The 144,179-nt window shown below is 43.0% G+C and overlaps 1 protein-coding gene across 2 annotated transcripts; it reads right to left on the bottom strand.

Moving 5' to 3' along the window:
* Positions 1–31,827: 31,827 nt before the first annotated feature.
* LOC126481110 (facilitated trehalose transporter Tret1-like) lies at positions 31,828–101,112 on the bottom strand. Of its 2 annotated transcripts, XM_050104633.1 has the most exons (6): positions 100,850–101,112; positions 67,167–67,223; positions 54,839–55,077; positions 45,464–45,872; positions 42,599–42,993; positions 31,828–32,957 (listed from the first exon to the last, which is right to left on the bottom strand). In XM_050104633.1, the coding sequence occupies exons 2-6, from the start codon at positions 67,216–67,218 to the stop codon at positions 32,652–32,654; spliced, it is 1,401 nt and encodes a 466-aa protein (XP_049960590.1). In that variant the 5' UTR covers positions 67,219–67,223; positions 100,850–101,112; the 3' UTR covers positions 31,828–32,651. The 2 variants fall into 2 exon arrangements, with proteins under 2 accessions (XP_049960590.1, XP_049960591.1); XM_050104634.1 differs by lacking the exon at positions 67,167–67,223.
* Positions 101,113–144,179: the final 43,067 nt, after the last annotated feature.

Raw genomic sequence — 144,179 nt, forward strand, 5'->3', positions numbered from 1 at the left:
TCTGTTGATTCGGATGCCGCAATCGAGATGCAGGCGGCGGGTATGGCCGACTTCCGATCGCGTAAGGTCGTTGTGGCTGCCCATATCGTAGTAGTGCCCATGAAGATGAAGACGCAGCCAAAACAGCGATAGAAGCCAACCATGACGCTCCTCCCGAGTTTGCCTTCAATTTGCAACGAAAAGGCAGTCAATGAAGGACTGCAGCGGGTGCAATTGGAGATATAGAAATCAAGCTGCATAACTGGATCAACAACAAGAGGCCATCGCCGCTTATCTTCGCCATGTGAAAACGGCCAGCAATTTTAGCTGCTATAGCGATGAGCTGCGGAAGCTCCTAGGCTTCCCTATAAGGGTGGAAGCTTCCCTCCCCACCCCCTGGCTTGGACTCTAGGCACCAGGTGCTAGGGAGAAGGGCTTGCAACAAAGTAGTGCCACTACGCCGTGAGATGTGTCAAGTGCTCAGGTAAGCATGACATCTGTGGCTACGACACAAGGAAAGCAGAAACTCCGATGTGCGCCAGCTGTCCTGGGCCAAATGTTGCAACTAGACCAACGGCAAGATGGCGGCCCCAGTCGCAAAGGTACGTAAGCGAAGAAGGACACAACTTCAAACGGCTGACTCGAAGCCGTCTTAGCAGACAGAAGAAACTGCTGCAGCTTCCCCAGTCCGCGAACAGCCGGAATACCCCACCAACAGAGGGAGGAACAGACGCGCCCAGGACAGAAACGCTGCTCGAGCCTAAGAAGACGCAGCAGAGAGACGAACGTGCGCACTACATTGCTCACTGCCATTGGCGTAGCAAATGCGGCCTTCAAAGCAATCATAGTGACAGAGACTCTAATATTTCTGGCTTTGCAGCCATCATATTCAGGCACAAGACGTCCTTGTTAGAGCAGTTGGGAAGGCAGAAGTGGCAGGACGACGTAATGTGGTTTGAGGTACCGATGACAGGTGGCTTGTTCGGTACGGGTATCGTGAGAAAGACCGCCTAAATTGTTGTCCTTCTCTGAGATTGGTTGCTGCGTTCGGTAGTTGCGTGCCAAAATGACAATATTCTGTTATTAATATTTGATAAACTTAGGTTGGTTAAGACCTACCCCAACTGATAAGCTCTACTGCCTGGCTGGAATAGCGCCACCATGGGTACGCAGAACAGTGGCTGCCAACAAGGAGAGACTGAAAGTGGAACAGGACACTGCCCATCCATTGCACGGACATAATCCTCCACAGCAACGGCTGATATCACGAAAGAGGTTCCTGAGAACATCCGAGAAGCTCACCATTTCGCCAGAGAAGGCAAGGCTGGAGTTATGGGAGAAGTCGACGCCTCACCTGCAGACGCCAGAAGCTGAAGAACTATCACCTGGACACAACGAGAGCTGGCTGGTGTGGAAATCTTTAAACAGATTACGATCAGGTGTTGGACGATCCAGAGACAAGCTGAAGAGATGGGGCTTCATAACAGAAGATACGTCCTGTGATTGTGGACAAGAACAAACCACAAGCCACATGCTCCAGTGCCTTTTGTGCCCTACATCCTGCACGAAGATTGATGTCCTGCAAGCCACTCCAAGCGCCTTGGAGGTTGCAAAGTACTGGGCACATGTAATATGAATTCTATATAGTTATTCGTGTGTATGGCTACTGTAAATTTGTATGTTTCTGACTCGAGAATAAAATTTGATAAACTAAACAGTGTATTTGGTTACATTTCTAATTAAAGCGTCCCTCCAAAAAGTGTGCTTTCATTCCATTATTTCACAAGTATTAATAACAGCAGAATAATAAACAACTGCTAAACGAAAAGGCAGGCGAAGTACTTCGCAGATCTTCGGATCGCGCCTTAATTGGATCGCTCGGCTGTAACATCAGAGCTGGTTTGGCAGTGTTGGAGGACAGACATGTTGTCTACCGACGTAAATGCCAGTTAAGATTTCAATTAGCGATGTCTAGTTTGTAAATCAGAGCTGATTGTGAAGTGTCGGAGGACACACATGTTGTCTGACGCGGTATGAGTTTCAATGTCTAGTTTGTAAATGTGAGAGCTGTAATTACGAAAATACGCAGCTCAATAATTTTTTGAAGAATAGAAATTATTTGTGACTCTAAAGTGGAATGTACTTGTACAGTTTCTCGTGTTCTGCTAATAAAAAAGCGAGTGGCATCCCCTACAAACAAACAAATAGGAAATTTAATTATTTTTAAAATAACAGTTTCTCGCTAAGAGTTTCTTACAAGGGACCCTCCCCATCGCACCCCCCTCAGATTTAGTTATATGTTGGCACAGTGGATAGGCCTTGAAAAACTGAACACAGATCAATCGAGAAAACAGGAAGAAGTTGTGTGGAACTATGAAAAAAATAAGCAAAATATACAAACTTAGTAGTCCATGCGCAAGATAGGGAACATCAAGGAGAGTCTGAGCTCAGGAGCGCCGTGGTCCCTTGGTTAGCATCAGCAGCTGCGGAACGAGAGGTCCTAAGTTCAAGTCTCCCCTCGACTGAAAAGTTTACTTTCTTTATTTTCGCAAAGTTATGATATGTCCCTTCGTTCATTGACGTTTCTGTTCACTGTAATAAGTTTAGTGTTTGTGTTTTGCGACCGCACCGCAAAACCGTGCGATTAGTATACGAAAGGACGTGCCTCTCCAATGGGAACAGAAAACATTTGATCGCAAGGTCATAGGTCAACCGATTACTCCACAGGAAAACACGTCTGATATGTTCTATACGACACTGGTGATGGCATGTGCGTCACATGACAGGAATATGTTGTCGACCCACCTAACTTGTACACTTGGCGAATGGGTAAAAAGATTCTTCTACCTTGCCCGATTTAGGTTTTCTTGTGTATGTGATAATCACTCCCAAAAAAGTGATGAAAACATAAGAGTTTGTCACATAAACTGCAACAAATGAATGCAACAGCTTCACAGTCGCACAGTTTTCCCTGTGCTCTGTCAAAACATATGTTTTTAACGTTTTCAAATTTTTCCGTGTGTAGACCGTCAAATCCTGCATATGTCCAAGGAAATCTGAACATGTCCTGGAATTTTGGATAGAGAAGTTGATTATGTGTGAGTGCCTGAACTTTGATAATTGTCTGAAAATAAAAAATTAAACTTTTCACTCGAAGGAAGACTTGAACCATGGATCTTTCGTTCCGTAGCGCCTCATGCTAACCACGGGACCACGGCACTCTCGAGCTCATGTGATCCTTAATGTTGCCTACCTTGCGCATGGACTTCTCTGTTTGTATATTTTGCTTATTTTTTTCAAATTTCCACACAACTTCTTCCTGTTTTCTCAATTGATCTGTGTTCAGTTTTTCAAGGCCTATCCACTGTGCCAACATATAACTAAATCTGAGGGGGGTGCGATGGGGAGGTTCCCTTGTTAGAGCCCCAAGATAACGGATTCATGAGATACGTGCTATTTTCAGCGCAGAGGACAACTATAGAAGACTGCAGGTTGGTGATCATTTACTAGAACTTGTGCATACCACTCAGAGCGGTGGAAGAAACAGGCGTGTACTGCAGTCTTAGTACAAATGAGATCAGTGACACGTCATCAGTGGTAACACAGAGGAGGTATGAAAGAGAGAAACAGTTTCGAGGGAAAGAGTTTATCATACACACATATATCTTACCCTCTCTCTCTCATTTTCAACTAGCGGTAAGAGGACTGCGTTCCGAGTCGCCTTGGCTGTCGAGACAGGAGACCTGCCACCAGCTACCAACTCCGTGCGGCGCTTGCACGTGACCTCTGAGCGGAAGCAGGAGAATCTACCCCTACCAGCGCTCCACCTACGAAGCAAGAGATACCGGCCTCCACCTTGCTGCCCAGTCAACTAGGACAGCTAAGAAGTCACCAGTTTCAGCAGACAGAAGGCGTCACGAAATCGCAGGAAAACCTGAGCTCGTAGATGCTTGAAGTTAGGCTCAAACTATCTCTTAAAAGAACGCTTACGTCGCAAGTACTATTATTGAGGAATCTAGGAATACACTACAGCTCCCTGCACTTCGATCTTTTAGCCCTCACAAAGGTAAGTTTAACCCAATTACAGGTTGCACAGTGTTGCTGAGGAAGTAATTTTTCTCGGGCTCCATATCTTATAATATGGTACAATGAGAAGTACCCTCTGCCATGAGCATCAGATTAGTTTACAGAACGTGAATTTAGATGGAGACATATATTACGCTGTGTGAGAAACCACGCAATGCTAAGAGTGACCTTGACATAGTCAAGTAGGCCTCGAGTTTCAGGACTGGTGGCGAAGGTCGTGGGAGAAGCGGGGCGTGCAGCGATGGTGTATGTTAAATGCGCCGTGGCACGTTTATACTTTGGTCTCGCTGCTGGCACCTTACCGCTCATTAATGGTACACTGCACCTCGCTGCTCAACGAAAGCCTCGTTACACCTACTCTGCAACCTTGCTGCTTGCTGATAATAATTTGCACCTGTTCACATTGCTAGCAGAGTTAAACACGACACTGCTGGAGTAACCTTGAAGCAGCCAATCATGGCTCAACTTTCAGGACGTATTGCAGTGGTTTTGGCGCAAAACACAAGCCAGCTTGATAACGTCGCGCTGTCGAGCAGTAAACAGTGAGGTGGCAGCATAAACGTATCTCTAAGAAAATGCAATTCAGGCACGAAAGAAGGAACTTACAAAATACTTGTTCAAACAATTTTTGGGGATTCCTCGTTAGTGAGGGTTCCTCATCAGCTTGGATTGAAAGAAGAAATAGAGCCGCAAGTTTTGTCACGGATTTTGAAGAGTATAGATGCATATGTGAAAGGGTAGCAAACATGTAGAGATGCCTGTACAGCTTCATGTGAGAAAATTCATGTAATTATTTTTAGATGGGTAGTCTTGTGGCACTTTGTACCCACGTTATTTCCTAATTACGCCCTTGTGCATGTTCTGTGGCTGTTGTGTATGTCAGCGCAAGTTCCTGGGATCTGCCCTGTCCTGTCTGGTGAGTCTAAAGGGCTTGAAGCTTTCCGGGACGGTGTTTTCCAACACCAATTGGAAAGAAGGGCCAGAGGTGGGCCACCACGTTATTGACTTAGTTTGTAAAGTTCGTGCTTTTTAATAAATCATCCAATTTTTCGGAAACTGTAATCATTTCTTCGTCTATACTTGTGCATCACATCTACCGATTTTCGTCCCATTCGGATAATTCCTTCATAGTGGGTCATTCTTTTTTGTCGTAGAGTGTATATTTTCCTGTTGCATTTTGAAATGATAGCATTCATTTTGTGTGTCCTGCAGTCTGTTCCTGAAATTATGAAAACTCCGGAAAAGTAAGGTTCTTTCAAATGTGCAGAACTGTTATAGGCTACAACATAGTCAAGTAACTAGAACCAATATGCTATCCAAACTAAAAGTGTTTCAGTCGAGAAAATGTCGTCACCGTTTTTATGTAATGGCCTATATGTTACGTTAATACTCTACTACACACCAATAATCAGTAAGTGAAATCAAATTAAGAAAAAGTAGTTTCAAAAATCAATTGAAAATAAAAGGATTTTCAAATAGAAGCTGCTGTAAACTAACACGTATTTCCATTCTGAAGACAGGAAAAATTGTTAACGCATTAAAGAAACTCTGTTCATCTGCAATTATCTCATGTTGCATAGTATAAGACCTTCGGTTGTTTCAAGTCCAAGATGGTGTACGACTGATGTAGTATGTGTAGGTTAACTGTCTACACGTTATGTTACTTGTTTTGCTAACGTATAGGATTTTGCTCATCATAAAACTTTGCATCTTCAAAATAGCCTTAATATATTGTACACCACTAACGTACTTAAAACTCGTAATGTTTACAAACGTTGCGCAAAACACAACCTCGCGTCTGACAGCAACAAAACCAATAGAAAATGCCAGAACTGCTTATGGTGGTCTCTAGGGCGTGCTTCTTCAAGTGATTCTAAAGTCGGTCACTAGATTGGTACACCGACCAGGAAACTTCTTGTGTTAGAAAGTACAGTAACCCTCAGGGACAACACGCTCACCTACCTCAATGGAGCTGAATCTTGGTCTGTGTTATATGCCAAAGGGCATTTAGTCTTAAGGAGCACATCCGATGTCTCAAACACTGTCCTTATATACCCACCATCCTGTTTCCCCATTCTAGTTTTGTTGGTATTATCGATTATTTTATGAAATCTGGCCCTGACAGCTGTACGTTCCGCTTCATCACAGAGTATATACCAAGAAGACTGATTGTGTTTGTCAAGGGCCTCCAGATGTTCTGGCCATAGATCTTTCCTTTTCGGAAAACTGAACAATCTTCTTACTTGAGTTTTGTAGGTCCACATTATTGTTCCGCCAAGGTACATTCCCGTTTGTGCACTTTTTGCTGATTGGACAGTTTTGTAAGTACTACGTCATCATGCCAGACGCCACTTCATCTGCCATTTTCCCTAAATCTACTCCTAAATATAATGCATTTCTTGTCTAAGTTTTGACTTCATAAGAGTTTTAGTTTAGGTCTTTTCTATTCGAATCCCAGTCTGTTCTCATAGGAGTTCTGTAGGTCATCCTCCGTTTAACATCCATTTCAACCTCAAATTTAGCACACATATGGTCAGTTAAGGATAGCTCCATCGCTACATTCCACTGTCTAATGTAAATATCCATTAGCACGAACGCAAAAGTTACATCAGTTCCTTCTCTTCTTCTTCTATTCTTGAAGGTAGGTTCCCTATTCAAGGTCTGTAAATTGCTCTCCAATTAGTATTTCAATACATACTCACTTCACCTATTGGTGTTAGTGCTTTCCCTCACTAGGTTGTAGCCACTGAGATGACAACCAAACAGTAGTTGCTCATTCAGCTGCAAGCAGCTGTCTACCAATCTAATTTTTTCCTGGGAAAGAGGAACACTGCTCTCGAAAGGCAGGTAACCTGAGCCCAACAGAAATTCCCTCATGTTTCCTTCCTCACGCTATTCCAACCTGATGGTCACTAACACAGGTTTCACGTAACTTCTTCGTCACAGTTTTTCAGAATGTATTGGTCTCACTGTTTTAGAAAGATAAGAGATAGGGATACTTCCAAAGGAATGCGTATGGTCAAGTTCCCCCGCATAAGCGATGTCACTCATCTCTTTACTGACTTCGCAAGGACATTCTGCAGTGATCAGTAGTTTTCGCATCAAAAAAGTGAAAGTTTACGTATCTTTTAGGATGTGGTATTGATTTTGTACACGATAGACATGTACAAGAGATGTGTGATAGGTTAATACATGTATCAAGCGTATTGTTGTAAAGCTCCGACCTCGGCAGTTTGCTCACCCCTCATCGACAAGAGTACTGTAGACCTAGTTCGTTGTTTTACTCAGTAGGATGTTACGAAATAACGAGGAGGGAAGGGGGGGGGGTTCGAATTGTTGTTGCATGCTGTCGGGTGTAAATATAACTGTGTCTCTTTCTTCCGATATGCAAATAGACAGCGCTTGTATTGATATTTGCGCATTTGAAATGCATGTAATACCCAAAAGCAGGACAATATATTTACAGGACTTTCACAGACACCAATTTTGAATGCTCGGAGGCCAGGAAGCGGCCGGAAGTGACCAGTGGCAGTTGGCAGAGGATTTGCTGTCAGAGCCAGCGCATTGAATAGCGACAATAGCGACTGCCGCAGCTACCTCAACGGCTACTGATCACAGTGACCGGCCCCCTCGCGAGTGCAGCCGCTCCAGTGCCTCTTCCTACTGCTAGACGTAGCCGAGAGTCTTAGGATACTGTTGGCCGGTCTTCTTTTGGAGCGTTGTCTTTTCCCTGTCCGTCACGAATAGCCAAGTATTTCGCTATTGTCCCAGGGTCAGCATTTTCTAGAAATAATTATGATTTCTGCAGTATATGGTTGTCAAACCATCACCAATCAAAGCAGGGGCATCGCCAGCAGATGGATCTCTTTCTGTAACGTCAGTAAGAGGTTAGAACAGGCGTGGGAAAGCAGTATACCTACCATTGTGAGTATCCAACCACAGACCAGAACAGTACATCATTGTCAACTTAACACCAACCAAAGCACAGAACCTGCAGTGGATGGACCTCTTTGTGTACCATCAGAAATAGGTTATAACAGGCCTGGAAAATCAGTATTCCTACACATGGGAGATGGGGGTGGGGATGGAAACAAAGGAAGAAGGGGAGGTATGAGGGGAAGTAAGACCGGTTCTAAGCTGCTTAGTCTGTATTCACGCATCGAGGTGAAGACACATGCACTGTTCTGGTGGAAACTTTTCTTTTATAGTTGTGTGCCGTTATTACTGTGTTTTGTCTTAATGTAGAAGCAAGGCTGGAATGCACTCAGATATAGCGTAACATAGTCCTTGCTATTGTTTGTTTTTTTAATAGTTGCTCACTTCTAAGAGAATTATGTCTGTCTCCTCCTAAGATACACTGGTACCACTCACAAGTAAAACATGTCTATCCATCTCAGAATGTTCGCTCAACTTTGGTTATTGTGTTGGTGTTTGGTCCTAACAGCATTACTTTATTGGCGAAGTCTTCTACTCACCTACCGAGCGAGGTGGCGCAGTGGTTAGCACACTGGACTCGCGTTCGGGAGGACGACGGTTCAATCCCGTCTCCGGCCATCCTGATTTAGGTTTTCCGTGATTTCCCTAAATCGCTTCAGGCAAATGCCGGGATGGTTCCTTTGAAAGGGCACGGCCGATTTCCTTCCCCATCCTTCCCTCACCCGAGCTTGCGCTCCGTCTCCAATGACCTCGTTGTCGACGGGACGTTAAACACTAATATCCTCCTCCTTCTACTCACCATACTGTGTAGAACTTGCTAGCTGAATGTAGGTTTAAGGACTGTTGGATTGTGTTAAGTGCTTATATTGTAGCATATTCACCACAAGGTTCAATGTTCTCGGTTCAGTATTCATTGTAGCAAGCGTAAGTTCATACCACAAGACTGAGTTTACACTTACTTAGCTGGAGATTTCACTGATTTTAGTACTATATCCACTATCTGCACTCTTGCTATTGAATGCCGCCTGGAAGGCGGCTCGTGGATCTGCTCCTGAAAGCTGACAGAGAGGCCAAATGAAAGGAAGCTACTAGGAGCAGGTGAGGTAAAGCACGTCGGTATTGCAAGTAAAGTAAAAGAGGTTTTGACTGATGCATGAATATATATAAATGTATATGTAACTTTGTACAGATGAGCACGTAGGTGTGCAGCCAAAGTGCAGATAAGAAAGTCTCAATAGCAAGCTAAGCTAAAGCGATGGTTCTCGGCCGTCTGCTCTTCATGAACTGCGCGAAAGTCGAGCGGCGTTCGTAGAGCTGCACAGCGTCGGGTAGAGGGTGCTGTCGTCGGCGTGGATCGTCCGCTCTCGTAGTGCCAACCTACGCTGTGGCATCGGAACTATCGATACTGATTTGGTTGGCAGGAGAGCCAACACCGGGTTACTAGAGGAGGCCGAAAGGCACGCGTTTTAGCTCACGCAGGCTGGTGTGAGGTCTGGAACAGGGCAAGAAAATTAGAATTTAGAAAAACGGACGTAGCTGGTGGAATACTTAACTTTAATCCGTTAATGGTCAACGTCGGTCTGGCCGGTACATGATTCACAATATCAATGGTAACTGATAATGGCGCCTTGCTAGGTCGTAGCAAATGACGTAGCTGAAGGCTATGTTAAACTATCGTCTCGGCAAATGAGAGCGTATTTTGTCAGTGAACCATCGCTAGCAAAGTCGGCTGTACAACTGGGGCGAGTGCTAGGAATTCTCTCTAGACCTGCCGTGTGGCGGCGCTCGGTCTGCAATCGCTGATAGTGGCGACACGCGGGTCCGACGTATACTAACGGACCGCGGCCGATTTAAAGGCTACCACCTAGCAAGTGTGGTGTCTGGCGGTGACACCACAGATACCACACCCCTCCCCCCTGAAACGGCGCACCGTCGTGGAATAGGGCTTCCGACGGCGGGCGGAGGGCCCCAGGGGCGGCGCAACTGAGGGGGCAGACAGCGGAAGTGCCAGGGCGTGCTGCCCACCCATGTCCCCGAATTGTACACGAGGGGGCGAGAGAAACGCCCCGTTGAAAACCTCCCCGGGAGGCGCACCGCCACTGGGTATGCTCGGATGAGCAGGCGAAGCAACAACCTCCATGGGCGACGGCGACGGCGGCGGCGGCAGCGGCAGTGGCGTGGCGGCAGCGTCAGTGTCCATCGGTTCCGGCACCGCAGAGGAACACGGCGGGGACGGCGACAGCAGCGGTCAGAGGTGGGGCCGTTGCGGCTGCGAGAGGTGCCCGCCCGGTGCAGCTGACCAGCCCGGCGGTGTGGCGCATCCAGGGGCGCCCGTGCCGGAGGCGCGAGTGGCAGAGGCGCCATCGGTGGAGTCGTGGGCTGAGGCGGCGGAAGCCGCGAAGCATCCAATTCTGCCGGAAAAAAACCAGCAGCAGAAAACCGAGGGCGGCACGAACGGATCTGGTTCCGGTGTCGCTTGACAGTGCTGGAGGCACTAGAAATTAAAAATAAGGTGCGGCCGAGCTGGCGAAGAATGCACCCCTGCTCCCAGCGCTTCCTGCCAGAGAAAATGCCATAGAACATCAAATCATGCGGCGCCAAGCCAGAACGAGGCACAGCAGCGGGAGTACGCAGCAGCAGGTGCAATAGCTGCAGGAGCGACCGATGGGCGCGGCATTGTAGCAATTCCGCTGCGGAACGGGCGCCGCGTGGCTGGGAGCAGTAGGAAGCAAGGAAAGTCCAAAGCACGCGCTCTCGACAGTGCGTGGCGCGCTACTTTTTCATCTGCAACTTAAATGTACACACAAAGTGTTCAGCCTCACCGTTCGACTGGGGGTGGAACGGGGCTGAGGTCAGATGGCGAATGCCATTAGCAGCACAGAACGCTTCTAACTCGGAGGACACAAATTGGGGGCCATTGGGTGGAGACAATAACTTCGGGAAGGCCCTCAATGCAAAAAATAGATGCAAAAGCCCGAATAGCACTGACAGATGTAGTAGAAGACGTAGGCACAACAAAAGGGAAGTTGCTGTATGCATCAATAACTATCAACCAGCGGGTGTCCCAGAAAGGAACTGCAAAATCAATATGAACGCGTTGCCAAGGCGCTGTAGGAGTCGGCCACACAAAGAAGCACAGGCGGGGAGCAGATTGATGCTCCGCGCAAGAGCGACAATTAGCAAGCAAATTCTCAATTTGTTTATCAGTGCCGACCCAAGTGCAGTGACGACGCACTAATTGCTTCGTCCACACTATACCCCAATGACAAGAGTGCAGTAATCGGAGGATTTTCGACTGCAATGAACGAGTTACAACCACACGAGACTGATCATTGTCAGTAAAAAATAACACCGTGGTGTACAGACACGTTGTGATGCTGCGCAAAGTAACGTCGAACAAGGGCATCACGAATCTACGTAGCAGACGGAGGCCAGTGTGTACGAATATACTGCAAGAGAATCTGCAAAGAAGCATCGGCGGCTGTCGCGGACGCAATGCGACGAAAATCCACCCGACAAACATCAGTTAATTACTTATCCTGCGAATCAATAAACATGCATGATAAGTCGGAAGAATCAAACTCGTCGTCAGTACCGAAAGGGAGGCGAGACAAAGCATCAGCATTGCCTTGCTGGGCCGTAGGCCAAAACAAAATTTCATAATTATAGTTAGACAAAAACAAAGACCAACGCTGCAACTTCTGTGCAGTACGGGCTGGAACTGGCTTGGACGGGTGAAACAACGACGTCAAAGGCTTATGGTCGGTGACCAAATAGAACTTGCGACCGTACAAAAAATAATGAAACTTGGCCACTCCATAGACAATAGCTTGTTGTGGCGTAGCAAGACAGCCACGCCACGGAAGTAGCCGAAAGGCACGCGTTTAGTTCACGCAGGCAAGAGATAGGTCTGTAACAGGATACGTAATGAATGCTATAAAGAAAAGTACGTAGCTTCTGGAATACTTAACTTTAATCCATCCTTGTTGTATACATCGCTCTTGACGATACAAGTGAGACTCTTCAGATACAAGCTATGTAAGGCTAATGGCGCCTTGCTAGGTCGTAGCCATGGACTTAGCTGAAGGCTATTCTAACTATCTGCTCGGCAAAGGAGCGAGGCTTCGTCAGTGTAGTCGCTAGCTACGTCGTCCGTACAACTGGGGCGAGTTCTAGTCCATATCTCGAGACCTGCCTTGTGGTGGCGCTCGGTCTGCGATCCCTGACAGTGGCGACACGCGGGTCCGACATGTACTAATGGACCGCGGCCGATTTAAAGCTACCACCTAGCAAGTGTGGTGTCTGGCGGTGACACCACATAGCTAAAGCTTCTTTCTCGATTTGAGAATAGTTGTGCTGGACAGAATTGAGCAACTTAGACGCAAAAGCGATTGGGTGATCGACAGAATTAATGCAGTGTGAGAGGACTTCTCCTATGCCGTGAGAAGATGCATCGTCAGCCAAAACAACTGGTTTTGATGGATCGAAAGGAATCAAACAACGATCACTCAACAAAGCAGGTTTGAGCTTATGGAAAGCAGCATAATATTCCGAAGACCAACCAAAAGGAACGTTCTTACGCCAAAGGCGATGCAAAGGCTCTGCAATCTGCGCTGCATTTGGTATAAACCGAACATAATATGTAATTCTGCCCAACACAGACTGAAGTTCTTGCAAGTTCCTGGGTGCTGGCAAGTCTCTAATCGCATGGAGATGTGACGGCGAGGGGTGGATACCCTGTCCATTAGTCATATGTCCTAAATACTGAATCTCAGTTTGAAAAAAATTTGCACTTGTCTCTATGACACTTGAGTCCTGCCTGCAAAAGTACAGTAAATAAGGCACACAAAATCTGCAAATGTTTGTCAGGGGTGCGCCCTGATACGACAATATCGTCCAGATAATTGGAACAACCTGGGTCAGTAGCACACAACTGCTGTAAGTAAGACTGAAAAATAGCAGGAGCCGAAGCACAACCGAACGGAAGGCGGTGAAACTTGAACAATCCAAGGTGGGTGTTGATCACAAAATATCACTGCGACTGTTTGTCGAGCGGAATCTGAAAGTATGTGTCCTGCAAGTCAATCGTGGAAAAAAATTTTCCCGCACCAAGCTTATCAAAAATGTCTTCAGGACACAGTATGAGAAATATAGCTACCACTGTCTGGGAATTTACTGTACACTTAAAGTCAGCACAAATACGGATACAACTGTTTGGTTTTTTCACACACGCTAAAGGCGAAGCCCATTGCGAAGCAGAAACAGGTTCAATGACACCACTGTCTTGCAAATGCTTAAGTTAAGCAGCTACGGTGTCACGTAGTGCGTGCGGTACCGGGTATGCGCACCGGAAAATAGGCATGGCATTGTCTTTAACTACATCATGCGCTGTAAAGTCGGTGGCACAACCAAGGCCATCAGAAAAGAGTTCAGCAAAATCATCGCATAGTGCGGCAACACTGTCTGCATGGTCACTAGCGCTGATACAAAGTACATTGTCCTGAATTGCGAGGCCAAAAAGTTCAAATGCGTCCATGACAAAAATTTCGTAGTATCACTAGAGTGGAGCACATGGAAATACACAGTACGTGTCATTGCACCATACGTGGCTTGCAAACTACACATGCCGACCACTGAGATTTCCTGTCCAGTAAAAGCAGTCAGCATGGAATGTGAACGATGAAGTGGGGCGAACCAAGCTAGTCATACGTTGATCTGTTCAGTAAAGAAACTGACGCACCAGTGTCCAGCTGCAGGCGAACAGAACATCCACAAATGTTCAAAGTCACAAAAAGTTTCCTTACATCGCGCTGAATGCGAGAGGAAGTGTCTGGCTAAACTTGTTTATTCACACGACGAGCTGTAGAAGCACAGGAAGCAGAAGGCTGTGAATAAATGGCATTAACGCCCATAAGCTGATGTGAATCATGATCACGGCGGTTTCTGTTGTGGTGACGCCCACGCAGGTCACGCGAGCGGGAGACAGGTTGTGAATTAAGAGTTTCTCTTGCTACACACATCTTGCACGTGTCCTTTCTTATTACAAAACGAACACTGTGCTTGATGGGATGGGCAACTGTCCCGTGGGTGGGCACGAAATCAGTTCCGACAAGATTTCAGTTTCTTAGTGGGAGCTTAGCACCGGCCAGTGTGGCCGAGCGGTTCTAGGCGCTTCAGTCTGGAACCGCGCGACCGCTATGGTCGCAGGTTCGAATCCTGCCTCGGGCATGGATGTGTGTGATGTCCTTAGGTTAGTTAGGTTTAAGTAGTTGTAAGTTCTAGGGGACCGATGACCTCAGATGTTAAGTCCCATAGTGCTCAGAGCCATTCGAACCATTTTTTGGGAGCTTAGCTTGAAACTTGTTTACTTGCGCGCGAGCGGCGCGGCGTGCCGGGGCCAGGCGGGAGAACACATGTTGTGCCTCGCTAACAGTACACACACCCAGAGTCACATCGAACGCGGAAGTAGCCATATCTAATGTATCTTGTATGTCTAGCAAGTCCACTACTTTCTGCAAAGACGGGTTTTTAAATCTTAAGATTTCCTCGCAGATGCGGTGATCCGCCACATTCTGCGCAACAGCATCTCTAATCATGATGTCTGCATATGAGCGTCCATAGGAGCAATTAAAGTCGCAATCAGAAGTTAGTCCCTGAAGGTCAGCTAACCATGATTTATTTGACTGAGTAGGACCACGCCGCAGACGCGCAGACGCGCAGTTACCACATTTATACTGTCACGGAAGTGGGAGTTCAATGCAGCAATCTCTTCGTCATAAGTCTCTGGGCGGGTGGTGGGAAACAATTTTACGAACACAGCTTTAACACAACACCCGCGTCGGCAATGATAAAAGCAAGCTGCTCTGTAGCTGGTATGTTGTATGCTGCGAAGTGTGCCTCGAGCTGGGTGATGTATTCTGGCCAGCATTCAACGTCAGGATTGAAGGCAGGAAATGGCGGTGCCGGAGGCGTCGTCGGCGGTAGTACAGGTGGAGGCGTCGGAGGCGCCGTAGTAGCTGCAGTTTGTAGTGTGACCAGTCCATTTACGGCAGTAAGTAGCTGCGTCCTTTGCCGAGCCTGAAGCTGTACAAGATCGCACAGTGAAGTCTGTCCCTGTGGTGAAGCCATCGCTTACACAAAATGTCTTATAGCGGAAGGTGGGGGCACTCATACACGCAGGCTCACTGAAAATCGCCTTTACGCCGTGTTTGCGCAATATACGGCCGATCTGTTCGTCACTCTGGGAATGTATGCCAGAAAGGCTGGCGCAAAGACGATTTTCAAACCGACAAGGAAGATAAAAGAGTGACTTAGATCGGCAAAGGAGAAAAGGGATCCACATGCAATGTCAGGAATATACCCCATACCATGCACAAAGTGGTTCTTGATGTGCAAAACAATGAATCCCATCCAGATTGTCTGTTGACCTTCATAATTTTTTGCTCTCTCTTCGTGAGCCAAATCATTACATTGTCTTGCATCATTTTTTAATTCAGTTCCGTAGCACATTGTCCATATGCGCATTTCTTTTCTCAGTGTTGCTGACACTCGTGTAGTGTATAATGGTGTAATTACTTCCTTCTTTACTGTACATATAATAGTAAACTGTTATTCCTCAAATGCATATTTAATAGCTGCTTAGATATGCTTATGATGATGTGTCATGTATTTGCCTATGGAGCACTACGTACTTAAATTATCATTTAAAGAAAAATTTCTTGGATCTTTCGTCTGTATCATCCATCATTCAGTTATCATGTTTTATCATTAACCAAAAACCCATACTTTTGTGATTCCAACAATCCCTGCATATAGTTTTAAATTCATTGAATGTCATGTCAGTTCCCACGTGTACTCGATAAATGTGTTTTAAATTCGTATTATCTTTTCTTAAAATGATAATAAGTTTTGTGTTATCACTTGCTAACTCTTTTGAAATCCTAAAGTACGTTTGGCTCTAATGAAAAACATCTATCTTCATGTGACTACCAAAACATAAAAATTTGTGTATTGTTCCTAGTGTTCTGTGGCAGCATCATCAAATATGAACACAGTATTCGGATTTACTTATTCTGCAGATGAGATATCGTCGATTTCTCAGACTGTCTTGTAGCTACACCATCAATGGCTGACAAGCCTCTTTTAATTGCTGGTATTTGGACTGAAACAACGTTTTCGAAAATAATGTATACGTCCAAAGTGAACTCTATCTGGATGTGTGAGCAATGACATGATGATGTAGATCTTGCCAGAATCAAGTGGACCCACAATGAATGTGAGTATTTTGTCATTCCATTTTTCTGTAGTGTTGCAAGACTTGTCAGTTACTATGAAGTCCCTGTGATGAGGGTTTTTGTGTATCCAGTCATGATGTTAAGTACATGTTTGTATTACCATACAGGAGACCTTACAGGGAAATAAAACTCATCACTTACGATTTTTTTTTATTTATTTAATAGCTCTTTTGTATAGTTTTATGTATGAACATGCTTAAATATGAATGTAGTTCTGTGTCTACATCTGGTGTAGTGGATTCATATATACTGTAGGGTATTAATGCACTGCATGCATTAAAATGTAGTCTAATGATTTCCCCCGTAGGTTATATATTATGACATGCAAGCTCTATCACATTCCTCCATAATTTCCCATAGCAGCTATTTATATATGGTTGCCAGCTGATGCAGATAGTCTCATTATATATGTCTCATTATATATTTTGTCTCACTATATATTACATTATGTCTCATTATATGTCTCATTATATATTTTGAACGTAGCTGCTGGTGCAAATTGTGTGATCATCCAATATCAATGAGGGGGTTCAAATATTTCTATTATACAAACAACAGTTAACATCGAGCTATTACATAGATGGAGCTACTCATTTCAGGATAATTTCAGTGTTGTATTGCAATATTGAGGATTTTCGTAAATCGCAAATGCACTGAATAGAATAATAGATTATCCAAAGTCATTCCCACACTAACCCATTTACTGTCGCTACCACAGTATTAAAAAGCGGTATTTTCGCCATTGATGATTCAGGTTGTGACTTTTTCAGCAGATACTCAATTATGCCACCTGCAATAAAAACAAAATTGTGAATTAAACATATACATACATGTATACACATACATTGATGGTCTATTGTCATCACCAGTACTTACATGCTCGTTTTTTTTATTTCTGCAGTGACGGAAATGTTAATGGTGATGAACTCTTTTTTAAAAAAATTATGTAATAAATGATTTTCCACCAACTGCTGGAGGGTTGGTTGTCACACATGACATCTCAATGATATATCCGCCACAGCCTCTGCTGTCTTTAACAGGAGGTCATTGGAGCCGCTACTCATTGGTTCGATACAGCCCTGGGAGAGCTAGTAATGACCAGCTGCTCAGCAGGAGGCTGTACATCTGGGTGGCACTGGGAGAGCGACGAAGAATACTTATGCCTCTCAGCAAGAAGTGTGTAGAACACCCTGGGAGGTAGATGTTATGTCTCTGTGCCCATCTGTAGCATATCTGGATGATCTTTGGAGGGGGTCAGGGAATGTGCGCTATTTCCTGTCTCTCAGCTGGAGGTTTCAGGAGTGGAGCAGAAGCCAGCCATGGGAGGACGACAGATAACGCACAATACCATCTGTCTCCCAGCAGGATGCATATGGACTGCCTACTGTGTCTAGATGACTATCTGCGATGCATCCAGATGGACTTGGGATGGCAGCAAGTAATTCCTACAATCATCTGCCTCTCGGAAGAATGTGCCAGGGAGAGGTCCTGGGCACCTTTGGGAGGGTGGCAGGGTCAGTAATGGGTGTCTGCGATGTTCCCTACCATCACACAGGTGGAGACAGTTGTTGAGGACAGTCTCTGTGGGTAGGTGGGGACTCACTGCTCTATGGGGTGTTTGTGGGGTGGGGTAAATTTAGGATATGGCAGAGCTCTCAAAGTTACAACACGGGTGGAGACCGATACTTAGTAGTGCTAGTGAGGTGGGGAGGGAGGTAGGCTGACTGCAGCATGAAGCCAGCCACCCATGTGTGCCTCCGATGTATGGAAGCTCTCACTGTCTGGACATCACCTGGTGCATGGCTTATAAGAAATTCAGATTTTTTAAATGAATAGCATCAGACTATTTAAATAAATAAAATCATTCCTGCTTCAGCCTAATTGTTTAAATAAAATGTCATAATAAAATATAAGACACAGGAGTTACATTTCCCATGTTGTTCTGGAGAGAGAGTTCAGTGGGGAGTGAAGTGGAGGAGGAAGAACAAGGAGATGGGGGAGGGAAGAGGTGGCAGAGGGGAGGGGGTGGGAGATGTAGACTAAATCACTTTGTCTGTCCCTGTACTTCGCCCAATACTCTTGTCACTGGAGCAGTTATCTGCTGTAAATAATAAGATCAAGCAGTACTACTGCCTGTACTGCAGTACCATCTGAGGATGCCCACATTGAGCCAGTTTTCTTATTTTAGCCAGATGCTGTTACCGAGCGAGGTGGCGCAGTGGTTAGCACACTGGACTCGCATTCGGGAGGACGACGGTTCAATCCCGTCTCCAGCCATCCTGATTTAGGTTTTCCGTGATTTCCCTAAATCGTTTCAGGCAAATGCCGGGATGGTTCCTTTGAAAGGGCACGGCCGATTTCCTTCCCAATCCTTCCGTAACCCGAGCTTGTGCTCCGTCTCTAATGACATCGTTGTCGACGGGACGTTAAACACTAACCACCACCACCACCACCACCAGATGCTGTTGTGTCTAGGAATCCTGCATACTCGGTTCGCTAGACGAACAATCAAACAATTCGTTTTAAAGAGTTTTATTTCAAAAGACAATTACAATTACTTAACTCTGATATGTGTCGTAAGCTAATGGCGGCATGCAAATAATCAGTCTTCTTCAGAATATACAAACACAAGTGTGTGCTTCATATAGATAGCTAACAAAGTGGCTAACGTTGAAGCTGCTATCGACGTGGGCTGCCACCAGTCGGGCGCGGCGCTTATGTCCTCTTCATATAGGGGCCGCTGTTGTCGCCTGGAGGGAGGTCGGTCAGTGTGCGATTGGCTGACCTCTTGTCACAGCCGTCTCTTTTCTGTCGTTCCCGATAGACGTGCAGGCGCTGACTTTATGCCGTAAAGATGCTATACAGATGTCACGCGGAAGTTAATTTGATTAAGGCGGTTGCAGAAAGGCTTAAAATTCAGTCTGCCAAAGTGTCCATTTTTTTCAGACGTAAGTGGGAGATTTAGGTCTTGTCAAATAAATAAGGTATCTTGCCCACAAAATTTCATGTAGAAAACACAGAAATAATGTCGTCTACATCTACATACATACTCCGCAATCCACCATACGGTGCGTGGCGGAGGGTACCTCGTACCACAACTATCATCTTCTCTCCCTATTCCACTCCCAAACAGAACGAGGGAAAAATGACTGCCTATATGCCCCTGTACGAGCCCTAATCTCTCTTATCTTATCTTTGTGGTCTTTCCGCGTAATATAAGTTGGCGGCAGTAAAATTGTACTTCAGTCAGGCTCAAATGCTGGTTCTCTAAATTTTCTCAGTAGCGATTTACGAAAAGAACGCCTCCTTTCCACTAGAGACTCCCACCCGAGTTCCTGAAGCATTTCCGTAACACTCGCGTGATGATTAAACCTACCAGTAGCAAATCTAGCAGCCCGCCTCCGAATTGCTTCTATGTCCTCCTTCAATCCGACCTGATAGGGATCCCAAACGCTCGAGCAGTACTCAAGAATACGTCGTATTAGTGTTTTATAAGCGGTCTCCTTTACAGATGAACCACATCTTTCCAAAATTCTACCAATGAACCGAAGACGACTATCCACCTTCCCCACAACTGCCATTACATGCTTGTCCCACTTCATACCGCTCTGCAGAGTTACGCCCAAATATTTAATCGACGTGATTGTGTCAAGCGCTACACTATTAATGGAGTATTCAAACATTACGGGCTTCTTTTTCCTATTCATCTGCATTAATTTACATTTATCTATATTTAGAGTTAGCTGCCATTCTATACACCAATCACAAATCCTGTCCAAGTCATCTTGTATCCTCCTACAGTCACTCAACGACGACACCTTCCCGTGCACCACAGCATCATCAGCAAACAGCCGAACATTGCTATCCACCCTATCCAAAAGATCATTTATGTAGATAGAAAACAACAGCGAACCTACCGCACTTCCCTGGGGCACTCCAGATGATATCCTCACCTCCTATGACTGTATAAGAATGTTTTGTACAAGAATGTAAGGTATTCATGGGAAAATCAAGCTATTTCCATTTAATTACGAATATTGCACTCCCTTCAGCTCCACAGATGCACTTTAGTGCAGGGGTGTCCAGCTTCAGCAGACAGCAGCTTGTGAACATGGTGTCCAAAAGCTGCTCTAATAATTAATCCTGTACCCTGCCTTGTTTCATACATTCCTAGCAAGCCCTTTTCAGTAGCAACTGATGCTCCAGATTATAGCATTGGGATGGTTCTCACTCATAGGAAATCAGCTCGCGTGGAGTGTCACATTGCATACACAACTAACAGATTAAACATAGCATAACGCGTTTACCCATCGATGGAGAAAGATACTTCAGTTATCATTTAAGTGGTCAGAAATTCCACTTGCGTGTCTAAAGATTCCAGCAAGTCACAGGCTTATGAAGACAATATTTGGTACTCGCAGTATGATTCCAGACAAAATTCGTGCAACATTGGGGTCTTTTTCTATGTTTAATAAATCATATTACTCAGACACCACAGGGACAGTATACCCATTGCATTCCACCACCCTTTGAACTGGCTCATCCAGCTAGTCATAGTTACAGTTTCATGTGACTTCCTGGCCACAGTGCAGCTCGTCATTCTTCCCATAACACATCATTACCAAAGACGAACCAATAAATGACTCATAAAAGTCCTATAACTGACTGAAGATTGAAACCAGGACCAGATACAGAATCTTACACTTACCCACAGAGCTACCAAGTAACAGTGTAGGCAATGTACACTTCTGAAATCATAAAATTAGAATTCTGTTATTTACTTTTTCCTGTGACATCCTTCTTTATGTAGTAATTTTCTTAAATTTTAGTACATTGAAATTTCCTCTAATGTTGAATTTCTCCTAAGGCCAGCTTATACACGTGGCGAAATATTGAATTATGTTGGTATAATAATGTGAACATAAACATCAAAGATAATATCCTTAGCACACAGATTAGTTGAAACTGGAAATTAGCAGATTAACTCGATTTCATTAGTGCAACATAGTATATACTTCCGACATATCGATAATATAATACAAACATTTTCTTTGACTTCAAAGGAGTGAGAGAACGTAATAGTGGGCCATAACTGGGTTCCTACGGGATATGTACTGTGTTTTTCTGTAAACTTAGTATCATAGTACTGATTTCTATTTCTTTTAAGGGACATGATCAGATTTTTTATCATTTCCCTACTGTTTTGTTCGGGAACTGAATGTTACACTGAGTAACGTGAAATACATTTATTCAAGATTCTTAAGTTACATATATCACTTTACAGTCAGAGATACATACGTTGTGACTAGCGTACTCAATGTGTTTGACAAGCGTGTCAAGCAGAAGCGGGTAAGAGCACAATTCTGGGCTAATTATCTGAAAGACTGGTGCTGTCAGAAACGGCTTACACAGTGTGAAGTTGCTGTAAACAAATATAATGGACACATTCATGTGAAAAGTTGAAGGGGTACGCTGCCAGATTGTTGCATCTTCTTGGACAATATTTTGATATTGTATCTCGTTGTCGTCATCTCCCTGGTGTTCTAAAGAGACGGAGAGACTGCTTTTTTTTAATGCATAGGAGATGTATAAGAGGTGGGAGTAATTTCCATGTGTGAAAGTTCGCGCAGCAAGAGAACACAACAATCTTGTAGCCGAGAGAACATTATACATCATCAACGCCCTCCAAACATGAGATCTTAAATACACTCCTGGAAATGGAAAAAAGAACACATTGACACCGGTGTGTCAGACCCACCATACTTGCTCCGGACACTGCGAGAGGGCTGTACAAGCAATGATCACACGCACGGCACAGCGGACACACCAGGAACCGCGGTGTTGGCCGTCGAATGGCGCTAGCTGCGCAGCATTTGTGCACCGCCGCCGTCAGTGTCAGCCAGTTTGCCGTGGCATACGGAGCTCCATCGCAGTCTTTAACACTGGTAGCATGCCGCGACAGCGTGGACGTGAACCGTATGTGCAGTTGACGGACTTTGAGCGAGGGCGTATAGTGGGCATGCGGGAGGCCGGGTGGACGTACCGCCGAATTGCTCAACACGTGAGGCGTGAGGTCTCCACAGTACATCGATGTTGTCGCCAGTGGTCGGCGGAAGGTGCACGTGCCCGTCGACCTGGGACCGGACCGCAGCGACGCACGGATGCACGCCAAAACCGTAGGATCCTACGCAGTGCCGTAGGGGACCGCACCGCCACTTCCCAGCAAATTAGGGACACTGTTGCTCCTGGGGTATCGGCGAGGACCATTCGCAACCGTCTCCATGAAGCTGGGCTACGGTCGCGCACACTGTTAGGCCGTCTTCCGCTCACGCCCCAACATCGTGCAGCCCGCCTCCAGTGGTGTCGCGACAGGCGTGAATGGAGGGACGAATGGAGACGTGTCGTCTTCAGCGATGAGAGTCGCTTCTGCCTTGGTGCCAATGATGGTCGTATGCGTGTTTGGCGCCGTGCAGGTGAGCGCCACAATCAGGACTGCATACGACCGAGGCACACAGGGCCAACACCCGGCATCATGGTGTGGGGAGCGATCTCCTACACAGGCCGTACACCACTGGTGATCGTCGAGGGGACACTGAATAGTGCACGGTACATCCAAACCGTCATCGAACCCATCGTTCTACCATTCCTAGACCGGCAAGGGAACTTGCTGTTCCAACAGGACAATGCACGTCCGCATGTATCCCGTGCCACCCAACGTGCTCTAGAAGGTGTAAGTCAACTACCCTGGCCAGCAAGATCTCCGGATCTGTCCCCCATTGAGCATGTTTGGGACTGGATGAAGCGTCGTCTCACGCGGTCTGCACGTCCAGCACGAACGCTGGTCCAACTGAGGCGCCAGGTGGAAATGGCATGGCAAGCCGTTCCACAGGACTACATCCAGCATCTCTACGATCGTCTCCATGGGAGAATAACAGCCTGCATTGCTGCGAAAGGTGGATATACACTGTACTAGTGCCGACATTGTGCATGCTCTGTTGCCTGTGTCTATGTGCCTGTGGTTCTGTCAGTGTGATCATGTGATGTATCTGACCCCAGGAACGTGTCAATAAAGTTTCCCCTTCCTGGGACAATGAATTCACGGTGTTCTTATTTCAATTTCCAGGAGTGTACATTCATGTCACACCCAAATAATACGTCATTATTTTATCATTCTGTAATAATAAATGGTTCTACGCTATCAAGGAGGAATCAGTAAATGACATCAGATTTTGACATTATATGCAATTATGCGTTGCTGGACGCACGTCGAGGTGCGCTATAGTTGTCTGTTGCATTGTCGTAACTGTCACAAGGTGTCAAGTGGATTTTTTATTTATTTTTCTTATTTTTAGTCACTTGAGTACCATATGAGAACAAAAGGATGGAGAAGCATTTCAAAGGAAGTATTTGTCGTGTTGTGTATGTGAGCGCATGTTGTTCCACGTAGGACTGCGTCCTTGTGCTGCGACAGATTTTATCAATTCAGTGTTGACTGCGTTCGCCCGTTCTTGTTTCAATGTCAAACCGTTCTCGAAATCCTGAATTCTAGTTCTATGCATATGCCACCCAGTGTCTACCAATGATAATTTATAATATTGTTATAATTACATACTGAAAGAAGAAATCTCAATTTGCTGGAACTCGCTTTTCAACATGCAAAACCGTGTTTTTGAAAACAAAGTACCCGTAATTTGCACATTAGCTTTCACAAATAACATGTACCAACGGCAGTGTTTCAATTTGGGAATATACACTACGTGATCAAAAGTACCCGGACACCCCCAAAAACACACAGAAATTCCAAACTGCAAGTACTATGACAGTTGGGCGGGAGGCGAGAAAACTTGGATTTCATGGTCAAGCAGCTGCTCATAAGTCACACACATCACCCCGATAAATGCCAAACGACGCCTCCCTTGGTGTAAGGAGCGTAAACATTGGACGATTGAACAGCGGAAAAACGTTGTGTGCAGTGACGAATCACGGTACACAACATGGCGATCCGATGGCAGGGTGTGGGTTTGGCAAATGCTCGGTGAACGTCATCTACCAGCGTGTGCAGTGCCAACAGTAAAATTCGGATGTGGTGGTGTTATGGTGTGATCGTGTTTTTCATGAAGGGGGCTTATAACCCTTGTTGTTTTGCGTGGCACTTTCACACCACAGGCCTGCATTGACGTTTTAAGCACCTTCTTGCTTTCCACTGTTGAAGAGCAATTCGGGGATGGCGATTGCATCGTTTAACACGATCGAGCACCTGTTCATAATGCACGACATATGGCGGAGTGATTACACGACAATAACATCCCTGTAACGGACTGGCCTGAACAGGGTCCTGAACTGAATCCTGTAGAAAACCTCTGGGATGTTTTGGAACGCAGACTTCGTACCATGCCTCACCGACCGACATCGATACCTCTCCTCAGTGCAGTACTCCGTGAATAATGGGCTGCCATTCCCCAAGAAACCTTCCAGCACCTGATTGAACGTTGTCTGCGAGAGTGGAAGCTGTCATCAAGGCTAAGGGTGGGCCAACATCATATTGAATGCCAGCATTACCGATGGAGGTTGCCACGAACTTGTAAGTCATTTTCAGCCAGGTGACCGGATACTTTTAATCACATAGTGTATGCTCTGCGAGTTGTTAAAAAATAAAAGTCAAAATGAAATTAAATAAATTTGCAAAGAATTTCTTTCATTATCTGCATTTTTCAACTTTTGAGGCACACGTGATAATCATTCGAATGGATCAAAGGGCAGTCGGACTGGGTACCTAGAGTCCTAGGTACCTTAAGCGAGAAACCTTTTTGTCTAAATTCTCAAACTTTTCAACCCACTTCAGTTTGCCATGTATATGATATTTACCCAAGTATTTCAGTTTTAAAGTCATAAATTTATCATTCCATATGTATATTTTGTTTATGAATGGAGTAAATGTCAGGAGAAAAACAATTTTCATTGGAAACATCTTATGAATTTTGATTTCTGGGTGTACCTAGAGGGGGAAATAACGACCCTCTCTCCTCCAAAAATGAAAATGATCTACACAAATCAAATTTGCATCATGCCCTGTCACACATACACATTTGTACAGTAAGAATTCAGTATAGTTTGAAGTAAGGTGGATACATATTCCTAGCAAATGTACCCAAAGCCATTTGTCGTGAAATCTAAAACTACTTCGTCGTTCACCGCGAAACTATCGACCTACAACCCTCCACTCCTACCACTCCAGCTCCCAAGTACGCACTTGTCATTGGGGACAGTACTTCTGGATTTCTATTTTGACTTTTTTTTAAATTCATACATCGTTCCCCGATTGGATGAAAAAGGGTACGGTGAACGAATAACATGAACAGGTCCCTAAGATGGCTGGTCACTAGTGAACTAGTACTTACGACGAGTTTGCCCGTCTCTAATGAAGATGTATGTGAAGTCAGAGGGTTCCTACTATCGAGTTCATTTCCACATACAGGGTGCACATTAATAACACCGTCAAACTGCAGGGACGAATTCCTGGCTGGAAATGAAGGAACAAAAGGGTCTACGAACATGTGTTCGGAAATGCATCGTTGTCATGGAAGATGGCGCTGACGAATGACAGTTCCTCTGACCATGTGCCGTGTGTTGCTTGTGTGTTGCAGGCTGCATGATTGACGCAACGCACTGTAAGCAGCAGAAGGGTTATTAAAGTTATGTGTGCCTCACTGCTTTTTTTAAACTAATTTGGGCCTGATTTTATTCTGAGAAGCTCAGTAATGTATGTAAATACCGTAAATGTAAGTGTGATTCAAAAAGTACTTGAAGTGAAGTGAAGCGCAGCTGGACAGCAACAAACTCTTCAGCGCGCAATCCCTGCAACGATTGTAGTTGTGAATCTTTGAGTATGGACTCTAAATAAAAAAGACAATTGATTTATTAAAAAAAAAGAGAACTGTTAATCTGTATCTTATGGATAGAGGACGTGTTGCTCGGCCGTCGCTCAGAACGAATTGTTACATTTAATGAAAATTGATATTTTAGTGATAAAACTGAGTAAAGTATGTGTAAGAGTTGTCATTTATGTATACAAATTTTCTGGAAGTGAATAATAGAAATATCTTGTTTTTGGAAAAGGAGGTGAACTTCATTGTCGTCGCTGTCTATCAATCGACAGAATTGTAAGTGTACAAAGTTCACTAAAATACAGGAAAAGAAATGCATTCTCTCTCATAATTTCTTAATTACAGTAACTGGATTATCTGAACTCCACTGACCAATTTTGATGCAGCAGAAGGTGTAGATTGAAGGAAGTTTGTGTGCCAAGCAATCTCCTTTTGTCACGAAAAGCAGATTGCTGTTTGATCTTATTTACTTACAACAGTGGTCCCTTAGGAATGAAAAGCTACGAAAACTTGGGCTCAAAGCTATCCGCAATACGGCCAAGTAACTAACAGAGTCGTATTTTAAACCTTAAAGAACAATAACTTCCTCCAAATTGTAATACGTCACCAACTGGTGCAGAAGCTGATCATTCAAGGAGGCAGCAACCAAAATTCAGGTACCACTTACGACTTAAAGTAAAAATCTCTATCAAAAATCAATCTCTCTCTCACTCTCTCTCTCTCTCTCTCTCTCTCTCTCTCTCTCTCTCTCTCTCTCCAAACACGTATATAGATATTAATATTACAAAAAAAGTCATTTTATAGGGTCCGATATTCATGTTGGGAACAAGCCGAGATGGTATTTGTAAACGGCCAAACAGGCGGAAACGGTCGAGAGGCAACACGACTGTGCCAGAAAAAAGTCCACTCACAGACACCAACCACATCACACAACATTTCAAAACCTCTTTGGGGGTTTGTGTGATCATGGGCCCTTGCAGACAGACAACGTGCAGGGAGGCGGCGGTCTGTGCGTACACCAGATTTGGAGGGCCGGATCCTCAGGATACTGAGACAAACCATAGTACAAGCTCCATCCAAATGGCCCGCCAACATGGTGTAAGCCAGAGTACGATTACGTGCATCCTGCATGACGACTGCTACTAACCCTGTCATCTGCAATATCATGGAGACTATTTTGAACATCTGTTGTGACACTGACGCGGTGCAACTCTGTACTGTTTTCAGGGACGATTTGCTGTCGTTGCACGCACACCATCCATTTCCGGACACATGTTTATAGGACCTTTTTTCTGTGGTGTCACCGCCAGACACCACAGTTGCTAGGTGGTAGTTTTAAATCGGCCGCGGTCCATTAGTACATGTCGGACCCGCGTGTCGCCACTGTGTGATCGCAGACCGAGCGCCACCACAAGGCAGGTCTCGAGTTACGGACTAGCACTCGGCCCAGTTGTACGGACGACGTAGCTAGCGACTATACTGACGAAGCCTCGCTCATTTGCAGAGCAGATAGTTAGAATAGCCTTCAGCTAAGTCAATGGCTACGACCTAGCAAGGCGCCATTAGTAACATTGCATGTATCTAAAGAGTCTCACTTGTATCGCCATAATCTCCAGATGTACCAAAAGGATGGATTAAAGTTAAGTATTCCAGAAGCTACGTACTTTTCTTTATAGCATTCATTACGTATCCTGTTTCAGATCTCACGCCATCCGGCGTGAACTTATAGCGCGTGCCTTTCGGCTTCCTCTCATTGTGTCTAGGCTGTCTTGTCTAGACACAACATTTTCCTCAAAATTCCAGTCAAGAATCCGTCCATGCAGTTTGTTGGTTTTATCAATGTTTAACCTGTACAAGGAAAATGCTCATATATGCAGTGCCTGACACATTCTTTTCTGTCATTCTCTGTCACATTTCATACACTAAATTTCATGGTGTAGAGCTAGAACTCGTCCGCTGCTTCCGTGTTGGTTGGTTTTAATGAAACTCGCTCCAGCGCAGGAGCACTATGCAAAGCAAAAAGTCTGCCGGGCAAGAGCACGCTAAAGTAATTCTTGAATAATGTTATCAGCTACATTTCTCTCGTGTCGAACGCTGATTGACTTGCAGATCTACGATACATTGAACAGATAACAGAGCTTTTAACACAACATTTCATCGCATACGAGAACTGAACAACATACATCACACACAAGGTGGTCAGAAACAGTCTGAAAAGCGTGAAGAGTGTTGCGAGGTGGGTTATGCTGAAAAGTAACTCGATACTCAATTTGATTCGTTGCGCCGTTTCCGAGTTAGTTAGCATTGGAGTTAGCCATTCAAGCCGTTGTGCTAGCAAATTCAAGGGACCCGCCGGATACAAAAACTGAGTCAATTGTTCTTATAGCGTAGAATGTAGATGACAGCGCAAGAGAGGGCTCAGTCTTTGGCTCGGGTTCGATCCTTACTACTTTCCCATGCCTAGTTTTTATATCGTTTTGTTTGGTTTTAGGAAACCAAATGAAGACGAAGTTTGACGACACCATCTCTGATGGGCCGCTTGAACTTGCTCGCACAACGGCCTGACTGGCTAACTCCAACGCTAATCAATTTGGAAACGGAGCAACTTATCGGATTATTTTCTTAATAGTTATTTCTCTGCACAACCTGTCCTGCAACACCCTTACAAGCTTTCTAGACTGTTTCTGACGTCCCTGTATATACACAGACCTCCATTATGTACAAATATCAGATCCAGAATTTTTTTTTGCTGACCTTACGACTTATCTTAGAAGAAAGATTAAGGAAAGGCAAACCTACATTTCTAGCATTTGTAGACTTAGAGAAAGCTTTTGACAATGTTGACTGGAATACTCTCTTTCAAATTCTAAAGGTGGCAGGGGTAAAATGTAGGGAGCGAAAGGCTATTTACAATTTGTACAGAAACCAGATGGCAGTTATAAGAGTCGAGGGGTATGAAAGGGAAGCAGTGGTAGGGAATGGAGTGAGACAGGGTTGTAGCCTCTCCCCGATGTTATTCAATTTGTATATTGAGCAAGCAGTAAAGGAAACAAAAGAAAAATTTGGAGTAGGTATTAAAATCCAGGGAGAAGAAATAAAAACTTTGAGGTTCGCCGATGACATTGTAATTCTGTCAGAGACAGCAAAGGACTTGGAAGAGCAGTTGAATGGAATGGACAGTGTCTTGAAAGGAGGACATAAGATGAACATCAACAAAAGCAAAACGAGGATAATGGAATGTAGTCGAATTAAGTCGGGTGATGCTGAGGGAATTACATTAGGAAATGAGACACTTAAAGTAGTAAAGGAGTTTTGCTATTTGGGGAGCAAAATAACTGATGATGGTCGAAGTAGAGAGGATATAAAATGTAGACCGGCAATGGCAAGAAAAGCGTTTCTGAGGAAGAGAAATTTGTTAACATCGAGTATAGATTTAAGTGTCAGGAAGTCGTTTCTGAAAGTATTTGTATGGAGTATAGCCATGTATGGAAGTGAAACATGGACGATAAATAGTTTGGACAAGAAGAGAATAGAAACTTTCGAAATGTGGTGCTACAGAAGAATGCTGAAGATTAGATGGGTAGATAACATAACTAATGAGGAGGTATTGAATAGAATTGGGGAGAAGAGGAGTTTGTGGCACAACTTGACAAGAAGAAGGGACCGGTTGGTAGGACACATTCTGAGGCATCAAGGGCTCACCAATTTAATATTGGAGGGCAGCGTGGAGCGTAAAAATCGTAGAGGGAGACCAAGAGATGATTACACTAAGCAGATTCAGAAGGATGTAGGTTGCAGTAGGTACTGGGAGATGAAGGAGCTTGCACAGGATAGAGTAGCATGGAGAGGTGCATCAAACCAGTCTCAGGACTGAAGACCACAACAACAACAACAACATTAAATAATTTTAAATATGTTTTAAAAGAACATTAAGACGGTAATAGAAAATCAATGTATTGTTATTGATTAAATGCAAACTTTTTATAAAATAAAATAGCAGAAATGGTATTAACAATTTCATAAGCATATGTATGTTATTTCCAGACACGTACGTGGAAGGAGCACTATATGCTTTCTACAGGCAGTTTGCTAGACTACATCTAAGAATGGAAGAGCAAGAGAACCGGATTCAAAAGGAGGGCCAGAAGCATTGGCAGAAAAGTAAGGAAGATTCACTGGTCCCATCCTCTGTGAAGTGAGATAGTTGTATAGGATCGGTTAAATTGGATGAAGAGTCGGCTGGGCATAGAAAACGGTTCGAGAGTAAACCAAAGCAAGATGAAAATGTTAAGGAGCAGAGTAAATATGGTTAGGCAAAAACTTCCCAATGACCTCGTGATCGAAAGAACGTTAAACCCTAATCTGTAATCTCGCTCGTGAGAAAGTCGACCTCAAAACTGGAGCCACGTAGCAGAGGAACTGAAGGAGTTCTCGTATCTTGGAAGCAAATAAACCTGTGACAGACGTAGCACGGAGGATACAAGAAGAAGTGTAGCTCCGGAAAAGGAAATATTAGTCGTCAGAAGAAAATTGCTAGTATCACACACAGATCTTAACCTGAAACGATTACTAGCATTTACTTACGGAAACAGTGGAAATGAATCGTAGATGCTGGGAAAACCGGAGGGTAACAGACTTGAAGCGTTTGAGGTGATGAAGATATAGGGGATGATAAATACTCCACTGTCGCCCAACTTCTGCTCAACTGTAAAGATAAGATCACACGTTTAGAACAGAGAGGAATTCATGGGGTTTCCTGCAATCAGTATGGCAAATTATATATCAGGTAGGGCTGTAACTACTAGACTGACTGACTGACTGAGCGTGAAAGGAGTTGGAGAATGAAAAAGCAAGATTTAACATTTGCTAAACATCCTCCGAATTAATATCATTCATGTGATACGAAATGTAATGTTCTCCATAGAGGAACTAAAGACAGAAAATCAAAATTACTCGGAATTCCGGTGGTAAATAATAATAATGGCGTGTGACGAGGGCCTCCCGTCGGGGAGACCGCTCGCCTGGTGAAGTCTTTCGATTTGACGCCACTTCGGCGACTTGCGTGTCGATGGGGATAAAAAGACGATGATAAGGACAACACAACACACAGTCCCTGAGCAAAGAAAATCTCCGACCCAGCTGGGAATCGAACCCGGGCCGTTAGGCGTGACATTCAGTCACGCTGATCACTCAGCTACCAGGGGCGGACATTCTGGTGCTTAAAAAATACCAATTAAAGAATCCTGACCTGGTCTGTAATGACCAAATGCAGTTCCATTACGCACCCTCACTAAAGTAGCAGCAGTCACTTATTATTTCTCTCACTGTTAGATAATAAGCTTATTTATAACTGTTTCACACCAATTTTCCATACATTTCTTCCCGCCCCCCCCCCTCCCCCCACTTTTTTTTCGATCTGTTAATGGCATTCATCAGTTTGTCCATATGACATAGTACTGGTGTTACTGACTGGTACAACATATTATTTGGCTTATACATTCATATAGTTTTATTATTTGAACATACTGTAAAATAAGATTTATTTGTCCAGAGTATCCTTGGGTGTTACATTATACTTGTGTTTTGTATCGATATAGTCATAAAATGTTATATATCTTTGTACAACAATCTTTATACAGATGTTCAGTGCTAAGTTATCTGACGATGGCCTACAATCCTGAAAGCCGGTTCATAACAAACTATTAAATAAATATTTTTGTGGAACTTTAATACTGAGGATTCAAATTTTTAATACGTCAGTAGTCCGCCAAGAAGTGGCGGAATATTCTATAAGTATTAATGATGAGGCACTGTAGAGAATTATCGGCAAGAAAAGAAATATATGGAAAACACTAACTGGGAGAGGGATAGAACGAAAGGACATGAATACCGTTCTTGCCACAAGCGGAACGTTGTTCGAGAAGGAAGAAGACTGGGGGCATAGGATTCCGTAGACGACGAAGCACAAGGTCGGAATGAAAAAGGACGGGGAAGGAAATTAGCTCCGTTCTTTCAAAGAAAACTTCCCGACATTCCTCTTAAGCGAATTTAGGCAGTGACGTAAAACCTAGACCTGAATGGTGAAACGGGGATTTGAGCCGCCATCCTCCCGAATCCGATTCCCGTGTCTAACATCTACGCCACCAAGCTGTGGTAGCAACAGTGGGCAAGAACTGCACGGGAAGACAGGGATTGGAATATACCTAACAAATAATTGAGGGCTTTGCGCGTAGGTGCTACTCAATGATGAAGAGGATGGTACAGAAAGGAAGTCAAGGTGGGTTGCATCAAACCAATCACAAGACACAAAAAGCTTCGCCTTTGTATCGATGTGGAGGTTAACAAACAACTTTTGTATATTTGTTGATTCTTAATGCAAAGAATATCTTGCAGTTTAAATATTACATTACAGTCACACTCGGACAAACTGGAGTGCTTTTTCTGAGCCTTCCACTGAGAGCCAAAAAAATGGCTACTTGGACTCTTCATGTTCTTCACCCTCGAAGTGCCGCGTGATCTCGACGAAGGTGCGGCCCTTTGTCTCTGGCAGAAAGAAGAAGGTGAAGACGAGGCCGACGAAGGCACTGGCGGTGAAGAGGAAGAAGACGGAGTAGATGCCCGCGGCGTCGCTCATCACCTGGAAGAGCTTGCCCATGAGTGTGAAGGTGACCGCCTGCACCACCGACACGACCGCCGTGGCCACGCCCTTCACGTCCGAGGGGAACACCTCACCGACGATGGCCCATGGCAGTGGGCCCACCCCCAGGATGTTGAACACCTGTGCGAGCAAAGCCACCCGTCACTCACAACCATGCGGTACCGCAGAAATTTTTGCAAGACGGAACAAGTTTCTAAGGTTATCGTTTTTTATAAAACTGATTTGGTGTGTTTGAGAACATGTCGTACCACAGGTAGCACAGAAAATGTATTGAATGACGAAAAATAGCTAAAACTCAGTATTTTTTGTTGCATAAATGACAGATACGAGGGGGGGGGGGGGCCAAAAATAACCGGAATTTCTTTCTAGAAAGCATATACTTTATTGTTTTCAAATACAACCTTAATCTCCTTCGAAGTACTCTCCGTTAGCAATAATACACTTGTCCAAACGTTCAATCCAGTGTTCGAGCACCTTTTAAATTTGTCCTGTTTGTTACCAGCTAGCACTTTCATGACATTGCGTTTTATGTCTTCCACATCCGCTAAATGGTTCCCTCTCAAGTCTCTTTTCATCCTCGGGAATAGGAAGAAGTCCGAGGGTGCTAAATCCGGCGAATAGGCCGCTTGATTCAAGGTAGTCGTCTTTGTTGAGGCCAAAAACTGGCGTACGCTGAGAGCCGTGTGCGCGGGAGCGTTGTCGTGATGCAGGAACTACACGCCAGAATCCCACAAAGTCGGACATTTTCGCGACAAACTTCTGCGAAGCCATTTCATACCCTCCAAATAGAATTGTTGGTTTACTGTCTGGTTTTCAGGGACATATTCAGAGTGTACAATCCCTTTGATGTCAAAAAACAGATTAACATCGTTTTCACATTCGATTTCACTTGTCGAGCTTTTTTTGGTCGAGGTGAGTCAGGTGACTTCCATTGTGATGACTGTTGTTTACTTTCTTGTTCAAATGGTTCAAATGGCTCTGACCACTATGCGACTTAACTTCTGAGGTCATCAGTCGCCTAGAACTTAGAACTAATTAAACCTAACTAACCTAAGGACATCACACACGTCCATGCCCGAGGCAGGATTCGAACCTGCGACCGTAGCACCTAGAACCGCACGGCCACTCCGGCCGGCTTACTTTCTGGATCGTACCCATAGCACCATGAGTCATCACCTGTAATGATTTTGCTGAAAAAATGTGGATCGTCTTTGAACGCGTCCTTCATTTCGAGACAGGCTTGACCACGATGATCCCTTTGATCTCCGGTAAGAAGCTTCGGCACGAATTTTGCTGCCACTCTTTGCATCCCCAAATCGATGCTCAAGATGCGCTGAATTGAGCTCCAGGACAACCCGGACAAATTCTCGAGGTGGTCGATTGTCCTACGTCGATCTTCACTGATCACGGATTTTGACGATGTTTTCTTTGCCTCGAGCAGTCGAAGGTCGACTGGAAAGGCGCTGATCTTCAACCACCATTTCTCCCTTTTTAAACCCAGAAAACCATTCGTACACTTGCGTTTTACTAAGAGCATGGTCTTTGTAGGCTGTCTGAATCATCGCAACAGTTTCTGCTGCGTTCTTGCCAAGCAAGAAACAAAACTTCACTGTCGCATGTTGTTCGTAAGAACTAGCCATTGCCTCACGTCACGTCTGCACTGTACGCACACTCAAAGAACTGCCAAAGAAACCACACTTCTCACTGTTGGGTGACGCCAATGGCAGAATGACTCAGCAGAGCTCCTATTGCAACCCTCTGGCAGCGCAACCTGCTACTACAAGTACACGATGTGCAGCATTACGATTCCGGTTACTTTTGGGTCCCCCCTCATATACTTAATTAGTATATGCAGATATGTCTTTTTGTGACTTTCAGGTTACCTTCGTCGATTTGTTCAGTATATGTCTATCACGTCTGCTACCAGAACTCGTCTTTTGAATCTCACGATATTTATTCAAAACAGCATCGCCTCCATCATTGCAAAGTGCCAGAAAGACGAACCTGAGGATATATCTTCTCGCACATCATGCGGTGTCCTCTACTCAGGCAGCGTTCTGCTATTGCATGTTTCTATGGTTGACCTGGACGTGTATGAAGATGTGTGTTCATCACATCAGTTGTGCATTGTATGACATGTATGGCCCATATATGGCATAGCACGCTCACATGGAATCTCTTATATGCCTTTTCCCATGACGTCAAGGAAACTGCGATAAAGGATGCCTCCGTTTCTTTCATTTTGACTCCTCAGCAGGTATGCTCGATGAATTTGTCCCTCAGAATAATTACTCTGGGCAAACTATACGAAGGTGTTGAAGCTCACCTGGTAGGCTATCGGAACTGAACACGACATTTGCTCTGTGAATCAGAGTGGGCAGTACACTTTCATACTGTTGTCGCCGGCCAGCCAAAGCAGATACTTGCCAAATGCCCCAGATTGTGGCATAGGAAGTGACGTCGTTGATGCCTTGATACGCAATCTGGACATTACTTGTCCGTACTAGTATTCCTGGGGCTCTTTGACAACGACATGGAGAAAACTTACGTATGAGGATCTGCTTGCTTCCGGACACGCTGATTGGAAACAAAGCGCTTCTGCTTGTGTGGATTTACCAATGACGATTATGGTGGTGGACTGATAACTACGGCTCTGACTACTGAATCCTAACTTGCAGGACAACTGGACGATGAGTTGCTCGGCAAATCGGATGGTGACATATCTGATTGTCATCAATTGATTGTAGAACACAGTGACGACAACAACTACTACTACTGCTACTATGAAATATGACACCAAAAGCACCATGAACCTGAGCTTGCATTGAAGCTGTTACCTCTTGAGCTCTGGCAATTTCTAGCATATCGCTGAAGAGTTGGATCAGATGACTCTAAAGCCTTCTCACTAACTTCTCGATCAGGAGCTAAGCTGCTTACTGGAAAAATCACACTCGTGTGCTAAGACTGGAAAGCCAGCATCACATACAGCATATGTTTTTCTACATTGCTCAACACACTGATTAAGTCTGAGACTATATGCAACTACATAGGTTTGTTGACCGTAATAATCAGCCCACAAACCACAAACACCAGAAAAGCTTAGACTGCTGAGGTCCGAGGGCGTCTGTAGTTTTTTGCGCTAATTTTATACATTTCATTATCGGAAGACAATAAGAGTGCAATCTGACATTTGTGATTAATAATTTGGCGTGCCTCGTAATAAATGACAAAAAACAGCAGTTCCTGCTGTTGCTGCTACTATTGTGGCCATTGGAATTCCCACTGCTTTTGTTACTATTGCTGTTTCTGCAGTTGGTGTTCCAGCTGCAGTTGTGGCTGCCCTCAGAGTGAATAGGTGCCCGGTGAAGTCCTTGTCGCCACTTTTCTATCCTACATAGCCTGGCTGTGACGTAGAGACCAGGAACAAACAGGTGGTTCCTGTGGTCAATGACGGCGGAGTTCACGAAGTGAACAGCTAACCTGAAGCAAGGATAAGAGCGTAGAGTAAGTTATCGTTCAAGTGAATGTTAACAGTCCAGGGAGTGATCTGCATCTGAAAACTTACATACGGGCGAGTGCAGTTTTTTTACTATAAATGGCGCGTGTCGAAGGCTTCAGAGAACAGTGAGAACTGCTGGACAAGTGTGGCGTCGCGATTTTTACAGACTCTGTCGCATCGGTGTACGCTCAAAAGTGACATGCCCGTGGCAACGGTGGTGCCCTCCACGGAAGCAAGTGAGTCACCATCACACACTAAAACAAAACGATTTTAAAACATTGTACAGAGTGGGCAAAGGTTATCAAATGAATGTATTTAAAGAACTAGAAATATTCATAAATGGCGAAACGTATGGAAATATGTTATTGAATGACAATCTAAAAACCAATAACGTAAGTTTTTTAAAACTTTTCCACAGTTGCCGTGGGTTTCAGCAACTGCATAAACACCTATTGGCTCCCTGAGCCTTTCCTTAAAAATAATAACTGTGTTGTAACACACTGACGAGCCAAAACATTACGACCACCTGCTTAATGACGTGTTGGCTCATCTTTGTAACTCAATATATCACCGATTCTGCGTATCATCGGTTATAAAAGTCTTCGATAGATTTCTGGACCTATGTGGCATCAAGTGTCATGTAATTCCCGTAAATAATTGGCCGCTGATTTGTGTGCGCGACGATGGTACTCGATAGCAGCCCAGTTGGGAACCATCAGAATCACGTCAGGCGAATTTTGTGGATAATGATTTCACTATCATACTCCTCGAACCATTGTAGCACGATTCTGGCTTCGAGACACGGTCAATTGGACTGCCGAAAGATGACATCGCGTTAGTGAAGACATCGAGCATGAAGGGACGCCGGCGGTCCGCAGCTGACAGTGTCTTCGATTACTACCACAGGCCCCATGGAAGAGCAGGAGAATGTATATCATAAGATAATACTGCTCCCACCAGCCTATGTCTGTGGTCCGCTGCACGTGTCTAGCAGCCGTTCGCCTTGATGACAGCGTTTGAGGAAACGACCGTCAATCTGGTGTACCAAAAACGTATTTCATCCGACGAGTTGACACGTCTCCAGTGATACACGGTCCAATCTCGACGATTTCGAGGCCACTACAATCATAATTGACGATGTCGTTGGGCCAATATGTGAACACGCAGGGGTCGTCCGTTGTGGAGCCCCTTGTGTAACAATGTGCGCTGAATGACATGCTTCGAAACACATTTGCGTCCACCGGCATTGTGCTCTTTCGCAAGAGGTGTCATAGATCGCCATTTATCCTACTTTACAGAGCAGACAACCGTCCAAATCCCACGTTCTGTGAAGTGTCGTGAACGTCCAACCTCTTTGAGCCTAGTGGTAGTGTCACTGCCCTCCTAACACTTTCTGTAGATGCTCCCGACAATGGCAAATGAACATTCGACCAGCTTCGTCGTTTTCGAGATACTCGTTCATAGTCTCTGCTTAATAATAACCTGCCCTTTGACAAAATCGCTTACTGCAATGAATTTCTCCATTTGCAAGGAATATCTTCGCTAGGGTAAACCCCCATCCGTCTGTGCTCAGCTTACATACTTTTCTGACTGCATTACGTCCCCACAACGCCACCAGGAGGAATCCAATCTTGCAGTGGGCAGTGGTCACAATGTTTTAGCTCATCAGTATATGTACACTACAAAGGCCATTAAAATTGCTACACCACGAAGATGACGTACTACAGACGCGAAATTTAACCGACAGGCAGAAGATTCGGTGATATGCAAATGATTAGCGTTTCAGAGCATCACACAAGGTTGGCACCGGTGGCGACACCTACAACGTGTTGACATGAGGAAAGTTTCCAACCGATTTCTCATACACAAACAGCAGTTGACCGGCATTGCCAGGTGAAACATTGTTGTGATACCTCGTGTAAGGAGTAGGAATGCGAACCATCACGTTTCCGACTTTGATAAAGGTCGGATTGTAGTCTATCGCGATTACGGTTTATAGTATCGCGACATTGCTGCTCGCGTTGGTCGAAATCCAATGACTGTTATCAGAATATGGAATCGGTGGGTTAAAGAGGGTAATACGGAACGCCGTGCTGGATCCCAACGGCCTCATATCACTAGCAGCGAGATGACAGGCATCTTATCCGCATGGCTGTAATGGATCGTGCTGCCACGTCTCGATCCCTGAGTCAACAGATGGGGACGTTTGCAAGACAACAACCATCTGCACGAACAGTTCGACGACGTTTGCAGCAGCATGGATTATCAGCTCAGAGACCATGGTTACCCTTGACGCTGCATCACAGACAGGAGCGCCTGCGATGGTGTACTCACCGACGAACCTGGGTGCACGAATGGCAAAACGTCATTTTTTCGGATGAATCCAGGTTCTGTTTACAGCATCATGATGGTCGCATCCGTGTTTGGCGACATAGCGGTGACCGCACATTGGAAGCGTGTATTCGTCATCGCCATACTGGCGTATCACCTGGCCTGATGGTATGGGGTGTCATTGATTACTCGTCTCGGTCACCTCTCGTTCGCATTGATGGCACTTTGAACAGTGGACGTTAGATTTCAGATGTGTTACGACCCGTGGCTCTACCCTTCATTCGATACCTGCGAAACCCTACATTTCAGCAGGATAATGGACGATCGCATGTTGCAGGTCCTGTACGGGCCTTTCTGGATACAGAAAATGTTCGACTGCTGCCCTGGCTAGCACATTCTCCAGATCTCTCACCAATTGAAAACGTCTGGTCAATGGTAGCCGAGCAACTGGCTTGTCACAATACGCCAGTCACTACTCTTGATGAATTGTGGTATAGTGCTGAAGCTGCATGGGCAGCTATACCTGTACACGCCATCCAAGCTCTGTTTGACTCAATGCCCAGGCGTATCAAGGCCGTTATTACAGCCAGAAGTGGTTGTTTTGGGTACTGATTTCTCAGGATCTATGTACCCAAATGTGATCTATGTACCCAAATGGGATCTATGTACCCCAAAAGTGAAACAGGCAAAAAGGAATACAAACGTCTCAAAAATGAGATCGACAGGAAGTGCAAAATGGCTAAGCAGGGATGGCTGGAGGACAAATGTAAGGATGTAGAGGCCTATCTCACTAGGGGTAAGATAGATACCGCCTACAGGAAAATTAAAGAGACCTTTGGAGATAAGAGAACGACTTGTATGAGTATCAAGAGCTCAGACGGTAACCCAGTTCTAAGCAAAGAAGGGAAAGCAGAAAGGTGGAAGGAGTATATAGAGGGTCTATACAAGGGCGATGTACTTGAGGACAATATTATGGAAATGGAAGAGGATGTAGATGAAGATGAAATGGGAGATACGATACTGCGTGAAGAGTTTGACAGAGCACTGAAAGACCTGAGTCGAAACAAGGCCCCCGGAGTAGACAATATTCCATTGGAACTACTGACGGCCGTGGGAGAGCCAGTCCTGACAAAACTCTACCATCTGGTGAGCAAGATGTATGAAACAGGCGAAATACCCTCAGACTTCAAGAAGAATATAATAATTCCAATCCCAAAGAAAGCAGGTGTTGACAGATGTGAAAATTACCGAACTATCAGCTTAATAAGTCACAGCTGCAAAATACTAACACGAATTCTTTACAGACGAATGGAAAAATTAGTAGAAGCCAACCTCGGGGAAGATCAGTTTGGATTCCGTAGAAACACTGGAACACGTGAGGCAATACTGACCTTACGACTTATCTTAGAAGAAAGATTAAGGAAAGGCAAACCTACATTTCTAGCATTTGTAGACTTAGAGAAAGCTTTTGACAATGTTGACTGGAATACTCTCTTTCAAATTCTAAAGGTGGCAGGGGTAAAATACAGGGAGCGAAAGGCTATTTACAATTTGTACAGAAACCAAATGGCAGTTATAAGAGTCGAGGGACATGAAAGGGAAGCAGTGGTTGGGAAGGGAGTAAGACAGGGTTGTAGCCTCTCCCCGATGTTGTTCAATCTGTATATTGAGCAAGCAGTAAAGGAAACAAAAGAAAAATTCGGAGTAGGTATTAAAATTCATGGAGAAGAAATAAAAACTTTGAGGTTCGCCGATGACATTGTAATTCTGTCAGATACAGCAAAGGCTTTGGAAGAGCAGTTGAATGGAATGGACAGTGTCTTGAAAGGAGGATATAAGATGAACATCAACAAAAGCAAAACAAGGATAATGGAATGTAGTCTAATTAAGTCGGGTGATGCTGAGGGAATTAGATTAGGAAATGAGGCACTTAAAGTAGTAAAGGAGTTTTGCTATTTGGGGAGCAAAATAACTGATGATGGTCGAAGTAGAGAGGATATAAAATGTAGGCTGGCAATGGCAAGGAAAGCGTTTCTGAAGAAGAGAAATTTGTTAACATCCAGTATTGATTTAAGTGTCAGGAAATCATTTCTGAAAGTATTCGTATGGAGTGTAGCCATGTATGGAAGTGAAACATGGACGATAAATAGTTTGGACAAGAAGAGAATAGAAGCTTTCGAAATGTGGTGCTACAGAAGAATGCTGAAGATTAGATGGGTAGATCACATAACTAATGAGGAAGTATTGAATAGGATTGGGGAGAAGAGAAGTTTGTGGCACAACTTGACCAGAAGAAGGGATCGGTTGGTAGGACATGTTCTGAGGCATCAAGGGATCACCAATTTAGTATTGGAGGGCAGCGTGGAGGGTAAAAATCGTAGAGGGAGACCAAGAGATGAATACACTAAGCAGATTCAGAAGGATGTAGGTTGCAGTAGGTACTGGGAGATGAAAAAGCTTGCACAGGATAGAGTAGCATGGAGAGCTGCATCAAACCAGTCTCAGGACTGAAGACCACAACAACAACAACATGTACCCAAATTGCGTGATAATGTAATCACATGGTAATCCTAGTATAATATATTTGTCCAATGAATACTCGTTTGTCATCTGCATTTCTTCTTGGTTTAGCAATGTTAATGGCCAGTGGTGTGTTACAGTCTGTGTTTGCCATTAAAAACGCTCAGTCTTTGATAATAGTTGTTTTATAGTTCAGATACTGTTTACAATGGCAATAGCGTACCATTCTAGTATAAACTGTGGAACTGTAAGCAATATTATTGTTTTTGTTTACAGTAGAAGGAATGTGTATTCAGCGCATACGCAAGTAACAGGCTATTTCTCTACATATTGCCATGTTAAAATATTTATGGATCATAACCCAATGTCCTAAATAGCAAAAATATATTTGAAATACTAATTATCGATTAGGTCCCATCTAATTGGACTGAAATTTCACCTGTGGCCAACCTTAACAAGAAATGCCATATTACTTCATCACACTACATGTAACTACTTTCTCTACACTTTTAGCTGCTAAAGAAGGGATTCCATGTGTCAGTCACACTTTTGGATTAAATGTTGTACTCCTCTTTCCATTTATTTGCGAATTATTTCAAACTTCTCTGGCTGGTAGCTGTTTTTTATATAAATTATAAACCTTAAGTACAACAGCCACGTTTCTTAACATGTCGACTTTCGACAAAATAGCGTTCTCTGGATCATTTCGTTAATCATGACACACTGAATAATTCGATGTTATCAATGGGAGTGCTGTACATTTCACTTCTGAGATGACTCCACATAGAAAATCGCAGAGGATTGAGGTCTGGTGATCTTGGAGGTATGGGTGCAGACCCTTCTCAACCTGTCCGTTCTAAGACCATACTGGAACATTGCGTGACTTCTTTCAGCAGCAGTGATATATGCTTGTGCCTCATTATACATGTACCGCATTTCCTGACCACGTGTAACCTAACGTTTTAAATTTGATGGGAATTTAATAAAAAAATTTACATTTCTAATTCATGTGTGCTAACTACAAAAATGTTGCATACTAAAATCCCTGGTGTCTCACAACAATACATTCACAAATGTATCTTGCAAAAAGCTCATTGCACACCAATATTTACTGGAAAATTTTTTCTTCTTCTATCATATATTTTCACCCATTTTAGTTTTTGCTGTAAATTATTATATACCCTGTAAACAAAATGAAAATCAAGGGTCCCAACACACTTGCCTGCCACATGCATGAAGTTAATTCTACAACATAACATGGTGTATCTCCCTAAAGTCAATGAATGCAATACTAAACTAGATCCTATTGTGCATGATCACCTTGATCTCATGGGTGAACAGAGGACGATTTTATCATTGCTCTAGTCTGGGATATTATGGCACATTATGTACATACTGAGACGACACTCACAGGAAAAGCAATCATGACGGCGAGTGGCAGCCACTGCACAGCAGTGAGATCTGTGTGCACCACATCCTTGAGGTAGAAGAGGATGCTGAGTGTAGCCATGGTGAGGACGCAGCCAGCAAACGAGAGTAGCATCAGCGGCCGGCGGCCAGCTCGGTCTGCCAACAGAGACGTGGCAACACTGCTTGCTGTTTGCACTGCTGCCACGATGATGGCGCACACATCTGCATCCAGCGCCACACCCGATTGCTGAAACGTGTCAGTGGTGTAGCCCGTGAGCACGGAAAGCCCCGTGAACACCTGTGTCAGGATCAGCACCACACACACCACCAGCGCCCGCCGGCTGCCACGCCTTCGCACCAGCTGGCCCATCAGTTCCAGCTGTGACCGCTGGGCCTCTGTCATAACAATGCATAGTCAGCTTCTGTTCCTCTGCTGCTGCGCTGCTGTATCATGTTATTTTAATCAACTCCTTAATACGACATCTAATGTTCAGAATCCCCTATCCCTCCACCTTACAGTGTAGGAAACCCAATGTTCCCTCAAATTGCACATCAATCATGTTAAATCTTGATATAACCAATGGTTCCTCAGCATAAACCCTTCAAATACTCCAGCAATACTTATGCAATGAAATGTGCACAACTTCCATCATTAAGTCACACACCTATCCAACTATCACACTAATACACCTCAAACTAGTACTTGACTGGCAACTAATATAGAAACCCTCATCTTGTGATGATCCAACACGAAGTCACCAGCAGATTAAAACTATTAACTGACTGAATATGGAAATCGCACCCTATGCTATTGTTGTCTGGATAGCTGTACCACCAAAGTTCTATCAGTTCCTCTAAAACATTTAGCACAGCGCCGTCTGTCTTACATTCTTTATCCATTTATCTTCCCCCATTTGGATCCTTTACCATACAATCAAATTTCCACTGCTCATCACTCACACGAAAGGCATCAGAAGGTCTGACACAATCCACAAACTCAACTAGAACAACACCACTGTTTCCCTTCTAACAACTGATCCTGATTTCTTGCTGCTCCTGTAACAATACATCTACACATCTACACATACTCCCTATACCCTGCCCCAACTTCAACCAATTCTATTTCCTATACAATGAAACCTCTCCTAACATTTATTCATCCTGCCATCTCTAACTCATCTCTCCCTATTGTATCCCATATCAGGGCCCTCTATCTCCATCTCTATCTTTCACTGCTCCTTTTCTCTTCATGTCATAGGCAGGCCCATAGCTCAGTCCCTTCTCCATTTCTGTCTCTTACCATCAGTTCCACAGTTGCCCTCATCTCTACAATCCCAACCCATCATACACTTTTGTTTTATACCTTCATATGTCCTATAACACTACAGAACATGTAGCCTTCCCTGTTTAACTAGCACTTTGCTGTGGAGGTCCTTGAGCCATCACTGAATATGTTGTGATTCTTTTTAAGACCGCCATATTTCGGCACCATCTTATTATTTTTATTGTCTTTTGTTGTATATCTTTTAAATTATAAAATGAAAATCTGAACAATTTATTTTAATATCATACATGACTGACATTTTTTAATAATTTTAAAAGTCTGTGTGAAAGTATCTCATTATATTGTATCGAATTTATGTATTTTAATACTTTTTTTAGTAAAGAGGGAGTGGTTGTGCCGCAGGGCCCACCTCCCCCTCCCCTTCCACCCCCCCAACATCTAAGGCAAGGGAGGTGAAATAACATTAAGAAACGTTTGTTGTCTATAACCATTAGTTAATGGCATGCCACATGAATGGTGGAAAACTACTTAACTCAGTTGCAAAGGAGATTATCATAGCTTCTTAACATAAGAGGATTCTATTTACAAAGTACAAGTTCCAAAAATTGTTCACATGTCTCTGAAGACAAAGCTTATCTTGAGCTGGAACGACTGTTCATCACATGCATTCGAAACTCAAATATCTCTCACTGACGTCGTTTTTCTGTAGATAATGGCACATATTTGTGTCTTGCTTATAATAACTTTTTTAGAGACTCATTTCTGGTGTCTCCAAAGTTTGTACTATATTATAGACATTGTTGATGATAATTCTGAGGAAGTGAATATGAAGAGTTAACTACAAATAATAAACAGCATATGTCTGTGACTACTGTCGTGGGATACAATATCATGCAGACAGCATAAAAGCCACGAGTCACTGGATGGCAGCACATTAGCCTAGCACCATCTGGTAATGATATGCGTTAAGGTATCTGAGGAAAAGTCAGTTCATTTCATCATAGTCAGTCGTACCCAACAAAGCAACCTTGAAGTTGTCATTAGCAAAATGGACATATTGTTGTAAAAACTTACTGTGCGATATAAATATACATTAGTTCTTTTGATTTAAAGGCTTCAGAGGATGTTATTAATTAATTTTGTAAGGATTAATTACCATCAGCTTAGCTGTGGTCCAGAACAGATAAATCTTGTGGAAATAAAAGCCGTTGTGATGTACTTGCAGTTGACATACCTAATCCCATATTGAATACTGATTTCAGATAGAGTACTGAAAAACATCAGTTATAATTAACAATATAAATTAATGTTAATAATCTAACAACAAGAACAAAATCCATCACTAAATAAAATAGTCTCTCAACATGGAGCTAAATCTTCATTGCAATTTCTCTCACAAGATCATGCAGGATTCGAAATTTACAGTGTGCTATCTTTTGATGGGGTGGACAACTTGCTTTTTCTGTGATATTCATTGCATATCTAGTCAATGGTACCATATAATTTTGTACTAATAAGCAAAACATCTTTAATAAATACAGCTGACTGACGTGAGATCCAAAGTAAGGCTAGGCCTTTCACCTCGCTGCTCCTCGACGTATTTCTGTACAATGCCGAGCTCCTGCTGAATCTCTTCCTCGGACACGGCACCTCGCAGCCGCCTCAAGGCAGTCTTGGCTTCCTCGTTTCTGCCGCGCAGCGCCAGGAAGTACGGTGATTCGGGCATCCAGAGAAAGCCCAGCATGAAGAGGACTGGCACGGCGGCTGACACTATGGCCACTGCAGAGTAGGACATGTAGGGGCCCATGCAGTAGGAGGCGAGCGAGCCCAGGCACATGGCGAACTGGAAGACGGTGGCCAGCATACCACGCACTTTGGCCTCCGCCACTTCCCCCACGTACATCGGTACCAGGCACACGCTGGCGCCGATGCTGAGACCAGCCACCACTCGCGACGCTATCAGCATTCCCGCCGAGTCTGCAAACAGCACCTGTCAACCAAGAACACTGGTCAGTATATTTCTGTTACCTCTTGTCAGATTCGCTCCTGTTTCCGACAAGTCTGAAGAACGATCGCTGACAGACGTTATGTGGTCCAGATGATTGCTGCCTGATGAGTTCTTCCTGGTACAAATACAGAATTTCAGACAGTATGTTTTATGATATTCCATAGTGCTTTCAAGAACTTACCCCCCCCCCCCCCCATGCTGTCTACTTTACAGTCTAGTGTAGTTACCAGGTATCTTCCCTTCTTTGGACCAGTACGTGACCTTAACGATTAGTCAGTGTTCCTTAACAATCACTAAAGATTCAAGTGATGGAAATCAGACAGATTGCTAACTAATTTAACTACAACATGCGCTACCCATGTATATCCCTGCTAGACTTTAACCTCAATGCTACCGAGGCACTCTTAGCAGTTGACGATCAATAATACTATGGTGGTGATTCCTCTTGCCATTTTATTTCCATCTGGAAATGCATATACGAGGGCTATTCGGAAAGTAAGGAACGATCGGTCGTGAAATGGAAACCACAGTGAAAAACCGATGAAACTTTGCATACATGTGTTGGGCAGCATCTCTAGTAAGGCCGTGGATAGCATCACGTCGCTCTTCTTACTTCTGAGCGCACAGAGAGCGTGTAAAAACGTCTAGAAAATAATCTATCCCGACAAGTATGAGTGTCTCCCGAGTAGCACTTTATAGGGATATGAAATGGAATGATCATATAGGTTCAGTCACGGATAAAGTAGGTGGTAGACTTCTGTTTATTGATAGAATACTGGGGAAATGCAGTCAGCCTACGAAAGAGATTGCTTACAAACCGATGGTGTGACCAGCTCTAGAATATCGCTCAAGTGTGCGGGACCCGCACTAGATAGTACTAACAGGCGTTATTGAATGTATACAGAGAAGGGCAGCACGAATGACCACAAATTTATTTAATCTGTGGGAGAATGTCGCAGAGATACTGAGGGAACTGAACTGGAAGACTCTTGAAGACTCTTGAAGATAGACATAAATTATCCCGAGAAAGTCTGTTAACAAAGTTTCAAGAACCGGCTTTAAGTAATTATTCAAGGAATATACTACAACTCCCTACGTACCCCTCACATACGGATCGTGAGGATAAGATCAGAATAAATACCGCGCGAACAAAGGCATTCAATCAATCATTCTTACCGCGCTCTACACGGGAATGGAACATGAAGAAACCCTAATAATTGGTACAATGGGACGTACCCTCTGCCACGCACTTCACTGTGGTTTGCAGAGTATAGAGATAGATGTAGATGTAGGTTTCGCCTGATGTTATGCAACATCACATAACTTATCTGTCATGCAGTTCCTTCTTCATGACAGTTTTCGGCCGCACACTGCAGGGGAAATGAAGACGCCCCTGCAACGTTTTCGTTGGGAAATGTTTGATCACCCATCATACAGCCTGGCGCCTGCTCTCTCCGAATTTCATCTCTGCTCAAACGGACCGCTGGATATGAAGACAACATTTTGGCACGGAGAACGAGCTGCGGCGCAGCGTAGAAAATTATCGAAAAACACAGAAGGCTACCTTCTATGACGAGGGTATTGAAAAGTTGGTACAACGCTACGACAGATGTCTAAGTGTGTGCGGCGACTATGCGGATAAGTAGCTGAAAAGGTTAGCTGACTGAAAAAAAGGACAGTTTGGACTTTTACTGTAGTTTCCATTTCGCTACCAATCGTTCTTTACTTTCCGAATAGCTCTCGTATGAAGGACTTTCAGTGAGTAATAAAACACTTTTTTCTGAAAGCAGGTTGGTTTTATTCAGGATTCCAAGGTACCATATTATTTCCCACTCTTTTGTCTACAAAACCCTAGTTTTCAACATAATCTCCTTTCATTGCAATGGGTCTTACGCCAGGTTACTGGTAGGGCCTGTAGGCCCGCATGGTACCACTCTATTGGTCGACGTCAGAGCCACCATCTTGCTGCATCAATAACCTCCCCATCATCCAGACACTGCTTCCCATGGAGACGGATCCTTCATGGGGCCAAACAGATGGAAGGTGGAAGGTTGAGGTCCTGGCTGTGGGGCGGATGAGGAAGAAAAGTCCAGTGACGTTTTGTGAGCTCCTCTCAGGTGTGCAGACTTGAGTGAAGCATTGAGCTGTCACTGAGAAGGAAAAGTTCGTTTGCTTGTTTGTGGCGACGAACACGCTGATGTTGTTTCTTCATTTTAACAGCTGTGTGAGGCCGGCTGGCCGCGGGAGATCGGAAAGGTTTGTGCGACCTCATTGCGATGGTGACAGAAGCCTCACCCGACGACTCGTCGTGCTTTTGTGCACTGCCAGGTCTCCGTAGACCTCCTGCAAGGGCCTGTCAATATCTGCGATGCTCTAGGTTTCCACCAAAAGAAATTCGATGATAATTCTCTGCTTAGAACGCAACTCCGTTACAGACGCCACTTTCAAGGCTACATGCAGCGCAGGAACTTCATGAAACAAGAGGAGCGAAGCGAGAATATTCCACGGCCTCCCACAACAAAGTCCGCATTTTTCAACCGAAACTGGCCGTAAATAAATGTGTTGCATTATTTATTAAACGCCCTTCGTATTACTCAACCACTCAGCAAATGTATATATTTCAGAAATTCTTCCAATCCATATGTGACATACAGCAAACCAGTTCTTAACAGTATTGGTTAAAAACAGTCTTGGTTGCAACTTTAGTTTTTTTTATTTTTCATCGACGCGTTTCGCCTTATTTAGGCCTGAAGGTGCCTAAATAAGGCGAAACTCGTCGTTGAAAAATAAAAAAAACTAAAATTGCAACCAAGACAGTTTTTAACCAATAAAGTATATACACTCCTGGAAATGGAAAAAAGAACACATTGACACCGGTGTGTCAGGCCCACCATACTTGCTCCGGGCACTGCGAGAGGGCTGTACAAGCAATGATCACACGCACGGCACAGCGGACACACCAGGAACCGCGGTGTTGGCCGTCGAATGGCGCTAACTGCGCAGCATTTGTGCACCGCCGCCGTCAGTGTCAGCCAGTTTGCCGTGGCATACAGAGCTCCATCGCAGTCTTTAACACTGGTAGCATGCCGCGACAGCGTGGACGTGAACCGTATGTGCAGTTGACGGACTTTGAGCGAGGGCGTATAGTGGGCATGCGGGAGGCCGGGTGGACGTACCGCCGAATTGCTCAACACGTGGGGCGTGAGGTCTCCACAGTACATCGATGTTGTCGCCAGTGGTCGGTGGAAGGTGCACGTGCCCGTCGACCTGGGACCGGACCGCAGCGACGCACGGATGCACGCCAAGACCGTAGGTTCCTACGCAGTGCCGTAGGGGACCGCACCGCCACTTCCCAGCAAATTAGGGACACTGTTGCTCCTGGGGTATCGGCGAGGACCATTCGCAACCGTCTCCATGAAGCTGGGCTATGGTCCTGCACACCGTTAGGCCGTCTTCCGCTCACGCCCCAACTTCGTGCAGCCCGCCTCCAGTGGTGTCGCGACAGGCGTGAATGGAGGGACGAATGGAGACGTGTCGTCTTCAGCGATGACAGTCGCTTCTGCCTTGGTGCCAATGATGGTCGTATGCGTGTTTGGCGCCGTGCAGGTGAGCGCCACAATCAGGACTGCATACGACCGAGGCACACAGGGCCAACACCCGGCATCAAGGTGTGGGGAGCGATCTCCTACACTGGCCGTACACCACTGGTGATCGTCGAGGGGACACTGAATAGTGCACGGTACATCCAAACCGTCATCGAACCCATCGTTCTACCATTCCTAGACCGGCAAGGGAACTTGCTGTTCCAACAGGACAATGCACGTCCGCATGTATCCCGTGCCACCCAACGTGCTCTAGAAGGTGTAAGTCAACTACCCTGGCCAGCAAGATCTCCGGATCTGTCCCCCATTGAGCATGTTTGGGACTGGATGAAGCGTCGCCTCACGCGGTCTGCACGTCCAACACGAACGCTGGTCCAACTGAGGCGCCAGGTGGAAATGGCACGGCAAGCCGTTCCACAGGACTACATCCAGCATCTCTACGATCGTCTCCATGGGAGAATAGCAGCCTGCATTGCTGCGAAAGGTGGATATACACTGTACTAGTGCCGACATTGTGCATGCTCTGTTGCCTGTGTCTATGTGCCTGTGGTTCTGTCAGTGTGATCATGTGATGTATCTGACCCCAGGAATGTGTCAATAAAGTTTCCCCTTCCTGGGACAATGAATTCACGGTGTTCTTATTTCAATTTCCAGGAGTGTATTTCAAACTAACGTCAGGTTATGACAGTAGTGTTACAAAGAGTATGTATTAGTGCTAGGATAATATTATCAGCCTATTTCAGCTATGTATGAGACTTTCTTATAATTTTTAGTGACTATTTCGAAAGGTACTTCATAATTTTTACACTATTCCTTCTGTGCTACGATTATACAGATTTTAATCCATGAAACATAGAATATTTCTAAATTTAACATTTTAATATCCCATTTCGAAGCTACAAAAAAAAGAACTGTGCTGTATTTATATTAAAGTAACTCCATTTATTTTTATAGTATATAAAAAAACAGTTCTTGGCATTCTCATACGCGAAATGGAATCTTTTCTAAAACAAATAACTCACTATTCTACTACGTGAGATAGCTGTTCAAAGTGCACGCTTCTTGAACAGAAATTCATATCTCATACGAGCCCATCAAACGAATGCCAAATAATTTCAATGTTTTAAAATGAACGAACTGTTGTAAATGTTAACCACACATTGCCACTGCTTACTGTACTACAAGAGGTGGAGAAAAGTATGGAAACACGAAAGGCAACATCTTACCATACCTAATTAATATGGTGTAGGAAACCTGTTGAATTCTGAACAGCTTCCAGCCATCTCACAATGGATAAATACAGGTCCTGTGTAGCTTTCAAGAGAATGTTATACCCCTCCTCCTGCAAAACAGTGGCAAGTTTAGGTAACGATGATGGAGGTGGATAGTAGACCACAGCGGTCCAATAATATTGAGATGTGGCAACTGTGATGGCCACTTCATCCTCACAAAGCCAGTTCTGGATGATGACAGCTGTGTGAACAGAGGTCCTGCCATACTGGAACACATCACCACTGGAAAAAAAATATTGTACCATGAGATGGACTTGATCAGCCAAAATGGTCACATAGTCCTTGGTAGTAATGTGACCTTGCATACTAACCATGAGGTCCACGAAGTACCACGATATGGCTGTCCAAATCGTCGCTCACCCTAGCCATGCTTCACTCTTCGGACATAAACTCGGCCAGAAGTTGGAAAAGTGTGAAACAAGACTAATCCAGCCAAATGACCTTCTTCCACGGGGCTTCTTTCCTTTCTTTGGTGGTGACAGGGTTCGCGAGTGCGACATTCATTTCCGCAGTGATTTTTACAGCTACCGTTCTCGTATTTTTCGTCACAGTCCTCTTCAACGAACGTCTATTACAATCACTCAGCACACACTTTCGACCGTGCTGTGTGTTAAATAGCAGATGATGTTTTTCCGCTTTTCATGTATGCGGTACAAATCTTGAATGCGGTGCTTCTTGAAACACCAAAAACATCAGCTGCCTTAGTTACAGAAGCACCGACCATACGATCACCAACAATTTACCCAAGTTCTGATTCACTCAGGTCCGATATAAGGCACTCACAACTACGAAGAAGACTGTTGTGAACACAACTGACACTTGCAATGTATTGATGGCATTGCATATTTACCATTGGTGGTCAAAGACAACAGCGCAACATGCAGGCCTGGCTAGCATCTCTATTTCTGTTCAAGCGGGCATTTCTTGCGATGTTACAATATTTTTGTCCAAGCCCTGTATGACCGTCATGTATTAGATACAGATTTTACGGTTTTTACTGGCACTTTATTTCTTCTGATCCATCAAGTTGAGATGTGTCAGGCTGGAGCCAACACACCTGTTTCTTTTTTAATTATAAATACTAGTTACCTAGTCATGTGGTGGAGAGATTTTTAGCCTTTTCGTGTTCCGTGTAATGAAGGTTCTAATATTCAAATGAATTGGACATAATAACTGCAGAAGTTAGTGCTTTCCTCTAATAAAATATTTGTCTTTGATTCGTGTTCTGGGTTTCCCTGTGGTATCTGGCTGGTGTACTTGCTGACTGGTGGCGAAGACATCAGACTGAGCCTTTCCTGTTGTGGGTAGAGGCCCTGGGAAGCGTTTGCTGGAATCTATCACCTCAGGGGTGATGTGCAGCCCCCGATCCCCACCCCCTGTGGGGCACTCCCGTGGGTTACAGACCACCTGTGCAGTATCGCGCATGGTGCCGCTTTGGCGAGTGAAGAGAATGTTTCCGGAGAGTCTGGTCAGTCATGTGGGCTGCAGGTAAGCTCATGCGTGCCTCAGGGGAGTGCAGTCACGCGCGCATTAGGATCGGTTTGGGAGCTTCACCATACCTCACATGGCGCCGTTTTAGTGAGAGAAGAGGACGCTTCTTGAGAATCGGGGCAGTCGCTTGGGCTGCAGATAAGATTTTGCGGAAGACGTGGGTGCGCAATGACGCATAAATTAGGCCCGCTTTGGAATTTCGCGGCTATGTCACACGGTCGCCAAGACTCGGAGATAGTTGACCCGAACTATGGTGCGGGAAACAGAGTACATGTGTGATTGGATGGTGTCTAAAAATACGAAACAGAGTGAGAAAATAAGTGTTGTCTTTCGTAGAGGAGGAAGCTCGAGTTTGGTCGCACTGGCCCGAGCTACCACTTTTTTCCAGTGTGAGGGTCTTCTACCAAATTGTTCCAAATTTGTTTAAAGTGAAATTTAGGAAATTGGCGTATGTAACCGAGAATGGTCATGAGTTAGATGTCACCGTTTATAGCCTGAGCGAAATCATATTTGTTGCTCAGGACATTTATCAAATATGAAATGTAATTAAACTATAATCTGCGTTGCGATTAAAGAGTTAAAGCTCGCGAGATGCATTTCGATTATAGGGGCGAAAGAAGCCGTCATTCGCAAGGAAATATGACGTTGTGTAATCATTTCGATATGCGTTGCACGAGGTAATGATGACTGTATTGTGACAAATGTTGGGACACGAATGGCACTAGCGGAATAAATTTATGGAATCACTTTAAAAATTTTGTGTGTTCATTACTGGAGAGTGAACATGCATTTTTCCCAAACAGTTTCGGGGCAAAATTAAAAATGGAACAACGATCTTCTGCGACAGGGACTTCAGCTTCAGAAGACTCGAGGTGAGCAGTTAGAATGCTAGTGACGTGTGCTTGAGATCACGAGAAGCAACATTTCTAAATCCTCTTAGCTTCCGAAAATGATTCTCACGTGAACCGCCAAGCTGTTAATACCAGCCGTACTCTCACGTCAGTGATAGAGGTGCACGTTTCAGCTTACAATAGAATGTCGCAGAAAGTTCATCGCTTTATAACATGGAATGATGTAAGATACGCTGAGGTGACAAGTCATGGAAGAGCGATAGTCACTTACACAGATGGCGGTGGTATCGCGTACACAAGGTGTAGCACGGCAATGCATTGTCGGGGCCGCCGTTTGTACTCACGTGATTCATATGAAAAAGTTCCGAAGTGATTATGGTCGCACGAGGGGAATTAACAGACTTTGAATACGGAATGGTAGTTGGAGCTAGACACGTGGGACATTGTCCAGAGTGTGCCGGGGTACCATATTTTCCATGCATTACGTCTCACCATGGACAACACAGTGGCCAACGGCCTCCGCTTAACGGTTGAGAACAGCGGAGTTTCCGCAGAGTTGTCAGTGCTAAGAGACGAGCAACACTGAGTGAAATAACAGCGGAAATTAATGTGAGATGTAGGACGAACGTATCGGTTAGGACAGGAAATTTGGCGTTAATATGCTTTGGCAGCAGACGACCGACGTGAGTACCTTCGCTAACAGAATGACATCGCCTGCAGCGACTCTCCTGGGCTCGTGACCGTATCAGATTGACCCTAGACGACTGGAAAACGGTGACCTGGTCAGATGAGATTCGATTTCAGTTGGTAAGAGCTGACGGTAGGGTTCGAATGTTGCACAGAGCCCACGAACCATAGGACCAGGTTGTCAAAAAGGCACTGTGCAAGCTGGTGTGATGGCCCCATAATGGTGTGGGCTGCGTTTACAGAGAATGGACTGGATCCTCCGGTTCAGCTTCACTTAAATGGTTACGTTTGCTTACCTGAAGAACATGTACCCAACAAAATACGGAATTTTTATGTCACCAGGCACAGTTGTTGGCGATTGGTTTGAAGAACATTCTGGACAGTTTGAGCGAATGATTTGGCTACTCAGATCACCCGACATGAGTCCCATGTAACATATGTCGGAAACAATCGAAAGGTCAGTTCATGAACAAAATCCTGCACGTCAACACTTTCGCATATACGGGCGCCTATAGGGGCAGCATGGCTCAATATTCCTGCAGGCGACTTCCAACGATTTCTCGAGACAAGGTCACGTCAGTCGTCTGCGCTATGCCGGGAAAAAGTCGGTCCTACACGATTTTAAGAGGTAGCACATGACTTCTGTTCAAAAATGGTTTAAATGTCTCTGAGCACTATGGGACTTAACTTCTGAGGCCATCAGTCCCCTACAACTTAGAATACTTAAACCTAACTAACCTAAGGACATCACACACATCCATGCCCGAGGCAGGATTCGAACCTGCGACCGTAGCGGTCGCGCGGTTCAAGACTGAAGCGCCTAGAACCGCTCGGCCACTCCGGCCGGCATGACTTCTGTCACCAGAGCGTATAACATGGAATGATCCAAATTGAACTCTAAAACAATTAAGCTGTTTTTAAAATTGATCCCCCTACTCTACAGTTTCAGAATATGTTTTTATTAAAGCATAAAGCGTTGCTTGAGTCCAAGAAAACTGAAGGGGCGGTTTAGATGCAGTACAGACCATGAGCCAGGAAGCGAACGCCGGCAGCCCTGATGCGACGAGCAGCATCTTTCGGCCGACGACGTCGACGATGAGGGGCATGGCTACGATGGGCAGCACGGACGAGATGGTGACGCAGGACACGATCCAGGAGGCCTCGTCAGCCGTCAGCGGCAGCCAGGAGCCCGGCTGCTGCAGCTGTGGCAGGATGGGCGACGGCCAGCCGTACACCATGCCGCTCGTCAGGCTCGTCAGCGCCGCTGTGGAAACACCCCACATTCAGTCATCCACTGCTGTGTCACAAAGTTACTCGTTCCTTACAAGAATCTGCGACCACCTGAATTTAACCAGCTTCGGTGTTCAATAGTCAGGAGGAAGAATAGTGTTCAGCATGCTGTTGACGACGACGACATTATAGATGGAGCAAAAGCCCGATTTGGGGAAGATGTGGAGAAAACCAATCATACGCTTCAAACAAACCATCCCAAAATTTCGCTTGAGCGACTTAGTAGAACTGCGGAAGACTTAAGTCTAGATGGCCAGATGGGGTTTTAACAGGCGTTCTCCCTAATACAAATAGAATGCCTTACGATGGTGCCACCTCGCTGGATAAACTATGAGGGTTGTCCAGAAATTTAGTTTCATTATTTTCTTTTAAGTAAACGCAGGTAGCCAGAATCACAGCACACGCGATGCAGAGCGATGACGTAACAATCGTACACTGAAGAGCCAGGGAAACTGGAATAACTGCCTAATATCGCGATGGGCCCCTGCGAGCACGCAGAAGTGCCGCAACACGACGTGGGATGGACTCGAATAATGTGCGAAGAAGTGGTGGAGGGAATAATGTGCGAAGAAGTGGTGGAGAGAATTGACACCATCAATCCTTCAGGACTGTCCATAAATCCGTAAGAGTACGAGGGGATGGAGATCGCTTCTGAACAGCACGTTGCAAACATCCCAGATATGCTCAATAATGTTCATGTCCGGGGAATTTGCAGGCCAACGGATGTGTTTAAACCCAGAAGAGTGTGCTCAGAGCCACTCTGTAGCAATACTGGACGTGTGGGGTGTCGCATTGTCCTGCTGGAATTGCCCAAATGCGTCGGACTGCACAATGGACATGGATGGATTCAGGTGATCTGACAGGATGCATACATACGTGTCATCTGTCACAGTCGTATCTACATGTATCATGGGATAGGGGGGGAGGGGCAACCACGAACCATGGCAAGACGACCTAGACCGTGTGGCTACCCCGTGTGGCTGCCTCCCATGTGCTAACCAAGTACACTCAGGATCTTCCTTACCTCTCTCTGGCAATTGTACCTGCGACCTTCTCAAAAGATATTTTCCAGTATGTGTGTTTCGCTTACTTAACAGCAAAGTCGTATTTAGAAAGGACCTCCCGATGTTTTGATCATTGTCCTTTCCCTCTTGCAAAGTTAAACAGTCTTCTTACCTGCTTTATTTGCAATTAGAGACTGCGATTCCACCAAGGTACGTTCCCTTCTGTGTAATTCTTGGTGATTGTATAGTTTTTAAAAGTATGACGTCATATATGAAGACAATAACTGTTCTCGAAAGAACAGATACCGATGATGACCGTGCAGCTTCTCTAGAATGAAATGAAATTAATCGAAATCCTCAGCTGCCGACAGGTGTTGTTGAAATGACATCATAATGCCATCTGTTACTTCATCCACCATTCCCTGTAAGTCAACTGGATTTCGTTTCGGAGCTTTAACTTCAGATAGAGGCGATTTAGGTTGTTCGTGTACGAATCCCAGTCTGCCTTCCTAGGCTCTGAGCACTATGGGACTCAACTTCTGAGGTCATCAGTCCCCTAGAACTAACTAACCTAAGGACATCACACACATCCATGCCCGAGGCAGGATTCGAACCTGCGACCGTAGTGGTCGCGCGGTTCCAGACTGTAGCGCCTAGAACCGCCCGGCCACTCCGGCCGGCTGTCTTCCTAGGAATATGGTCTGTTTAACACCCATTTCTATCATAAATCTAACTGTGGTCAGATAAGGAGAGTTCCACTGCAACATGACATTGTTTGAGGTAACGACCCGTTAAGATGTTCCCAAAAGTTATGTCAGTTGCTTCTTCCTGTGTTCTCCTCCTGAAGGTAGGTTCCTTAGCCATATTCAAGATCTCTAGGTTACTCCCCAATAGATGTTCAAGTAGGCACTCATCTCTGCTGTTGGTGTCACTGATTCCTCACGCCAGGTTGTGGGCACTGGTATCGCAACTAGCCAGCAGTTGTTCGTTCAGGTGTAAGCAGCTGTCTATCAGTCTCGTTTCTTTCTGGGATGAAGGAATACCGTCCTCATAATGAAAGTAGGATGAAGTCAATACCACTTTCCTCGCGACTCTCTTGCACTGTTTCATCTTGTTGGTCACTAACCTCCTACAACAGCAGATCGCCATCAACATGAATGAAATTCCATTTTTAAGATAGTTGCACGTTCTCAGGATTTTTAGATTTCTCGCGTGAATCAACTTACCTCCATTTTCTCTGAGGCCTGATATGCCCACTTTGTACATGGAGGATTCTTGGATCAAGGCCATGTTCATCTTATTTCTTCCCCAGAACCAAATGCAAGGACGCAGCTGCCTCCTTACTGCTCTCCAGGTTTATCTTCAGCACTAGCCCCCAACTTGCCGGCATCGTCGTCTTTGGTCACGATGTCAATAACCTGCGAGAACCCTAAATACAGTTTTAAGTCTTGCACAGTCATTGCCCTCAGGGATGTTTCTCCAACTGCCATCACAAGGCTTTAGCTGTCAGTTTCTACCTTTCGGTAAATGATACTCCAGTCCTCTGGGCGAACATCCATCAGTAGTTTTGGAACCCAGATTGATATTTTAACGGTCTTGAATAATACCACTGCTATCCTGGCCAGCTTTGCTTCATCCTATGGCAATATCTTGGCACTGCCTCCTTCGGTCGATCCACTGTCCCCATACCCTCACAGAAAAAGTTCAGAGCACCTGTATTCCGAAAATTCCTCCTGCATTTGGAGTCTCGGCTTGTGTCCTTTCAATTTTTTCCAGACAGGGTCATCTCCACTAGCTCCTCCTGCTGTGAGGTGATGCTAACAAGAAGGAAACCTTTTTAGGTAACTACCTTTCTAAAAAACAAGAGTTCGGTACTGTAGGTCTGATTCACTTTTTCCTACCTTGGCTTTTTCTGGATGCGTTTGTCCTGAGAACTGGGAGCAACAAACTCCTCCCTCATTTCTTACTACTTCTCTTAGAAGTAGAAGGGACTTGTTTACCCCCTTCACTTTGAGTCAATCTTTTCTTGGGTGTCTTAGGTTCAAGGCCCTTTAGTGCCCTCTGTTTATTCTTAGGAAGACATTCCTAAGCTTCTGTTTCTCTTTGATCTCTAAGAGGTTTCCGCCTCTGTACTCCAGATAAGGCGTTAATCTTGACCACATCCAGTTTCTCAGTAACATTTTCAGCTCCTGGAACTGGTCCCTCCAATGACCCTGTTGCGGAAACAGCTTCTATCGGCTCTATGCCCAATGTTTGACTGTTTGAGGTATCTTGAACATCAAGTCACTCATTTTTTTGTTTAGTTCTGTGTTCTCCATTCTCGGTCCCACGTTCATAACGAAAATATCTGTCCACACCAGTGTGGTCGCCCAATATCCCTGAGGCTCCATCCACGACACATCATCCTATATGCCATGCACCCATTGGCACAGATCGCTTCACACCTTGAGTTGGGCGATTGCTTTCGTTTCAACCCCCTATTCCGTCCGATACACATTCTCATGTGCATCGGATGGCTTAAGAGGAAGTACTTATCCTCCTTCAGATCTGAAAGGATCTATTAATTCGATTAAAATTACTTGACAGTTGACACTTCATGTGCTGGAACTGTTTTTCTCCAATCGGAGCACTCAACGTCACGCCTGAACCGATTGACGTTGCCAGATTGTGACAAAAATTGCTCAGTTCACTTACAATTCCTCGTTCAGCATTCTTTCTTGGTGTGTTTGTATCCCACATCATAGGTCAGCATTTTTATTTCATACTTCATAATACATGATGACCACACCAAAAACAACACACACACACACATATATGATGCTAACAAAGTACTCACGTTTTATATACGGCACCAACCAAAGACTAATGAAATCACAAAAGACGCAATTCAGCATGTCATAAACACTTATCATCACCACAGAGATCCTCTTGCATTAGGTAAGTATCGCTTGACACCGTTTGAAGCCGAATTTTTGAAGGCTGCAGTCTATCATTGCGACTGGGTCACCACAGTCATAAATGTAACTACTCAGCACAGTGTAGTGGCATAACACAATGGTTAGTGTATAAACTTGACGTGTAGAAAGTCGCTGGTCCGAATGTCGTCAAATTAATTGATTTTTTTATTTTTAAATGTAATAAAAAATGTTGATTATTATTTTTATTTGGTTAATTGGTTTAAATGTAATTTTTTGTTTCTGATTCTTTGTCACATCATTTTCATAATCGTATTGACTTTCTTGTTTGCTCTTATTTTTCTTGCTACCATTCTTCCTTACTTTGGAATCTGTGTGTTACGTCTATAATCCGAAACTAACTGCCAATGAGGACTTGTCTTCGGCTGGTAATGTGGCAGCTTGTGTGACAGTGTGAGTGTAGTTTCAGGTGACCAAAGATAGCGAGACATTACAGCTGCTTTCAGCACTGAAACTGAATTTTTTCTGTCTTGAGTTTGCTCATGGAGATTAGCTTGAATCGTCATGAACAAAGTGATCGTGATTTTAGTTCCGCCACAGATTATTGACCATCCTTTACTCAGATATATTGCACAGCATGAAGTTGTGGTTAGCTTAGGACATGAGTTTAAATTCAGGGCTACAAAACACGTCGTCTACCGCAGTTCAGTCATCGGTCACTTAACATCAGCTTTCGACAGAGCATCTCGCATTTCCGTCATACCTCGTGGTGGCCACTCCCAACGTTGCTCCGCATTACATTTTAACAGCATTTGTGAAGTGACTCGCAACATTTGTCTTACACCTGTAACTGAGCGGTAGCCGGCGGCCGATGTGGCAACACTGTAGCAGCAAGTGACAGACGTCAACTATCAAGTAATTTTAATTGGATTATACTTTCCCACAGAGTGAAGCTCAGCAGATAAAAGTAGACGAAGTCATGAGTGGATGGCACCCATTTCCCTGAATACTAAATGCTTAGTAACAGTTTCATGCAACAAGAATCGCAATATGTTTGGAGATTGGCTGCTGAGATCTGTGATCATGGAGCGACACTACTACACACTCTCCATAATCCGCAGCTGTACCAGCTCCACAAGATCGTGATTGGTGAAGGCCGTCGCACATGGCCCTCTTCAGTATTGCCTAAACTATTGACCCACTGTCTATTTGCTCATGACCTTCAGCTAGTACACTGATACAGTCGACGAAGAATTTCGATTGGTGCTATGTTTTGTACATGTTGTGTACATAGTTCTACATAGTCAGTGGCTACACAACTTTCCCACTAGAGCGCACCCCGCTAAGCACAACAGCACAGGCGCAGTGCTCATCCGTCTCCGCACTATGAGATGGCGCTGCCATAGAGACGGACCAAATTCTGCTTCCGCCGATCCACATATTAATATGTAATGCAGCCAATAAGATTGCTGCTTACGTAGAACCTTTTCTCCTCACGGATCACACTCGCGCAGTGATACATGAATGCGCGAGGTATCATAACGAGTGTGCAGACCTCTGATTAGTCAGTCTGCATTTGCCTGCACCAGTCTGTACCAGTCTGCATTGTCTGCACCAGTCTGTACCAGTCTGCATTAGTCTGTACCAGTCTGTACGAGTTCTACATTTGTCTGTACCAGTCTATAGTCAAGTTTGAGTCTGCGCCTAAGATTACCATATTCCTGTACATAGCCATGAAGATAAATGTATAGACACTTTTGTCAAGTATCAGAGATATATGTGAGAATAAGATTAACGTACCAATACCAAAGGAACTTCAGATTGTCAATTGTAAATAGCATCCAGAATCAAGTTAAGTATATCTACATCTACATCTACATTTACACTCCGCAAGCCACCCAACGGTGTGTGGCGGAGGGCACTTTACATGCCACTGTCATTACCTCCCTTTTCTGTTCCAGTCGCATATGGTTCGCGGGAAGAACAACTGTCTGAAAGCCTCCGTGCGCGCTCGAATCTCTCTAATTTTACATTCGTGATCTCCTCGGGAGATATAAGTAGGGGGAAGCAAGAATGTGACCAACGACGACTGAAGAGAATCATTCAGCATGATGGATGTGCAACCTTTCTGCAAATTGCTGCAGATTTCAACAAGTGTCAGTGAGCCAACCATTCAATGAAACATCATTGATATGGGCTTTTGGAGCCTACGGCTCACGAGTGTACCCTTTATGTCTGCATGACACAAAGCTTTATGCCTTGTCTGGGCCCGTCAACAGTGACATTGGACTGTTGATGACTGGAAACACGTTGCCTGGTTGGACGAGTCACGTTTCAAATTGTATCTAACAGATGGACGTGTATAGGTATGGAGACAACCTCGTGAATCCGTGAGCCCTGAATGTCAGCAGGGGACTGTTCAACTTGGTGGAGGCTCCAAATGGTGTGGGGCGTGTGTAGTTGGAGAAATATGGGACTTGTCAGCTGATTCAGTTCAAGATTCAGATCCTGTGAGGTACTGGTTTACAGGTCAGCAATGCGAAAGTTGGGAATCGACCAAGGAATGTGTAGAGTTCAACAGCATCCAGTGGGCTGTGAGAATGTTTCAATCATTCAAGTGGCTACATCCATGTATTATCTTTATGGCTTAGTTGCAACAAGCAGAAGAGGTGTTGGTCAGACCCCTATGGAGACACTTCACAGTCAGTTCAATAGGATGAGTCACTTCTTCATTCTGAAGCCAGTAAATAATTGATCATACCAAGGCCAAGGACATGAGACCAACCAGTCTGTCAAGCTTTCTGCTAAAGACATTAGAAAAACTAGTTAACGTCCACTTTAGGGAAAGGAGGTTAACTGTGGTTCCTCTCCATGAAAACCAGCTAGCATACAAACCAGGCAAATCACGCGAAACAGCACTTCACTATCGTGTTGGGAAGTATTAAAAGCACACACATGAAATGGAGCCCTGCATCTTCTTGCATACCAAGGCGGCTTTCAGCAATACGAACTTAGAATCCATTATTAAAGCTGCAGAATAGCATAGCATTCATCTATCTGTATGTGGATCACTAGCATGCTGAGTAGACGATGGATGTGAAAATGGTGATCAACACCACTAGAGAGTGTCTGCAAGATGGGGTTTTGTTCCTGCCACTGTGGGACCTTATGGTGAATAAACTCATTAAAGAGATAAATGCTAGAGGCTACTACTGCCAAGGGGACACAGTCGATTTAATCGTATCTCTTCGACAAAATTATACCAGTAGCGAGGATAGTGAAGACCTATGGACCGCACTGGATGCGAAACGAATAGGGACCTCTCATACAAAGAATGTTTCTTCTAAGGCAAAAGGTGCTTCATGTATGTGCACTAGGAGGCTGGTGGTAAATTGGGGTATTAGTCCCAAGAGCATGCAATGGATTTACCCTTCTGCAACAAAACGAATGGTGGGGCAACAGTATGGCGGAATAAAGCAGAACAGAAGGTGACTGCTAAGGAGCTCGAGATGGTGCAGACTGACCTGCCTACCCATAACGGGTGGTATTATCAGCATTCCCATGGCTGGGATGGAGACCATGCAAGACTTGTTCCCATTACGTCTTTGACTCATAATGGAGGCAGTAGCTGGCGCACACAGGTTAAATACTGGAAACAATTGGAGATCTTTAGGATATCCAGAATTCCACACTAATACAATGCATGTCGAAAATATTGGGATAGTTGGGAAAATGCCTGCTGCTGGCTGACTGTGTGATAATTTCCACCTGCTTCAACAAACCGTTCTAGTAGTCATAGGAACTGGCCAGCAACAGAAAAAAGAATCATGATTCAGATAACATTGTCTAGTTTACTGACGTTCGTTCCAGATCATTACCAATAATTCCTAATACACTACCTCCACCTATTAGTGGACCTTAATATCCCCATATTTCAGCCCTTTTCCTTCTTAATACCTGGAAATATGATGAGAACAATTTCAATAAGATATCAAAACTCTTTGGAGATATATTAGTCCATTCTCATGCAAAAGCTGAAAGCAGAGAAAGTAGTGATGTTGAATGCTGGAATCTGGAGTGGAGGTCGCATTTTGCTCAACCCAGAGGTCTTCCATTGGGTCCAGTTTGGGTCACTGGCAAGTCAGTCCATTTCCAGAATTTTACTGTCCACAAATCATTGCCTCACAGATGCTGCTTTCAGATATGGTGCGCTGTCAAGTTGATACAAATTATCATCGTCTCCAAACTATTGCTCTAGTGTGTGCAGTACACAATCCTGTAAGATGTGTTCATGTGCTTCCGTATTTAGCAGTTTCTTGAGCTCAATAAGACGACCATACACTAACCTCTGAAAGCACCCCCATACCATAACACTATCTTCTCCATACTCTCTGTTGGTACAACACATAATGGCAGGTAACGTTCTCCAGGCATTCACCAAACCCAAACCCTTCCATAGGACTGCCTCATTGCATAGTGTGATTCATCACATCACTTCTGATCACTCGTTTGCAGCCATCCTCTGTCCACTGGCGTCTCTCCGTACAACACCTCAAGCGTCTCTTAGAAATTGACAGAAATGTGTGATTCACGACGAACTGATCGACCATTGTACCCTATCCCTTTTAACATCCTACGCAGAGAGAGTCTGGCTATATTATTGTTTGTAATATTAAAAGCAGCGACTTGTGAATACATTGGAGTATGCTTGAATGCTCCGATGTCGACACATGATCACTAAGGATTTTCTTAAACGTGGAACTATGAATTGTACTTGCCAGACGACAAGAAGCTAGGTCAGTAAATATATTTTTTACTGTACCTCTCGACTTCCGTGACCTAGGACGCCCATGATGATGATTCCTGAAAATTTAGCAAAACAGATTAGTATTTCAAGTTTGCTAGCCTTCTCGACTTATCTCAACACGGGGAAGAGACTATCCTCCCTGCTTCAAGTACGCACATCATTCAGAAGTAATGAAACACAGAGCCTTACAATCGTAATTTCTCTGTTGTTTGCATATTTGTTGTGAGGTGATTGATAATGACAATCGACTGGACAGTCCCCCAGAAACAAAGAACCATCATAAAGTAGCCTCCAGTGCCCGCCAATGCTGACGATGCAGTAATCTATGAAGGAAATACCATCATGAGCTGGTTAAAAACGCTTACTTGCGTGATCATACTTTATGGTAGAGTGCTCAGATAACCTTCCAAGATTTTTAACAGGTGCCTGTGCTGTTGATGGCTTGAATCCAGTCTCTTTAACATGCCATGGTAGTTGCAGACAAGAAGGCAAGATAAGTATTAGCGCGAGTGCGAAGATAATGCACATCTTATAACTCAACGATACAGGCGTAGATACCCATTTGTGGTATTTAGTAATGTAGGTTCTCCCACACAGGAGACCTTCCTGTATACCATGGAGATCTTTTTGTGTAAAATACGAAAATGTGTAAGTTTCTTCGAACATTTACATCTTGTCACTCGGCAGGAAAACAGTGTAATCTACGAAATAGTTCGCCCTGACGTTCTCAAATGTAAAACATTGCCCGTTCCTAAATATTCTAGAGGTAATAAGCAAGAACATACACATGAAAAGCAAACTTGCATCTTCAGCGAAACCAATAAATAATGTTAGACACATAGCGGCAGCCTCAAAGTAACGCCGCAACATTGAGATGCTGGACACTTGAGCTTTACCATTATCCGTTATTGCAACGACGAGCGTAACAATGATTCCCAATATGACAGAAGGAGAGAAGGAGAAAACGTGCAGAGAGTGGGGAGGAGGGGGAGATGCAAGAGGCAGAGACTGAAAGAGAGATCCAAAGGAGGATATGGTCAGAGGAACAGAGAAGGAAGATATGGTGCAAGAGAGGGGGTGGAGAAAACGGACAAGAGAGGGTGAGGAGGGAATAAGGAGAGACAGAAGAGTGGGGAGGAGGATTAAAGACAGATATAAGTGGGAGGAAGAAGTGGACACAGAGAGGGGGAGGAGGTGTGTTCGATATATATGATGAACCATGGGCAAAAGGCTAGTAACAAATACAAACTGTTGTACACGTATGTTTGTTGTTCTCACTGTGACTCTGTTATCATTGTGTGGAGTCGCCAAACTCATGATGTGTTATTATTTGGAGAGTGTAATGAGCATCACGCTTGCTCGTCTTGTGTGATTATAGATTTCCTTATTGTTTATGGAGAGTTGTGTCAGTTTCGCCTAGGATTAAAAGTTTGCTGTATGTTGTTTAACGATAACTTTGCTAACGACCTTGCAGTATTCAGCAACAATATTTTTGTAGCAATATCAAATCATAAGGCAGGCCTAGGGCACGCTACCTACACAGCAAATCAACACACAACATTAAACTCTTAATCAAATGACACCACTGACGCACATTATCTTCACCCATCAGATTCGGTCTGCATATATTTCAAATTTTGCGATGAATGTCAAACGTATGGTTGCCTGGTCTCCCGTATTTCACGGAGTCTCGCGTGTTTTATTCACATTTTCTCCTATCTCCCGTATTTTAGACAAGTCTCCCTTATTTCACGAGTTTTCTCGTCTTTTACCCATCTCACATATTTGGTGATGATTTACCTCGTTTTCCGTAAAGTTTTATTGATTTATTGATGCTCAATTTTCCGTATCATTCGAAGATTGTCCTTACCAAATCAAATATTTCCAGTTTATCATCTCTGAATTTTCTCTTTTTCATGTTAGTAAGCTTGAAGCTCCCGTGACGAAACTTTCGTTGTGTGCTTCGGTAGAGTTTAGACAAGCAGCTAGATGTCAGTGCAGTGTGCAGTTTGTATTGTGTTTAGTACGTCTATTTCGCTATGGGTAGGGGAAGTGAAGACGATGGTCACTCGAAGACACCACCAAATAGAAGACTCACTATACGGGCTTGTATCTTCCCCATTTGGAAGAAACTTATATTTGGTTTTGGTCAGTAAAAGATAACAAGCATAAAACTTCTTGTTCTTAATGCAGAGAGAAATTCAGCGTAGCACAAGGAGGGGCAAGAGATGGTCTACAGCATGCATCAACAACAGGTAAAGTAATGATTTATTGCATTGGTAGACTGGTAGAATGCAACAATTACATTAATTTTTTAGTTAAATCCTAGGCCTAGGCCAACATTGCCAAAGTAAAAGAATTACGAAAGCCTATAAGTTAAAGCAAATTAGTAATATTAAGTCCTTAACTTTTGTAAGTCATAGAAACAAAGAATGAGATTCAAAGAGAAGCAGTAACAGCTACAAAATTTTGAATACCGGCAGTATATTACCATTAAGTGACAAAATGATGCCTGCTGAAGTAACTATAATCTCCCATATTGTGAAGCATAATTTAAGCTATAACAGCACGACTGCAGAAATAAACTATTTAAAGAAATACTCAACGATTCTGATGTAGCTTGTAAAGTGGCATGTGGTCTTATGAAAGGGGAACTGATAGTAAAGAAAGTCTTAGCCCCAAAGAGCGTAAAGGATTTTGTAATCATTCTGAGAGATCCATTTACCTAAGAAACATTCTTTTCAATGTTCTGAACATGGCTACACTATAACAACATTTACAGAATAGCAGGAATAAAGGACAGCCAACCAGTTGCAAAGAATGGTGGTTTTCAAATAACCTTGACCACGGTTTCGATGGATCTAAACCTGTCTTTTTCAGGACAGACAGCTTCACATAAGCAACTCACTCAGTACAAGCTGTCTCCACATGCCATTTATCGGTAACGGTCTGTATGTCCAGACGTAAAAATTAAGGCCCCTAGAACCAAGGGCTTGTCACTGCAGTAAAAATAATCACTCAGAATAACAGATTATGTTAGTAGCTACATGCCGGCTATTTGATTCCATGTCACGACGTCTAGCGGCTCTGATTGCAACACGTTTTGGCTCTACTCCGAACTGAATTTCCACAGTCGCAGTACATGTACAAGTCTGTAGCGCTAATCATTTGTGTAGTATCATGTCCCTAATCGGTGGAATAAATTTCATTGTGATCACATCTCTGGGTCTTGGTGTTTCACTTTGCCCAAACAGTAGTGTTACTGTGTCCTGCTATTATGGACTTAACATTCGGAGTAGGCATGCATGCAGAAGAAGATTCAAATTGGTAAACTCACCCCAGAAGGCAGCGAGGTACTGCAGGTTTGTGGTGATGAACAGAATCCGCATCTTACCTGTTGAGAAAAAGCTGAATTGAGACAATGTGCAAGAATAAAGCATCTACGCCGAATAACATGCTTTACAACACTGTAAATGAGTTCCGCAGATCCTGCGGGGTTCGTGGAGGGTGTTGTGAAGCTTGTAGTTCTACAAAACAATATGTTTTTGAAACTGTGAGTGTAAACATTCTTATTGCACATAACATGACAGAAGCATTTTAGCTGCCCCCTTTAACTGAAGGGAGACATACAACATCAGTTCAACTGTGTAAACATGTATCACCGTATCTGTTTGTTCGATACAATTACCACCAAAAGATTTTCGGTCTTGACTGAAATGTAGTGTGTGTTTCCCTTTTTTCTTTTGGGCTGATATAGTTCGATAAAAAGGAAGGATGTTCGTAGACCATGAAATTTCAGATTATAGTAAAAAACAACGCTGAACGCGGGAATAGAAAAGCGATTGGTTTTACTCTTTCTGACGCTATCCAGTTTACTTAACTCATGAGGCCCTCTGACCGCTACTCTGTTAACTGTTCTGTGTACTTTCTTTTAACCTTTTCACAATCGGAGATAAAGTTCTGCAACTGCCTTACAAGTGTCAGATCTTGCCCTTTGAAACGTGGAAATAATAAAGAAATATGACTCACCCTTATACGACTTATTAATCTCTTGCAGTGATCGACGCTACGGGATGAAAAGATCATATTTGAAGCACTTAGAAGGATAAAGCAGAGATTTAGTGTGAGATTTGTGACCTTATTTTGCTGTCAGGCAGTTAACGCTTAGATACATACGAATACCTTTTATATCATTTTAGTAGTTTTTATATAGCAAGGTTGTTGTTCTGGTCTTCAAACGGAATACTGATTTGATGCAACTCTCCATGCTACCGTATCCTGTGCAAGGGTGTCCATCTGCGAATAACTACTTCAGCCTACCTACACCCATTTGAACCCGCTTACTGAATTCATCTTTTGGTCTTCCTCTAAATTTTTTAACCCCCACATTTCTTCTAACACTAAATTGACGATTCCTTGATGTCTCAGAACGTGTCCTATTAACCGATCTCGTATTATAGTCAAGTTATACCACAAATTTCTTTTCTCCACAGCTCTATTCTGTGCCTCCTTTAGCCGGCCGCGGTGGTCTCGCGGTTCTAGGCGCGCAGTCCGGAACCGTGCGACTGCTACGGTCGCAGGTTCGAATCCTGCCTCGGGCATGGATGTGTGTGATGTCCTTAGGTTAGTTAGGTTTAAGTAGTTCTAAGTTCTAGGGGACTAATGACCACAGCAGTTGAGTCCCATAGTGCTCAGAGCCATTTGAACCATTTTTTGTGCCTCCTCATTAGTTACATGATCCACCCATCTAATACTAAGCACATTTCAAAAATTCTATTCTATTCTCTTCTTGTCGAAACTGTTTATCGTCCATGTTTCACTTTCATACTTGGCTACACTCCATACAAATACTTTCAGAAAAGACCGCGTGACTCTTAAATCTATGCTCGATGTTAGTAAATTTCTCTTCTTCACAAACGCTTTCCTTGGCGTTGCTCGTCTACAATCTATATCCTCTCTACTTGGGCATCTTCGGTTATTTTGCTGCCCAAATAGGAAGACTCGGTCTGCTACTTTAAGTGTTTCATTCCTAATCTAAGTCCATAAACATCGCTTGATTTAATTAGACTACAGATCATTACCCTTGATTTGCTTTTGTTGATCTTCATCTTATATCCTCCATTCAAGACACTGTCTGTACCGTTCTACTGGTCTTCCCTCTGACAGACTTACAATGTCATCGGCAAACCTTAAAGTTTTTATTTTATCTCCCTGACCTGTAATTCGTACTGCAGTTTTTTCCCCTTTATTACTTGCTCAGTCTACAGATTGAACAACTACAGGGATAGGCTACAAACCGATCTTAGTCCCTTCTCAACTACTGCATACCTTTTATTCTGTACGTCTCATATAACTGCCGTCTGGTTTCTGCAAAATTTGTAAATGTCATTTTGCTCTCTGTATTTTACCCCTGCCACCTTCAGAACGCAAGGCAAGAAGATATCCTGAAGCGAAAGTACAACGCTACTGATTGCTTCTGCAAACCAGAATCATCTGGCATCTTCAGCTGCAATGAGAACAGCCGGAAACGACGAATATTCTGACTTCTTCAAACAAATGCTGAATTTATACGACTGTCTGTCTTGAGAGATATGAAGCGAGTTCAGTTTACGAAGATCACAATAGTTTTTTTTCCTGGAAGGGGGGAGAGGGTGTTCTCCCAATAAAAATGCAAGGACAACAAAAAAAATGGCTCTGAGCACTATGGGACTTAATATCTAAGGTCATCAGTCCCCTAGAGCTTAGAACTACTTAAACCTAACTAACCTAAGGACATCACACACATCCATGCCCGAGGCAGGATTCGAACTTGCGACCGTAGCAGTCGCACGGTTCTGGACTGAAGCGCCTAGAACCGCTCGGCCACCGTGGTGGGCGCAAGGACAACAGATAACAACGTTAAGATCCGTAAAGGACGTACTCCTTCTGGTCAAAAATAAGTATCATTCATGAAATCTACTCATAACTAAGTAAAGTGGGGGAGGGATTCTAACAGCTCATGACGTTATTTGTAAGAGCGTACAATACCAAAACTATCTTCTTCAAGAACAGACCGGCCTCTTCTAATAATTCGACAGTTCTAATCTCTAAATGAGAGACAAAGACAGAACATGACTACAGAGAGAGAAAACTCTGGCAGTTTGCCCTGAAATGCACCGTCGTGGAGCTACAGCATTAAAAGACGAGCTCACGAAAGTTTGTACGGCAAGCGAACGTTTTTGGGTGTATCTAAGAGTGCTGCTTTCTCCGACTAAGCTGCTGCTGTGTAAAGTTGTCGTTTGTTGTTGTGCACTATACTTATTAGAATAAAAATTAATTCGCGGTCTCTGAACATGTGGCCTTTAGATTACATTATTAATTACCGGACTTTATCGTCGCACCTTGAGGGAGGATGTCAAACAGAATAACGCCTTCAGAGTCCAATAAGACCGTCGCCACGACTTTACCGCCTTTGGTTGCGGCTTTGAACTTTTTCCTCGGAGCAGAGGTGGTATGGCGTCACTGCATGGATTGCCCTTCTGTTTCCGATTCGAGGTGATGAACCCATGTTTCATCGCCTATGATTGTGTTTGACAAAAAATTGTCACGATCAGCCTTGTAACGCGCAAGTAGTTCCGCACAGACGGTCCTTCGTTGCATCTTACGGTCTTCTGTTAGACAGCTAGGAACCCATCGGCACAAACCTTGGAGTGCGCCAACTGGTGGACAAGTGTGTCAGCACTATCGACAGAGACGTGCAGTTGTGCAGCGAGGTGTCTGATTGAGATCCACGCAGTCGTGTGCGGGCAGTCTGCGTCTGGGAGATCGGACAGCCTTGTGCGACGATGACAGAGGCTTCGCCCAACGACTCACTGTGCTTTTGTTCGCTGCCAGATCTCCGCAGATATTCTCCAAGCGGCTATGATGCTCTGGTTTTCTACCAAATGAAGTTTATTGACAGCTCTCTGCTTGGAAAGCACCTCCATTACAGACCAATTTTGATGGCTACGTATAGTGCTCCCACATATCGGAACTTCATGAAACTACAGGGGCTGAAGCGGGAATATTCCACAATGTCCCACAACAAAGACTGCATTTTTAAGCCGAAAGTGGCCTAGAAAAAATGTATTGCGTTACTTATTGAACTCCCCTCGTACACTGCACCTTACAATACCACTTGTCTAGTATCTTTATGCAGTGCTGCTTCTGCTGCAGTTTATTACTCGTACCTTAACAAATTAATGCCACTACGAATATTTTAGCGAAGTTGATTTATACTACCTGCTAAAAAAAGTGAAGCACTCAAAAATAGAAAAATAAACGAAACGTAACTTCACTGGTTGAGAGGGCATGTGATATTGTTTCAGCGATTACAAACTGAGGCAAGTTTACAAATAAATTGATAGGATGAGTCCACTTGTTAGCATGACGTCGAATCTCCCTCTGTCCTGGATGCTGGCACTGATTTGGTTGTAACCTAGCCTAAGGCAAACTGGCTCACAGCTATTGTAATTGCTCATTAATATCCTGGATATTGTATCCTGTCTACTCCTCAAATGTGGGGTGCCTAGGAAATCAGTCTTCCCAGATCGCTAGACAACAATTCAAGCAAATCGTATAAATGAAGTTTATTACAAAAGGATATGATTACAATACTTAACTTTTGAAACACAGGTGTGTCACAGGCAAAGTGCAACAGACAAAACAAGAAATCTCTTCATTGTAGACAATGTTACATAGTAGAAGAGACGACTAGTCTCGATGCTTTTCTTGAACACGCTGCTGTAGAACTCGGCGAATTGGGCTGCGGCCGGGTGGCACGGAGCTTACGTCCTCTTCGTGTAGAGGGCGCTACCGTAGCGTTGTCGTCCTGGAGAGGAATCGGTAAGCATGCAGTTGGCTGGCGTCGTCTCACAGCCCTCTCCGCTCTAACGTTCCCGCCTGGTGTGCCGGAGCTTGACTTTGCACTGGAACACTGGACACCGCCACTGGGACGGAGTGGATGTCCGAGCTGATCCCATATACACTCCTGGAAATTGAAATAAGAACACCGTGAATTCATTGTCCCAGGAAGGGGAAACTTTATTGACACATTCCTGGGGTCAGATACATCACATGATCACACTGACAGAACCACAGGCACATAGATACAGGCAACAGAGCATGCACAATGTTGGCACTAGTACAGTGTATATCCACCTTTCGCAGCAATGCAGGCTGCTATTTTCCCATGGGGACGATCGTAGAGATGCTGGATGTAGTCCTGTGGAACGGCTTGCCATGCCATTTCCACCTGGCGCCTCAGTTGGACCAGCGTTCGTGCTGGACGTGCAGACCGCGTGAGACGACGCTTCATCCAGTCCCAAACATGCTCAATGGGGGACAGATCCGGAGATCTTGCTGGCCAGGGTAGTTGACTTACACCTTCTAGAGCACGTTGGGTGGCAAGGGGTACATGCGGAAGTACATTGTCCTGTTGGAACAGCAAGTTCCCTTGTCGGTCTAGGAATGGTAGAACGATGGGTTCGATGACGGTTTGGATGTACCGTGCACTATTCAGTGCCCCCTCGACGATCACCAGTGGTGTACGGCCAGTGTAGGAGATCGCTCCCCACACCATGATGCCGGGTGTTGGCCCTGTGTGCCTCGGTCGTATGCAGTCCTGATTGTGGCGCTCACCTGCACGGCGCCAAACACGCATACGACCATCATTGGCACCAAGGCAGAAGCGACTCTCATCGCTGAAGACGACACGTCTCCATTCGTCCCTCCATTCACGCCTGTCGCGACACCACTGGAGGCGGGCTGCACGATGTTGGGGCGTGAGCGGAAGACGGCCTAACGGTGTGCGGGACCGTAGCCCAGCTTCATGGAGACGGTTGCGAATGGTCCTCGCCGATACCCCAGGAGCAACAGTGTCCCTAATTTGCTGGGAAGTGGCGGTGCGGTCCCCTACGGCACTGCGTAGGATCCTACGGTCTTGGCGTGCATCCGTGCGTCGCTGCGGTACGGTCCCAGGTCGACGGGCACGTGCGCCTTCCGCCGACCACTGGCGACAACATCGATGTACTGTGGAGACCTCACGCCCCACGTGTTGAGCAATTCGGCGGTACGTCCACCCGGCCTCCCGCATGCCCACTATACGCCCTCGCTCCAAGTCCGTCAACTGCACGTACGGTTCACGTCCACGCTGTCGCGGCATGCTACCAGTGTTAAAGACTGCGATGGAGCTCCGTATGCCACGGCAAACTGGCTGACACTGACGGCGGCGGTGCACAAATGCTGCGCAGCTAGCGCCATTCGACGGCCAACACCGCGGTTCATGGTGTGTCCGCTGTGCCGTGCGTGTGATCATTGCTTGTACAGCCCTCTCGCAGTGTCCGGAGCAAGTATGGTGGGTCTGACACACCGGTGTCAATGTGTTCTTTTTTCCATTTCCAGGAGTGTATGTTCTGATGGGGACAAATCTGGGGCTCTTTTGGCCATGGGAGTACCTCAATGTTACTCAGACAGGTTATAAGGACACGTACCATATCTGGGGAGCATTGTTCTATTGAAGAATCGCACCACAATACCGTCGTGCATAAGGTAATATGGTTCTAATGGCTCTGAGCACTATGGGACTTAACATCTGTGGTCATCAGTCCCCTAGAACTTAGAACTACTTAAACCTAACTAACCTAAGGACAGCACACAACACCCAGCCATCACGAGGCAGAGAAAATCCCTGACCCCGCCGGGAATCGAACCCGGGAACCCGGGCGTGGGAAGCGAGAACGCTACCGCACGACCACGAGATGCGGGCATAAGGTAATACATGGGACAAAGGGTATGCCTGACGTGCCGTTGTGCTGTCAGAGTGCCCTCAGTCGTAGCAGTCATGACCAGAGGTCACACCCCAGTGGCTCTCCAGAACAGAATGGGCCTTCTGCCCAGGTCGCCGCCATACTCGCCGACGATTGTCATCCAGTGTAGTGCAGAACCGCGAGTCATCGCCGAACACAATGAGGCTACTTTCAAACACCGTCAGGTCCTAATAACGCTGTCTCTCACAAGTACGTGGCATCTCCGTGTCCTTCACAGTGATCACTCAACATCTGACCCTGTTCAAGCCTCTTATATAGGCTACCAGATCTAGTAAGGAGACTAAACGTGAACAACGTCAATGCACCCTTGTAGCCGTTCTACCTGCCACATAGAATTTAACTATTATCATTTACATGTCTGCGGTATGTGTGCACGTGCACGAAGTACCATTGATGTCCGAGAATGTGCTCTGGATGCTTTAGTTTGTAAGGCAGTGTGATAATCAAGATCAGGGTTGCCGTAGCCCAAGGACGAAAATCAAGGACAAATTCGGTGATTATGAAGATGTGGTTGAAACACGGACCGATACGTTGTGCAAGTGACCATTGGTTTGCATTTCAATTGACTCTTCATAATTACCATAATTCAAACAGTAATTCTGTCAGCAAAGAAGTTGTAATTAACAAGGAAAATTAATCCAAGCATTAATGGTGTCTATAAAGGAGTGCTCAATGATGAAGCAAATTAATTGCAATTGACATTAAATAACTTTTTAACTAAAGTACTGAACACAAATTATTAACATGTACACAATCATGCTGCTAGAATTGATATATATCTTTCACTTTATGCTTTAAACCAGTCATATTCCTCTGAGCCCTGGACAGAAGAAAGAAACTCGCACCTATTCTGAATCAGTCTATGAAAATCTGTGCAATTTGTGTTTTTCATCTTATATTGGATTTGGAGCTTTGCATTGACTGATGTTAAAGCTAGCCTGTTTCTTTCTTCTGTTCACTGTGCATTCAGTAGGGAAAACACTCTGTCCACATTGGCAATATGCTCTGGAATGGAGAAATAGTACTGCAAAATAGCAAGCGCTTCTGAATACTGCTCTTTAGAAACACAGTCCTCAAAAAATTTAACGCACTTTTTATGAGGCATCATCCCCAAATTCTGGTTATCTTCCTGTGTAAGAAAACATTTCAGTTTCACTATCTGGTCAAATAGCAAACTCTCATCCACTTTGCAAGTTGTGTTTTCTTGCATCCACTTCAGTGTACATTCAACTTTTTCTCAATCAGGTAAAGCCTTCAACAGTATCCAGTCAAAATGTTCAAGTTCGGATAAAGGCTTGCTCCATTTTATCGGATAATCTGTAACTGTCTGATAAAATGCCATGACATCCTCTTGAAATTTTGACTGCTGATACTGGCAGAGATCTGACATTAACTCTTTTACTTTCGCAGTCATGAATTTACATTTCTTTCTTTCCTCTAAAACATACACGAAGTTTTTAAGTTCCAATCTAACCTCATTCACAGAGATGTTCTCTTTCTCGATGTTGGCGATAGCCTTTTGAAATTGACTCATCTGAGCAAGCAGAAAGTGTGAATACATCTCTCAACAAGCATCAGAAGAAAGAGACTTGAGAAGACTTGGACACTTATCGAGAGACAGGAAGTATGATTTAATATCAGCACAGGTTTCAACGGCTATCGTCAAGTTTGCAGGAGTTATGAAACACTTGATCGGTGGCCAGTGGCAAAACTTGCGAAAAAATTTTTTTTTACTTACTAGCCACTTTTTTCGCGGACATTTTCCTCTTCGTCCAGGACACCCGTCTTCGAGCATAAAATCGCGGACTGTCCGCGAAATCCGCGACATATGGCGACTAGATTTACATCACAGAAAATCCGCATCTAACGTAAACAGCCATGGGTACGATTTTTAAGCTGGTGTCGTTCTGACTGTTCAGTTGAAACTATTATCTTCAGATAATTTAATTACATCTGCATCTACATCTACATTTATACTCCACAAGCCACCCAACGGTGTGTGGCGGAGGGCACTTTACGTGCCACTGTCATTACCTCCCTTTTCTGTTCCAGTCGCGTATGGTTCGCGGGAAGAACGACTGTCTGAAAGCCTCCGTGCGCGCTCGAGTCTCTCTAATTTTACATTCGTGATCTCCTCGGGAGGTATAAGTAGGGGGAAGCAATATATTCGATACCTCATCCAGAAACGCACCCTCTCGAAACCTGGCGAGCAAGCTACACCGCGATGCAGAGCGCCTCTCTTGTAGAGTCTGCCACTTGAGTTTGCTAAACATCTCCGTAACGCTATCACGGTTACCAAATAACCCTGTGACGAAACGCGCCGCTCTTCTTTGGATCTTCTCTATCTCCTCCGTCAACCCGATCTGATACGGATCCCACACTGTTGAGCAATACTCAAGTATAGGTCGAACGAGTGGTTTGTAAGTCACCTCCTTTGTTGATGGACTACAATTTCTAAGGACTCTCCTAATGAATCTCAACCTGGTACCCGCCTTACCAACAATTAATTTTATATGATCATTCCACTTCAAATCGTTCCGCACACATACTCCCAGATATTTTACAGAAGTAACTGCTACCAGTGTTTGTTCCGCTATCATATAATCGTACAATAAAGGATCCTTCTTTCTATGTATTCGCAATACATTACATTTGTCTATGTTAAGGGTCAGCTGCCACTCCGTGCACCAAGTGCCTATCCGCTGCAGATCTTCCTGCATTTCGCTGCAGTTTTCTAATGCTGCCACTTCTCTGTATACTACAGCGTCATCCGCGAAAAGCCGCATGGAACTTCCGACAGTATCTACTAGGTCATTTATATATATTGTGAAAAGCAATGGCCCCATAACAGTCCCCTGTGGCACGCCAGAGGTTACTTTAACGTCTGTAGACGTCTCTCCATTGATAACAGCATGCTATGGTCTGTTTGCTAAAAACTCTTCAATCCAGCCACACAGCTGGTCTGATATTCCGTAGGCCCTTACTTTGTTTATCAAGCGACCGTGCGGAACTGTATCGAACGCCTTCCGGAAGTCAACGAAAATAGCATCTACCTGGGAACCTCTATCTAATATTTTCTGGGTCTCATGAACAAATAAAGCGAGTTGGGTCTCACACGATCGCTGTTTCCGGAATCCATGTCGATTCGTACAGAGTAGATTCTGGGTTTCCAAAAACGACATGATACTCGAGCAAAAAACATGTTCTAAAATTCTACAACAGATCGACGTCAGAGATATAGGTCTATAGTTTTGCGCATCTGCTCGACGACCCTTGTTGAAGACTGGGACTACCTGTGCTCTTTTCCAATCATTTGGAACCTTCCGTTCCTCTAGAGACTTGCGGTACATGGCTGTCAGAAGGGGGGCAAGTTGTTTCGCGTACTCTGTGTAGAAACCAATTGGTATCCCGTCAGGTCCAGTGGACTTTCCTCTGTTGAGTGATTCCAGTTGCTTTTCTATTCCTTGGACACTTATTTCGATGTCAGCCATTTTTTCGTTTGTGCGAGGATTTAGAGAAGGAACTGCAGTGTGGTCTTCCTCTGTGAAACAGCTTTGGAAAAAGGTGTTTAGTATTTCAGCTTTACGCGTGTCATCCTCTGTTTCAATGCCATCATCATCCCAGAGTGTCTGGATATGCTGTTTCGAGCCACTTACTGATTTAACGTAAGACCAGAACTTCCTAGGATTTTCTGTTAAGTCGGTACAGAAAATTTTACTTTCGAATTCACTGAACGCTTCACGCATAGCCCTCCTTACGCTAACTTTGACATCGTTTAGCTTCTGTTTGTCTGAGAGGTTTTGGCTGCGTTTAAACTTGGAGTGAAGCTCTCTTTGCTTTCGCAGTAGTTTCCTAACTCTGTTGTTGAACCACGGTGGGTTTTTCCCGTTTTTCCCTCGGCACGTACCTGTCTAAAACGCATTTTACAATTGCCTTAAACTTTTTCCATAAACACTCAACATTGTCAGTGTCGGAACAGAAATTTTCGTTTTGATCTGTTAGGTAGTCTGAAATCTGCCTTCTATTACTCTTGCTAAACAGATAAACCTTCCTCCCTTTTTTTATATTCCTATTTACTTCCATATTCAGGGATGCTGCAACGGCCTTATGATCACTGATTCCCTGTTCTGCGCTTACAGAGTCGAAAAGTTCGGGTCTGTTTGTTATCAGTAGGTCCAAGATGTTATCTCCACGAGTCGGTTCTCTGTTTAATTGCTCGAGGTAATTTTCGGATAGTGCACTCAGTATAATGTCACTCGATGCTCTGTCCCTACCACCCGTCCTAAACATCTGAGTGTCCCAGTCTATATCTGGTAAATTGAAATCTCCACCTAAGACTATAACATACTGAGAAAATTTATGTGAAATGTATTTCAGTTGTTCTGCCACTAATGCTGCTGAGTCGGGAGGTCGGTAAAAGGAGCCAATTATTAACCTAGCTCGGTTGTTGAGTGTAACCTCCACCCATAATATTTCACAGGAACTATCCACTTCTACTACACTACAGGATAAACTACTACTAAACAGCGACAAACACGCCACCACCGGTTGCATGCAATCTATCCTTTCTATACACCGTCTGTGCCTTTGTAAAAATTTCGGCTGAATTTATCTCTGGCTTCAACCAGCTTTCTGTACCTATAACGATTTCAGCTTCGGTGGTTTCTATCAGCGCTTGAAGTTCCGGTACTTTACCAATGCAGCTTCGACAGTTTACCGGTTGCTGTTTGGTCCCCGCATGTCCTAACTTTGCCCCGCACCCTTTGAGGCTGTTGCCCTTTCTGTACTTGCCCGAGGCCATCTAACCTAAAAAAACCGCCCAGTCCACGCCACACAACCCCTGCTACCCGTGTAGCCGCTTGCTGCGTGTAGTGGACTCCTGACCTATCCAGCGGAACCCGAAACCCCACCACCCTATGGCGCAAGTCGAGGAATCCGCAGCCCACACGGTCGCAGAACCGTCTCAGCCTCTGATTCAGACCCTCCACTCGGCTCTGTACCAAAGGTCCGCAGTCAGTCCTGTCGACGATGCTGCAGATGGTGAGCTCTGCTTTCATCCCGCTAGCGAGACTGGCAGTCTTCACCAAATCAGATAGCCGCCGGAAGCCAGAGAGGATTTCCTCCGATCCATAGCGACACACATCATTGGTGCCGACATGAGCGACCACCTGCAAATGGGTGCACCCTGTACCCTTCATGGCATCCGGAAGGATCCTTTCCACATCTGGAATGACTCCCCACGGTATGCACACGGAGTGCACATTGGTTTTCTTCCCCTCTCTTGCTGCCATATCCCTAAGGGGCCCCATTACGCACCTGACGTTGGAGCTCCCAACTACCAGTAAGCCCACCCTCTACGACTGCCCGGATCTTGCAGACTGAGGGGCAACCTCTGGAACAGGGCAAGCAGCCATCTCCGGCCGAACATCAGTATCAGCCGGAGACAGAGCCTGAAACCGGTTCGTCAGACAAACTGGAGAGGCCTTCCGTTCAGCCCTCCGGAATGTCTTTCGCCCCCTGCCACACCTCGAGATGACCTCCCACTCTACCACAGGTGAGGGATCAGCCTCAATGTGAGCAGTATCCCGGGCAGCCACAGTCGTAGTCCGATCGGGGGATGCATGGGACGAGCTGGCCGTCCCCGACAAACCCCCATTCGGACCCCCACAGTGATGCCCATTGGCAACAGCCTCAAGCTGTGTGACCGAAGCCAACACTGCCTGAAGCTGGGAGCGAAGGGATGCCAACTCAGCCTGCATCCGAACACAGCAGTTGCAGTCCCTATCCATGCTAAAAACTGTTGTGCAAAGAACGTCTGAACTAATCTACAGAGAGCACAAACAAATCGACACAAAATTTAAACGGTTATTAAAATACAAGATTGCCTAGTAAATGCAGTAATGCTGCTACTTGCGCACTGCTGACACACTGCTTGGCGGCGGAAAGAGACTACGCGATTTTACACTATTCAGGTACTAAAACGCGATGCTACAACTCTCAAATACTATAATACGCCCGAAATTTATGAATTTAAACAATGCAAGTACCAAAAACACGCAAAGAAATTAAGAATTAAACTATGTAACAAATGAGTTAGCTAGGAGTATACGACTTTCTGCTGGCAGCCGTTTATCCAACGGCGGCAGGGAGCACACTGTCTATGACCGACCGACACTGGCCGTTCAAAACAAAACCAGAAGACAGACGACTACGCGAATTTACACTATTCAGGTACTAAAACGCGATGCTACAACTCTCTAATACTATAATACGCCCGAAATTTATGAATTTAAACAATGCAAGTACCAAAAACACGCAAAGAAATTAAGAATTAAACTATGTAACAAATGAGTGAGCTAGGAGTATACGACTTTCTGCTGGCAGCTGCTTATCCAAAGGTGGCAGGGAGCACACTCACTAACTACCGTCTGAAGCACAACATATTGTAGCTGGGGCAGGGTAGTTTAAATACACACCTCCCCGCGCTCGTCGCTGAAAGGCTGTTGTTTGGTGACCGTAGCTCCACAACGGTGCATTTTAGACATACTATGGTTATGTGGTGGAAAATTTTTCACCATTCCATGTCCGGTAGCCCGCCCTCTGCGCATTAGCGGGTTGTTTTTCCACACACCGTACATTAGAAGTTCAAATTTATCAACGAAAAAGAAACGGTTTACAAGAACACCTCTCGCTGGCTCTTCTGCTTAAAGGAAAATACCACATTTCTAATTTGGTAATCTTACGATTCTGCCAACGCTGGAAACGGATGTAAGCGGAAACGTACAAATGTGTAACTACACTCCGTTCAATTAAGTATTTTATCCTAAATGGAAATGCCGTGTGGCTAGGGCCGTCCGCCGCGTAGACCGTTCCCCTGGTAAAAGACTTGCGAGTTGACGCCACTTCGGCGACTTGCGTGTCGATGGGGATGAAATGATGATGACAAGGACAGCTCAACACCCAGTCCCTGAGCGGAGAAAATCTCCGACCCAGCCGGGAATCGAACCCGGGCCGCTAGGTATGACATTCCGTCGCGCTGACCACTCTTCTACCAGGGGCGGACATCCTAAATGAACGATGTTAATTCAAAAACTCAGTCTTCCAGCCCAGAAGAAGATGGTCCGCAAATAATCCTTGTACAGGTACTTCTCTGCGAGTCCCTGAACCTTTGTCGAGAATTATATGTTATGCGAGGGGCGTTGGGAAATGATTTACAGTAGTAGTTTTTTAACCTTATTCAATGATGAACGTGAGTCAGCATGGGATCTCTTAATCTACTCCCCGCCGATGTCAGTACACTGCTGCCACCTTCCTAACAACTTCACTATTGCGTAACGGGACCATTGTTTGTAGGCACTACGCACCAACTCGTGAACAGCTGCTTGCAGTGCTTCGTTGTTGCCGAAGCTCTTACTTCGCACCGATCCTTCATATTATCGCATGAAACATAATCAGTTGGTGCGAGATCAGGTGAAGTGGTGAGTGAAATGAAGAAAAAAAGTGAAGTGATCGTATGGCATTGATGGCCGGGAGTCCTCACCCAGGAGGAACTTCGGCCACCGAGTTCCAAGGCTTTTCACGTGATGTCACATTCCGTGACTTGCGTGTCGATGTCCATGAAATGATGATCAGGACAATACAACACCCAGTCCCCGAGCGGAGAAAATCTCCGCCCTACCCGGGAATCGAAACTGGGCCCACTGACTACTCAGTGTCAGCTAAGGGAACGGACAATATGGGGGTTTAGCACAACAATGAACCCCATTGATGTCAACTTCGTTCTTCATGCCACTGTTGACGGCAGTCATCAGCCCCATAAGCAGGAGTTTCTTACCACACACCACAGTTAAACGTTTATGAATATCTGTTGCTTTGACTCCTTGATTCCATAAACACCGTGCGCTCCATCTCTGTCCACAGTAGCCGCCTCCTTTTTTGTCCATAGCTTTCTCTACTTAACAACAAACAAACGCTGCTTTTCCACTAGAGACAGTGTTCACAGTTCCCATCTAGTGTCCGAATAGCGTATCAGAAGCCGCTCATCGCCCTACGAGAGGACGTAACCGTAATATCAGCGACTGTTAAGTCGTTTCCGAACGCTCTCCTACATTCTGAACTAAATTGCCTATAATGCGCTACGACCTTCTTAAAGAATCCAAGGAACTTCACTATCCGGTCGCGGTGGCCGAGCGGTTCTAGGCGCTTCAGTCCGGAACCGCGCGACTGATACGGTCGCAAGTTCGAATCCTGCCTCGGGCATGGATGTGTGCGATGTCCTTAGCTTAGTTAGGTTTAAGTAGTCCTAAGTTCTAGTGGACTGATGACCTTAGATGTTAAGTCCCAAAGTGCTCAGAGCCATTTGAATCATTTTTTTTAACTTCACGCTGTAGTCTCTGCAAAAATTTAGCACAAAATAATGTTTTCAGCTCTAATGTAATACCCTGTTCTAGCTAGTATCTCTCTCCCAGCACAAAGTCACAAGTGACTTGAAAATAGCGTAGGTAACTCCTGTATATAAGAGGGGTAAAAGAACGGATTGGCAGAATTACACACCAGTATCAGTATCGTCGGTTTCCTGCAGAATTCTTGAACATATTCTTAGTACGAATATGACAAATTTCATTGAGACCTAAAAGCTAATGTCCACGAATCAGCACGGTTTAGGAAAGAATCGCTCGTAGGAAACTCAGCTTGCGGTTTTCTCACATGATGTATTGTGAACTGTTGATGAAGGGCAACAGGCAGATTCTATGTTTCTAAATTTCCGAAAAGCGCTGACGCAGTGCCACGCTGCTGGCTGTCAACGAAGGTATGAGCATACAGTACAATAGGTATCCAGATATGTAAGTCACTCGAAGATCTCTGAAGTAATAGAACCCAGTATGTTGTCCTCGACGTCGAGTGTTCATCAGAAACAAGGATGTCATGCGATGTGCCCCAGGGAAGTGTGATAGGACCACTCTTATTTTCTATACACGAGGGTCACTCCAAAAGAAATCCATATTTTTTTGTAAAAATACAGTTTTCATTCCGCATGTGTGAAAGTTTTACAGTGTGTAAATACATCCTTCCCGCTTGTTTTCAAACTTAATTCAACCTGTTCTCGCGAGTGGCGCCGTCACAGCATGTCTTCAAGGTGGCTGCTACACTTGACGTTCGTCAGAAGCAACGGGCTGTCATAGAATTGCTGAGCTGTGAAAACGAGACAGTGGGAAACATCCACAAGAGGTTGAAAAAGATGTATGAAGATGCTGCTGTCGATCGCAGTACAGTTAGTCGGTGGGCCGGCGATGAAAGCGGGCACGGCAATATTGAGGATTGTCCTCGCAGCGGCAAGCCTCGTACTGCACACACTCCAGACAATGTGCAGAGAGTTAACGAATTGGTGACTGCTGACAGATGCATCACAGTGAACGAATTGTCACGCTACGTTGGGACAGGGGAAGGAACTGTTCGCAGAATACCGAAAGTGTTGGCGTTAAAAAAGGTTTGTGCCAGGTGGGTTCCCAGGATGTTGGCAGTGGCTCACAAAGAAACAAAAAAAAAAAAAAAAAAAAAACGGTATGCAGCGAACCTCTAGAGCAGTACGGGAATGGTGGAGATAAATTTCTTGGAAGAATTGTGACAGGTGGTGAAACATGGCTCCATCATTTTTCACCAGAGACGAAGAGGCAATCAATGGAGTGGCATCATACAAATTTACCCAAGAAAAAAAAATTCAAAACCACACATTCTGCTGAAAAGTTATGGCTACCGTATTTTTCGATTCCGAAGGACTCTTGTTTGTGAACATCATGCCAAGTGGAACCACCATAAATATGTGACGACACTGAAGAAACTTCAAGCTCGACAGAGTCGTGTTGGACCACATCGGCAAAAGGAGGATGTTTTGCTGTTGCACGACAATGCACGGCCACATGTCAGTCAAAAAACCATGGAAGCGATCACAAAACACTCAAACACCCGCCTTACAGTCCTGACCTGGCTCCATGTGCCTATCATCGCTTTGGGAAACTGAAAGACTCACTTCGTGGAACAAGGTTTGAAGATGATGACTCCCTTGTGCATGTTCCCAAAGAGTGGCTCCAACAGGTTGATCCAGAATTTTACGGTGCGGGTATACAGGCGTTGGTTCCAAAATGGCGTAAGGCAGTTGAGAGGGATGGAAATTATGTGGAGAAATGAAAATATTGTTCCTAAAGGATGTATCTACACAATGTAAAACTTTAAAACATGTAGAATAAAAGACGGATTTAAAAGAAAATAGTGTGTACCCTCGTATATAAACGACCTGATGGCCAGGGTAAGCAGCAGTCTGCAGCTGTTTGCTGATGACGCTGTGGTGTACGGGAAGGTGTCGAATGAGTGACCGTATGGGGACACAAGATGACTCAGACAAAATTTCTAGTTAATGTGATGAATGGCAGCTAATTCTAAATCTATAAAAATGAAAGTTAATGCGAATGAGTATTAAAAGCAATTCCGTAACGTTCGGATTCAGTATTCGTGGTGTCCTGCTTGTCAGAGTCTTCTGGCGTAACATTGCAAAGCAGTATGAGTGGTACGAGCAAGTGAGGGCTGTGGTAGGAAAGGCGAATGGGCGACATCAGTTTATTGGGAGAATTTTGGGAAAGTGTGGTTCATCCGTAAAAGAGACCGAATATGTGACACTAGTGCGACTTATATTTGAGTACCGCTCGAGTGCTTTGAATCCGCACTAGGTCAGATTAAAGGAAGACATAGAATCAATTCAGAGGTGGGCTGCTAGATTTGCTGCTAGTAGGTTCAAACAACACGCAGGTATTATGGAGATGCTTTGAGGACTCAAATGGGAATCGAATGAAAGTATGGTTCCAAAGATCTTTTCAAGTCTCAAACTTCTATGATGTTCACATACAGACTGAAGCAACGAATAGAAATTTGCACCAAGGCCGGGATTCGCACCAGGGTCTCCTGCTTGCTAGGCAGATTAGCTAATCACTATGTCACCTTGGCATAGTGGCTTATCATAACTGCACGGACTCCCCTGTTGTGCCTACCTCGTCATCCCAAACTCCCATTCGCGCCTCAGCCCACTTGGTATTCTCCCTAAACACGAAGATCATTGCAGAGGTTGCAGATGTTCACTATTGGAATAGCACCTCAGCATTGAACGAAATGGGTGGAGGAGGAGGGACGCTGCCTAAAACACCAGCATAAGTGTTTTAATGCAATGAATATGGTTTCAGAAGCTTTTTCAAGTCTTAAACGTCTATGATGTATGTACACAGACTGAAGATACGAATGCTAATGCCTGGTGAGAAGAGACGTGGGTTTGAATCCCAGGCTTGGTACAAATTTTCATTCATTGCATCAGTCTTCATATACAAGTCACAGTTCGGGACTTGAAAAAGTCTCTGGAACCATAGTTTCATTTGATTAAAGCACCTATACCTGCGTTTCAGGCAGGATCCACCGTTTCGTTTGACACTGAGGTGCTTTTCCAATACAGCTGGTGAGCCCCTGGAATGCTGTTCGAGCTTAGAGGGAATACCAAGTGGACTGAAGCGTGAACGTGACTTTGGGTTGAGGAGGGAGATGTGTTAGGGTAGTCTGTGCAGTTGCGCAAAGTCTCTGTGCGAGGGTGTCGTAGCAAAATAAATGTAAATGCCGTGTGGCTAGGGCCTCCCGTCGGGTAGACCGTTCGCCTGGTGCAAGTCTTTAGAGTTGACACCACTTCGGCGACTTGCGTGTCGATGGGGATGAAATGATGATGATTAGGACAAGACAACACCCAGTCCCTGAGCGAAGAAAATCTTCTACCCAGCCGTGAATCGAACCCGGGCCGTTAGGAATGACATTCCGTCGCACTGACCATTCAGCTACCAGGGGCGGACTCAGTGTAGCAAATGCTTTTAAATGAGAGATGTTGAACTCACCACATGCCTAAACTCCACATTCGTTATGGCAGTGGCTGTGAGTCTGCTGGCAAAAGCGGTTATATTGGGCAGTGTAGCCTCAGGGACTCTCTCCACCTAATCCAGGTATTCGTGTGGGAAGACTCCTTCTTCATTACAAGCTGAAACTTCGCATCATGGGGAATACAGCTCGGGTGATAACTATATCCTCCTAACGCATTGTCTCCGTAAGTTTCTGAAGAGGTGCCTGCATAAATCATTGTGAATCCAGGAAGCGCAGCGCTCTTCGTGGCGTGGTTCTCTTGGAGAGTGAAATTTATTTGTCTACATTGTCAGATACGATACTAGCTTTATCATTCTCCAATCTGTAATCAGCCAAGTGCTCAACAAGAAAGTGGGCATCCTAACCACTCAAATAACGGAAAAAGACTGGTATATGTTATGGCAGTTTGTACTTTAAGTTATATGCATTGTGAGCTGCACTGCATTCACCAGTTCTAGTGGTTTATCCAATATCATTCCGTTAATGCTGTGAAATACATATTGTAAAATTCATAGCCATGGTCGGTTTGAAAATTGTAAAGACACTGATTCGCTCAACTCTGTAACAAGTGTTCAAAAACCTCTGCAACCCCATTTCTTGTCCTCACCTTCATTGGTAGAGCCAAAGCAAATTCGGAATACGTGTCTACGATCATTAGCATGTACTTGAAACCTTTATTAATTTGTGAATATTCTTGCATATCTATGAGATCAGCCTGCCGTAAATAGCTCAGTCTTCGTATTATCATACGTCTGCATGGCAGTGTTTTGCATATTGATCTGTGGATCTCATGAGCACACATCTCCACAATTACTTAACGATGTGTCTTTTTCGTAGTCTAATATGGCTGATATCATTTCGTTCATGTGACCTGTATTGCCCGCAACAGTTGGTGCTGTAAGCAGTCCTAATCGATCTATAATTTTATTCAGGTCATTGTATATACTCTAGAGCAGGGCCGCACAAGGTGCATGCACCGGTGCATCGCACAGTGCAGAGTGCAGAAGACGGCTGCGCTAATGTTGACGACGGTGCAGACCCCCCACTCCTCGGCTTTGCGCAACAGCGCTGCCTCTCACTTCCCTAGATTGTGTCGCTCGCGCCGCCTGTCTCGACCTGTTTCACAGCTTTTACCCTGTTGTCTTCGTCATTGCCAAATACTAATGTACACTAGGTAGAGAGCTTAGTTTGGTGTACCGGCACAAAAGAGATTTATATAATAACTGCAATGGTAACAATTTTAAATTTGGTTTCGACACAAATGTATCTTCCTACGTGCTCTTTATTTTATTTGCAATTGTGCTACTAAGATCTGGAACAAGAGATTGGCTGACAGCAAATCTGAGAGAATTTTTTAAATTACAATTAGAAATACTCGCACACAATCTAGTTTTTGTACAAGACAAAACAGAAAGAAACCTTTCACATACACAAGTGGAACCAAACATAGAAATAATCTTCGCTGCTTCTCTGTGTAACTTGGGAAATTCTTCCTTCGGCAAATTCTGGTAGAATTGGAGCAAACCTTTTGTAGTGTAAAACACATCCTTTCGGTGAACATCCCTTTGCAAATCAGTTAGTTCGAAATGTAAATCTGAAGGCGCACTTTCAATATCCATCGAAAAAGGTTTCACAAAAACATCGAGAATTGGCTGCAGGTAGGTAATTTCCTGAAACAATAACAAAGCCAATGTAATAAATGAAAGTAATGTAAGCCGTTGTTTCGAAGTACTAAAATGCGATAGATTTTAATAAATACATGTAATGTGTACTATTGGTTTTAATGTAATGTTACACTTGCATATGTAACGCAATCTCCCTTGTTTAGCTGTACGTAATACACCGGCACATTACCTGGAATCGGTCGTTAAACGCATTTTCAAGGGATTGTAGCACCTCGACGTATTTTTCAAAGTGCACTCCTTCCTGCACAGATGCTGTCAAACAAAAACATAGTACCGTTTTGATTAGAGCGGTTATAAAAATCAGGCTGTTTTAATAAAGGTAAAATTTATATCTCGCATACCTAGTTCAGGAAAGTGTTGCGTATTTTTCTCTGAAAGGTTGTTTTTGAGGAGCTTCAGTTTATACTGGAAAGCGTTTATTTTGCTGATCATATCGTTGATGAGATTGTTTTCTTTTTGGAGTTTCAGACTTAAATCATTTAGGAGAGCCATAATGTCTGCTAAAAATCCCAAATCACCTACCCATTCAGGGTCATGAAAAGGTGGCTCCGGACTTCCTTCGCTCTCCAAAAACTGAGCCACAATGTGGCGTAGTCGATGAATTCGGGAAATCACTTTCCCTTTGCTCAGCCAGCGCACCTCAGCGTGGTAGGGAATATCTGGATCCTCCTCTTCAAAGGAAATCAAAAAGTATTTGAACTGGCGATGAGTGAGTCCATGAGAACGAATGTAGTTCACGATACGCACCACTACCTACATCACATCTTGAAGACCGATAACTTTCCCACAAAGAGCCTCTTGGTGTGCAAAACAATGAACGGAAGGTAAATTCGGCATGTTAAGTTTTTTCCGCAGTAGGCCAATAAACCCTTTTGCTTTACCGCACATTGGTGGTGCCCCGTCTGTAGTTACGGAAAACAGCTTTTCCCAAGGGAGTCCTATTCCTTCAGCTGCCATTTCAACGGCTGCTAAAATATCCGCCCCTGTAACAGTGTCCTTCAACGAAATCATATCCAGGAGCTCTTCCGTTACATGTATGTCGTCGTCCACGCCACGCAAAAACATTGCTAACTGAGCCGAGTCGCTAATGTCCGTGGACTCAAGTGCGATGGAGTACGCTAGGAAGTTTTCAATTTTGGCTGCCAGTTGTTCATGGAAATTCTCAGCAATGTCGTTGATTCTCCGATGTATTGTCATTCTGGAAAGTGGTATTCTGCTGTACGCGGGAGCTAATGTGGGATTCATTGTCTCTACTACGTCCAACATAATGTTTTTTATTAATGGCCCGTCCATAAACGGCCTCCCAGCTCTTGCTAAACGTAGAGCAACTTTGTAACTAGCTCTGAGAGTCCTTTCGCAACACCCCTCATTTTCTTCACCCTAAAGTAGAGAAAAAAAGATATGTTAGAAATAATTTATGCGAAAACGAAAACTAAGGAATCTAAACAAATGTTATTTCGTTTCGCATGACCTTTAACCAAAATATACATGCTAAAGTACTTGCAACAAACCTCGTTTGTACATACAGAATTCTCTTCTGCAAGAGTTCGCAACTTCCGTAATTCTTCCTCTCTGGCAGCCCCTGTTATATCACTATACTTTTCTGAATGCAATTTGCTGTAGTGCCTTTCAATAGACGATTTTCTGACACACGTAATTAGTGTACCGCATATTAGACATTTGGCTTTATCGTCACAACGCACAAAAAAGTAGGAGATTTCCCATTCCGGTTTAAATTGACTTTCGGCAATTTTTCCTCTTTTTGGAGCAGATGGTTCCATTATTCCGGTTATTGTCTTGCGCTTACGTATTCCAATGTTGATTAAGCCGTCTGGCAGCGCATTCGGCAGCGCACAGCGTCGGCCTCACCTAGCAAGCCGAGTTGAGGCGAAGTATGCCGAGTTGAACCGATGCACTGTGCAGGCACTCGCCGCACCTCGCTTTGCACGCGTGCTGTTTTCCGTGTTTGTGCGACCCTGCTCTAGAGGTAGACTTTTCAGTCTTTTATTCTGGCATCAACGCCTTTGCCTGTGCTATGTGCAGCTGCTAATGCTGGTGTAATTATATTCTTGCCACTCTGAGGCTTTCATTCATCCTTGTACGGTGTTCCCCTTCCTATGCGTCTTTACCATACGCTTTTTCGGGATATGCTCTTTGAGGTTCAAAGTTTTTAAGCATGTTAGCTCTAATAAATTGGACTTTCTTTCAGCTTCCTTATGCCCAACTCGAATTCTTGGTTAAGCATGCTGGTTCTTACCTACCATATATGGTTTCTTCCTGCTGACCCTGTATGTTCTGTCTAACACAGTATTGGCTGGTTCAAATGGCTCTGAGCACTATGGGACTTAACAGCTGTGGTCATCAGTCCCCTAGAACTTAGAACTACTTAAACCTAACTAACCTAAGGACATCACACACATCCATGCCCGAGGCAGGATTCGAACCTGCGACCGTAGCAGCCGCACGGTTCCGGACTGCGCGCCTAGAACCGCGAGACCACCGCGGCCGGCTAACACAGTATTACTGTAATGGTTAATAAATAGCATGTATGTCCAGTTCTTTTCTGCCTCCATCCATAGCGTGTGGCAGCCTTTTTCAGTTGTCAGTTATGGCTTAAACGTTTCTGAGAGAGTGTGATCTTGTTCCAATTGCCGTAACAGTAACGGTCATATCTTCCATCGAATAGCCTTCTGCACTTGAATAACTTTACACTTTGTTGACGAATGCTGTTGTAGACTAAGTCATTTCTGAGATAGGATACAACTAACAGATTCTCTCAGACTACTGGTGTTGATGGAATCACATATCTTAGCTAACGTCTTCATACATCCCTTACATATCCAATAGGTTTATGTTGACATCTTCGATTTTCTCATTGACATCTTCAGTTTTCTCATTGACATATAGCTCACATTGCTGTATTCTAGGATTCAATGCCTCGCCATTTCTAGCCAATGTCTCGACAAGCAGTTCCTTTAATTTAGCGTCGGGTAAATAGATTTTTCTGTCAATGCGTTCACGTGTAAATTTGTCCATTCTCTACAATATACTGATGTAATTATGTTTTGGCACATTGCCTTTTATGCAGAATGTCTTCGAAGTTTTATTTGCATTTACCCTCTTTCAGTTTCCAGAAATCAATATTGCGAGTTATTGCAGCAATCCCTGCATATGGTAACGAATTCATTGACTGACGTGTTGAGTCCTACAAGTGCTTGGTAAACATGCTTTACATTCAGACAGTCTTGTTTGAAAGCAATAATAGTGTTTGCATTATCACAGACCAACTGCTTCATGAACACTGAGTACGTCTGGCTCAAATAAAACATATCGATTTGCATATGGCGACCAAAGCAGAAATATCTCCAGATCTATTCCTAATTTTCCACTGCAACGTCATCAAATACGAATATACTATTTGGGTTTACTTCTTCAGGCGGTGGATTATCGCTGCTTTTGTTGAATGTCTGGTGTTTTTCTCCTTCATTGCCGTGCAAAACCTCCTGCAATAGCTAATATTCTGCCTGAAACAGGGATTTTGAAAAATATATACATACTCAGAACGGATTCCCTCAGGATATGTTAACGGTGTTAGAACAAGATTAGTCTTCCCACAACCTGAAGGCCTCATAATTAAAGCATGTATGTTATTGGAACGTAATGGTCCATACGTCTTTTCTTCTGGTTTCCCACATCATCATTGCAAGACTGGTCACTTACTACAAGGTCCTCGTTTTGGGGTTGATTTGCTCACTCAGTCTTGGTGGTAACTGTTAGTTTACATTAGGATACAGGACGTTTTATAGGGAAATAAATAACATATATGGCTCTTCAACTTTATAATCTCTTACATGCAAGTGGGTGTAGAAATCAAGTAAAATCGCAGTGCTGTGTTAAATGTGCTGGTACATGTCAGTTTTTTCCAAAACTGCCCCATAGCCTGTTTAATAACCCAAGGTGCAACTAGTAAATCAAATCACTAACACTACATGACAACAACAAGCAATTATAACAACTACCAATGATTCCTGCCCCATAGCCTGTTTAATAACCCAAGGTGCATATCCAGCTAGTAAATGAAATCAAATCACTAACACTACATGAAAACTACTAGCAATTATAACAACTACCAGTGATTCCAGTTCTAATTAACTCTATATCTTTTCGTTTGACAAAGTGAAGGTGTCGCATAATGTGCAGCAGCCTGGGGCTTTTAGCTGGCTGACGGTACATGAGAGTCACTGGGTTACCAGCACAGGTCATAAAAATGTTTTCTGTTGAAAGCCAAAGTCACGGGAAGGAAACATAGGGAAGAGCCAACCAAATGCAGAAGGAGTGACTAGCGAGGGTGGACAGGCCTTTATAAAGCTTCATTGTGTGTGAAACCAAAAGAATACCTTTCAGCTAAGATAAAGAGCCGAGAGAGGAGAAAACACAGCACTGTTAGTGTGGGTCCTGGTGTTAGGCCCGAAGGAGGCCAGTAGGAAAGTTTGTTCAACATTTCGTAAGCGCTCTCTGATTGGCTCAGAGTAATTATTGTGGTAGTGGGTGACAATCCTGCTTGTGTGCACATGCACATCTTCTCATTGACTATAACTAGAAATATGTTAGATAGTGGGGAATATTTTCTGCCTTCTAGCCCACTGCAGGACACAAGTATATTGATTGATCACTGTAAAATCTAAAAGAGTAGGGAATTTGTTAGCTTGATTACTAAATTATAATGGGTCATAACTCACAAGATGTGTTGCAGACCATCTTCTGCGACTATCTTCTGCTCTTGTACAACATTAGAGTGGTATAAATGGGCTGTAATCATACTGACCTAGATGAAGTGAGCGTGATGTCATTTATCTTGCATCAGGATTTCGTTTTGCTCATTTAATTTCACAGGCAGCTAGCTACACCCATAATGCATTTAGAAGGGGGAATTTGTGTTTGTTAATGGTTTTTCAGCTCTTTTCTTGAACTTATTAACTTATCTGCAATCATTATTAATATTCATGAACACAGGTTTACGTCGTTTCTATCATGTATTCACGCATCTGTCACAAGGCATGTTTTCAATCCCTTATTTTCTCGATAATTGATTGTCTTCTTGATTAAGTGGGTGAAACGTTCTCGATACCTTTTAGCAATAAATCAGACTGTTATAGTGACAGTTTCTTTTATATAGTTTGATGGATCCCATTATCCATCCATCTGTTCCGGCTGTGGCACTGATATTTACATCCTCAGTTGGGTCAGCCCTGGAAATTAATTAGAGAAGCGATTATGCATTGCATGAACTTGTTTTCTGTTATTTTGCATGATCTTAAGGCGAGTTATCTATCACTATAGTTAACTAGAGACAGATTCTGTAGCACCTCACAGGTTGCTCAACTGAAACCTCACATAGGAGTTTGTCTGGGATAAATTTCCGAAAATCTGATTCTCTGTTTTACACTTTCATAGGTCTAAACACAGGAATTTGTCGCCTACAAATGGAATAATTTGTTTATTGATTACATTTTTTACTGGAAAAATACATGCAACCACCACAAGAATAACGAACTTCAAGCAAATAAATTAGACTTAGGTTGCATGTGCTGCTCTAACTTGTGCTTCTCTTACAGCAAGAAGAGGGCTTGTGAGCAGAGTCAGTCGTTACACTTTTAGGAGAAAATTTTTTGGGTGTCTGTGCCTTTAGAAGGTTTTCATTGTGTTTCGTAGTGTGTGTAAGTTACACTTTCTGTAATGGGAGGGGGGAGGGGTGGGGGGAATGCTTTACTTGTACCAGTGCATGGGTAAGTCGAGGTTGAGCAGTGGTCTTGCAGTTAGTTTGGTAACATGAGCAAATCAGAAAGTGAGTTAGCAAGTCCATCAGTAACTGCCGGTAGAAGTTAGGGAATATCAAAATAATAATTTGCAACGTTCAGTCGTTATAGATAGTGAATAAAATAACATGCATATTAGTAAGGAACAGTCCGAAGTTGTGTCGTGAGAGGTGAACGTGACAATGTCATAGACTACAGAAAACTCCGTAGTCGTAGGAAGTGACACGGAGGGTTACGAATCGTGTGCCAATTCCTCCATCATCACCCCAGTTTGATCTCCAATCCTTTGTGACTGAAATGGCGTTGTAAAATAAGGAACTGCACGATAGACAGCTCAAAAGATCGGAAGAGCAGTGCAAAAAGCCAGAAGAGCATTTCAAAAAGATGGAAGGGAGTTTCAAAGGACTCGCATTTATCAATAAGCAACAAAATGAGAAGAACGAGGTGTGCTACACAAAAACAGAAGAGCAGTTCCTACAAAATGGGCAACATATCGTGAAGACAGAACGACAGTTAGCGGTTCACGTAAAAGCGTGTGACGAAAAGATCGTAGAAATGGAAAAGAAGACGGGAGGTGAAATGAAAACGTCTGAGGACAAAATGAATCAAATGACTGATCAACAAGTGAGCAGTTGCGTCAATAAGCTAGATGTGTTGTCTCAAGAAGTGAAGGGCGTCACTGATGAATTGTGCAAGGACCTAGATGTTATCAAAGAATGGAAGAACGAAGCAATGGACGATGTAACGCAGGTGAAGAAACAAGTCGAGCAGTTGTCCTTACGAAGCGACACGGCTTTGGATAGGAGTGCACCAATGACCGTGACAGACCAGGAAGAAACAGGGATGTTATTCCGATCCAAGGAAATCCTGGTGAACGTCAACTGTCGTAATCGTGAAACATTAGCAGAATTATTCAGGGAAAGAGAATGAAGTAGTGGTTCAGGGAATGGCACAACTTTGAAATAAAGAAAGTTCTTGAACGCATAATTCTATATTAAGCGTCAGTGCTCTGGGACAGCATTTAAAAACGAAGAAGCGTGCCTTGTTTCCGATAACTGAAGGACTTGAGATTTTGCATGTCGCTCCTCACAGTCGTCTGTTAGACATTTTGGAAGGGTTTGCAATATATACACATAGAATCTGTCAGTCACATCGATTACTTAATAAGCAGGAGTTTTTCAGGGGGAGTTAGTTCTTAGATTTATTCGAAGACTATACGAAATGTATCTGGGACTTGACCCAGTTGTTTTCCGATTTCTTAGATTTAACCATTATAGCTGAATGTACGTTAGTATCTTCCGCCCTGTCAGATGCTGCCACCATTTTCACGGGCCGATCTGATGTGGCTGTCTTGCAAGGCTTCCCCTGTAGGCTCACTCCACCACAAGAGAGAGAGAGCCATCGCCAAGATTAATACTTCGTGCCATTCATTTGACTTACTCTACGTTTTTATCGCAACACGTGCATGCGTCCTCGCCATGCATTCCATGCTATGGGCATAGTACATTTAACTTCTCGTACTGAATATACTTACAATACATGTACATTACATTGTGGTTAACATTACGAAAGTTAAACGTCTGAGTTTTGCTGCCATTTCAAAGAGCTTATTTTGTTAGACGTAGTTCGGTATTTCCATACTGTTACACACAATTGCATTGTATTCAGTATGTCCAAACGGAATCCATTGATTCCGAAGTAGTATGACCACTATTTGAGCATTACGATAGCTCAGGCATCACTTTTCATCAAATAATGATCCTAACTCTACATCCTTAACTGCAATATGCTAATATATTTTTGGGGTATCCATATGCACCTACTTCAAGCTAAGCTGTTAGACATTCTGATATTATAAATTTATGCTTTTTAATATAAAATAAAGAAAAAGAGAAAAAAGAGAGGAAAAAAGAAAACAATTGTAAAACTAGCTTCTGTTTTATTTCAAATTGTTGCCACTGATATAGGCTTGCCAAATGGTTATACTGTACGTCATCCATTATTTGTTTGAGTATTGTAATATGGCTTCACTTGATCACACTATTTTAACATTTCATCCTTGATCGTTGTAAATTGGTAACAGCCCAACTGTTATACTACCTAATACTTATGCTAAGTTTTTTTAATTACAAAATTCCCTTTTATTGTAATAATTGTTCATTTTTATTTCAAGTTAATGCCGCCAATTTAGGCTCACCGAAATGATTCTGTTGTATGTTGTTTACTATATGTTTGTGTATTGTAATATGACTAGATTTGGTGATACTTAAGTGACATTTTATTTAATGATGGTAGTAAACGTATTGTTTCACAACTTATATTTTATTTCTGTATTGGCTTTATGTTTAGATTGTACCATGTCAGTTATTCAGTTATTGGTAGCAAATATGTCTTCTGTTTTGATTATTGACAAACAGCTATCTCTGTAAGGTTGTTTACAATGCTGCCTAACGGCGAACGTTTCATGCTGTAAATACATGAGTTTCTCCTCCATAAAAGTAGCATAATTGTATCTTTGTCAAGTTGTTCACGATGTTCTGACATGTAGTTAATCACAATGCATACTTGTTTCAGAGTTACCCTTTGACTTCATTTCTGTGAGCAATTCTAGCGCCACCTACCACTCTTCATTTACTTCTTTGATAGCTTAATCGCCACAGTCGATTTGGCATTGGTTGTCTTTGAACAGACAATGACACTCTCAAATATGCCTACATGAGATGAGATCTGTATTATATTCAGTCTACGTGCTCTCTTTCATGGGCTTTTTATTAAAGTTTGATTTAAATGTAAGTATGATTTCGAAATTTCTGTTTATGGAATACTATGTTACTATGTATATATTTGTCATCGTTAATTTTCTCGTAAATTTTATTCCACAGCTTCAGTTTGATGATGAAATTTTGAAACGTGTAATGCTTAATGAAGAATTGTGTGGTCAAGACAGTGCAAATCTGAATGGTCGCTTCTAGAATGAGTAAAACAGTAATGAGCAAAGTAGGTAGGCAGAAGGAAGAAGAAGAGTTATGTCAGCTAACTGAGAGACTCTGCTGTATGCAGGGTGATCCAGAACAATCATCTGCTAATGTACAGTCAGCAGTACTCATAGGAATAGGATACCAAGAATTCTCAGAGGATGAAGTTCGGAAACACACTGTATCAGTACAGAAATATGCGCTATTCCTAGCCCAACCGAACAGTCGGCATCCAAAGATTTGGATCGAACATTTCAAGACGGATTTCCGAAATCCTGGTCTGCAAGGTACAAACTAAACTTCATACTGTCTGTACACATCCCCAAGAAGAAGCTGCAGCTAAATCACAGCCACGTGAAGAACTTGTAAAGAATTCAAACAGGCATATTTACACGAATACTTGACATAATAAAAATAGTAGTGCAAGAAATTGGGAATGTGAAAGATGGAGTCTTATGCTAAATCATTGGTGAATGCGACCTCCACCCCGCAAGAACAAGAATAAATGGCGTAAGAACAATCATCATGGATCATGGTTGCCGCTACATCAAACAGACGATAGACAGAATAACGGAGAATGCAACGACCAGCAAAGAGAGAGCACTGAAGTTGTAGAGGTAGGCGGACCCTGTCAGTGAAGAAAATAGTGAGACAGCGATCGAAGTAGAAATCCTAGGACTGACTGATTAGCATCTAAGGCTCCAACATCGCCATTAAATGGTATACAACTTCCCAGAACCTTATTTCTAAATTGTGATGAATGAAAAAAGGAACTGTCAGAGAGTGTCGCAAAGTTCGATAGCTAAACATTGGATACTGCACATTCTGTGTCTGATGCAATGTTGGGTGGCAGAATAGTGACACATATTCTGGACTCAGGCAGTCAAGTCTTGGTACTAGATAAGGAAGTCTACGGAATGTGTGGTAATGAAAAGAAATGGCCAATGTTGAGAGTGCAAGGAATGGGAGAATGTGATGTAGTACACTGGTAGTGCATGGACGTTAAGGAACAGGTGAGGGCCAACTTCGTTTGTCAGTCACGCACATTTAGTGATAATTTTCTAGTTATGTGTAACATGACAGTGAAGGTAATTCTAGAGCCCGACTTTTTGAAATTTTACTGAGCTATATCTGAAGTGAAGATACACATTGATACATGCAAGCAAGAGAAAAATTAAACTAATCTTCACCGACAATTCCGACAGTTTGACAGACAAGAACATTGAAATATTAGGGGTCATACTAAGGGAGATTTTTGTGTTGTTGTTTTTTACTAGGAGCTGTAGTAGGAAGCACTAAGGTTTGATTACTGGTAACATTGTAGCACAGAGCCCTTGATGATTTGCCAGTTGCGACGGAGCGCCATGAGAGTGATGATTTTTTGAAATATATGTAAGAGAGACAGCAGCGTGAAGCACTGAGCAATGAAGAGGGGAGGATAGAATATAGCCATTCCAAGTCACGCAAATGTATGGGAGTCCGATTAACAGATGGTGCGACATCCCAAAGTCGCGCAAATGTATGAGAGTCCGATTAACAGATGGTGCAGGTTTTTTTGTGTTTTGATTTTACTGTTCACAGAAGATTCGACTGCCACTGGCTACCTGCATTAAGTCCTTATTTGTAACAATGAATATCATGGAGAAATTTAGGTACAGCCCGAGGAAGAAACGAATAAGTAAAGACTAAAATAGTCATCTTGAGTTTGAAGCTCTTCTATCCGTGTTTTCTTACAAATAGATTTGTTTCTGGAGAGGTCCGCCTTGAGCAAAACACAATTTTATCTTTACCCCTGTTTCCCAGAAATCTTTCGCAGAAGTTTAAGCATCATCAGTAGGGTTTTATTTTCTTTCTGGTAAGCAGAAAAAATGCTCTTTACTGCTTGCACGTATATAAATTTGCGTTTTTAAGGCAGTGTTTACAAATTTGAAAAACAGACAAAGTTTTATGTTTATACCTCGTTACCACATGCCTGTGGTTTTCCTAGGTTTTTATGTTCCTTATTGCGCTTGTTTCTTTCACAGTTCGTCATCTGCAGCCAAAACGTAATGCAGACAAGTTATTTACTACGAAATTCCACGACTGGGAATGTTACGGTTACGCCTAACATTACTTAATTCTGTGTGGAAGATTTTGTGTGTGTTTGTAATATATTTAACTTTTTCTCGTTTCCCCATTATCTCCACTGTGAAGAGTCGTACTACGTAACTTACACAGTCACTGTTGACAAACTATGAAAAGAAGATAGTTGAATAGTTGAATATGTTCTGAGCTGGTGTTTTGAATCTTTGCGAAGTTTGTTTATTATTTGGTTTTTTTATGTTAAATAATAGTGAAACAAAAACTCACAAACCTTTAGCTACTTTCTCTCTCTCTCTCTCTCTCACACACACACACACACACACACACACACACACACACACACAATCTTCCACATAAAATTAGTTCATGTTAGGCATAACCATAACATTTCCAGTCATAAAATCCAAAGTAAATATCTTTTCTACTTTACGTTCTGGTTGCAGAAGACAAAATATGAAAGAAAACAAGTGCAATAAAGAAACATAAACACCAGGGCAACTACAGCACGTGGTAACGTGGTATATCCACAAAACTTTGTTTTTCAAATTTGTAAGTACTGTCTTTAAAATGCAAATTTATGAGAATACAAATAGTAAAGACCATTCTTCCTGTTAAACAGAAAGAAAATAAAACCGCACTGATGATTGTGAAGCTTCATCTAAGCACGTCTGGGAAATAGACGAAAAAATAAAATTGTATTTTTCTCAAGGTGGACCCTCGCCAAAGCAAATCTAAAATATATTTGAAAAGAGGGAAGGTAAATGTGAGAGCTCAGGTATGGAAATAAATTAATGTAATATGTAGTTATGTTGAATATCATACGAGAGGGTTTTCTGTTTTTCTGCATTGTCTCTCATGTGTTACGCTTTTATGTCTCGTATGTTTCAGAGTATACAATGCAAATTAACCCGGAAACGGCGCGACGTATCGTTTAATTTCTCAGCACAACCTACACCAGGCTGAGGCGACAAAAGTCATGGGACACCACCTAATATCGCGTCGGCACTCATGGACTCAACAAGTCTTTGGAAGTCTCCTCTAGAGGTATTGAGCCATGTTACCTCTACAGCCGTTCATTATTGAGAAAGTTTTGCAGGTAAACGATTTTGTGCACAAACTGATGTCTCGATTATGTCCCATAAATATTGGATGGGACTCGTGTCGAGTAGTCTGTCTTTCCAAATCATTTGCTCGTATCGTCCAGAACCTCCTTCAAACCAATTGCGAACAACTGCGGCCTGGTGACATGTTACATTGTCATCCAGAAAAATTACATCGTTCTTTGGGAATATGAAGCAATGAATGGCTGCAAATGGTCTCCAACTAACCGAACGTAACCATTTCTAGTCAATGATAGGTTCAGTTGGACCAGAGGATCTTGTCCATTCTATGTAAACACAGTCCACACCATCGTGAAACCACTAAACTGCACAATGCCTTGTTACCGAGCGGGGTGGCGCAGTGGTTAGACACTGGACTCGCATTCGGGAGGACGACGGTTCAATCCCGCGTCCGGCCATCCTGATTTAGGTTTTCCGTGATTTCCCTAAATCACTCCAGGCAAATGCCGGGATGGTTCCTCTGAAAGGGCACGGCCGACTTCCTTCCCAATCCTTCCCTAATCCGATGAGACCGATGACCACGCTGTCTGGTCTCCTTCCCCAAACCAACCAACCAACCAACAATGCCTTGTTGACAACCTAGGTCATGGCTTTGTGAGGTCTGCGCCACACGCAAACCCTACCATCAGCTCTTATCAACTGGAATTGAGACTTATCTGACCAGGCTACGGCTTTCCAGTCGTCTGAGATCCAACTGATGTGATCACGAACGCTGGAGAGGCGCTGCAGACGATGTCGTGCTGTTACCAAAGACACTCGCGTCCCTCGTCTGTTGCCTTTTAACTCGAAATTTCGCCCCACCGTCCTAACGGATACGTTCATCGTACGTCGCACATTGATTTCAGCGTTATTTCACACAGTGTTGCTTGTCTGTTAGCACTGACAACTCTAGGCAGATCTGCTGCTCACGGTCGCTAAGTGAAGACCGCCGGTCGCTACCTTGTCCTTGGTGAGATGTAATGCCTGAAATTTGGTGTTCTCGACACACTCTTTACCCTGTGGATATCGGAGTACCGAATTCCATAAAGATCCGAAATAGAATGTCCCATGCGTCTAGCTCCAACTACCATTCCGCCTTCAAAGTCTGTTAATTTCCGTCGTCTGTTTATAATCATATCGGAAACTTTTCACGTGGATCACCTGAGTACAAATGACAGTACCGCGCCCGCATCTCGTGGTCGTGCGGTAGCGTTCTCGCTTCCCACGCCCGGGTTCCCGGGTTCGATTCCCGGCGGGGTCAGGGATTTTCTCTGCCTCGTGATGGCTGGGTGTTGTGTGATGTCCTTAGGTTAGTTAAGTTTAAGTATTTCTAAGTTCTAGGGGACTGATGACCTAAGATGTTAAGTCCCATAGTGCTCAGAGCCATTTGAACCATTTGACAGTACCGCGAGTTCAGTACCATTTGTACTTGTGTAGGCGACACTACCGCCATCTGCGTATGTCTGTATACATATCCCATGATTTTTGTCACCTCAGCGCATAGCAAATAATACCGATTAGTTATAAGGCACTGTGGAAGGCGTAAAAATGGGACGAAAATGATTCAGTCGACTTACCTCACATCAGCGTGCTGCGACGAAAGCAAAGAAGTCACCTGAATAAATATTCCGTAAATCATAAATGCATCTGAGAATTCAGATCATCAACTCCAAAACCATCACCAGCTCCTCATTTGATTTAGTTGTAACAGAATTACCAGGCCATTATGTGACCGGTAGCGAAAAGTCTTATTGCTGCTTCTTCCGGGTCAACACGCCCGGCACCTAGCAGTTGACTGTAGTATACATCTGGTATGACGCTAGGCATGCGTAGCACTGGCCACTGCATCGTGTTTAGAACTACGGCCCCGCTCACACCACTGCACTGCCAAACAACTTGTTATCTTCACTTAAAGCCCCTTCACACGCACCAATTTATCGGGCGACCGACCGACCGACCAATTTCGTGGCAGCCTACGCACATCCCGACCGACTGCGTGCCCTCAGCGATTACAGCGCAGCCCTGTTGTTGTGATTTGGTTTTCTTAAGTTCATTGTGTTTATGCTCTACTAGATCCCGCTTGGCTTTATACAGAAACAAAAACGAGGGTTTGCCTTCACTGTTTTAGAGGTAAAAAAAAAAAGCTGAGAGAAAGCTCTGAGCAAAGAGGTGGCTAATCCAAGGAAAGAAATTCACATACTTTCTGTTACTTAAGCAGCTGGGAGCCAATTACTTTCGTAATTATCTAAGAATTGGGAAATAATGCATATCGTAGCTACTGAACATCAACAAACGATTCTTAACGAAAAAGCATACAGCCACAACAGAGACTGCAAGCTACGAAGGAGAGGCTATTAGCTACTTTAAGATTTCTAGCCACTGGCAGAAGTTAAGAGGACTTCAAATTCACTGCTGTTGTATCTCCATAATTGTAACCCCACAATTATTATCTAAAATGATTACAGAAACTTGCATCGTGTTTTGCAGTTGACTTAGGAAATACATCGGGATAAAACAAAACAAATAAAAGAAAAGTACTTCACGTAAACCTCATTAATTTATCGTTAGTGCGTAGAAGCGCTGTAACAAATAGTGTACGAAAAGTCCGGGCTCATAATCGCTATTTGCCGGTCTTGATGGTCGGTTCCTATTTGAGCTAGGAACATGGGGTAAAAAGGTTTTGGTTTAGTCCGAACCAGCGGCCTTTTTTGCAGCCATTCGAACATCTGTTTTACTGTAGCCATAGAAATTCTTCCAATCCATATGTCGCATACAGCAAACGGGTGCTTAACAGTATTGGTCAAAAACAGTCTTGGTTGCAATTTTAGTTTTTTATTTTTCAACTACGCGTTTCGCCTTATTTAGGCATCTACAGGTTGATCTTAATTTGGTATTCCTTAGAACGATCCTTTGGACAGTGTAACCAAAGAGCATCGTCGAATACATCAGGGCAACATCGCCTTCGTTAAACTCAGTAAAAACTTTTCTAGATGGACGCGAGTGACTCCAAGACCTGCATAACGCATCCCAGTTCACAGGAGCGAGTAACAGAATAACATGGGGCTCAGGTAGTAAGCTTCTTTCCTCATTGCACACGTTTATGGACAAACAAAGAACACGTAGGTGAGATTTTTGGAAAACCTGAACATTAAAAATGTTGTGCGTCTGAGTTGAAAGCTGAAAATGTGACGAACAAGAAGCAGTGCCAGGAAGCAAACAAGTACTGGTGTCGGAGTTCCAACTTCATTTGCTATCTATACAAATACAGTAAAACTCGAATAAAATGCATTACGAAACCATTATTTTCACATCACATCCTTCTCTTATTGATTATTCGAAATATGTCAACAAAAACAAGTTCCATTAACAAGGCCAAATGTGTCGTATTACTAGAGCAAATACGCATTCGCGAACAGAAAAACGTTCGAATGGTTCAAATGGCTCTGAGCACTATGGCACTTAACATCTGAGATCATCAGTCCCCTGGAACTTAGAACTGATTAAACCTAACTAACCTAAGGACATCACACACGTCCATGCCCGAGTCAGGATTCGAACCTGCGACCGTAGCAGTCCCGCGGTTCCGGACTGAAGCGCCTAGAACCGCTCGGTCACAGCGGCCGGCTAAAAACGTTCGAAATTGCCTTCCTTACACTACATTATTCAAATAAGCACTGTAATTTTTACTATTTAAAACATCTGTCGCGTGCACACGACAGAAATAATGAACAAGGAGCAATCGCAAACAGTAGTCTCTTAATGTTTTGGGCTATTTAAGATGGCGGCAGCCCCCGCCCAATGTGGCTTGAAAACAACGTACAGCGTAAGTCTATAGCACAATGTCCCTTCTTTTTTTTATCTCCTTGCTTAAAATCATCGAAAAATCTTTGAACGTGCAAAAAGATATATGTACCAAACCAGAATTATGCCCAGCACTGTACAAAAAGATATACCATTCGATCGCTGACCAAACATAAAATTGAACGAACATTGTTATAAAAATAATTATCAGAAAAATACTCACCTTATTTCTAACCGATATAAAATGTTTTACTGTATTTGCTCCAAAAACAACTATTCTATCTTGTAGAAAATCTATTTCCGAACAAAACAAGTTTAAGATCGTCAGTTCTCGCAAAGTGTTCAAAAGTTGATAGTATCTTGTCGCCCGTACATTGTCTCGCAGTTCTTCTCCTTATTTCAGCCAGTCATAATCAGACTTAATTCGGATTGTTTGTTGCAGTATTTCGTGCGAAAATTATCCAAGTGAGTTTTTATAGCGGGGGTTTCTTAATTTTCAGCTTTATGTTATTTCGTAGTTTATATAAACAACGACAAGAATTTTAAGATAAGAGATAATAACAAAATGTATGATTTTCAGCAGTTTATTATTTGTTGCGCGAATCGTTTAGCTTGCGATATAATATGCGTTTAAATTGGCTTATCTATAATATAGGGTCGTATCGTAAGTTTATTTACCTAATATAAACTACTTACAAACATTATTCTCATAAACTTCGCACAGTATTTAATATTTCTTTTTGTGTCGTATATATGTTTTCTGTTATTTTGTGAAAAGTATTAAGTATTTATAGTTACTTTTCACAGGTTGGCGCATACAGTATCGTGCATATATGAATAAAATGCGTCTAACAAAAAAAAAATAAAGAACTAAGCAAAACTTTAAACGATAAAAAAATAAAAGAAAAAATATCAAAAAATAAAATTAAGAGAAATCCACCTGGGGACATGTTTGTTACGTTGACTTTTTGGTGGTGAGGCTTGTACGCTCTCAGGACACAGTAGGCTATACTGGACAGGTTCAACCGTACCAGGCAGGTAATTGTAGAGGAGCCATACTAATTATTCCCAAGTCAAGTTTCGAAAGACAATAAAAAATTCATGTGATAAATACACTTATAATAATGAAGCAAGTATATTTTATGAATTAAGATCCACCGAATGTCGATGCTTCGGTTCTTAGATTTCCATTTTCGATAGAATCGGAAGTAAAACCTAAAAACGGGAATACAAAAGGCCGACAGACTTTTATTCTCACTATGTGCATCACGAAACCATTACGGATCCGTTAAAAAAATGAAACAGTGCTTCATTTCTTGCATTCGTATTGCTACACTCCTCGCCCGACGTGTTCCATAATGATCTGCTGCTTTTAAATTTCTCTAGAAACTCTGTTCTTAAAGATTCGTCGGCCTCGCACCCTGTAACGTTTATTAGAACAGCATTTAATCCCGCGTGCAGTGACAAAAGACGAACTTTTGTCAGGCGATTGGCGCGAAATTTGGGGGAGGGGGGGGGTGGGGGGGGGGGGGGGAGGATGTTCGGCTGTGGTCCCACTCGCTCGACATCCCGACAAGGAAAGTTAGTCGGTGAAAACACCAATATACGTCAAATATGTCCGTCGGTTAGTACTTGTGTAGGGCTCTTTTTAGGGACGAAGCCTGTAGTGCTCATCGCTCACATACCAACTGCCACGCTGCTCAGAAAACCCTACCCCCTTCCCCCCCGGTTGTTGGTTGAAGGAAAAACTCCAAAGATTTTGTCTATCACATAAGGAAAACCCTAACAAACGACGATGACATATCAGTATTGATCATCACGGAGATGGGATCACTGGCACACACCAAAAATTAGACAGCAAGCGTCTTCCAAAATCCTCCTTTCAGAGGCACTGGGCGGCGTCTTCTGTAATGTCAGATTATTGAAAATATTATTTTGCGCCAGGACACATAGTTACTCAGCTGTCCAGCGGCAACCCCTTTATAACGTCATTTTTCTGAGTCGATCACAAGGATTATCCGCTTCTCCAAAAGGAACCAAGGGGCATCACTTAACTGCTATTCAGACATATAGAACACTTATTCGTTGAGTTACTGACTAACTCGTCGACCTCACTTTCCTTAAATTCACTATTAAATATTGGTTACATTTACATCGTGCAAAATTCCGTTCATTACCTGCTTTATAAATCTAGACTACAGATTACTAAGTGCTTAACGGAAATCAATTACCACAGGTACTGCTTTGTAATTACCACAGTTCCTGGCCGTTCCTCCTACATTTTCATCTCTACCAATTTCTCTTCCCTGTGATCATTTCCTTTCCTGAACCCTGATCTCTCCCACAGACATGTCAATAGCATCAATTGATGCGACGCTAGGGTGCGTTTCAGAAGCTAACTTCAGTCTTATAACTTGAAAATATCCTCATTCGCAGGTCTCTTAACTCGAAGCTGCACAATCTGTTTTATCCATATCAGTATAAGATTAGTGACTGTAATAACATTTAGCTGAAATGGAAGGAATCAGATATAAAGAAGACCTGTAATCTTATTGAGAAAATATTAGCACTTGTGTCATTGACCGTGTTATTTGAAACTGTAATAATGACAGAATACTTTGAAGGCATATAACTTTGTAATGCGCGAACTAAACGTTCGAGAAAACGATTTTCTTATACCCAAACCTCCAGATGTCAGACACTCAGACCGGTACCAAACGTTGTTTGTCGATAGGGTATCAAGCAAAACACCGATTTAGTTCGTGATGTGTCTGTCGTCCAGTACAAACTCCGAAAAGTCGTTTTACATGTCAGGAAAATGTTCTCCCATATAACAGGTCCACGCGCAAAAAGAAAAGAAGAAAAAGAAACTGTCATCAGTGAGTTTCGAACTCAGGACTTTTCGTACGACGATCTGACGCTCTATCAACTCACCTATCAGTGATCTTCAGAGCAATAGCTCACTGATACTCTTTTTCTATACTTCGTAGTTCTGCTGTTACTTTTAATTTCCGTTTACGCATGTTCTACTGGACGAAAGCCCACAGCACGAACTAAATCGATGTTTTGGTTAATAGTCTAACGACACACAACGTTTGATACCGATCTGAGTGTCTGACATCTGCAAGTCTGGATGTTAAATATTTTGGCCGTGCAATTTGTGCCGGCCAAATGCATCTCTGTGTCATCGACATATGGCGACAGTCGCACAGGCAATCTAAAGCTCTAATAAGAAAAATGGATAAATATTTAATACAGTGATGATTAATGTTAATGAAATTACACTACTGGCCATTAAAATTGCTACACCATGAAGATGATGTGCTACAGGCGCGAAATTTAACCGACAGGAAGAAGATGCTGTGATATGCTAATGATTAGCTTTTCAGAGCATTCACACAAGGTTGGCGCCGGTGGCGGCACCTACAACGTGCTGACATGAAGAAAGTTTCCAACCGATTTCTCATACACAAACAGCGGTTGACCGGCGTTGCCCGGTGAAACGTTGTTATGATGCCTCGTGTAAGGAGGAGAAATGCGTACCATCACGTTTCCGACTTTGACAAAGGTCAGATTGTAGCCTATCGCGATTGCGGTTTATCGTATCGCGATATTGCTGCTCGCGTTGGTCGAGATCCAATGACTGTTAGCAGAATATGGAATCGGTGGGTTCATGAGGGTAATACGGGACGCCGTGCTGGATCCCAACGGCCTCGTATCACTAGCAGTCGAGATGATAGGCATCTTATCCGCATGGCTGTATCAGATCGTGCAGCCACGTCTCGATCCCTGAGTCAACAGATATGGACGTTTGGCAAGACAACAACCATCTGCACGAACAGTTTGCAGCATCATGGACTATCATCTCGGAGACCATGGCTGCCGTTACCCTTGACACTGCATCACAGACAGGAGCGCCTGGGATGGTGTACTCAACGACGAACCTGGGTGCACGAATGGCAAAACGTCATTTTTTCGGATGAATCCAGGTTCTGTTTACAGCATCATGATGGTCGCATCCGTGTTTGGCGACATCGCGGTGAACGCACATTGGAAGCGTGTATTCGTCATCGCCATACTGGCGTATCACCCGGCGTGATGGTATGGGGTGCCATTGGTTACACGTCTCGGTCACATCTTCTTCGCATTGACGGCACTTTGAACAGTGGACGTTACATTTCAGATGTATTACGACCCGTGGCTCTACCCTTCATTCGATCCCTGCGAAACGCTACATTTCAGAAGGATAATGCACGACCGCATGTTGCAGGTCCTGTACGGGCCTTTCTGGATACAGAAAATGTTCGACTGCTGCCCTGGCCAGCACATTCTCCAGATCTCCCATCAATTCAAAACGTCTGATCAATGGTGGCCGAGCAACTGGCTCATCACAATACGCCAGTCACTACTCTTGATGAACTGTGATATCGTGTTGAAGCTGCAAGCGCAGCTGTACATTTACACGCCATCCAAGCTCTGTTTGACTCAAGGCCGTTATTACGACCAGAGGTGGTTGTTCTGGGTACTGATTTCTCAGAATCTATGCACCCAAATTGCGTGAAAATGTAATCACATGTCAGTTCTAGTATAATATATTTGTCCAATGAATACCCGTTTATCATCTGCATTTCTTCTTGGTGTAACAATTTTAATGGCCAGTAGTGTAGTAGACAACTGACTGAATAAATATATTTTACGATATCTACGTAAAATGCTATATATTACAAAATGGGTACCGCACCTGTAATGGTAAACACGTCTAATTATAACTAGAGCTAAAAGAGAGGTGTGTCTCCTTCGCGACAGCAAGGGAGGCGTAAAGCAGTTATTCATTTATTTAAATAAAACATATCACAGAGATTAGTTAAAGGTTCTTAAACGCAGCTCATCGCTGCTTTATCTATATGGGGTTGTTACACTAGCTCGCTCTGGTCGTCCACGAGACTCAGTAAATACCGGCGTACAGGTCGATGTCGCATTCCTTGATTTCCAGAGGGCGTTCAGTACAGTGCCGCACTGTCGCCTAAAGAATAAAATACGAGCATATGGAACAGGTTTACTGCTGCGTTGAAGAGTTCCTAGTAAACACAACAAAGCATGTCGTTCGTAACGGAAAGCACACTTCAGATGTAAAAATAATTTCGGGCGTACTCCAAGGAAGTGTCAAAGGACCATTAATCTTCACACTATACATAAATGATTTAGTGGATAACGTCTGAAATTCCACGAGACTGCTCAAGGCCGTTGCTGTCGTGTAGGCCTACAGAGAAGTCACAAAGCTTAAAAAAAAATTTATAGCGTAATGCAGTAAGAGGGGACTGATGACTTCAGATGTTAAGTGCCATAGAGCTCAGAACCATTTAAACCATTTGCAGTAAGACGTGCAAAGGACCGACACTTGGTGCAGTTAACCCTCAACATAAACAAATATGTTGAACGGGTCACAAATAGGCAGAAATATCCATTATCACATGATTACACTATTGCAAAACGATCCTTGGAAACAGTCACAGCCACGACCTCATAAAACTAACTGCAGATAATGCAGATGCCAGTTGAGGTTCACAGGAGGAATCTTCAGGAACTGTAGTCCACCCGCGAATCATGTAGCCTTCAAATAGCCTCGTTCGATCAATACTTGAATATTGCTCGTCAGTCTGGGATCTGTACTAGATAGGAGTGATGAAACAAATAGAGAAGATCCAAAGAAGAGCAGCGTGTTTCGTTACAGGTTTATTCAGTAAGTGCGCAAGCGCCACGGAGATGCTTAGCCAACTCCAGTGGCAAGACGCTGCAGGAGAGTCTTTCTGCATCACGGTGCGGTCTACTATAAAAATTCCGAGAGCATACGTGTTTAGAAGTGTCAACCAATGTATTGCTTCCTTATATCTCACGAAAGCATTAAGAAAGTAAAATTAGAGAAATTCTAACTCCCACGAAGATTTACCAACAATTGTTCTTCCTGCGGACCTTTCCTGACTGGAACAGGAAAGTCGGGAAATGATGGTTTTTGTGTCATCTCGTTGTCACTGTATGCTTGTACCACGAAAAGCGAGGGGAGGACGTTGTTTGGTGGCCGGTATTCAATTTCTATAAAACAATTGCTCGTGTGTATTAACAGCGTTCTTTATTCATAAGAAAAAGAAGTTACTTAACTTAAGATAGTACGGGTGTTATGGTACAGGCTCTTCCGCAATACTCCAGGTTAGGCACGTAGCTGGTGAAGTAAAGGTCCCGCTATGTACACTACCATGGACGCTAGGTACCGACTGACTCTGAGCTGGAGGAGGCTGAGCTAAGTACGAATGCGACTTCCACTGTGCTGCGACTGGTGACTCGACTCGTTGACTCACTGGATGACTGATTGGCCTTTCGGTCTGCGGCGGCGATCCAAATACGGGCGGCTGAGAGGCCGCTGGCGGCGCGTTTCTTGTGAGTCTGCCTTTGGCCTCTTTCCTTAGAGGCTCGCTTGCTCACGTGCTTACTATCGATCTTCTCGCAACCTCTTTGACGCCTGGTGTGCTGGCGACAGCTTATGACAGCACAACAGTGGTACACAAGGTGCCATTCGACACACACCTCAGGGCAGCTTGTGCATTGTAGATGTGGATATAATTTAACTGAAATTAATGGCATTCTGGAAGCTTCATTTTCTATAAGTATTTCATTTATTTTTAAAATTGTGTGACTAGTTATACATTTTATTCTTACAAGAAATAAAACTTCTACAAAACTTGCTTTCGTCTAAATCCTAAATTAATATCCCAATAAAATTTTAAATACTAGCTAGTCAATCTAACTTCAGCATCAAGTGGGGGCACCAAGGTAGTCCATTTTTTAAACCTTTTTTATTTTTATTTGTCTATGTGTTTGTAGTCAGGAAATCCAATATTCAGTCTGGGTGCCGATTTGTTCTGGGAAACACTATATATTCATTGGGAAATACTCTTTGCCGTAACAAGTAACCTAAGTACCTTGGTGTCGCCCTTTCCCGTAAAATACATCTTGAAAATACCACTGCCAAGATAAAAACTCGTAACTATATTTTTCAAAACTTGTGTGGAATGACATGGGGAGCTGTATCAGACACCTTTCGCCTATCATCCATTGCGCTGGTCTTTTTACCAGTCGAGAACTGTGCCTCTGTGTGGGTAAACAGCTGCCACACCAACTTTATCGACGTCTAGTTGAATCACACTATACAGTTAATAACTGGGATGCACAGACTCACTTTACAGATGCTGAGCTACAGAGTCTCCATTTTGTGACTGTGGGGCTCTGAACCAGTCAATCAAGCACATTAGAGATGAATGCCTCTTGCGTTCCTGAAAGAGGAATTGCAGCTACTTCATGAAATCTGACGATACAGCTCTTATATAGATTAGGAACTTAGAGATTCACATTTAGTTAGTTTTATATGTAGTTTTGCCTTTCTGTATTCCTGTCACATGCATATACTAAAGTTATATACCTGTATTTTTACACTGCATGTGAGCCATATGAATAAATAAATTAAGAAAACGAAGGTAGTGCTCAGAGCATGACTACAGAAAAGATAGGTCTTTATCTGGTCAAAATACTCGTAAATTAAAGGTGGTGTTAGTAGTAGTGGTAGTAGTAGTAATAATAATTCCTTCATGAATTGTTCGGTAGTACCTGCAGATGTTCCATCTAATGATAAACATCACGTCGATTCTCAATCAAGCTTGTTTACTGATCAGAGCATAATAATACGTTCTCTTCAAAGCACATCTGGAATTGAATTCGAATAAACATATTGTGTCCAAGGAGCGCTATGACACCCGGATCCGCAGACAGACAGAGCGGGAAAATGGCTGTCAGTGCCGCCCCCCCCCACCCCCCGGGCAGTATCATCAGCTTTGGATGATAAAATGAAATGAGTGTATGGCATAGTTACCCGGGAGGCGCCATCCGGGCAAGTTCGGCCGCCAAGTACAAGTCTTATATCAGTCGACGCCACAATGGACGACTTGCGCGCAAGAGATGAGAATGAAATGATGATGAGGACAACACAACACCCAGTCCCCGAGCGGAGAAACTCTCCAAACCCGGCCGAGAATCGAAGCCGGACCCAGTTGCATGGGAGACGAGGACGTTATCACCCAGCTAAGCACGCGGACAGCTTTGGATGATGGCGCATGATTACTAGACTGCCTGGCTCGTGTTGTCTCTAATTTACGGCAGCATCAGCGGTGGCCGTCGAAGGGACCTCACAAATTAACTACCCTGCAGAACACAATACTTTGCAAAAACTGGTAAAGTAAATGCTATCTAAGAAATGCTTTCATATAGGAGATTTTTGGCGAGTGTATTTGTCTGTATCTTTCATACCACAGCAACGGAAAGTTGCTATCGTATATTGCGACTAACAAGATGAAGCAGCTGATCTGGCCAGGCCAGTACTCCTCTCTCAATTGCTTCAATATCTTCCTTCAATCTGATGTGACGGAGATCACGAATACTTTTAGATGTACTCTGCTGTGGGCTGCACAAGCATTCTGTATGCGGTCATCTCTAAGTGTCATTACACTAACTAAAATTGTTTTTCTCATTTCGTATCTGTACCGTAAATAAATCTTCAATCGAGCTCCCTTTCAGTAACCACCAACATCAAACGAAGTATGCGTTTAAGAAATGAATGATTTATAATTTTGCACACTATCTTTTAAATATTCTAGTTATAAACAATCAAAAATTAATAATGTTTAAATAGCATATGACTGGATAATTTTGTTAGTACAGTATGCAAAATATTAATCACAAAACGCATGTTTTTGTAAACAGATTGTGTAATGAAATATTTCGTACTTAAACTAGCAACTATAATTTGTGGTTTGCGAGATTAATGTAGAGTAGTTGTTACTACAACTATGTTGCATCTAATCTCCATCACGCTGAGCACGGCAGCTGATTGGCACTAATATTAATGATTAATGAGAACCAACTCATCTATATTGTCAAACATTTATTGTGCTACCACAGGTTTTGTTCTTAGAATATCTTCGTGTTGCCTGCAGTTAAACAAAACAAGAAAATTTGACCGCAGCAAAGCATCTTAACGACTAAACTAAGCAACTCAAACATCCAACAATCTTATACTAAATCCTCACCGAGTTGTGCCAAAATCATGACGTAAATGGTCTGGTTATTGTATATAATGTTAAACGCCAAGTGCGGAGACAATGATCACAAACATTCTACCGACCGTCTGCCGGAAGAATGGCGCGTGCACACTAGATGGCGCAGATAAGATCGCTCCAGGAGACCGGTAAACACAGTACTTGGCCACTGTCGGGAGCGATAATGGACTGTGCGATTATAATCGCTATGAGCAAAGACGGAACCCTAAGTACAGAAATGACATTTAAGTGTAAACAACAACTTCACATTTATTCAAAACAATTCCAAAAATAGATACAAATTAAGGCAAAGAAAACAACATATCCTTCAGACGACTGTTAACAGCATATATATGCTTGGAAAAATGCATGACACAATGCAGTCTTATAAAATTATTTATTTACGACCGGTTACGTTCATTGGACATCCGCACGGTAGAAATATTTTACAATGGTAACGTCACATGTCATATATCTCACCATATTTGAAGGTTAACATGGTCATAATCAAACTGTGAAAGTTTTTAATATAAGTTTCCAGTATCAAAGCAATGGTTCGATCAACAGCAAACAAGATACTCATGGCAATTTTTTTCTACCGTGATGATGGTCAGTGACCGAAACTTGTAGCAAATAAAGAATTTTATAGGACACCATTGTGTGGTGTATTTTTGCAAGTTAACAAAACAACCGTGCACAATAGCAAGGGAGCAGATGACAGTGCTTCTAAAAAACTGTATCGTCAATCGACAAGTATGACAGTACATGAATTATTATAATTTACAGGACACGGTAATTACGATCTCATGGGATGTTCATAACACACGAATAAGGTATTTGCAAAAGATGCATTGTCACTGAACACGTGAAAGAGCTAAACTGTTGGGTTTCGCCGTAATTACAATCAACTTACAATTATTTACAATAGAAGAGAGACAAATGCAAAGGGATACACAAAGCTGTATCGTTATTGCCTTCGAACAGGATGTCGATGAGACTATTAACTTTCTGGATTTAAAAATACATAATAGTGACGGTATGCATGGCTTCAGCATTTACAGGAAAGTGCCCACTACAGACAGTATCATTCATGCCATCTCGTGTTGTCAGTGCATTCATAAATGTACGTACTGTAGAACCACGGTATAGAGAATTCTTCGACTTCCTTTATCGGATCACGTTGTACGTGAAGAATTAAAGTCCCGAAAGTTCGATATGAGCCAACGATAGTCGCAAAATGTACAATAGGAAAGTGCGCTGTTTAGTTTACAAGGATTACAGAGAAGTTACTTTGAAGCATATTCCACTTTACGAAAGCAAAAAGGAACCTCGCAGACCTGTGCATGGGCGAAGTATATGAGAAAACAGCATATATCTTTCGTAAACTAAGGTTAATATTGATTTAACTTCTAATAATACATTAAATTCGCGCCTTTTCCACAAATAAGACGTAGTCATTTCATCATTCTGGCAGGCATAAGCTAAAATATAGTGATTGCCAAAGATGTTACATTGGCTAGACGAGACAAAAATTCGTTACAAGATGCAGGGAACACGTCAGTTTAAGCGAGAATAATACCCCGTCTTTTGGTGCGCACTTAGGCGAGAATGATCATATTGTCAGTAGTATATAAGATAACCTTACTGTTCTCCACAAAGCTGAAAAAAGTACATATATGAATATATTGGAAGAGCTAAAAGTATACACACTTTTAAAGAGACAACCACAAGTGTGCTAATGCATACAGGAAGTAATTTGACAACTTGAAAGGGTTCCTTAATGAATTTTAATGTGCATGTCTTGCCTTGAACTTTATATGACTTTTAGGTTTTTGTACTTTCTTCTGTGCGTTAAGATCGCGTTAGAAGACGTTGTTTTAAGGGTGGTATACTCTGATGACACAAATCATGTAATATATTTGTTAATTCTTATTTGCGATTTTGCTTGATATATTTGGTTGTTTTGTAAGTGTACCTCCAATTTATCACTCCTCAGTGTATGTTATTCCACTAAAAGTGCCGTTTCACCTTATTTATGAAGTTTATTTTTCAGCACAGTTTTTGCCGGCCGAAGTGGCCGTGCGGTTAAAGGCGCTGCAGTCTGGAACCGCAAGACCGCTACGGTCGCAGGTTCGAATCCTGCCTCGGGCATGGATGTTTGTGATGTCCTTAGGTTAGTTAGGTTTAACTAGTTCTAAGTTCTAGGGGACTAATGACCTCAGCAGTTGAGTCCCATAGTGCTCAGAGCCGATTGAACCAATCAGCACAGTTTGCCCCCCTGATCAGAAACAAGTATAAAACTCGTCTGCTTTAGAATGTTTAATTATAATTTTATTTCTTTGCATAATGATATGTTAAAATTGTCACTTTTATATGTCAGTTTCCTTTAGACTTTTACATCTGAGTCATGGCTGTCTCATATGACTGTTACGTACATAGTGATGCTAGCACAAGAGTATTTGTACATTTCTTAGTTGTTAAGTTTGTCTAACATGAGTCTTTCAAAAGTCTGGCTTTTTCGAGCGGGGGTCATTGAACTCATTTCCCCTGATGTGCCATTTTTTATTCTGATATGTTGTAAACAGATCTTATAATGTTATCTACTGTATAATGGCGCCAACTCTAATGCACACACTGATAAAACAAGTTGTATGATAAGCAGTGAAACTTACAGCAGGTATGTACACAGCTGAACAGAAGTTGCAGCAGAACTAACCGGACATGTCTTGACTAAACGAAGCTCTGAGGGGTGCTTCGCAGAGTGGATGCTTGGTACAGACTGACAGCTGGTTTCTGACACTGAGCCCCCACCACACAAAACTGAGACTTATCAGAAAGTTAACTAGAAGTGATAATTCATACATTCTTCTGGATGAACTTTGGTTTCTTGACACTGGTGCGGTCCTCTCACAGTCAACTGGAATGGAAATGCGATGATAAACGATTTTTAGTGACAACTGCGAGAAACACGTTAGACTGAAGAAGTCGTTTTCACATCATAGTACCAACTACGGAGTTTGCCCTCGTGATTGGTGGAACTAATAGACCCACAAACAAGAGGAATCGGTTAGCTTTCCCGTGTCTTATCTGCATAATACGCACATTACACTTGTCTATAAGTTTGCACTTATGGGTCAGTTTCGTGGAGGACCATGTGCTGCTCAGTAAACCTACTAATACTGACATTCAGTCAGTACTTAATTTCATACGTAAACTTGTTGTGTAGAGCATATTCATTAATGTGCTTTTATAACGCTTTGTAAATGTAGAAGACTTTGTAAACTATCATTGTTTTGATCCATCTATTGATTACAGTGCGTACGCTAAAAGAATCCCCATCTCAGATTATGCACTGGTTACAGTTCACGTTTAGAGCCTTTAGTATCCCACTTATACGAAAGAAAGATATCGTAAGTCTCTCTCAGAGATCGAGATCTATACACATGAAAATAACGGTTGCACTAGAGACGTATGAAAAAATATACTCTGAAAAATATGACGCAGACTAAGTTCATTTAGATGAGTCACTGACAGAAAGCAAGAAAGGCAATGATCCAAAGCGCCGTGGTTTGTGCGGAGTAGGAACCAGTATGAGGGCGTCTACCAGGCTACAACAGAATTGGTCTTGTGAAAAACTGATTTCTTGTTTCGTGCAGTTGACTTCCGGAAAGCATTGGATAAGCTTAAGCACTGTAGTTTAGTTCCTAACATTCCATCCCTGATGACTTAATTGCGAAAAACATCGTGTAAAGTTGACAGAAAAGTATGTATGCCCACTGGAGATATTGATACTTCTATTTCTACTCATCTACGCAAACTATGGTATCCACAGCGCTTGTAGACTTGTTCTGAAATAATTTTGTTGTTTTGTTGTTTGTTCTTTGTACCAATTACGTGCTAGACGCTATCTTTGGTCACTCAGTATTTACAAAGTGTGATGGTGCATGTGGTGCAGCACGACAGGGAAAGCCTGTGACTACTGGAGGTATTTTTATTTTATTGATTTTACTGTATCATTTATATTTTCGATTATCACTTCAGTCAAAGACCTCCATAAAACAGTGAGTGATCGCTGAAATAAAGTTTTGTTTTCCTCTACTAGACAGTGCAAGACGTTACTCCAAAATAGTAACATAACACATAGGTGCGATATTAATCAACATAATTCCGTCTGATGACGGGAGGTAAATCTCCGAACCACTTTTTGGAAACACAGAAACAGAAACTGGTAAGAATAAACGAGTTGCTCCATTCGAAATTTTACTTATGTCGAATTCAAATACAATATTTTCCCGAATAATTACCCTCAAAGTGATAGTTCTAAAAAATCTTATTGTCTACTTGGGTTGCGACTACACTTCGTACTAATGAAGGTAATCATAAAGTTTTCATAACTTAATTGTCTGAAACTAAAGGACCACTAGTTAGACCGGGTACCACGGGGAACTTTACGCGACGGAGCGCGGGCCTTAAAACGTGTGCTCATATGGGCTGTCCAAATAATTACGCCTGCGTCTTTTACAAGTATTAAAGGGCCTTCAGCGCAGTTTAAAAACAAATACATTTATTTTGCAAGGGACTTTTTTCAAAGATGAACATAATCTCACCTTGAGACCTTGCGAATATGATGCCACTACAGTTCTTTTCTGTCACTGATGGCGTATGCACTTCGTTATGATTGTTATAGCCTTAGTCATCTTCAGATCTGTTACAGCAGATGTAAAAGAAGAACTACAATCTCTTCCAGGAAAACAAACTTCCCAAGCAGCACAGGTATACTCTCTTATTAAAGCATGGCCGAAGAAAATAAAACAACATACTTAACAACATATAAAAAAGAAGAAAATTTATGTAATTACAGGCCTAAATTTATTTTGTGCCGTAGAGTTTGGACGACAGTCCCTCAGAATTATTGATATCCTTGGAAGAGTCAGCCTTGACAAAATTATTCACCCTGATGTGCAAGATATATGAGACAGAAGAAGAATATAACAATTCCAGGTCGAAAGAATGTAGGTGTTGACAGATGTGAGTACTGCCATTCCATAAGTTTAATAAGTCATAGTTGTAAAACACCGACACCAATTTTTTTCCAGTTGATTAGAAAAACTGGCAGAAGTCGACCTCACGGAAGATCAGTTTGGGTCCAGACAAATGCAGGAACACGTGAGGTAATAGGCGTTCTACAATGTATCATACCAGATATGTTGAAGAAGGACAAACCCACATTTATGCTACTTGTAGATTTAGAGAAAGCTTTTTACTTTGATGACTGGGCTGCAGTCTATGAAATTTAGTAGGTAGCAGCGATAAAACACAGGGAGCGAAAAGTTTTGTACAACTTGTTCAGAAACCAGATTGCAGTTATAGGAGTCAAGGAACATGAAGGAGAAGCAATTGTTGTGAAGAGAGTAAGAAGGAGTTGTAACCTATCCCCAACGTTCTTCAGTCTGTACATTGAACAAACAGTGAACGAAATTAAGGAAAAAAATTTGGAAATAGAAATAAAGTTCGGGGTGAAGAAATAAAACGGTTGACCTCTGCTGATGACGTTATAATTCTGTTAGAAACAACAAGGGACTTCGAGGAGCAGATGGAATGGAATGAATGGTGTCTTGAAAATATGTTATAAGATAAGCATCAACAATTGTGATACAAGTGTAACGGAACGCAGTCGAATTAAGGTGGTGTTGAAGGAATTATATTAGGTAATGTGTCACTACATGTAGTATTCTTGTCTTTTCGGTAAGATTTTCACCGTTTTCTCCACTGTTTCTCACATACTTCGGCACTCGATTCACGAAATACGAAACTAACATTTAACTTTCTAGTGACAGGAAAATGTCTTTTATCTCACTTAAGAACAAATGTGAATATGTATTAAACGACATGTACTTGAACAGATCGACCCACATGGTATGAAATCCATCGTGTAATTTAATAAAACGCGAAAAAATTATGGTTGAAGGAGTTTTTATTGAAACTTCCTGAGTAGTAGACGAGTTTAGCTATTTGGGCACTGAAATAATCGATGATGGCCGAAGAAGAGAAGATATAAAATGCAGACTGGCCTACTACAGAAAAATACTGAAGACTGGGTGGATAGACCCGACAACTGATGGGGAGATACTGCATCGGATTCGGGAGAAGGGAAATTTATGCCACAACTTGACAAAAAGAAGAGATCGGTTGATAAGACACATCCTGAGGCATCAAGAACAAATTTATGCCACAACTTGACTAAAAGAAGAGATCGGTTGATAAGACACATCCTGAGGCATCAAGAAACAGTCAGTTTGGTCATAATGTGTACGCTTTCATGGCTGGCGTCTTCATTAGTTAAAACTTCCGGACTGCGAGGCCGTGGTCGATCTGCAAAAATTCTTCTTGCTGACGTTTCGTTGCCAACTGCGGGCAACATCTTCCGAGGTGAGTCAACGACTGACTGCAGGGCCGTGGAGATCGCATTTATATAGGGTGCTGCAAATGTGAGCTCTATCCAAGTGGGGAGGGAAGTGGAGGAGCCCTGTTTCCTGGGTTTATTTAAAGAATATGGAAGTTGAACTGAACAATACATCATTATGTCAGCTGACATTTACTTGGATTTCGTGTTGTGGGATCCTTCCACACCAACAGATCAGCACAGATTGAGTCTTTTATCGGCAATTGATCTTCTTGAATTTAAGAGAATCACTGTTACAGTTTTGATTAATGCCACGTTCTAAGATAATGTCGATCGTTGATTCATTGACACACCATGCTGCAGGATCATCACTAAGGAGGTTATTTCTTTTTGTAATGTCTAATTCGACACTTAGTTTTTCGTGAAAGTCGAAATCAGGAACAATTTGCTTTTCTTCATTTTTAATTTTTGTTTCGTCTGTATTTACTGCCTTTACAGCAGCCGCAGTGCCAGAAATATCATCCGTACTACTTGAACTCGAAGTCGAACCAGCAACATTTTTTGCGAAAAATTTATCCACTCTGCCAAGCGTTTTTAGAACATTGGCTTCTCGTTCTCGTCTTTCCTTCGACAGTTTCCGAAATGCCACCCCTACTTAATTCTGCACGTTTGCTTTTTTCACTGTTATTCATGTTAAGGCACTTACACAATTGTCAACCAACAGTCAAAGCAAAAGAAAAAATTTGTAACAGGAAACAGAGAAAGACTGCGTCCAGTTCCACTCGTACTACACCGCACATGAGCACAAAGCTTTTTACTTTAAATACGGCACACGAGCACAAAGACTTCCTTTAAACACTGAGCGATGAACTGGCCAACTGGGATTACTCGACGTAACTGTGCTATGAAAGAACGACAACGCAGATTAATTTAATTTCATTGTCGCCTGTTTCTCTGTTGTCAGTGAACAATAAAGCACACCTGCCGGCTAGAATTCGTCTCGTAAAGAATGCGGGACAGTCCCTTTTTGAGCTTCTGTTTCCCGTGTCGCCGAAATTTTAGCTGGGACGCAAATATGTTCTGAATATTCTTGACACTGTCTTTCTAATTTTAAAAGTAAATAATTTTTGCAATTTCTTGCAGTGAGGTGTGCTGGATCGACTCTTATCCCACTTATTCTTACAACGTTTTAGCGGTTTCTGTGGGCAGAGAAGACAGACTACAAAGTTTAGGTAGTTTTGTTGGCAGTTGATGAGGTTTGTTGTCATTTGTGTGAACACTGCTGTTATGTCTACACGAAAATGCACGTTCCAACATAAAATAAAAATAATCTTTCCTCGAAGAAAAAAGCTCAGTTAAGAGGATTAATAAAAAATGTTTCAAATGGTTCTGAGCTCTATGAGACTTAACATCTGAGGTCATCAGTTCCCTAGAACTTAGAACTACTTAAACCTAACTAACCTAAGGACATCACACACATCCATGCCCGAGGCAGGATTCGAAACTGCGACGGTAGCGGTCGCGCGGTTGAAAATTAATATAAAATTTGCAATGCCACTTGCTATTCGATTGCACAGACGGAACTTTGGTATCGTGCAGGCTGCAGCACAATAAATGAGACAAACGAAAGTTGGTTTCTTCTACTTTTTCGCCAAAAAAAAATAACAAGGTATATAAATAAATAAAAATTTAAACTGTTGTGAAGTGTATTTCACACATTAATAGGTATTCTGCTTATGCTCTTTTCGTAAAAAATGTGTTTAAGAATGTAAAACATTCCCAGTATCAACATGTTTTGTTAAACGGGTGTCATTAAATCAAAGCTCAGATACTAAAAACCACAGAGCTTTCACATTGATTACAGTAATAGGGGGTTGAGTTGATACTTCCCCGTAATTTCTACAAGAAATTTGAGTAGGGTTTTACATACTGAGGCCCACACATGTTACAGTATTTAAGGAACTGCTCATTAGTTTATCACAGCTTAACAAGGCTCCCGGTATTTTCGCTGGGAAAATATGGTAGGGTTAAGTAGAAGCCGACAACATTATCGGAATAATAACGTTTCAAACATTGTATTGTAGACTGCCGTCCTGACAGCTTACTTCAAAATATTTTGAACAATCATGAAGATCGTACCAGACAGAAACCCAGTGTTAAATTTCCATTCAGCCACCAAGTAAACTACGTATATTTTTAAGCTTCAATTGTCGAATTTCGTTCTTAAGGCTTGTTTAAACTAGCAAGTTGTTTAACAATATCAAAAAATTTTGTCGTTTGTAAGCGCCGTTATTTTAAAACAATGTCAATGTCCATTTTTTTTTTTCTTTCTCACTGGTCATACCGGACTCGAGAGTCCATTACCGCAGCAACGTATTTTCGCCATCTGTCCCGGCCTTGGGCTATTTCCTTCCATTCACCTTCAATACCTAGGCTCTTCAATCAGCCTTCACACTGTCCTCCCATCTACGCCTCGGTCTCCCCACAGGACGTTTTCCCTCTAAGTGCCCTCCCTACCAGTATTCTGCTTTCTGTCCTGCCCTCATCCATTCGAGCTACGTGACCCGCCCATCGCAGCCTACGTAATTTAATAATACTGATTATGTCAGGGCTTGAATAGAGTTCGTGAACCTCTTCGTTATGCAGTTTTCGGCACTCTCCGCTAATGTCATCCCTTCTTGCTCCGAAAATTTTCCTCAAAATTTTATTTTCAAATACTCGAAACGGCTTTTCATTTTTCATAGTGAGAGACCAAGACTCACACGCATACAGCATAACGTAGAATTATAGTTTTGTATATTATAATCTTTAAATTCCTAGACAATATCCGTGATGAAAGTAATCTATTCAGTGAGAAGTAGCACGCATTTCCCGCCCGTAATCTCTTCTTCAGTTCGGATTCAATCTCATTTCTCGAAGTGATGCCCACGCCTATATACTTAAATGTGTTCACTTTTTCAAACTGCATGTCTCCAACTCTTAACATTTCCTGATCTACTGCTATTGGCATTCTAGTAGTAACCAGGTATTTACTTTTATGTTCACTTATCCTTAGACCTACATCTTCACTACCTTTGATTAACGCATTCGCATTTGCTGTTACAGATTCTTTCCTATCGCTAATGATGTTTACATCATCTGCATACCCTAATATCTTAATATTTCCATCTAACGCCACACCCTCTGAATTATCTGCTGCCATTCGTACAATATATTCTAGGATTAAATTAAAAAGTAGCGGAGTCAGGGCATCTCCCTGCTTAAGTCCGTTCTTTATACAAATTCTTCTGACTCCAATTTCCCCAAGCGTACTCTACCTTTTGTGTTTTTCAAACTCGTTTCTATAAGTCTAACATACTTCTTTGGTATTCCAAGTTCCAAATGAATTCTATACAAATGTCCACATTAGGTTTCTCAAATACTGTCATCGCTGTGCCTGCAATTACTAAAAAATGGTTCAAATGGCTCTGAGCACCATGGGACTTAACATCTGAGGTCATCAGTCCCCTAGAACTTAGAACTACTTAAGCCTAACAAACCTGAGGACATCAGACACATCCATGCCCGAGGCAGGATTCGAACCTGCGACCGTAGCGGTCGCGTGGCTCCAGACTGAAGCGCCTAGAACCGCACGGCCACACCGTGCAGTTACTAAAGGCACCTTTGGCTTTCTCTCCTTGAATTTATTTCTTTGACACTTGTCTCACTTCCTAATGTAATCTTCTACGTCTCGTTTCGTGCCTTTCCACTGCTTATAATTATTTATTCTGTGCATTACTTTTTGGCTATCCGTGCACGACCCACGGCCACATACAAATTCCTTATGTCACCGTTCCTGCGTCACGACCAGTACTCATACACACTTTATATCATTCCTGCACAGAGGAGGACCTTTTAATTAAAAGTCGCTGCCCGATATCTGCGGATAAATACGGCATTGCAATGCCTGTGTTGTTAAGAACAATGCAATGATCAATCAGACAAAATTCATCATATGAATAGTTTTCACATGTAAGCTTATCAAAATACACAGCACCTTCTGAGCTAAATGTTATTCCTTTCTAGAGAAGCAAAAATTTCACTTGAATCAAAGCAGACGAAGAGAGTAGTTTCGCGATCACGCAGTTGTCAGTCAATTAACAGTCATACCAAAGACTCGGATTATAGTTCAGTAATCACTTGTGCAGATCTTCCACCGATTCCGAGATGCAATATCGCACTGAAACATGAGCATCAAACAATTTAATTTTCCAGCATAACAGCTACGCTGCAGGCACGTTGGTTAAGAACTTATCTCACCAATAATAATGTTATTGCAACCTGGTGCGCCAGCTGAAAGTTCATACTGTTTTGAATAGTTACGTGAAACCTTTCACACAAGGAAGCCAATTTACAGTAAAGTTGGCTTAACAATGCGTATAACTTGTTATTAACCAATTGGGGAACTTTTGCAGTGTTGGTCAAGATACCGAGAGCATAATCCTAAAAGCCAGAAAAAGTTATTTCTTTCACCTTTATCCATGTGTCTTAGCGCACATACCTATTCATTTTGCTTTGTTAGAAAACACACGCAGCTGACATTACAAGAAAACACACACATTAGATTACACACTGTCGAAAATTACGTCGTCGATGTGTAAACTACTCCCACTCACTATATTTTTGACAGAGTCTTCTACTCTAGTAATTGTAATAATTTCCTCATTCCAAAAGTGTTACAAGAATTAGAACACCTTGAAAGTATGGTGGGGCACCAAGTGCATGACCGTATTATTCATCGTTATTTCGTTTACTTGCTCTACATCCGATATCTTGAATCAAATTTCAGTATTATTTACAAATTACAGTCAAATTTTTGTACGTATAAAGTACCTCAGAATTTTAACATTTCGTAATAAGACGCTTATAAGCATAAGTCATAAGCAACTGCCATTTTTTGTTGTCAGAAGTTGCTCTGCTTTGTACGCGTGCCATCTTAAAACGCGTTGTTTTTATTCAGCAAGAAGTGTCAGAGGCCAGCTTCCAGGCTATACGAGAGCCGGTATCACCGCTTAGTTTCTTTTGTATCGCAAGTTAACTGCTTTTGTGGTCACTGCCAACAGACATCAGTTACTTCAGAAAGCCTCACGCAACAAGTCTTTCTTACGAGATAAACGCAGGAGACCCATTAACTACTCCAGGGCAGCGGAAGTCCAATTAACTTCCATTCATCCTCTCAGTAGATCTATTGTTGTCCGAGGCAGGATCTGATTCATTACAATGGCAAAAAAAATCGTACACAAACTTGTATGATTTTGGGACAACCAGGAGATCACTGAAAAGTTTATCGTGATGGGAAAATGTTACATTAGTTTACCTCTTTTGAAAGTCAGATTACTGTTGATTTCATGACGAAATGTAGATTGGTGACACACGCAGTGGTTACGGTTACTACAAGCCACACCACAATTTGGGAAACGGGGCCAAATTTCTGGCAGTTTACTGTCGAGTTGAGATTTTCACACAAATGTTTTATTCATATCCTAGAGAAACCATTTATAGCAATACAACAATTTTACAAAAATTTATTAAAAAAAAATAGAAGTAACAGTACGGCAATCAACAACCTTTCAAAACACGCCGCTAACGACAATCAAGTAATTTACAGCAATGCAACAGTTTAAAAATTTCTTTTAAAAACGGCAATCAAGTCATTTATAGCAATACAAAAGTTTAAAAAATTAAAAAAAAAACACAGAAGCTAACAGTACGGCAATTAACAACCTTTCAAAACACGCCACTAACGGCAATCAAGTAATTTATAGCAATACAACAGTTTAAAAAAATTAAAGAACATTAGTAAACAGGCTACTAAAGTAAATACAGAAATAAGGTACGGTGAGGTAGTGAAGCTACCAACACCGCCATTAAAACAAAAAAAATCAAAGGTCTTAGCAAACACACGATTAATAGCAATAAAGGAATGGTGGAATTTAAAAAAGTTTTTAAACAAAAGTGTCCTGGAATATCATTAGAACATAACAGATATGACGGACCCGTGTAAGGCGGCCACAAATCACCCACTCAGGGATGCTCAGGCTAGGCAGAATACTGACCAAGTGAAATACGCCCTTAAACACAATTGCCACTCTCGGGCTGGTCACTGCACCAACTTTTAGCCAGCGAAAACTTGTAATAAGATGGCTTAACTTGCTGACAGAATTAGAGCTAACCTCGTGCAAGGAAACATTACACCACACAGTCCTGAATGAGCGGCCATGTGATCAACGAACAAGAAGCATGAATTTATTCATACCACACGACAGGATAGCGAAACAATTAAACTGCCAAAACTACACCTCCTATCGGGCAGTAACGAGAGGAGGATGAAAGATCACTCTCTTCTCTTCAATTACACCGGTTCCGGGGACAGGAAATCCGATTAAGTTTTGCGCTTAGGTGACATCAGCTTCCAGTACTCCTGCCAAAACGTGTTCAGACTTGCAAAACAACTTAGTTGCCGTTCCTGACGTGTGACACGTTCGCTCAAGAGTCTTCCTGGCATGTGGCCAGTTGTCTCAGGAGTCAGCAGAGGTTAAAATCCAAGTACTTTGAGGGCCAGTCCACCTGTATGCTTCCCAATATTCCTCAGCCCAAAGAACTATAGTTTTGTCCCTGTTGTACAGGTGTCTCAAAGGGAAAGGGAGGAGGTGAAGAGGAGGCACTTACTCCTGCCTGAAATGTAGAGTGCAGTGTTTTTACTCGTAACAGAATTCTCATACACTTCTAGAAGCGAATTCCCGTGGTTCCGCTTAAACACTCGTTTTAGCAATTGTTTGACAGTCACAATGTTCATGGAAAGTTATGCGATTTCTTTCGGCGCAACTGAGCTTTTGTAGTGACCTAAACTCAAAGCAGAAGTGCTGAAATAGAGTCCTCAAACTTTTTCTTGTCGATTCCTCACACACGTTCTTGCCCCGCTACCGAAACGGTTTACTGTGAAAATAATCATGAAATTATGTTTATTATTAAAGTATTAAGTATTAAAGTATTTTACTATTATTCGAGTCCCTGCCACGTCGTACAGACGGTGTGCGGACATTTGCCACGCTGGACATTTGCCACGATTTTACCTGCTCCGAAGGGTTGGATCCCTTGTCTCTCCCTCCTCCTCCTCCTTCCCATCGCTTACTGAGCCTTTCCGCTGGTTTACTTAACATAGGACCAGAATCTGCTTGCATTTTCCACCACATGTCTAGAGAGAGTTTCGTTGTGGAAACTATTAAATGCATCTCGCATTGAAATCCGCACCAAATTTCGAGCCTCAGTAGGACTTCGCCAATCTTGGAGATTTTGCGTTCGTCTAAATTATACGTGCCTTTTTCGGCGCTCCTGCAGCAGCTTTCTGCCGTGTTTTGTGTACCATGGGGGATCAGTTCCGTCTCTTATTAATTTATGTGGTATGAATCTCTCAAGTGCTGTTGATACTATTTCTTTGAACTTAAGCCACATATGGTCTTCACTTACATAGTTTGGAACGATTGGAGACTGTCTCTTAGAAAGACGTCAACCGAATTTTTAGTTGCTTTTATAAAAGATATATTTCGCGTTCAGTTCTGGTGAATTTCTTTGTTACGGATTTGAGCCGACACACGACTGTGTGTTCACTAATCCCTGTAACCGTCGTGATGCTCAGGATTATTTGTAGCTAAGAGGTCAAGTGTGTTTTCGTAACCATTTACAATTTGAATGACTTCGTGAACTAATTCTTCAAAATGATTTGAAAAAAAAGGCATTTAGAACAATTACGGAAGTTGTTTTCTATCTACACTAGGGTCTGAAAATGTATTTTTGTCAGCATACGGAAGGTAGATTGAAGTCATTGCCAACTATAATTATATGAGTAGGGTACCTATTTGTGATGAGACTCAAGTTTTCTTTGAACTGTTCAGCAACTGTTTCATCTGAGACAGGGTGTCGGTAAAAGAAGCCAGTTATTAATTTATTCCGGTTGTCGAATATAACCTCTGCCCATACTAAGTCACAGGTACTATCTGCTTCAGTGTCGCTTGTGAGCTGGAACACATATTACATTATTTTTCCTTAAGTTGTGCTTCTTGTTTCTGTTGTAGTGCAGATCATTACAATTACGGCTTTTCCCACCAAAATCTTGAATGCTTTCTCTGTGAGCCTGTAAATACCAGAGCTAAACAATGTAGAACAACAACGTACGTTACAAGCATAGCATCCTGTATTACTTCATTTCCGTATTTCTAACATTTTAAAATTGTACGTCGACTTTAGATGACATGTCAGTCATAGATGTTCTTATCTCTATTTACTGAATGTATTTTCAGCCATGTTTTTAACACTGTCCCGCTACACTTTATTAACTAATGTCTCGCCGCAAGTGATATCGCGTTTTAGAGAGTAAATTAATATGGAGTATGTTGTTCTTCTTTTCAAACGTTCACATACCCATTTCTTCTTTCCTTGTTGTCTTTTGGGCATGCAGTTGTAGTAATTAAAGTAGGCACAAATCCAGTGATCAAAAAGAAATAGTTAGCCTCCATTCGCATTCTCTTTACATCGTTCCTTTCTTGTTGCTCCCATGGCGATAGACTGTTTCTATCGCAATCAGTAAGCGTGAAAGGAAGCTACCATCCAGACAGAGGGATCTATATTTATACTTGGCAGAAATAATTACATACTCACATAATCGTCGGTATTGCTTTCGTTTCCCAAAAGTTATAAATATTTCGATTTCGGGAAAGAAGCTCTATATTTCGGCAAGATGTCAAAAAAGAAGGTCCCTTACGTTCTGGTTGTCTCGAGTAAGAGGTGGAGACGGCGGTTTGAAAGCGGACAGAAGTACGAGGAAGGGCGTCCCTTACCTGATGGGTCGCTACTCAAGCTACCTGGCGAAGATACTTTCCTAACATGTTACTTGATTTCATCTAGGGATCTTTTCACGGTCCGTGCAAACTTTTCTTGCTTCAGTAGAATGCGTTTGGAAATTAGAAATCTATAACCTCTTCGTTTCAACTCGACACGCGTGTAGTATTTGTGTGCTTACTTTTATGCAAGGAAGATGTTCTCGATCTTCTTTACAACTTGTCTGATTTTAGTTACGAAACTAACGAGGAAAGTTACTGAAATGTGTCGTTAATTACTGCAAGTTACATGCATTTTACACTGACGATCCTTCTTACCACATGGCATACTCAAGAGAAGGGTAAGTGCTCTCGGTAACACGGCCTTCATTCAGGAATGTGTGGCTCTTTCGGACAGAGTAGCGCAGACGCTCTGAATGAATTAAACTATGATACAGGACATCCAAAAGTTTACCTGCAGCCTCCTCACGCATGACTTGATTTAATAAGTAGTAAAACGCACTGTCTGAAATACATTAATCTGTAGTAAGAGGGAAATATTTTCGTCCACGTTTCAAGCGAAACTGAAAGTTTAATTTAAAGACCAAGGAATATTTAACAAATATCGTTTTTACAACAAATTGTTAAGTACCCATTCTCATCGCCACAGAATATTCATTACTAGTCTGTAAAAAATACAAAGGAAATGAATAATCGACATTGTAAATATTCCAACTTACAGTATAACCTTTCTGTTCCTTGTGACTACCCTCAGTTACTGTACTACAACCAATTACAAAAATGGTTCAAATGGCTCTGAGCACTATGCGACTTAACTTCTGAGGTCATCAGTCGCCTAGAACTTAGAACTAATTAAACCTAACTAACCTAAGAACATCACACACATCCATGCCCGAGGCAGAATTCGAACCTGCGACCGTAGCGGTCGCTCGGTTCCAGACTGTAGCGCCTAGAACCGCAAGGCCACTCCGGCCGGCCAACCAATTACACAACAGGAAGTAAATCTGTGATGCGTGGCGTACTGTAAATGGCTTTCAAACAGCAAATAAATAAACGAGTAAGAAAACTTGAAATTTCTGATTTTCTTCTTCTTTAATTCTGTTGCGACCAAGAACTATCAGGAAAGCAGCTTTTAAACATTAATGAAAATCATGATAGTGCTCACATTTCCCACTCCCCACGCGTCTGATGGGCTGAGGAAAGGAAATGCCTGATGTTCCCAGTCCACAAATTGTGGATTGTATTCCGTGACAGCTGATAGGAGCTCGATTTAATCTATGTCTCGTCGAGAACGAGACAACAGATATCACAAATCGATATATTTTTTCCGAGATGCTGTTTCACTGATTACGAAGCGCAAATTTAAAATCCTAAGCACGAAGAAAACTCTGAGAGCATGATTGGATCTGTTATGATGTTTTAGTCAGACGTTGGCGGTCTGAAAACGAAAAAGTGTGGTCATCACGAGTTACACGAAGTGGAGAAAAGGTGACAATTGCTTGGGAAAAAAAGCAAGAGAACAGACGTAAACACCGCGAAGGACGCACTGTTTAAGGTTAATAAGAGAACTTCCGCTTAGTTTGACTACTGGGATAACGACTGCTGATGACTAGCAGGTTTTTCCAGCGAGAAACAAGTACGAAGACATCAGCCGCACATATTTTGAAGCATTCAACAAACTATATTTTGGCATGGATATGAACTGTTATCGATAAACTTTCAGAGTTCTGTCATTTATCGGTACTGACTGATTTGATGCAAAGAAACCATGATGTCCGTTTACTCATCGTTAAGTAACTAAATTTCGCTCTGCTTGTCACTTCAGAGTACTTCCTTGTAGTAGTGCCCATGTATGTCACATATGAAAATGCGTGGACTATTGGTATTCGCTGTTCAAGATGAATTTCAATGACCCTCTTTCCCTTTCGCTGTGATGCGCATTTGTGTCATCGATGAATTAGTAGTAATTTCTAGGGCCACCTCACAACTTACATATAGGGTGTTCGAGATATACCGTATCGGCTGCCCTTTTTGCCGAAAACAGTAGGTCCTGTCTTCTCCGAGTAAAATGTGTTTCAGGCAAACCGATAATGACGAATCGAACGGCGGAACTTATATTGCCTTGCAACGCTGATACAATGGAGAAAACTAACTTAGCTTCAGAATTTCAAATTATTCTCAGTACAAAATCAGCACCATTGAAAAGATTTCTGATACTGAACATTTTTACCGAAGAAAGATATGCAGCACCCAGAGCACCCAGTTATTATTCAGATAATCGATTATTTTGTTGCCTTTTAATTGTTTCGAGTGTTTACACATCCATGTGCAGAATTTATTTAGTGTATTATCTAAAACAAATAAGAGGTCTGGCACTTCTTCCAACACTCGCATATTATTCTTTCTCTTCATAGATGTGGCTATCGAAATATTAACACAATTAAGAGTACTTTTCATGACTCCTGCAGGTGCGGCTATACTCCGGCAGGAACTGAAATTTATTGTACTATCTCTCTCTCTCTCTCTCTCTCTTTTATTTTCTTTTGACTTGTATACTTCTACCTGGTTTATTTCAACTTCGTGGATACGAACTGGTACACGAGGGATACTATAACATCTGTGTTCAAAGATTAAGAACTGAAACAACGTATTCAGAACTCTCTAGGAAGGCTCCTTTGTACCTACACGCACAGATATTTGCACCAACTTATCTGTACAAACAGCGGTTACACAGACATGTCGTTGCGTGTAAATGAATCGCCAACTGAAAAATTTTTCTGTGTTAATGTCTATATTCGGCCTGTGCGAAGTCTGGCTGCTCTTGAATTGTGCAGACCAGATGAAGTGCTTTAGTATTTCATGTGTGACGCTACATGTTTCCTGAATGATGTGTCTCGGCGATGAATTTGACAAAACAACAGATAATTTCATATCAGCATAGCTCTTACCAATTGCCAAATATCAATGGTGCTGTAACTCTTTCATAAGCGTTTATCGATTTGCTCATTACAGTGTCGTTTCTCCTTGTTTATGGTTTATTATACTGCAACAACACGAAGAATGTCTCTTCGTTCTAGGTAGTTGAATTAGTTCCCTTTTTCAATATTTAGCGCCTACAAAAGATTAACATGTGAAAGCATTACACGTTTTAGAAGCCAGTCTTTTGTTCGTCTTCTCCAAACAAATTTTTTTATAACTTCTGAAATAATAGCACTAGACAGAATAATTATCTTATAAGCAAATTTAATTAACTTGGCCATGGCCAAGAAACTCTCTACACTTTCGGTCTATTGATCCAGGATTGTGCGAAAGCGGCATTATCGTTAAGAGCTGTAAATCCAAATTGAATACTGCAGACTAGATGTGCAGGCAGTCGTTGCGAACATGTTCTGCTCAGGCAAACCTGAGAATGTAATACAAATTTCCTCACCAGTTTATTCAAAGTATAACAATATTACGTATTAGTTTAGGCCGTAGGTCATATTTTGTTTGTATTTTAATCAATGTGATTAAAGAAAATAGTTATGCACGAGTTTTAATCGCTTAAACGTATAGTTTCAGCACATTAAAACAACATTTAGCTGAAAGTTGGTTCATTTTACGTAAAATCTATGAGAAACGAAATTTATAATATTGTTGAATAAGATTGGTTGTTATCAGAGCATCACTAGTGAGCATAGGCATTGTTAGCTGTCCCAAGTGAAAGATGTACTTTGTTGGTGCTACACGATATTCGGTATTTTGATAGGGTTTGACTGACATTACAGTGTTCATCTTTGGCACGTTAGTGTAGGAGGTGTCAATTTCAGCTAAGTAAAAAAATCTGCTCACTTCGCACGTTTGTTTACGGGTATAAATCGATTTACAGTTTTTATTCCGTGTGAGGCCGCGTGTGCCAGTTAAGTTCAGTTCGGCATTCTAGACTGTAATATTTTATTGTTCGTGTAATTTTTCCATTACCTTTCATTGATCATGACAAGGCTTATTTATTTTCAAACTTTGTGAGCACCCTTACAAAATCCGTACGGTACTATACCCTCCGTTGTAAACTACATTTGTGCTTCTTAGAAATGTTGGCAGTAGTATCTTCGTTCAGTTGTTGCCCCCCAATTTAATTGAGTATTTACGTGATAAAAGGACTGAGAATTTTCTGACAGTTATGAATGTTGCCAGTAACGTATTCCGTAGTAAATTGTGAACTACAGTTGTATATCCAAAGTTTGACTGCGATGTTGTTGTTGTTGTGGTCTTCAGTCCTGAGACTGGTTTGATGCAGCTCTCCATGCTACTCTATCCTGTGCAAGCTTGTTCATCTCCCAGTACGTACTGCAGTGTACATCCTTCTGAATCTGCTTAGTGTATTCATCTCTTGGTCTCCCTCTACGATTTTTACCCTCCACACTGCCCCCCAATACTAAATCGGTGATCCCTTGATGCCTCAGAACATGTCCTGCCAACCGATCCCTTCTTCTAGTCAAGTTGTGCCACAAACTCCTCTTCTCCCCAATCCTATTCAGTACCTCCTCATTAGTTATGTGATCTACCCATCTAATCTTCAGCATTCTTCTGTAGCACCACATTTCGAAAGCTTCTATTTTCTTTTTGTCCAAACTATACACTTCCATACATGGTCACACTCCATACAAATACTTTCAGAACCGACTTCCTGACACTTAAATCTATACCCGATGTTAACAAATTTCTCTTCTTCAGAAACGCTTTCCTTGCCATTGCCAGTCTACATTTTATATTCTCTCTACTTCGACCATCATCAGTTATTTTGCTCCCCAAACAGCAAAACTCCTTACTACTTTAAGTGTCTCATTTTCTAATCTAATTCCCTCAGCATCACCCGACTTAATTCGACTACATTCTATTATTCTCGTTTTGCTTTTATTGATGTTCATCTTATATCCTCCTTTCAAGACACTGTTCATCCCGTTCAACTGCTCTTCCAAGTCCTTTGCTGTCTCTGACAGAATTACAATGTCATCGGCGAACCTTAACGTTTTTATTTCTTCTCCATGGATTTTAATACCTACTTCGAATTTTTCTTTTGTTTCCTTTACTGCTTGCTCAATAAACAGATTGAACAACATTGGAGAGAGGCTACAACCCTGTCTCACTCCCTTCCCAACCACTGCTTCCCTTCCATGTCCCTCGGCCCTTATAACTGCCATCTGGTTTCTGCACAAATTGTAAATAGCCTTTCGCTCCCTGTATTTTACCCCTGCCACCATTGACTGCGATATAATTTCAGAAAATCAATTTCCCTAATTGCAGTATAGGTACTTATGTAGTTAGTGCAATATTTCCATATTTCCCGCTTATTTTCCTTTTTTTTATAAGAATTTATTGTAAAAAAGACGCCTTCTTTTTGTCTTACAGTGTGTTGTTTTTGAAGTGATAACTTCAGATTTCAGTACATACTCACTACACAGATAGGTGGGTTTGATCGTATGTGTGAAATGCATGATATTGCGGTGCAGCAAATTTGTATTACTTCACGCAACATGATTACACATTGAATGAATGATAAGTAAGTATTACTACTAACAGAAGTAAAGGGACAGTGTCTGAATTAATGTTTTTGTAAAGCAGGAAGAAAGTAATCCAGTAAGATGTGAAATGTGTCATCGTTTGTTTACTACAAACGTATGTGTTCATTATTCTGAATCAGTGTTTGAAATTGTATAATCACTACATAAACTTAGCTCTTACAGAGTCAACTGCAGCAGGGTGCAAATTACCGTATACGACTATCGTCGTGTAACTCTGCGCTGCGTGAACGTCACATTTCTTGCAGATATATTTAGTTAGGTAAGTGTATATAAGTGTTACACTGAAGAGCCAAAACATTATGACCACTTGCTCAATAGTTTATTTGTCCGTCTTTGGAACGAAATATACCACTGATTTGAGTACGTGGTGATGGTGCCCGATAGCGACCCACATGGGTTCCATAGGATTCACATCAGGCGAATTTGGTTGCCGAGACATCAAAGTGAGTTTACTAAATGCATCTCAATTCACTGTAGCACGGTTCTGGCTCCGAGACACGGTCAATATTAAACTGCTGAATGGTGACAACGCCGCCGGGGAAGACATCAGGCATGAAGGGATGCCGGTGATTCACAGCTGTCAGCATGTCTTCGATTACCACCACAGGTCCCATGCAAGCGCAGGAGAATGTCTCCCATAGCATAATACTGCTCGCACCAGCCTGCATCCGTGGCGCGCTGCACGTTTCGAGCCGCCCTTCACCTCAATATCCGGGCTTGGGGAAGCGACCGTCGTCCTAGTGTGGCAAAAATGTGATTCATCCGAATAGCCGACACGGTTCCCTTGATCGAAGGTCCAAATCTGATGGTCCCATGCCCACTGCCATAGTGACTGACGAGGTCGTTGGTTCAACATTCGAACACGTATGGGTGGTCTGCTGAGGTGGCTCCTTATTCAACAACGTACGATGAACGGTGTGCTCCGAAACACCTGTGCGTGCACCAGCATCGTGCTGTTTCGGCAGAGATGCCTCAGATTATCATCTACCCTACTTTACATGGCAGACAAGCCTCCGAACCCCACGTTCTGTGACGTCCAACCACTTAGCACCTAGTGGTAGTTTCACTGTCTTTGTCCGTCTTTGCATATATGCTCACGAATGTAGCAAGTGAGCATTCGACCAGCTTTGCTAATTTCGAGTTACTCGTTCTCGGACTCTGCGTGATAATAATAATCTGGCCTTTGTCAAAGTCGTTTCTCTCAATGGATTTCCCCATTTGCAGTCATATCTTGGCGAGGTTGACCCCCCGCCAGTGTCTGCTCCGCTTTCGTATATTTGCTACTGCGCCACGTGCCCGCAAAGTCACTAGGCGGCATCCAACGAGGTCAAGTTTTAGCTTATGAGTTTATACCCCTTTGTTTGCAGATTACTGCCGGGAATACTTACTACTAGCAGCCAGAAGTGCGACGACGTAGGACAACAGTATCAGAATAATGGTTCCCTTTTCGTTGCTGTAACGTCAACAAGAAACGACAGTTTTACTAGAGATTATCAAGAAGCCTAAAGGACCGCCACACACGAGCGACTGATGGCAGCGATCCGCTGCTTGGGCGATTAGTCTCTTCGTACATCACACGTGTGTCGGCAAATCGCAGCAGTCGGTCGCTGATCACATGGAATTCCCACATATGGTTGCCAGACTTTGTAAAACAAACAAAAAAACCGGGGTGACTACTAATTATTTCTTTATAACAATATTTTCAAAACTAAAGTACACATACATATCACACAAAGATTACATGGCCTTTCACATATTTAGTAGAGCGCACAAAATATTAATAGTGTAAAAGTATACACCTAAGAACAAAAAAAATGCATATTTATCATTTCCAAGGGCTATTCAGTGAGATTAAGACTGATTTAATTTATTTCACTGAACTTTTGTCATGTTTCAATAATTGAATATCAGTTTTTCACAGAAGAGTCCTTAATGGATCTTCTTCGCATCAAAATTTTTTATTTGAAACTAATTTCCTAGCGAAGACCAACGGATTAAGAACACACTCCGAACCACACTTGAATCGGACTGGAGATGCCAGAGAAAGCTATGTAAATTACTATCGTTGGTTTAGAAGCTCAAACGTTGCCAACTACATGAAATGCAGTATAACTAAATAAGCTATAAGGAAGTCATTTTTCAAGAAGATAAGTTTTAAGATTATACTTATTCTATAAAATATATTTGTAATACACTTCAACACAAAAATGGAGAATTATTCACTTTAAAAATAAACTGAGGAAGAAAAGTTGGGCGAAAAAACGGAAGAATCCGTTTATAACAGTGTCTGGTAACCCTAATCCCAGGCAGTCTGATAGATCGCACAAACGATTCGTGTGTGCAGTATGGCTGCCTTGTTGTTTAGCAACAATGTCTGGCGATATACTCAAGGGTGAAATTCATATACGGTCTTCTGATAATACCACCTTGGTTCACTGCCAGGCTACTTGAAGCGCTGCAATTTGTTAATGATTTCAAGTTTTGTTGTAGTGAGATCTTTAGTCTTCCATATATAGTAGACAAAAGTTGGTTTCATCGCATTGTGCCTCTAATTACGGCTTATTATGTGTAGACTCTCTCTGAACATTGTAAATGTGTTGCTCGTATTGTGCTTACTTTTTGCTGGCATCAGTAATATTAGGTGTGGTAAATGATTCCATATTTGCTTTCGTTTCGTATGCAAGAAGCTGGTGTCATCATATGACTATTGTACCGGGTGATTACAATTAAACTTTCCCAATTTAACACGTTATAACGCGTAAACTAATTACCGTACGAGTATCAGAGTTGGTAGCGTCTATGTCCAGAGTATGTGGTGCGTGATTTACGTGCGTCACAGGGTCACCGTCCAGTTCCAACTATGGCCACCAGGTCTCGTGACCAGTCATCGTGATTCATGGTCTCACACACCTCAACAGTCGCATTGCACTTTTGATGAGTCAATATGAGCTTGGAGAAAACGAGCAGGGCGTTATTGGTGAAGCTCTGTTATCAAAACAACAGTAATGCTGCAGCTGTACTTCTAGAATATAGCCGGCTGAAAGGATTACGGAAGGGTCCTCTTTCTCCACCGGCTGTGCGGAGCATGATGTAGAAGTTTTCGAATCGACTGGAGAACTGGGCGTCGCTCTGGGAAGAGGCCGACGACCGGTTGCACCACAGGTGGCTAATGAAATCGTTGTTGCTATGAAGACAACGCTGCGCGAAATTCCCGATCATCAGGCACTGCGCGTGCTTTGTCACGACAGTTGAACATCCCGTGGTCCACTGTACGGAAGGTGCTTCGAACCATTCTCAGGTGGTATCCGTACAAGATCCATATCGTACAGCAGCTTGCACCACAGGACACACAATGACGTGTTCTCTCTCCAGTTTCCCGCGACGATTGAAGTTGACGAGGGATCCTGGACGATCCTATATACAGACGAAGTTCATTTTTCACTGATGGGTGAGGTGAACAAACAGAATTGCCGAATGTGGGGAACTTCACCTCCAGTCACCACACATGAAGTTCCTCTGTATGATGAACGTATGATCGTATGGTCTGGCTTCACGGGTACGTTCGTCATTGGCCCATTCTTTTTTGAACAGGTTGGCGCTCAAAGACAAAGTCATGCAGTGTGACTGGCCAGCATTACTGCGATATGTTTCGCCAGCATGTCATACCCGCCCTGCAGAAGAGAGACGCATTGAACTCAACAGTTTTCATGCAAGATGACGCCCCAAGTCACATCGCTCGTGACGTTCACGTGCTTCTCCGAAAACACGTTTAGAAACGATCTAATTATCAACCGATCGTTTCCAAATGCTTGGCCTGCACGATCATCTAATCTCACTCCCTGTGATTTCTGGTTGTGGGGCTACCTAAAGGACAGGGTTTACCATGGGAACATTCACACTTGTGCTGATCTGGAGCGCAGCATTTCAAGAGAGGTACCCACGGACTTGCTTCACTCTGCTTCGCAGGATGCAATCCTCCGCTTTCATGGTATTCTGGACACTGATGATCACCTTTTGAGCCCCTTTTGTAGCAGTAATGCTACAGGTATGTAAAGGAATGATGTACCGTAGTAGTACATTAAGAGTATTTCAATTGAATTGATTCTGCATTAATTCTCTTCCCCAGGTCCTTGACATTAATACTATCAAGTTTGGTCCTCGTACGGTAATTAGTTTCCGTGTTATAATCTGTTAAATAGGAAAAGTTTAATCATAACCACCCGGTATATTTGTTTCTGCTTACCAATACATGTGCTCAAATGCATTGTAAGTATATTGGTCGTACTCCACTTTATCTTTGTTGGCGTCTTTTCTCAGCATTTTCTTGCATTTAATGGAAAACTCCACGATGGTAGGTTTAACAGAATTGGTATTCAGGTTTGTTACATCTTGTCACAGAATCAACGGTGTTGCTTCTTGCCACTGAGTACGATTTTGGATTGGATTGTTTGGAGGAAAGAGACCAAACAGCGAGGTCATCGGTCTCATCGGATTAGGGAAGGACGGGGAAGGAAATCGGCCGTGCCCTTTCAAAGGAACCATCCCGGCATTTGCCTGGAGCGATTTACGGAAATCACGGAAATCCTAAATCAGGATGACCGGACACGGGATTGAACCGTCGTCCTCCCGAATGCGAGTCCAGTGTGCTAACCACTGCGCCACCTCGCTCGGTCACTGAGTACGGTTAACTGTCTTAGTGACGAGAGAACTTTTGCTTTCAAATGCTAAAAATGCAACAGTAGTCACACAAATCTGTTCACAAGTTGTTAACAAGTACTACAAACAATACACTTTAGCAGAAATCAGTGTACTAGATGCATCCCCTCATTCTAGTGTAAATTTCGGAGTTCTTCATTGAATGCGAGCAAGCACAAGAAACGGATGCGAATAAAACTAAAGCAGTTGGGTGCGGAATGACTTCCTAACCCACATCTGTGCGGCGAACGACATCTGTGCGGACGCCAGGGGTGAAGAGAAGACACCTGCCGCCGCTCCCCTTATGGAACAGACGGCGGAAGAACACAGCTCGACGGACACCGAAGAAGAACACGGGTGCCGCTGCAAGAACGCCGAATCCCATCGATTCTGAGCAAATCTGCTCCGACGAGAGGGCTACCAGAGCGATGAAGACGCTCAAGTGCATTGGCCACGTCGTCCGCTACACACGGAAGACTCAACCGTTGCCCCCACTGAGCCTGTCACCGCAGCCAACGAGTGAGGAGTGGTGCCGCTACGCGGCCAGACATCTCCGAGCGCTTGGCTTCGACACTCGTCCACCAGACACGGATGAGCGACCTGGGCCTTCCCCCGCGCTTGACGCAGCGCGACAGGGGGCTCTTACAGCCTAAACTGCAACACACCGTGCTGCAGCACCGTCACGGACTGATCTCTTATGACGAACATACGGCATCACATGGTATCCGCTTGCATGATACCTAACCCATCCTTGCTTGACCTATCGCAGTCAACAAGATTCCGCTACTGCTCTTACTACCCGACCTAACTAACTATCGCAGAGTTCCCCCCCCCCCCCCCCCTTGGCGCTTGCATTGGCCCTTTTTCCCTCTGCCCTTCAAACCGCTACCCTTCTTTCAACTTTCGACCCAGTCTGTCTCCAGATGAGCGCGTATTACTGGTTAACCTTAACCAGACGTACGCAGCCATCGCAGTACCCACATCCTGCGAGACCTCACTTTAGAGAAAACTAATCCTTATGCAGAGGTGGCAGTAGACCTTTCGCGTTGGCAATCATACTGGTGTGGCCGTGGAGGGGCTCCACCTCCTTAAACAAAAACAAAAAAACAAAAACAAAAAAAAAATATTGCTGAAGCCTTCCAAGGGAGCATCAGGAAACGGTTGACTACAGAAGGAGAAAGGAATACAGTAGAAGACGAATGGATAGCTTTAAGAGATGAAATACTGAAGGCAGCAGAGGATCAAATAGGTAAAAAGACAAGGCCTAGTACGAATCCTTGGATAACACAAGAGATGATGAATTTCACATATGAAAGGAGAAAATTTAAAAATGAAGCAGGAGAAAGGGAATGCAAACGTCTAAAAATGAGATTGACAGGAAGTGCAAAATTGCTAAGCAGGAATGGCTAGAGGACAAATGTAAGGATGTAGAAGCATGTATCACTAAGGGTAAGATAGATATTGCCTACAGGGAACTTAGAGAGACCTTCCGAGAAAAGAGAACCACCTGTATGAATACCAAGAGCTCAGATAGTAGATCAGTGCTAAGCACAGTAGGGAAAGCTGAAAGGTGGAAGGAGTATATAGAGGAGATGAACTTGAAAGCAATATTATAGAAAGGGAAGTGGATGTAGATGAAGATGAGATGGGAAGTATGATACCGTGAGAAGAATTTCACAAAAGTCTGGAAGATCTAAGTCGAAACAAGGCCCCGGGAGTAGACAACATTCCGTCAGAGCCACTGATAGCCCTGGGAGAACCAGCCATGACACAAGCCTTCCATCTGGTGCGCAAAATGTATGAGACAGGCAAGGAAAAAGTTGGCGTCAGATGTGAAAATTACCGAATTATCAGTTTAGTAAATCATGGTCGCAAGATCCAAACACGAACTCTTTACCGAAAAATGGGAAAACTGCTAGAAGCAGACCTCGGGGAATATCTGTTAGGATTCCAGAGAAATATAGGGTTACACAAGGCAATACTGAACCTACGACTTGATATGTTAAGGAAAGGTAAACCTTCATCTATTGCTTCTGTAGATGTAGAAAAAGCTTTTGACAATGTTGACTGGAATACTCCCTTTAAAATCTGAAGGTAGCAGGGGTAAAACACAGGGAGCAAAGGGCTATTTACAATTTGACAGAAATCAGATGGCAGTAATAATAATCGTGAAGTAGTGGTTGAGAAGGGAGTGAGACAGGTTTGTAGCCTATCCCCGATGTTATTCAGTCTGTACATTGAAAAAACAGTAAAGGAAAAATTTGGAGCAGGAATTAAATTTCAGGGAGAAGAAATACAGACTTTGAGGTTTGCCAATGACATTGTAATTCTGTCTGAGACTGCAAAGGATTTGGAAGAGTAGTTGAACAGAATGGACAGTATCTTGAAAGGAAGATATAGGATGAACATCGACAAAAGCAAATCAAAGATAATGGAATGTAGTCAAATTAAATCAGGTGATACTAAGGGTATCAGATTAGGAAATGAGACACTTAAAGTAGTAGATGAGTTTTGCTATTTGAGAAGCAAAATAACTGATGATTGCCAAAGTAGAAAGGATATAAGATGTAGACTGACAATGGCAAGAAAAGATTTTCTGAAGGGGAGAATATAGATTTAAGTGTTAGGAAGTCTTTTCTAAAGGCATTTGTCTGGAGCGTAGCCCTGTACAGAATTGAAAATGGTCAATAAACAGTTTAGATAAAAAGAGAACAGGAGCTTTCAAAATGTGGTGCTACAGAAGAATGATGAAGATTAGGTGGGTAGATGATCTAAATAATGAGAAAGTCTTGAATAGAATTAGGGAGGCAAGAGATTTGTGGTACAACTTGACCAAAAGAAGGGATCAGTTGATAGGACACATTCTGAGACACCAAGGGATCACCGATTTAGTATTTGAGGGATGTTCGGGGAGTGGGGGGGGGGGGGGGGGGTGGTTGAGGGAGCGTAATAGATGTATACAGCAAGCAGATTCAGAAGCATGTAGGCTGCAGTAGTTATTTGGAGATGAAAAGGCTCGCACAAGATAGAGTAGCATAGAGAACTCCATCAAACCAATCCTCAAAATGTAAGTACTTACATATGCAAGTAGGCTGTTTAGGTTTTTTTATTGGTAACGCCACTTAGCGCTCTGTATGAAAATCACTGGCTGTGCTGTGTGCAGTCTGTGGCTAGTTTGCATTGTTGTCTGTCATTGTAGTGTTGGGCAGCTGGATGTTAACAGCACGTAGCGTTGCGCAGTTGGAGGTGAGCCACCAGGAGTGGTGGATGTGGGGAGAGAAATGGCGGAGTTTTGAAATTTGTAAGACTGGATGTCATGAACTGCTATATATATTATGACTTTTGATGACTATTAAGGTAAATACATTGTTTGTTCTCTATTAAAATCTTTCATTTGCTAACTATGCCTATCAGTAGTTAGTGCCTTCCGTAGTTTGAATCTTTTATTTAGCTGGTAGTAGTAGCGCTCGCTGTATTGCAGTAGTTCGAGTAACGAAGATTTTTGTGAGGTAAGTGATTTGTGAAAGGTATAGGTTAATATTAGACAGGGCCATTATTTTGTAGGGATTTTTGAAAGTCAGACTGCGTTGCGCTAAAAATACTGTGTGTCAATTTAAGCACAGTCTTGTATAAATGTTCTAAGTATGTAAGCCTTATAGTCGTTACGTAATCGTGCAACTAACAAGCAAGAATGTACAAATAACAACACTGTGTCGTCTGTTCACTATAACAATGCATTCGTAATTTCTGTTTAAATAAGTTCTCTTGGTTCTTGATTGAATATTTAACTTCAAACATTGTTGCATGGTAACAGTTTCTAAGTCTGACAATGCATACTAGAAATGTGAAGTGAAAAGTTTTATGGCAAAGACAAAGTTAAAAAGCAGATTCTCTCTGAATAAACGGTTTTACATGTGAAATGTGGTGCAATCCTTTGCTCTTCCTAGTACGCAGAGGTTCAACTTGAACGGAATTATCATGCGGTATACGTCGGTAAGGAATACTGAAATTTTTCTCAAGGTTAGCGTCTATGTTATTTTTCTCTGAGCCAGCTGGCGCATGCTGCTGCCTGCGGTGCGAGTCATTGTCTGTTCCTTTGTTGGCGCGCGTCGTTATTGGGATTAGGAGACCTAACTTCTACAAATTCACCTTGTCAAGAGGGCCCTGCTCTGTTTGAATCCCGCCAGTTCTGATGAAATTCAGGTCTGTCGTGACGATCATATCGTCTGTCGTCATGTCGGTAGATTCCATAGTTTCTTTCTTGTCGGTCACGTGGTGGAGAATTTCTCCCTGAATCGGAACTGCGCTCTGGACCATTGCATCTGAAGTTACTCTGTCTCCCTTGATAATAATTATTTTCGTTCCCATATTGTCTGTTTCTCTTATTGTCTCTGTGATAGTCATTACCGTGGAGAGGTGATCTTTCCCTGTAATTATTACTACTCTGCCAACGGTTGTCATACGGGTGGTGTCTGTTTTGGTCACGATTTACGTTGTAAGAATAGCCTAGTCGTGTATTATTTCTGTCATCATGGAATTGTGACAGATGTGACCTGTCATTGTTGTGCTCCTGTTTTCGCGTTCCGCGATTGTCAGTGTCAATTTCCAGTTCTTGTAACAGTACCTGAAAAGCTTCAATGTCGTCTTTGCAACGTCCTGCTAAAATAATATGTCGTAAATGTTCAGGCAGTCTGATTAAGCAAATGCGGATGAGTTCTGAGGGGCTGTATGGGTTTGAAAGATACTGATTCTTATGCAACATGTCTTCAAAATATTTCATAAGACTGGAAAATTCAGATTGTTCGAAACGTTTCATCATTATGATGCTATGTTTTACTCGGTCTTGCGTAGCTTGAGACCAATACGCTGAGAGGAAGGCATGGTAAAATTCTCCTTCACTGTGACAATCGTGAATGACCGATCGCATTCTTACAGCTGGTTCATTCTCTAAATAGCCACACATAAATTCTAATCTGTGCTCTAATGACCAGTTGGGAGGAAAACAATGAGAGAATCGATGGAGCCACGCTTTTGGATGAATGTCGTTGCCAGAATTCTTAAATGTTTTAAATTTACGTGTAGTAATGAACAGCTTATATTCAAAATCATCATGTCGGCGAGTCGCATATCGGTCATTGTTACGTCTTTTCGGCGGTTCCATTTCAAAATTCGGTGCACCTTGCCAATTTCTTTCATAATTTCCGAAATGCGCTGTGTTATTATTTTGTGGCTGTTCCGTATTTCTATGTCCCTCTTCCCGTATTGGGGCACGAGTGTCCTCTGAAATACGTAATTCTTGTATTACCTGTGTCAACTGATCTTGTACTTTCCGGATTTCTCTTCTGTACTGTGTACTGATTTGATTTTGATTTTGTTTGAATTTTCTAATTTGTTCATACTCTTCAGTGTCCGTGAAGGCTACAGGTCTTGTGCCATTCAGATCATCATCTACCTTTGTAGATAAGTTAGTGAACTGATCTGAAAGTTCGGCTACTTTATCCAATAGTGAAATTATTTCTTCTGTGTGTTTTTCTGAACCAAGTTACAGAGTGTCCATTTGTGTTTAAATCGTATCTACCGTGTCCTTTAAGTTTTCCTGAGTTTTTGCGAGTTGCGTAACCGAATCGATAGATGCAACTGAGTCAATTTTAGCTTGCAAGGTGTCGTGATTTTCATGAACAATAGTTTGCAGTTCTTTTATGGCTGCTTCGTGATTCTGTATGGCATTTTCATGCCGCAAAAAAATAGGTTGAAAATGCTCACAAATTTGTGTTTTTACGTCATTACAGACTTTTTGACATTTCGATTCAATGTTATGTAACTCAGTAGTTAAATCTTCACGTGTTTGTTCAAGTGTGGTGTCTAACTTCCGAAGATTTTGTTCCATTGTGTCTAACTGTTGCTGTGTTTGTCTCTGGTGTTGTTCCATTGTGCCTAACTTTTGAAGATTTTGTTCCATTGTGTCTAACTTTTGAAGCTTTTGCTGTGTCTGTCTCTGATTTTTTTCCACTGTGTCTAACTTTTGAAGATTTTGTCCCATTTGTTTCTGATTTTGTTCAAGCGTTGTGTCTAACTTTTGTAGCCTTTGTCCCATTTGTTGCATTAACTGTAATAACAGTGCACTGGTGTCTGAAACATGTTCCTCAGTGCTATTCGGCAGTGCATTTGAACCGGCAATATTCGCATTTTGAAAAGCAGAAAATGTGTCTTGATTTATTTGAGAAAACGGTGAGGACGCAAAACCTGAATCTACAGTATTTGCAAGATTGTGTCCTGTCATTTCGGAATCCTGAGGCGAGCTGTTGCCGACCGATCGATCGATAATGCTTCCCTGTTCACTAATTGTTTCACTGCCTACACCATTATTTGCAGCCTGCTCCATTTCCCTATGCACAATTACCAAATTACTACTTTGAACATTACATGGTGGCGCT

The sequence above is a fragment of the Schistocerca serialis genome, chromosome 5, assembly GCF_023864345.2.
Source record: "Schistocerca serialis cubense isolate TAMUIC-IGC-003099 chromosome 5, iqSchSeri2.2, whole genome shotgun sequence".
NCBI classification, from domain to species: domain Eukaryota; kingdom Metazoa; phylum Arthropoda; class Insecta; order Orthoptera; family Acrididae; genus Schistocerca; species Schistocerca serialis.

Coding starts and splice junctions, on each gene's coding strand:
- LOC126481110 (XM_050104633.1), bottom strand. CDS start 67,218: ATGCGGATTCTGTTCATCACCACAAACCTGCAGTACCTCGCTGCCTTC. Junction 45,873..54,838: donor CGTTCGCTTCCTGGCTCATG/GTCTGTACTGCA, acceptor CTTGGTTGACAG/GTGCTGTTTGCAGACTCGGC. Junction 32,958..42,598: donor CCGTCATGATTGCTTTTCCT/GTGAGTGTCGTC, acceptor TTGCTCGCACAG/GTGTTCAACATCCTGGGGGT.